Source organism: Vanellus vanellus, assembly GCF_965231255.1.
Source record: "Vanellus vanellus genome assembly, chromosome: 1".
Lineage (NCBI taxonomy): Eukaryota > Metazoa > Chordata > Aves > Charadriiformes > Charadriidae > Vanellus > Vanellus vanellus.
In genome coordinates, this window is record NC_138905.1 from 88,659,783 (window position 1) to 88,801,165 (window position 141,383).

The 141,383-nt window shown below is 42.9% G+C and overlaps 7 protein-coding genes across 9 annotated transcripts; 3 read left to right on the forward strand and 4 right to left on the reverse strand.

Moving 5' to 3' along the window:
* Window positions 1-9,330: 9,330 nt before the first annotated feature.
* On the reverse strand, window positions 9,331-13,803 carry TAPBPL (TAP binding protein like; the record flags this gene model as incomplete). Its single annotated transcript, XM_082485534.1, has 7 exons — window positions 9,331-9,371; window positions 9,614-9,703; window positions 10,418-10,741; window positions 10,926-11,267; window positions 11,716-12,000; window positions 13,179-13,427; window positions 13,749-13,803. The coding sequence occupies 7 exons, from the start codon at window positions 13,801-13,803 to the stop codon at window positions 9,331-9,333; spliced, it is 1,386 nt and encodes a 461-aa protein (XP_082341660.1).
* A 3,161-nt stretch (window positions 13,804-16,964) lies between these two features.
* On the reverse strand, window positions 16,965-33,047 carry FBXO40 (F-box protein 40). Its single transcript, XM_082490130.1, has 4 exons — window positions 32,941-33,047; window positions 23,680-25,578; window positions 21,091-21,589; window positions 16,965-20,124 (listed from the first exon to the last, which is right to left on the reverse strand). Exons 1-3 carry the CDS (start codon window positions 32,947-32,949, stop codon window positions 21,392-21,394), a joined length of 2,106 nt encoding a protein of 701 aa, XP_082346256.1. The 5' UTR covers window positions 32,950-33,047; the 3' UTR covers window positions 16,965-20,124; window positions 21,091-21,391.
* Window positions 33,048-37,222: 4,175 nt separating this feature from the next.
* On the forward strand, window positions 37,223-89,363 carry KPNA1 (karyopherin subunit alpha 1). The gene is made up of 14 exons (XM_082491586.1): window positions 37,223-37,353; window positions 49,350-49,483; window positions 51,760-51,867; window positions 53,220-53,319; window positions 53,901-53,995; window positions 56,368-56,499; window positions 64,544-64,632; window positions 66,446-66,545; window positions 67,114-67,277; window positions 68,451-68,529; window positions 70,460-70,585; window positions 83,340-83,467; window positions 84,215-84,393; window positions 85,871-89,363. Exons 2-14 carry the CDS (start codon window positions 49,355-49,357, stop codon window positions 86,056-86,058), a joined length of 1,617 nt encoding a protein of 538 aa, XP_082347712.1. The 5' UTR covers window positions 37,223-37,353; window positions 49,350-49,354; the 3' UTR covers window positions 86,059-89,363.
* A 6,023-nt stretch (window positions 89,364-95,386) lies between these two features.
* On the reverse strand, window positions 95,387-104,770 carry FAM162A (family with sequence similarity 162 member A). 2 transcript variants are annotated; one of them, XM_082481499.1, is made up of 6 exons: window positions 104,531-104,769; window positions 104,034-104,110; window positions 103,217-103,342; window positions 100,700-100,808; window positions 97,380-97,488; window positions 95,387-95,664 (listed from the first exon to the last, which is right to left on the reverse strand). In XM_082481499.1, exons 3-6 carry the CDS (start codon window positions 103,293-103,295, stop codon window positions 95,569-95,571), a joined length of 393 nt encoding a protein of 130 aa, XP_082337625.1. In that variant the 5' UTR covers window positions 103,296-103,342; window positions 104,034-104,110; window positions 104,531-104,769; the 3' UTR covers window positions 95,387-95,568. The 2 variants fall into 2 exon arrangements, with proteins under 2 accessions (XP_082337625.1, XP_082337624.1); XM_082481498.1 differs by lacking the exon at window positions 104,034-104,110 and having other exon boundaries at window positions 104,531-104,770.
* An 80-nt stretch (window positions 104,771-104,850) lies between these two features.
* Window positions 104,851-114,727, forward strand: MIX23 (mitochondrial matrix import factor 23). 2 transcript variants are annotated; one of them, XM_082481516.1, is made up of 5 exons: window positions 104,851-104,919; window positions 106,529-106,654; window positions 107,181-107,327; window positions 110,851-110,910; window positions 114,456-114,727. In XM_082481516.1, the coding sequence occupies exons 1-5, from the start codon at window positions 104,869-104,871 to the stop codon at window positions 114,504-114,506; spliced, it is 435 nt and encodes a 144-aa protein (XP_082337642.1). In that variant the 5' UTR covers window positions 104,851-104,868; the 3' UTR covers window positions 114,507-114,727. The 2 variants fall into 2 exon arrangements, with proteins under 2 accessions (XP_082337642.1, XP_082337643.1); XM_082481517.1 differs by lacking the exon at window positions 110,851-110,910.
* Window positions 114,728-122,294: 7,567 nt separating this feature from the next.
* Window positions 122,295-128,867, forward strand: LOC309686219 (cystatin-A-like). The gene is made up of 3 exons (XM_082498787.1): window positions 122,295-122,716; window positions 126,486-126,587; window positions 128,661-128,867. The coding sequence occupies exons 1-3, from the start codon at window positions 122,648-122,650 to the stop codon at window positions 128,787-128,789; spliced, it is 300 nt and encodes a 99-aa protein (XP_082354913.1). The 5' UTR covers window positions 122,295-122,647; the 3' UTR covers window positions 128,790-128,867.
* A 1,905-nt stretch (window positions 128,868-130,772) lies between these two features.
* LOC309676559 (cystatin-B-like) lies at window positions 130,773-137,348 on the reverse strand. The gene is made up of 3 exons (XM_082489126.1): window positions 137,145-137,348; window positions 132,321-132,422; window positions 130,773-131,592 (listed from the first exon to the last, which is right to left on the reverse strand). Exons 1-3 carry the CDS (start codon window positions 137,208-137,210, stop codon window positions 131,464-131,466), a joined length of 297 nt encoding a protein of 98 aa, XP_082345252.1. The 5' UTR covers window positions 137,211-137,348; the 3' UTR covers window positions 130,773-131,463.
* Between the last annotated feature and the right edge of the window lie 4,035 nt (window positions 137,349-141,383).

Consider the following 141,383-nt stretch of genomic DNA (forward strand, 5'->3'; position numbering starts at 1 on the left):
GGGGAAGGAGAGGGAGCTGAATGGAAAGAACAGTAGCGAATGAACTCAGAAAAAGAAGAAAACTGTGCCCCGTGGTTATGGGCCTGCTCCTTCCCCACGAACTGTGCCCGATTGTGGTGGGAAGGCCTGCATTGCCTAGTGACACTGAAATACGTGCTAGCAAGTTATATATCTGCCAGAAGATGACTCATGCCAGACAGTTTGCAGCACAGGAACATGAAGTTAGTCCATAAACTCCTAAAACAATGATGTATTGCCTTTGGTGTCTTTGTAGTCATTTTCCCTTCTTTTGCTGTACCTTATTATGGTTGACCCAGCCTGTCTGGTCCTCTCTTCGGCTGTCCATCAGTGTTGTCCAGTGCTACCCTGCTTCACTGGCAGTCATTGCTTTGACCCACCACATATCAATGTTATGATCCCATACAATCCCTGCCACTACTCTTCATTGTCATCCCTAACCCCTTCTGCCACCTCTTGTTGTAACACTACATCACCGCATTGACCGTCCCTGTTGGGGCAATGTTGCTGTTCCCTCTTACTTCTCACTTCCCACTCTCAGTGTGACATCCCAAGGCTCAGGACCATAATACTGTTTTCCCACCTGATATCTTCACTGCTGATGACATCCTGCCCTCTACATCTTGTTTTCCAGCCACTTCTCTTCTTCCCATTCTGCTGTGGCAGCCTTTGTCATTTTTACCTGTTGCCCAGGCACTGATGGCCTATACCAACACCTACTACAACTGTTTTCTTTTGCCTCTCCAAAAGTGCCAGCCTTTTGTATTTTCATATTCATCACCTGAATTCACTCTCTGTCACCCTTTGCCATCCTTACTAACTGGGCATGCTCAGAAAAACGGGATGAACACCTTTCATGTGGGATACAGAAACTATTGTTCAGTGGGGTGAGGGAAGTCACAAAAAGCATCTATCGAAAAACCCTGAAGTGGTCTACAGTGGGAAAAGTAGAGCAGGATATAAACTTTGGCACATTGCATGTAGAAACACAGTAAGCTTCAAGGAACAACTAGCAAAAGGAATCAAAATTAGCATTACATCTTTCTTGAAACATTGCCAGGAACTTGCCAGATGTTCTGAAGGGCAAAGTGGTGATCAGGCTATAAGAAAAGTGCACAGGGGAGATAAGACCACTGCAGAAATCTCTGCATCTGTGTTAAGTGTCGAGTGACGAGATCACCCTGGCAGAACCCAGTCTTCAGCAGGGTGGGGTTCGCCAATGAACATGTCTGAAACTGAAGTGTCTGTGGAAAAGGCTGTTCAACACACTGACAAAGCGAACAGTAACAACTTGCTGGGACCAATGGCGTTTGTCCAAGAGTCTTAAAGGAACTCAAGAATAAAATAGCTGAACTGCTCCGAGCAGTGCGTAACCCATGCTTACCGCCACCGTGGTACCTAAGGAGGGGAAAGTGGTGAATGTGATGCCAACTTTTAAAGACTTTACATGGGGTCAAGGGGAGAACGGACAGCTTCATGGAAAACTACAGGGGGTGACTAAACCACAGAAATCACGTCCAGTCAGGAAGTCCCTGACCTGAAAGTGTTTAAAAACTGGAAGAGTATTACTGAGAAGTATGATAAGTTTGTCATGTTCATCTGAGCCCTCCCTGAGAAGGAAAGAGGAGGAGGTTAGAGAAAATCAGAGAGAAAACAAATGCTTATGGTGAGGAATGAGTGAAGAGAAGGAGAGGATAAGGTGAAAACACAAACCAGAAACCTGGGAGGGAACAGAGACTTGGGAGGGAACTGTTGCATAGAACAGCATCTGCAACAGTACTCACTGCTTCCTAAAGGCACTTGAGGATGCCTGGTGATGGATGATGCCTTGTGATCCTCTGCATAGAGTTGTAACAGCACAAGGGAATAGGAATAGGCTGTGCAATCACCAGCAACACCCCTGCAATCAAACATAGAATCATAGAATCATAGAATCATAGAATCATAGAATCAGTGAGGTTGGAAGGGACCTTTAAGATCATCAAGTCCAACCGTTAACCTACCCTGATAAAAACACCACCACTTCTAAACCATGTCCCTAAGCACCTCATCTACCCTTTTCTTAAACACCTCCAGGGATGGTGAATCCACCACCTCTCTGGGCAGCCTATTCCAATGTTTAATAACCCTTTCAGTGAAAAAATGCTTCCTAATATCCAATCTAAACCTGCCCTGACATAACTTGAACCCGTTTCCTCTTGTCCTATCACTTGTCACCAGGGAGAAGAGGTCAGCTCCCATCTCTCTAAAACCTCCTTTCAGGTAGTTATAGAGGGTGATAAGGTCTCCCCTCAGCCTCCTCTTCTCCAGGCTAAACAACCCCAGATCCCTCAGTCGTTCCTCATAAGGTTTGTCCTCCAGACCTTTCACCAGCTTTGTAGCCCTTCTCTGGACACGCTCCAACACCTCAATGTCCTTCTTGTAGTGAGGGGCCCAAAACTGAACACAGTACTCGAGGCGAGGCCTCACCAGTGCTGAATACAGGGGGATGATTACTTCCCTAGTCCGTCTCACCACACTATTCCTGATGCAGGCCAGGATGGTGCTGGCTTTCTTGGCTGCCTGGGCACACTGCTGGCTCATGCTCAGCCGGCTGTCCACCAACACCCCCAGGTCCTTTTCTGCCAGGCAGCTTTCAAGCCACTCCGCCCCCAGTCTGTAGCGCTGCATGGGGTTGTTGTGACCCAAGTGCAGGACCCGACACTTGGCCTTGTTGAACCTCATACCATTGGCCTCAGCCCATCTGTCCAGCCTGTCCAGATCCCTCTGCAGACCCAATCTACCCTCAAGCAGATCAACACGCCCCCCTAGTTTAGTGTCGTCTGCGAACTTACTGAGGGTGCATTCGATCCCCTCATCCAGATCATTGATAACATCCTCCTTCTGGAGCTGCAGGTGGCCAGTTTGGCCAGGGGCAGGTGGTGGAAGAGGGTTTGGGACTTGTTTGGGCTTCACATGAAGACAACATGAATAAAAATTTGAGAGGTAAGTACAGCTAGAGTCTAAGAGGGTCTGGAGGAACTAGAAGAAGGTCTGAGCTTGGCACACCACTCCATGATGCTTATGTCCCCAGCAGGCTGTGAAATCTGTACTGTCATCTGCCAGCCTAAGGGAGGTGGGTGCTGTGATCTGAGGATTTGGATGCGTGCTTGGATGGATGCTGCTTGGTAGCACTGGAGCCAGATGGGACCTGCAGAGTGGTTGGCTCTTGCTGTAGGACATAACAGGTATTCTGGTCCAGGCACTTTGACAGCAGCAGTGACAGAGGGGTGTGTTTGTGTCAGCACCAGAAATGAAGTTGCTGGTGGTGGCTCCCTCCTTTCTCCTCTCCTGATTCAGGGGTTGTAGGGGCAGAAGGAGCTCCAAGTTCTGCAACCCTTGCATCTACCTGGGGACATGGGTGGGGATGGTCCTCATTTCTCTGCTGTGTCTCCTCACCAGGAACTGGTGGCAGCTACTGCTTCTCCTGTAGGATGAAATCAGCCCTCTCCACTCCAGATGGGCTTTTTGAGCTTCTCGGTTAGTTTTTCATCCAGAGGGTGCATCTGCCATTTTTTAGCATCTGCTCATCACCCATTGAAGGAGATGCCTGGGAAAATGCATTCTGTGTGCTGGGAGTCAGCTGACCTGGGAGGAGGAGCGTGTTTTGGCAATGAGCAGGAACTGGACTGACGTAGTGTGACACATCATGCTCTGTAGGGCAGCATGTCTCCCATGCTTTTGTCTGGGACATAAGTTAGGGGGTAGCTGTAACAGAGCTGGAGGCTTTGGGAAAATAAAAGACCAATCCTTTTCCCTTTTCTCTTTTCCCTTTTTCTTCTTTCTCTTTTTCCTTTTCCCTTTTCTTCTTTCTCCTGTTTGTGTCTTTTTTGTTGTTGTTGTTTCTTGTTGTTTTGTTTTTGTTTTTTTTTTTTTTTTGAAAGGGAGAGAGTGCAGAATGTTACAGGAGCTTCATTACCCATTGTAGCTTATCATTGCTCACGTCAGTGAAGTCCAGATGAAGGACAGGTCAGAGAAAGTGATCAGTGCAGCAGATTGCTGTTACTAAGAAAAGCAAACGTGCAGCACTAGTGAAGACATGTCTTTGGTCAGCATTTCATACTCTTCACGGAGAGAAGCCCAGGGGCAGTGTTCCCACAAGCAGTGCTAGGGAGGGGAAGCAGCCATTGCATAGCTGAGATGACCTTCTCTATGAAAAGAGGTCTCCAGCTATTGAGAAGAACTACGTGATGTCCATGGGGTTTCAAGAAGCTGCAGCCATGTGGGAGTCATCTTACTGTCTATATAGATGAACTCGCTGCAGCTCACTGTGCCGATCCAACCGAGGAGTGTGCTGCCAAGCTCTTGTGATGTAGCGTGCTGCTTCAAGCTTCTGATCTGGAAGAAACGTACAGTCAGAGAGCATGAATGCTGGCCCTGATGCTTTGTCCCGGCCCACCCTTACCAAGCAGGCTGCAGTGACTCCTTGCAGTTCATTGACCAAGATGGGGGCAATGTGGGAAAGTTTGGCAATATGCCTAGGGTCGGTGTGGAAATCTATTTCCTGTTGCATGCTGGGCTTGAACGAGTTACTGTCTGTCGTTGCCTGGTGGAACTATGGGAAGGGGGTTTTAGCTTTGAATGATTCCTGTGCATTCGGCACTTCATTGTGAGTCTGCAAGAGGTTGAGGGTGACAGGTGGAATCTGAAGCTTGTCAGCCTGAGCATATGGTACCAAGGTGGGAACAAGCTTTACAAAGCACAGCTGTCGCAGAATCATGGAATTCAGAGTTCTCATGGAATTTCCCCACTGTAGGGAGCTGTATTGTTGTAACCCTTCAGGCACAAAAGGATTCTTCCTAATCTGATCTGTGATGAACTTGGGAATTACACGTAAAGGTGAGCACAGTTCTCAGGACTTCTGACATATTTTGAGACGGTCATCTCTACGGTTTAAAAAGCAATCCTTGCTAAGCCTGTCCTTACTGTGGTTCCTTGCAATGGGGGCCACTTACACTGAATCCCAATGGCGTGTAGGTAGCAGCTGCGTGGCTGGAGAGAGCCTGTACCCTGACCTTTAGGGTCGAAAGTGGCCTCTCATGCAGTGTCTGTCATGTTCCAGAAAAGGGCTTTGACTGAACAAGGCGTCCGTGTTGCAGTACCTGCACTGGAGAACCCGTGTCCACAGTTGCTTTGGAAGTGCTGCAGAATGTGCAATTATGATACAGTATGAGGTTGAAGCAAACACAATTTATTTAAATACTTTACATGCATGTTCTCTTTGAGGCACACACCGGCTGAGCTTCAGCTATGCTCCTAAAGAGCATCTAAACCGATGTAGTTAGACTGGTGGATCTATTTTGCTAGCTTAAACTGAATGAGCAGAGGCATAATCAAACAAGGGGAACCTGTGTGGAAAAGGCAATCTTGAGCTTGGCTTTATTGTTTGCAAAATGGCTGCTCTTTCCATACTGCATTAGAAGTTTTGGCTTGTCCGTATTCACAATGCAAAGCAGTCACAGCCCCTAAGTAATCTGGGCTGTGACTGAAGTTGACTGAAATGCAAAGGATTTAGTCGTACGTTTTGCAGGTTGACAATATCTGTGTCGAATTTCATGTCTAATATCAAATAATTCTAAAGAACTAGTTTTAAACACCTACATTTATTTTATTTTTTTTTTTGTATTGACACAGCGTACCTTATAATGGGTTGGTCTGCCTAGCAGCTAATCAGATGATGACCGCATTCCTGCTTCTCAGTTCACGTGGCCAGGCGGTGATGCCATGTGGCACTTGGCCACGGCACATTCGACCTTGGAAGGCAGCATGGGCTGTCTCCCAGAGTCACAGAACATATAATATTATTTCTAATGCAATCAAGTTTATCTGTGACGAACTTTTCGTTTCTTAATGGCGTTTTCTGTAATAAGTGTTTTATATTTAAAATATAAGGAACATTGTTGTTAAACATAAGGTCACTTTGTTTATCAGTAAGTATTACTTTTTCTGCTTTCAGGTATATGCTTTACTTGTCTTTGTGGTTTAAATTCAGCTTGAGACCTTTGGGGACACAGTAATTGTAGACTCCCTGTAGAAACTCTAGTGGGGAGCATCAGAGAGCGGGTAGTCAAATAAAATCAAATGCCATGGTATATTTCTCCTTACGAGGAATGCAGCCACTCCTAATACATTTTTTCCACCTCTCCTTTATTTTTTCTTTCCTTTATGTCCGCTCATGGGCCAAAAAGGCAGACAAACCATCAGCTCTCACTTCATGTGTAACACAGACCTTGGAATTTTACCCAGTGTCTCTTTTAGCTAATGCCATTAACTTCTTATTATTATTATTATTATTATTATTATTATTATTATTATTATTATTATTATTATTATTATTATTATTATTATTATAGGACAGCTTGAAAAAAATAACCTGGCCTTTATTTGAAGACCTTGAGAGATAGTTTGCCATTTTTATTGACAGATGGCTAGGACAATCATCCTCACTGTTGAGCATATTATGTCTTATTCTACTCTGAACATTCTACTCTAAATATAACTCACAACTGTTGATTCTCACTGTGCCTTTCTCTGCAGGTTACGGTCCCACCAGTACTCTGTATTTTCTGTGGTGCGATTGAGAGACACTGATTTAGTAAGACCAGAGTAATGCCTCAAGATGCGTTTTCTGACCTTCCTAATTGGTGCTGTCATTTTGCTCTGGACCACCTCCAAGCTTTCAACATATTAAAAAACCACGTGGGTGCCTGCTCTGCTGATGGGTGTTGCAGCTTCAGGCTTTGCTGGTCTTCCGACTTGGCATTGTCAGTCACAGGCGACAGTGACTTCTCCAGCGGTCACCAGAGGAGTTCCCGTTCTCGGCAGCTTGTCCTTCCTCCCTGGCTGCACAGGAGCCAGCTGTTATCTGGGGGTGTCTTTGAATACAGCAGGCAGTACAAAAAGCTTCCCTGTGTCCTGCTCCAGAGTAGCTGCATCTGGGAGTGAGGGGACTGGTAGTGACACCATGGGTCCCTTGGAGGTCCCCTTCCCGAGTCCCAGGTGGTTCCCGCTCTGTGCAGGGCTCAGCCTGCCTGTTCACTGGCTGTGGAGCCACGTAGTAGACTTCTCTCCACACAGAGATGCGCAGACAGAAGACAACCATTGGAACTAAAAATACTTATTTATTGGTAACGCATCAAAAATTAAGAGGAAATGATACAAGCAAAAACTGCTTCCACCAGCAGTTGCATTCTGCCCATGGTCACTCTTATGTGTTCCCACAGGTCGGGCAAATGATTCGTGGATGAACAGCATCGAGACAGCGTGGTGGTCCAGTACCTGAGGAGACTCCACTGGCATTACTGAGCACCTTATCTTGTTTGAGTATGTTCAGCTGGCCAGGTGACTTAGGTTGATCTGAAGGACTCCCTCTGCTATAGCTACTGATCTCGCCATTTCAAATTTTGTCAACAATATTTTGTTGTTGATAAACTGTATTTCCTGATGAAAATATTAAACAGTACAGAGAGGCACACACTTTCAGCAGTGATTGCTGCTTCTTTTTGGGTAATGAATTTTTGCCATTTGTCTGTTAGCTAGTAATTAATCCATAGAATGCAAATTATGATGTACACATACACTATTATTGTTTCTTCAGAATTTGCAAATTTCTTGGTTCGTTAAGTCTGCACCAGTACTTTTATCAACCAAATGTATTATTTCATCAAAGAATGAAGTCAGGTTTGTTTCTCACAACTTTTTTTTTAAAAAAAACATACTAAATTATTAATGCTGTTTTCATTGTTGAAGCCTTTGTTAGCCAACGTGTAGTAACTTCACAGTCTCTTACCTATGATTATTACTGTGGAACCATTTAACACTTGTTGGTGTCATCTCACTTTCTCTCGTGAACGCTGGTACAATACACTTCCAAAATCTTGGGATTTCTCTAGTATGCCAGGACCTTTTAATACCTAACTCCATCGGGCCAGGTGTCTCCTCAGCCAAATCTTTTATGATTCTGAAATGCAAATTTTCTTGGCTACTGATCTGAAAATACTTACGCTTAACAGGTACTGTTAAAACCTTCCTCGGTTTGCAAGTAGATGAGGAAGTTGTTTACCATCCTCATGCAGTATGAATACACAATTCTGTTTCTTTCTGTATACAAACAACTATCTTTGTATCAAAAAGCCTCCATCAGAAATCTTCTCTATAAACAGTTTTACCTATATCCACCCAGTAAGAGCCTAAGCCTTTGCTAGAATTTCTTGGTTTTCAATGTATTTTGAAAAAAAACCTCCTTCCAAGTCCTGTTAGCACTTGCAGAAATCCAGTTTTTCCAGATTATTTTGAACACTCCTTATCCTCTTCTATGCTCCATAAATTCTCACTTTTATTGTGTGCCATATACTTCCTTTCCATCCACACCTTCCTTCTGCTTTTTTTTTTCCCTGTTGGGGAAGATTTCTAAATGTTACCTTCAAATTCCCTGTTAGGCAGGAAAAGCGTTTAATCGTGTCCGTCTTTTTCACAGCGACAGAACCACAGATCTGCATCTTGTAACTTCTAGCAGTGAAATTTCTACTAAATTTTTTTATTGTAGCTTTCTCCTGGAGAGTCATATTTTTCTGATTGCTTGACTTGCGATCAGTTTAACCCATAACTTCCTCTGTTTGAGGATTCACCATTTTGAAGTATCAATTTTGCCTACAGACTCACCCAACTTTACAGTTAAAACACATAGATACATAAAAAGCCAGGTCGGATGAGGCTTTGAGCAACCTGGTCTAGTGGAAGGTGTCCCTGCAGGGGGGTTGGAACTCGATGATTTTTAAGGTCCCCTCCAACTCTAACCATTCTAGGATTCTATAAATATCTTACTTAAACACCTGTCTCATAGGCATTAACCAAATGTACCTATATACATCTACAGATACATACATGTGTAAATGCTGTATACCTATTTACAACATGTACACATACATACATATATCTGCATATACACATGCATATATACAGTCATACAAACACTCACCTATATACAATTTAGTTTTCCCTGAAACCGGAGAAGAAGCTTTTCTAGCATGTTGCATCTAACGCAGCATCTCAGCAAAGAGCTGAGGCTATCAATGTTGCCCTCCCAAGATGAAGACAGGTTTTTCTGCGAGTCCACCTCTGATCAGTCACTCAGCTCCTCCACCAAGGGCAGACCTACCCCTCCCATACTGACCAATAGCTCTGTTAATATTTGGATGGGTCTGGCTCTCCTGAGCAGTATGTGTCAAGAGACAGGAGGCAAAAGAGTGCAAGTGGGTGACACAAGGGTTCCTTCTATTCTGAAGCCCTTAGAGGTTGCTCAGACTTTGGTTTAGCTAAAAAGGAGAGAGGAAAAAAGAAAAAAGAAGATTCAGGAAGACCAAAGTGGTGCAAAACATCACCTCAGGCTGCCTTCCACCAGAGACAAGTCTCCAGCTCATCTGCTCCCCACCTCCCCCTCCAGGATCCTGGGACATCCTGACCTCCATCTCTCCTGAGCGGAGGTCCAGGGGAGAGGAAGATGCCCTTTGCTCCACCTCGCCCATGAGGGAAGCGTCTCAGCATTTTAAGCTCCTACCTGCTCTCCTCCTGAGCACAATGAAGAGGACAACGATGAAAATGATGGTAGCAATGAAACCCCCCACCAGTCCTTCCGATCCTGTTTGCTCTGCAGAGGAAGAGGAGGATCAGTGATGTTAGGTTGGCTGGGGCGGCCGAACAGCCAGCGAGTTGTCACAGTTAGACGAACTCCCCCAGCAACTGACCACGTGCGTGCTCTTGTTGGATACATAGCTGTGACATGAAACACATGAACTAAACCCACACAGACCCAGAGCCAGTTATACTGGCTGGACTCAAGTGTCGTAACTTGTTAAACTTCAGTATTGCTTGCTTTTCCCTGCTGGGTCAGGAGGAGACACAAGAGCAGGGAGAATGAGAACCCCAACAGCTCCAACAGGGAGAAAGGTATTTTGTTATAGTTCTCAAGCAGCATCATCTCCAGCTGAACATCAAGTCCAGTTGGGCATCTGACTCCTTGGGACATGGCTGTTTTCTTGTGCCTGTCCAGCAGGGTCCAGCCCACATGCTACAAACTTTTGCTCTGGTGCTCCACTTTCAGTCATAAAATCTCGTTTCCTCTGATGGAAATCAGACACTTGCTCCCCAAAAGCTTCAGGGAGTGAAATAAAAGCTGAAGACATGAAAGGGAAAAGAAAGAGGAGGATAAGAGAGGATGGGTACGAGATGACATTAGAAGGAAAGCAAGGAGAAACAGGCAGATGTGATATGACTCAGAGGTTTTGATCCCTGTGGTGGGTAGATGAGGTGGGAGGAGGGCCGGGCAGGATGAAGAGCTTGCCCCTCTGCCCCTGACACCTACCTGGTGCCTTAAGATGGGCGCTCACAGAGATGGGCTCTGCCAGGGCCACGTGTGAAACATGGCAGCTGTAGGTGGCTGGTGCCTGTGCTGTGGCTGAGCTGATGCTGAGGTAGGAGGTGATGCTGTAGGTGCCATCTCGGTTTTGCCGGTGGCTGGAGAAACGTGCGTGTGAGAGAGGGATTTCCATGTCATCTTCAGAAGTCTTCTGTGTCCAGCTCACCGAGACATCCAGGGGGTAATAGCCAGCAATCTTGCAGGTCAGAGTAGTTGTCACATCTCTCTCGAATGACACCACTGCTGGAATGACATGAACTCTTGGAGGCTCTGGAGGAGATAAAGAGGGAATTGACATATTGTTAGCAGAGTACAAAAGTCCCCATCCACAAGGGAGAGAAGATGGGCTGCCTGTGACAATAAGTGTTGGTAGCAATGGGATAAGGGTGCAGGCAAAGTTTCAGTGCCTGGGGACATGGGACTCATGTTGCCCCGAGGCATTTCCCTTCCTCACCGGCCACATGCAGCTGGATGATATGCTGGGCCTTGTGCAGTGGGGTGGATATCAAACAGATGTACGTCCCTTCGTCTCCCACGCTCGCTCCTTGCAGGCTGAGCGATGCATCTCCACTCCCCAGCAGCTCCGCCACATCCACGTGGACTTTTGGCTGGGCTGCTGGGCCTGTGCTCCCCACTTTGTACTGGAAAACAACGAGGCCGCTGCCTTGGTGCTGCCTCCTCCACTCCAGGGAGGAGAGCAAAGAGCCAGGAGCTAAGGCAAAGCGGCAGTCGAGGGTGACTGAGCCGCCAAGGTGCGTGCGCAGGGAAGTGTTGCGTGATGACGATTGAAATTCAACTAGAAACAGAAAGAAGGGCACAAGGAAGGAGAGAGTTAAAGAGATGTCGTTAAAGAAGGGACCCTCGGGTGGGAAGGGCTGGTGGAAGGGCTGGCAGTGAACTCCACACCTGGAGGAGGAGGCACAGGCACTCTATGTGATGCCCCAGGGGCCATGCAGACTGAAGAGCTGGAGGAAGCCAGCCCGGTGGGTTTAGTGGGGCAGGGAGACTGGTGGGCACCAAGTGCACGTCATGGTCTTGAAGGGGCTTGTCATCCTTAGGGGCTGGGGCATGGGAAACCTTGAGAGGAGGCATGGGAGGGACAATATGCATGACCCCTTTTTCCCTAATCAACAGCTCCTGACAGCCCTCAGGTCCTGGTGAGAGGTAGAGACTCGGGGGGCAGGCAGGGTCCCCTCCCCTCATGTCCCTCAGTGCTGTGGGGGTACCCTGGGCCACCTGGTCACCTGTGGTCAGCAAAGTCCCCTCCTTGCTCATAGGAATCCTCAGCTTTGGATGCAGTGTTGCATCGTGTTCCTCTGCCTCCTCCTGGCTGCTGCAGTGGGGTCCTCTGAGCACCAGGACGATACTGATCCCGCTGGAGAGCCGCAGGGTGGCCATGAACCAGGAGGTATGGCAGGGCCCCTGGCCAGCCCGCTGGGAGCTGTACGGGGAGATCTCGCAGTTCACCTCCTCCCCTTCACAGTCTGCATGCAGCAGGGACTCCGCATGTGGGATGGATACCAACTGGGCTGTGAGGATAGATGAAGAGAGCTTAACTGTCTGAATCCAAAAGGGGAAAGAAAGTGCAAGATGATGAGACACGTTATTTTGGAGGAGCATCATGCGCTGTTGGGGTCAGTCAGAGCCCAGAAATGCCAGGCTAGGCTTAAATAGATGAAGGCTTGCAAAGAATATGGGAGGTTTGTCATGACTGTCTTACATCCCTCTGTCTGTTGGTTGTATTTTATCCTGCCACATTGCACAGAGTTCACTCTGGGCAAAAGAAACTGTTAGAAAAGGAGAATAAACAGAATAGATTCCCAGGTAAGAAAGGGTGGCAAGAAGGCAGGAGTGGCTGGATGTACTGGATGCACACTGTATCTGTGCCTTTGATTGTAGCATGGGCTTAAGCATAGGTGTAAGCATCCTAGTGACCTACCCGCTTTCCGTGGACATCGCTAGAAACAAACTGCAATGCCTGATGGTAGCCCGGCTGTAGTGTGCTTGAACTCACCAATGCCAAGTCCATCCACAGCACCTGAAGGAGAGCTTGGACCCAGACTAATGGATTCTGCTGGGCCTTCAGCTTCCTCTCTGAAAATGTCTCAGAACCTTGAATAAGCTTGTACTGAAGCACATGCTCGCAGATAAGCACTGCGGGCAGCGAAGAAGACCACAGCGACGTACAGGCTCAGACCCTTGCGTGACGGTGTTTGCAAACTTACGCGCGAAGCAAGGGCTGCAGAGGCTGGACTGCAGGTTGGCACCCACGAGTGCAGTAAGGAGAGCCAAGTCGCACACAGGCAGCCTTCTGAGCAGGACAGCTCTGCTTCATGCCCACTTACCACCCATGCTTCCCGCTAGCAAAAAACACCCATGTGACTGAGGATGTGAACAGTCTTTATGGGTGCAATAATACTGCATAGCGGCATAATTCCTGAGTTGGTTTTGACAATGTATTTCCCAAGGCACAGGCAATCTAGGATAGCCCCAGCAGGAGAGAGGTGTCTCACCAGATGCCTCAACATCTTCCACAAAGTTCATTTGTTAAGGTCCCAATTGCTGAATTCAGGAAACCATGTGTGAAACTTCAGTGGCCTTTCAAAAACTGTCTAAACTCAGTTAAAGAAAAATCTAGTAGAAGCCAAGTGCATGTACGTGGCCAAAACCCCAGCAGCAGCTCTCCCACCCCAGCTCTCCCGCTCACCTGAGGCTTCAAAGACAATGGGAGAAGAGGGGTCACGATTTTTCTGTGGGACTTTGTACTCAGTTACATCATCCAAGTTCCCGTCGTCTCTCACGTCGATGCCCCTCAGCACGAGGGTAGCAGGATGCTCGGAGGACGAGCCACCCGGGGCACGCAGCAAGCCTCGTACATCTTCCCCCACGTAGGAGCAGCCCAGGGTGATATCCACCCTGCGAAATGGAGGCGCTGGTGTGGGAACTTGAGACGGCCCTTTATGGAGGGAAAAGAACCGGTTGAGTGCGTGAACCCCACTGCAAACAAAGACAAGTGCATGAGTTTCTCTGGGATGGGGGGGACAAATAACGGCGAGGCTGGGGGCTGGAGGGCGCTTTGGGGTTGTTCTCCCAGCCCTGCTGGCAGGGGACCCCTCTAGCCCTGCGCCACCCTCCTCTGGTCTTTAGGAAGACCCTAGTTTTCCCTGGGAGACCTTCACTGAAGCGGGGGTGGGGGTGGGGGTGCGAGCGCAGAAGGATCCCCGGCCCCCGCCCGGTGCCCGCCCCCGGTCCCCGTCCCGCCACCCCCACCACTCACCCAGCCGGGCCCCGCACAGCACCAGGGCCCCGCACAGCACCAGCCCCTCGGCCATCCTGCCCCGCAGCGAGGCCGCCTCCGAGCCCCGGTATCCTCCCGTTACGGGAACCAAACCGGGCCCCGGCCGCCGCGCCGCCCCCGCCTGTCCTTTCGCTTTCGCTCTGGCGGAGCGGCAGCCCCGACCCTTAAACCCCTTAACTCTGCCTTTGCCGGGAGGCTGGAGGCAGCAGGGAAGCGGGGTGCCATCGGCTGGGATGGCGGAGCACCCCCAACCCCGCGGCCGGGCGGCTTTTGCCGCGTCCCTCTTTAAGGCAATCTTCTATCAGCGTTTCCCACCGCGCTTTCGGCGTGAGCGCTCGTCTCCGCCGGACCCGCTGGGCAGCCACTGAAAGCACCCACATCTCTGTCCCCTTGATTTTTAGAAGGCTCTAGCTTTGTGAGAATCTTGGAGGTTGAAGCTGGTTGTGGGGGTTTTGGTTGTTTTGTTTGTTTGTTCTTGTTTTGGGTTGGTTGGTTGGTTTTGATTTTTTTTTTTTTTTTTTTTTTTTTCCCACCCTGCAAATTCTTCTTCAGCTGCACAGCAGCTGTGCGGCAGTGTGAGCCAGCCTCCCCCGAGCCCCGGCAGGACAGCGTGTGGTGCCACCACCAGCCGCCAAATCAGCCCTGGCTTCCTGGGGAAAAACATCCCAGGGGAAAAAAAACGAGCTGCGAGAGAGGAAACAGATGAGCTTTGGCGGTATTTTTAACTACTGCTTTTCCCCATCTTTCAGACACACGGAGAGAAAATGGCTGCTTCTGTGCTGGGCTGTTCCTCTCTTCGCAGCCTTGCCAGCCCTGCAGTAACACAACTCACCCTTGCTGCTATAATCATGTATGCACACCTGCAGGAAATCATGATCATCCCCAGCCCCAGCTCTTCCAGTACAACTTCCTGAAAACCAGCCCAAGAAGCACCTTGTGCTGGCCAGATACAGGTTCCTGATACAGACTTACCCTTTGCATCCCAATCCCACCCTAAATCACCACTTCAGTCCTCCTTGGAACAGCCTCACAAGGAATATCAATTCTTGCTGCTGAAGTTATGCTTAGGAGCCCTGAGCTGTCAGACATGGCTCTCCCACCGCCTCACTGGGGTAATAACACACACCTACCAGCACACCCTGTGAGTCCCTGCATCCCTCTTCAATCTGAGATGCACTCATCTCTGCTCCCCTGACCCTACATATTATTGTCTGGCATTATCTGTGCTCTCAGAGGGCACCCACATATTCCCATCGGCCAACGAAGCACAGTACAAGCGTCTGTGCAACTCCTTCACCCCAGGCAAACGCAGCGGTGTCTGCTAAGGCAAGGCTTCTTTCTCTGGTTTGTTTCTCTGCCTGCTCCAGTGTGGCCAAAACTGCATTTCAGCAGATTTTCCCCTTAGCTGTTTACGCAGAGGAGCTGGGGGAGGTCTGCAGCCTGTGCTGTGGCTGTGAAACGAGTTGTGGGTCTTTTGCCTGCAGAGAGGTTCAAACACAGCAGTTGTGACAGCCTTTGTTTTGCAGAGCAGTAAACTCTTTTCTCTAATCAAATCCTTCCAGACATCTGCTAAAGCTGGGACTCTCTTCTGTTCTCCAGAGCTGCAATCCATTGCCTGCTGGATCAGCCTGCCTAAAACTAACAGCACAGCACCAGGGTAAAAAGTTGTGCAATTTACTAAGCTGTCTGGTAAATGTAACTTTACTGCGTAGGTATCATGTTCAAGAGAGCCGTTCAGTGATGCTGCAGCTGCTGGGAGAGGGCTGTGTATCTGTTTCATAGGCAGGGAGACGAAAACCAGTTAAATAACTATGTGATGACAGATAAGGAGGTATCGATGGGCAGAGGCCTCCACAACAAGGGGAAAGAATATACTAGTAATGATGAGAGAAGCAGCAGCAGACAATACCAGTAGCCAAAGGGCTATCTAGTTCAGCTAAGGGAAGCGGGTGAGGCCAGGGAGGCAGGTGCCGGTGTGCTGCAGTCAATCTCAGGTGATGATGCGGAATCATAGAAGTGGTGACAGCGGGAGAACTCCAGAGGTCTCTGATCCAGGCTCTGGCTCAATCAGGTCACTATGATTCTGTCCGACCAAGCCTGGAAACCCTCCAAGGGTGGAGATACCGCCTCCTTTCTGGGTACCTGTTCCAGTGCTGCATTATCTTGCTGATAAAAAAATTGTCCCTGAAATTCAGCCTGACCTTCCCAAGCTTCAGCTTGTTGCTGCTGCCCCTGGTTATATCACCTGCTACTATTGAGAAGACCTTGGCGAAGATGGGGTGTAAACTAGCTATCATGCAAGTAACAGAAATCTGGTAGAGTAACATTTGTCTCTGGTATTAAAATATTCTGCTGCTCAGGACTGCTAGGAAGGAAGATGAGAATAGTGCATTATCATCACATGAATGATGCTATAGGTTGTTTTGGTGAAACTCAGAAAGTTAAAAGAGGCTTTTCACTGGTGCAGCTCAGAATCAGCTGTGAACTGCTCATGTTCATAACTGGATATGTAGGGAGAGAGCTAATATTAAGAGAGACATAACCCCACTAAGAACTATGCTGCCATGGGGCAACTAACTTTAGAGTTATGGACAGCGAATAATCTCTGATGATCATAATGGGCCTTAGGCCTATAATTCTCAATATGACACGACAAATTCCTTCACAAAACCATCACTGAACCTACAAAAGATTTGATAGTTGTAAATAGCAATTAAGTCATAGAGCAGGTGGTCATCAAAAATAAATTCGGAGCGTGTGATCATAATTTCCTTACATATAAATTAAGTGGGAAGCTAAATAAGAATAGGCCCATACTGTAGATGCAGGCTTTGTTTCAAGAAACAAAAACCATCAAGGAGTTAAGAGAACTCTTTGGCGTGGACTGTAGCAGTAAGGAAACTGGATGTGAAAAAGAAGCCCAGAATTTCTGTGGGCAACGTACAGCGGCTGTGGAACTTGCACCCCAAGTAAAGAAGCAAAAGTCCTTCTGTAGCTGCCTGGCTGAAGAGCCACAAGGTTATTAGAAGTAGGTAAAGAGTAAGGAGAGAGATCAGCAAAGAAAACTCTTCTTCAACTGTTTGTAGAAATAGTGTAGTATCAATGTGGAAACTGAATTTTTAAAAGAAGAGAAAGTTTTTCATAGAAGTAAATAACTGAACCAGGAAGGAGAAAGTGGCTATGCAAAGAGGATGGGGTAAAGAATAAGAATAATTGTTAAAATTAAATAAATCTAAAATAAATATAAATAATAAATACAAATAATAGTCTTCGACCAGGAAAAATATAGTGAAGAGTGGAGCAGAGAAAAGGAGCATACCGAATATGAGGGTACAGGAACTACCACATCTGATTTGAAAGCAAAGCAAACATTAATGTGATGAAACTAAGAAAACAAGCTAATACTTGGATTTTGTTGTTTTTTCATCTTTTTTTTTTTTTAAACATAATGATTTTTATTCTTAAGAAAGCAACAAGGAGTTACAGAGTTTTGCAAAATAACAAACACTGTTCAGATAAATTTCACCTCATCTGTGCTCACTCAGTTTTGGGAGTTGGAGGCCTGGCAAGTAATTTCTCCCTCTAACCCAGACCCACGATACGTGTCAGTCAGTGACCTACCTCTCCACCCCTTAAGAATTATCTTCTGCCCCATGTTACTGTATAACACTGATGGGGAATTTCCAGCCCCTTCCTTAAGGAGAAGCATTCATCCAGAAAGTCTGTTGTTGGCAGCAAGCGTTGAAGGTACAGGAACACCAGAACTGGTGACTATTCACAGTTTTACAGTGGCCTCTCAGCCCGTGTTTCAGCAATCTGCTGGCTGAATACTCTAACCCAGAACAGAGGTTGTGCCACAGAGTGAGGTCATCCAAATAGCTTACTTTGTCAGTCAAAACCAACTAAACTAAACTAAACTAAACTCTCCATTCCCCTTATGTCTCTGCTCTCCTCAATGTCACTCCTCCTAGTGTCTGAACCGTTTCCTCCAAAACATTTGCAGCCACATCACCTCTTCCACATCCCACGTCCATTCATTCCTGTGCCCTTTTACTGTTCTCCACTTGCCTCTCCCCATGACACCTACAATCAGGCAGGTCTTCTCTATCCAAAGCTGTTACCTTTCCTGTTTCCCATCTTGTCCTGAGCCTTTTTGCCCTGCTCTGACCTCTCTGATTTCCATGATGCCATTTCTGTTCCCATTCTTCCAACAAGTGGACACACTACAAAACATATCAGCCTGGAGTGTGTGGAGTATTGCTCTCACCCTGCACAAGACATGTGGGCAGCACAAATGAGATCAAAGCCATGAAGGTCTGGAGTGTGAGCTCTGCTGGACTTGGGTCCCCTTTTCCAGTTCAGATCCCACCACAGCAAAAGACCTGTTTTGAAAAACACCAAATGCCCTGTTTCTTCTGATCAAATCCCTCAAGCTGAAATTTAGGAAGAGTTTTAACTTTCCACCGGTCAGGTTACGAGCTTAAATTAGGAGGCTAAGGACTTGCTGAACCCAAGTCGAAGCTTCTTGCCTTTTAACTAAGTCGGTGTTGTCCTCATCAAAATGAATAGAGCAGGCAAGTTCAGTTCCTTGCAGCTCTCCAAAGCTTCTGCTGACTCTGCTGATGAGCAGGACCGTCAACATTGACCTAGCTTGGCATACATCCTCTGATTAATTAAACTGCATCTGACACCAGTTCACAGCTCTCCGCTAGTGCTAAATGCGAGATAAAGTAAGACGTGGCTACCAGCTGGAATTTGCCAGCCGGGTATACACTGGTATAAGTGTGATCTTCACTTCCCTGTATGGCTTTTCCTCTTGCAGGGTCAGGTTAACCAGACTAACCTGAACATGACCGTGGATTTTCAGCTTCCGCCGTATATGCTGAAGGTTACTTAACCAAATTTACATTTTGCAGAAGTATATATTCATGGGGGTGAATTTGTCTCTTTCTCTTTCTGTGAATTAACAGCCTGTGTCTCTCCAGCGTACCCTATAGCAGTACCAGAAGGAAAATGATCTAAGCCCAGCTTCCTAGAAGTTGTAATGTACACCCCGCCTGATCCCAAGAGGTAGAGGTTGTGACGTTTCTGTCTCTAACTCAGTCACACTGGCACTAAAGGTAAAATGACCTCATTAAAAACCTAACATAAATCAAAATTTCAGGGCAGCTACATCAGTTTAGAGCAGCTAAGTGGCTGATCAGGTGAGAGATGGTTCACAGGTTGAACTAACTTTTTCATGGTGTCTTATATCAGCCTTGAATACTGACTTTGAGACCCTATCATTTAAGCATCTTTTTTTTTTTCCACCCCAAATTATCCATAATTTTGAGTGTCTCCATTTTTAAGCACCCAGCAGAGGTACTGGCACACAATTTTTGGACATGCGTTTGCAGCTGCTGTGGTCTGCAGCTACACATCATGCTGCAGCTCAGCATCTTTCAAAATCAGGTACACGAGACATGAAGGATGAGGTCCTATGTAGAGGCCAGTCTAGGAAGTGTGGCCCTATGTTCTCACATTTGTCACCTTCCCTGTGTAAAACAGGGTGATAATATTTGGCAACCTCTTTCATAGGGGATGTTTTGAGGACAGGTGAATTTTTGTAAGCCACTTTAAAGGATGGCCAGTTTGGTTTTGTGCAGTGGCTAAGCCATAGGATGAAGGATCAGAGCACCCAGCTTCAACTGCTCCTGGCCCAGCTTAGGTTCCCTGTGTTCATTTGCTTCAGTTTCCTCTGCGTAAAACTGGGATGCCACTGGTTGTGTTTTCCACAGGATACCTGCGCAGACAAGTTTATTCTCATGTGTAAAGCATTATGAGGCTTCCTAGAAAGTATCTCTAGGGACAGAAAACAGAATACCATTAAAAAACCCCAAACAACTGCTGCTACTCCTGCTCCTGGGACCAATCCACTGTCCCCACAACTAGATAATATGCTCCTGAGGGCATGTGTCTGGAGAAGAAAAACATCCTCATATGGTTAAAAATCTCACAGGGACCACTTAAGCTGCAAGTATGGACAAGGACGAGCTGCGCTCAGCACAGTTTCGGTCACCACATAGTTCATGCCTTTGATTACCAAGTACTCAGCTCAGGTTCATCAGCAATCTTTATTGGTAGGAGAGGGCTCCTTCTTGCATAGCCTGCCTCATCCTAGACCTACTCTGAGACTGGGGATGGTGAGTGTGGCGCGTGTCCATCCGTCCAGGCCAATTTTCACCTGGCCAGCCCAGGCGAGGAGAGCAGTGGTCCGGGCCCGCAGACATCTCAGCTCCTGGCAAGGTCCTTCTGCCCGAGACGGTGAGATGAAAACTGGACCTCATGTCCTGAGTTCGCACTTCTGACTATGAGCCTAAAAAAAGAAAGGGGTGTGAGTTGGCACCGCTGTGGCCGTGCAGTGGCTGGAAGCTGCCAAATCGATATGTGGCCATTTCAGAGGAATCCCACTCACCACCACAACTATGACATTTCTAACTAATGCCTCTGAAGCGGGTTTAAATAGTGTAAAAAGACAGATGCCGTTGGTAACATGCCTGCTTTCTCTCATCTGTTGCCTCAACAAGTACATTCTGTTTTTAAATTAATGTATTTGTGAAAAAATACACCAAATCCTAATTGCTCTTCTGCTCTGTAAAAAAGGAAAAAATCTTCATACTCCAGCTGATTTAACTGAAGCAAATATTATTCTTATCATTACTGAATGGGTTGCCGAATGCCTTTTCTTTTACAGAAAAAAATACAATATTTCTTTGACAAATAGTTTACAATTGCTTAGGATTACAATTTGCAATTTACAATAGCAAAACTGAGTAGGTAAGGCATTCTAAGACTGTCTCCAAATATTGTTTTGACGGCTTTGACGAATTTTTAAATAAAAACAGAGAGAGTTGTTAACCGAAAAATATAAAAAGTCAATTGAGCCCCTAAAACCGTTTGCTACTTGGTGATTTCTAACACAGAGCAAGTTTGTTTGCTTTGGTTTGGTTTGGATGTTCCCATGAGCTCAGCTTTAGGCTTGCGCTCAAAGGCTGTGCTTAACTAGGCACGCTTGCCTGAATCAGGGCCCTAAATGATGGTCTGTGGTGGTGCGGTGCATTCCTGAGTCTTAATTTATTCACTTGACTTTGGGGGCTCCTTTTCTTTTGCTCACATCTCGAACAGATTACCAGTCCCTAGGCTTGTTGGGCGGGAGGGCATCTATCTGTGCTCCCAGAACTTGGCTTTCCAGCCAAAACTAAGGTGTTTCAGATCTGGTCGAGCTATGTATATTAACTGCTCTTGCTTCTCTCAGGAACGTGCTACAGGAGTAGCAGCCTACCTTCAAGGTTGCAAAGATGCTGTTTCAAACAAGATCCTTATTGCTTTCTCCAGGAGGCTGTATCAAGCAAGGAACAGAAACAAAAATTGAAAGCGCGCGGTATCAGTGAGCAGTGGATGAAGTTTTAACCATTAAATGAATGCAGGGAAAAAAAAAATATATACAGGATGTTGCAAACGAAGCTGGGGAGAAGCCAGTTTTGTACGTCCGAAGGAGAGTTGGAAGCAACAATCTTGACACCCCAATTCCCAAATCTTTTCAAGGGCCCTGAAAGGAGCATGGTTGAAGGGAAGCAGGTTGTTCAGACTCTGCGCTTGAAAGTAGAAACCAAAGTCTTTCGAGTCTGCTCTCGAGATTCACACATGCCTGTCAGCAGCACGGGGTCCGTCTTGTGCTCCACTTCGTAGAAGGGACAATTCTTCAGGTGCTCCGACATGCACACGACGTCGTTGCGCTGCCATTTGTTAACCCTGGAGAACAGGCTGCTGAACTGCCAGATCTAATATGGGAAAGGGGAGATAAATTGGGGAGAGAAAATGGGAATGTTGGTAAAAATGGGAGAGGACGTAAAAAACTTGTACATGCTTGTTGTGGGTGTGCATTACTTGTACTGGACAGGCTACTGAACATCTGATTGTGCAGGGCTGGTATAACGAGTGAAAATGGGGTCTGTATTGTTATGTAGCTCGTACTTGCTGGTTTTGCTGCTTTAGTAATCACCTGTCATTTTTAAGGGGAAAATACCCTTCTACAGTTTTTGGTGCCAATCCAGCGCAGGGCATGAGGAAATGCAGGACACCCCACCACCGCACCTCTACAGCGAACTCCATCACATGTACAGTCTGATCCAAGAGGTTTATAAAGCAAAGTGACTACAGCATGCTTGTGCGATACATATCTCAAAGAAATCTGACTTCATAAAGACCTTCCAAAGCATTTATCAGCAACTTCAAAGTCATTAACATTACAACACTGTTGTGACTCACCCCACCCCAGAACAAGCCTGGGAAATCTAAAGTTAATTTCCTAGAGGACATACAAGCTTGTAAAAAATAGAAATGTGCACAATTTTTTTGAATGTTTGCAGTGATACCATCTACCATTTAGTGATATACTAGCATGTAGTGATAAGACTGTGATTAAGTCACTTCAATATTTGCTGTATACCATTAAATCAAATGAATTTTTAAAGTCATAGTTCTCCCTAAAAATGTTTCTTTCTGTGAAAGAAGGACAGTATGTGGGTGTGCTATGCTTAAGATTACCTGACCCTGTCCTAGTCCTAAGTAATCATAGCTATTGTACACAGTAGTCAAGAAATTCAGACTAAATACAAACAGAATGTTTTCAAGCAGAATCTCTGCATTGGAAACAAGATTCCTATGTGGTCAGTACAGAGAGGTAACATGAAAAGGGTTAGACAGTCCTGAAATTCAATGCTGCTGGTTTGAAATTGCGCTGCAATAACTGAAGTTAATTGCTATACGATTGCTCAGCCAGAATTTCTTCCTTTTACTGAAGGAAGCCACATCCTCCAGTAATTTATTTCAGTGGCTAATTCTGCTTTGGATTGGGCTAATTCAACTTGCAGCCACCAAACTTTGTTACCCAGATTTTGAATTCACCACACTTCATGTTTTCTCTTAATAAAGAGTATTCCTCTTAATAAAGAGTCCTTTCTCTTAATAAAGAGTCATAAACTTCTAAGCTTCCATTTGATAAGAATCAATAGGTGGAGAACGTCAGGGGTCTGCTTGAAAGCCAAGTCCTTAGATCATTTCTGGGAGTCTTCCCTGGATCTCTAAATTATTTGTTCCTAGATCTCTTTCTTGTCTGCTTGGTCATGCTGGAGTCTTTCATGTTATTCTTTCACACAGTTTTATATTAGAGCAGCTGCAAGGCTATCAGCTGGAAAAAAAAATGTAATAACTATTGTTCAGCCAGGGCTTATACTGAGCTGTGTTTACATATTTCTTTCAGACTACCTGCACAGCCAGTGAGGGTGGTAATTTTCCAGCACAAACAGTGGGAGACCAGCATTGCAGAAGGTGGCTTCCTATCCCTGTGCTGCTTTCTCAGGTGCTCACAACCCAGGCAGTCAGACACTCATGAAAGCCCTAATCGTGAAAGCCCTCAGTGGTTGATGTGAACCCCTGAGCTCCTTTCACAGCCACGTCTCCTTGTTCTTTACCATTTTAGCATTCTAAAGCGTGTTTTAATTTTGACATACCCTAAATCAGCTTGTAAAGAAAAAAAGAAAAAAAGAGTATGAACTTCAAATTCTTCAAAAATCCATGCCTTTAAATATCAGGAATTCTCAGTTCCTAGTGCCTAAAAACGGTGCAGATGAAAACAGGTTACCCAAGACAAGCTTGGGTGGGGCCTTTCAGCTCGTCAGAAGTCCATTTATGCCTTCCTACCTTTGCTAGATGTACTGCATTTTACAGCCCTGACCCCTAACATCTATGGTGCTAATTCACAACCACATTCCCCACATCTGCATGCTTATATGCAGCATCCCTTGCTATGCTTGTGTTTTATCTGGAGGGAACCCATGGCTGTCTTTTCCCCAGTGTCACAGTCACTTGCCTTTTTGCGAGCTTTCCACGAAGTACCACCATGGGAATATCTTTTTTTCTCCCAGACCAGCAGGACCATTCCCCTCTCTTGAAGCAGAGTGGCACAGATGTCCCTCATCAACACTGACACTTGCGACAGCTGAGATAAACTGAAGCTGTCCAGGAACCCCGCAATGTACTTGAGCACTTCCACTGGGAGGCTGCTCAGCGAGTCCTTATTTCTCCCTCGATTAGCCACTGTGGAATTGCACTTCCCTGACTCGGCAAGGAGGGTGTCCACCTCTGGCTTAATAGCAAATGTCTTGAGAGGCTTGCTGTATATAACCTTGGCCTTAAGTCCATCAGGGCGGAAGTGATTTTGAACAAAAGTACATCCCAAGTAGGCCAGCGGGCAGCGATGCTGGAACCACCCATCCAGGCATGACTGGATATCAGCGTGCACATTCTTGAAGTGGGATGGGAACTCGTCTCTCCTGAAGAAATGACTGCAAGTGAACGTGAAAGCTGAACTGCTTTTGTTGTGTCTTCTGGTTACGCATTCAGTGTAGAGCTCCACGTGGAGTTCTGGTGGGCTTTTTTCATCCAGAATATCTGCTAGAACGGCATTGGAGGAGAAGGGCTCCAGAGGAAAGCTGTATGTCTGTGTTGCAAAATCCACGAAGAGTCCATCAATACCCCTTGCTTCGGAGATCTCGTGGCCTTTCAGCTCTTTTTCCAGTGCACACAGCAGTGTGGCTTTAACTATATTTGCCTTAGGTAGTTCTTCTAGGTTTATTCCCAGTTCTGAGGTATCCACTGACTTGTCTAAAGTTGGCATCTTGTGGCCCAGTGCATCTCCTAGTCGTGCTCTTTTTCCACAGTAACTGACTGGCACTTTGAAGGTGTAAACAGTCTTCACCTCCTGAGCTTCTAAGTTCCCATAGACAAAGTCTTTTTCTTTGGGTGTGCAAGCAGCTAGCTGGCCAAAGCGGATGAGCATTCCCCCGTGATGTACCAGATACATGTTGTAATCACCTACACCAACTTCCTTCTTCAGCCTCTCCAGGACCCCTTCCTGCCAGGGAGCCAGTCCTGTCATTTCTGTATTCGGTGCTACTTGTTCAGGCTTTTGGTCTTTTGCCTCTTCTGCACCATCAGGTACTTCCTTTGCCTTCTCTGTGGAGCTGGCAGCATGAGGGGCTGATGCTGTTTTCTTGGAAGCCTCCTCTGTCTTTTGTCCTGCGCTGGCTGCTGAGCCCGTTACCTTGCAAGCCTGGAGCTCTTTGCTGAAAATGTTCTCCCAGGTTTTGTAACTCCCCAGATCCATTCCCTCTTTGTCCTTTGCCAACTGTTCACGCTCACGTTGGCTGAGCTCAGCCAACTGGTCGTTGCCCCCTTGGGAATCACAAGCTACTCCGCCCACAGCACCTTCTTCCCCATCCATGGCTTTGTCCGTTAGCTCTTCCACTTCATCCTTTTTCCTCCACTCTGGAAACAAGTCGGCTATTTTCAAAGTCCTGAAAAGTATCTTCTGGTCTCTGAGTGCCAAGGCTGTGTCCAAGCACTCTTCATTCAAGGTCTCCTTCATAATATTCTTGTGGAGGGTTGTGTCTGAATCCACGTTTGGCCAGCGATTCCACTCCATCGAGCAGCAGACGACGCTGGCTGGACAGACCTGGAGGTGCTTTGCCAGCTTGAAGCGGGCCATGGAAAAAGGGCAGCCATAGGCTGAGTTGAGGCAGGAGACCTGCTCTAAGGGACAGAGCAATTGGTGCTCCTCCTCCTTGCACATATGGAAGGTGGCCCCGCAGTGGAAGCGGCAGCTGATCACCATGCAGGAGATGGAGGGCTCAATTGGTGCGCGGCAGTGCCGGTTGAAACATCTCTCGCAGTGCCTGTGCTGCCCAGGGGGAGCTTTCTGAGCCCGGTGCTGTGTGTAGCAAAGACAAGAAGACAAGAGTTATTGCCTGAAGGAGCAAGAATGGCCACAGGCCATCCGTGCCCATGCTTGGTTTCTACATGGTAGGTGCTCACATGTGCCTCTAGAAGGAATAAGGCTCCAGCCAAATGACTCCATACAATCATGTATCAGCAGCAATACCCACGGTACAGCGCGGCCTGATAGCAGTATGGGTATAGATAAGGTCCTTAGTCATTACCCCAGCAGAGGCAGCTGTGGTTTGAGAGCCAGATGTTTTCTGTCTCAGTATTTACATGGGGTCTGTCTATACAAAGGTGCTGAAATCAAGACAGCTGGAGGCACCGTGAGGGGGGTGGGAAGGGGCCTACAGAAAAGATGGTGAGGGACTCTTTATCGAGGAGTGTAGTGATAGGATGAGGGGTAATGGTTTTAAACTGAAAGAGAGCAGATTTAGATTAGATATTAGGAAGAAATTCTTTACTGTGAGGGTGGTGAGGCACTGGAACAGGTTGCCCAGAGAAGTTGTGGATGCCCCATCCCTGGAAGTTTCAAAGGCCAGGTTGGATGGGGCTTTGAGCAACCTGGTCTGGTGGGAGGTGTCCCTGCCCATGGCAGGGAGGTTGGAACTCGATGATCTTTAAGGTACTTTCCAACCCAAACTATTTTATGATTCCTCAACACTGTTTGAGTAGGAAAGATGACATTTCTTTCTCCTCTCTAGAAAAATTAGCTGGTCGTTTGGCCTCCCTCCCATAAAGACATGAATGTTGTGCAAATGAACCTCCCTTTGCTCTACACCAGCAAGGCTGAGAGTCAGGATTACCATCATGATCCCAGTTCCCAGTGTGGAAACCAGCCCGGGTAAAGGCTAATTTGAACGGCCTTCTTTACTCTGCTTTCCTGATTTACCCTTACACTCCTAGATGATGTCTGCATGTCCAGTGTCAAACACCACCCAGAACTGAATGGGTGACCCTGAGTTGATCATATTTTAGATTCAGTTTATGAAGGTGTTAGTGACACCACAAGGGGCCAGAAAATAGGGAAAAAGGTCCTGGGAAGCGAGTAATAAACAATACCAGTCTCCATTTCATAAATTCAGCTGCCACCGTCCAGCTCCATGAATTTAACGTTTTGCAACCAACAGACTGGATTAAAAGAACAACTTGAGGATGCCAAAGCAAATGTTTCAGAAATTTCAACTAGCTTTATTGTATAAACAGGCTAAATGTTTTCTTAAGGAAGACTGCCTTTCCATTCTCACATTTCCATATTAATGCAGTTTCAAAATATATAGGTTTTTCCTCTCCTTCCCTTAAAAACCTTTGATATAAAAAGGACATACAATTTTCCTGAGATCCAACAACAAAAAGAAGTACAAGAACATGATGTATGAAGATCCTTATATAAAGAGATATCACTACCTGTTTACTAACTTTGTGTCAAAATGAACCACTGATCTGCTTTGCTGTCATTATGGTGGTTTTTTGTTCTTTCCCAGTAAGTCAATTAAATCAGTTTAATTAGTAAAATTAATGCGCTTATGAGACCTGCTTCCAAAAGTTCTCAGTTGCCCTTGCTCATAATATCTCTACCCTTGCAATAATTCCTGGCAATAGCTGTTACTTCTCCCTAAACACGGGAAAACAGAAGCATAGAGTCTGACAGCAAGGAAATGGAGATGGTGATTAGCATGAGACATGACCCCTGTTGTAAAAAGTCTAAGAACATAAGAAATGACATTCTGGGTCAGACCAGTGGTCCACCCAGTCCAGCAGTCGTCTTCAACAATGTCTGTAAGAGATGCTGTTTAGGGGGAACATGTAGGAGGACCTCCTGTGGTCCTTTCCCTTCATACACAGTTGTTGGATTAGAGAACCAGAGGCTGCTCAGCCACTACTTGGAGCTGCTTCCCTGGGTACCTTCAACTGGTATCCGTAATTTGTCCCAAAGAAGAGCTGATGCAAGTAGAAAAGTCCAGACATCTGACTTTCTGCTCCTTGCTGTAGAGGTTGCATTCTGGCTCGATTCAGTCTACTGCAAAACTTTGTGGAAAGGAAAAAGCTAATGATAAGGAGGAACTGTAGTTCTGTTTCCAAAAAGGACCCAGGGCACTTTTTTTCAGCGAAAATGAGAAAAAGATTTTTGACAAGTCTTCACACCACACTTTCTATGCAGTAGGAACTACTGTAGGTCCAGCAGACTCTTGTTTGGCTCGTGGAAAAAAATACACATTATTAATAAAATAATTTAGACTTTTTTTTTTTTAATAATGTTAAAGAAAATACAATAGTGTCATTTACCTAGATGTGAGTGCTTGTGCAACCCCAGGCTTAAGCGACCTAGCCTTGAGGAGAGCTGTGCTGCAGAGGAGGTAGGCTTAGGCTCAAGGGGAAGAGATGCTATGTGAAGCTGCTTTCCTTCTCTTCCTTGAAGGCGCTTTTTTAACTTCTCGTCTTTCACATCTAGGCAGTGGAAGTCATAAACAACGCAGGAGAAGGAAAATGTCTGGGAAAGGTCATACATGGGTTCCTGCAGTCACCAAATACCACACACTTGTGTTTGAATTTGATGTGCATTAATTGCTCAACACATCTTTGTTCTATCCGTTGCAACTTCCAACAATGACCAACACCCGTTTACATCTCTTAGTGAATCCCATTCCTCCTCGGTCCTGCAGAATAAAGGAACAAGTCCTCTGTCGTCCCTCTACCTAGGGACAAGCTTACACTCTGAAGTATAATGCTCAAGCTCCTTCACCCTTGTTTGCAGGGAAAGAGCTCGAGGCAGCAATGCAGAAAAATAATATTTTGTGACTCTCTGCTGTAACATTCCCTGCCTTGTCCTGGCGAGCACTGGCTTGTGCACAGAGGTGACACCAGGGCGCTGGCCAGGGCGGCCCCAGCCACATCCAGCCCTTAAATACATGTGGTTTCGGGTGGCACCTGTCCTGCTATAGGCTGTTTAGTTACATCTACTTTTATGTGGCTCAGAGAAGCAGGAGATACAGATGGATTTATTTCACATTGGCAACATCCTTGCTGCTCTCATTCTTGTAGCATTTTGCTGCAAATATAATCTCTAAAAATAGTCCCAGCTATGACTTGCATAAGGTCAGAGGAAGGCTGGGTACATTACACCACAATAAAAACACGAATGTGTGAACAATACTTTCCACTGCAAAAACAACTCTTGGAGAGAAATAATTGATAAATAAAAATACATCTGAAGCACAGACCTTATGGTTCTCCAAAAACACAGAAAGGACCGATGGCAAAGTTTCTGGAGAGGAGCCTGCTTTCACACTGTTGCATGCTGAAATGAACCCCATCTGAATCACATGTAGAGAAAGAACACATGCTTTGTTTATCAAAAGCGACCATATCAGAGTATTCAGATCCAGAATAAGTCTTCATTGTTGTTCAGATCTGCCATTTTTTGCTGAGTTTACCTCAGCTCCAATTTGTATATGCTGTTCTGTCAGCCAAACGATTTCTATACCTCCCTTCTTATTGTCAAATCTTTGGAGCTGGAGGGCAGAGAGAAGGGAGAGAAAACTTTTTTGGTATTTATCAGGGTTTGAATGCTTCTTCTATTCTGACTTGCCGGTAATCCAGTGCTCTGTATTTTAACTGATGATCTAAGTTAGCTCTGTTGTTTAGTTGATGGTATTCTTGTCAGTACACAAACTACAACTTCCAAAACCCTGAGCAGCAAGTGTACAATTTCTTGCCTCAGTAATTTTGATATATAACATCCAGAGGCAGGAGACACACAGATATGTCAGGTGATGAAATGTTTCTCTAAACCTGTACACTTCTTGTTTCCCTGAAACTTGAAAAATTTCCTAAGAGCTGGGTTAGAAAAAAAAAAATCAAAACAGAAATGCTTACTTGAATCATGTTCAAGCTACTGTGGAAAGAAAGGATGCAAATTAGAGTCCACAGTCTGTCCACTTTGGTAAATCTTTATTTTTAGACCGTCATGACAGCAAATCAAGTAAGGTTTAAAAATATACAGCTGCTATTTTGACTGCAGATATGTGTGTGTCTGGAGCAGATCTGTTCAGTGACAGTAACTTACAGTTTATAAACCAATTACAATTTATTTTCAGTAAACATATTTAATTCAGTTGCAGTCAATGAGCTAAAACAATACAACTGTTTTCTTATTTGGTATTTGCTATACGTGACTGATCGTATACATCATATCTATATATTCTTCTCACAGAATCAAGGGATGACTCCCATTTTAAAGAACCATCAAAAAGGGCCATCCAAAACCCCAGATAATTACCTTAAAGAGTGCCTCTGAGATGAGATTGCAAATGAACATAAAACAATATTTCTGAGATTTACAATGTGAGAAGGACCTCTTAAAAATCTCAGAAAAGTTTGCATCCAAATGCTGGAGCCAAGAATGTTGAAGTTATATACAATGTTACAACAGAAAAACATTTTCAAGGAATGTGAATATTTTTGGTGAAGTGTATTGGGCAGATAGGAGGTATCGTCTATTTCTTTTAATCCTTGTTACGCAGTGTGTAGTGTTTATCTCATTTTTATCATAATACTTAAATCCTGAGGTGAATACGGAGTTATTAATTTCCTTACGGGTTTTTCAATGTATTTACTATCTTAGCATATGAGGGGGTTCACAACCAATAATGAATTTATCTTTGCAGTACTAGAAGTGTATTTCAGGTTAAAAGATACTATTACTTCTATTCGGCAGATGTAGGATTAAAGTATAGAAAGATGAAAATAAATAGAATTAAATATAATATTTTAAATAAACAAATAAATAACCAAGCATGGACATGCTCAGGTTCTGATGTTTCACTTGAAGTTGCATGCCTCCTGCACAAAAACCCTGGCAGGTTTCTACAGGATTCTACAGCGTAGAATCACATTTTCTAGGAGAGCATCTAAGTCTCCTTAAACTAGTAATTTTCTTCTCTTTTCGTGCAGTGGTCTTCCTCAATCCCTGCGTATTTAACAACCTCAGCAAGAAATCAGGCTTGGGTCTCCTTTTGCTACACGGATATATTTATTTCTTGGGTCTGAGGAAGAAAACACTATGCCATTGGAAACCGTACTGTACCGCATTTGTACATGATTCTCAGGAGCCTAATTTTTCTGAAGTCCTGTCCTTTGATACAAAATAAAAAGCAAACCAAAGAATGCCACCACCTGGAATCGCAGTGACCCCCAAGTTGAGTCAAGCCCCACGCTTTGACACCCACAGCAGGGACAGCTACAGCTTGAGCGACTGCCCTGGTGTAAGGCATAGCGGGTCACCGTTCTTCGTGGCACACCTGCTCTGCAACTGCCATTCAGAATGATCTTGTATATACATGTTGCCAACCAAGCTTTCAATGAGTCAGGCAGTGAATACGGTACAGCCCAGGAGAGGTGGAAAGGGAGAATAAAAGGTATGGATGAAAACTTCATCAATAACACTAATAAATTTCTAGCAAGGATGTGCAAGACATAGTTTCGTTGAGGCTCTGACCTTGAACAAGTCCACATGGGTTTTATAGGGGCACTTTGATTCCAGGACAATCCTGGTGAATCCCCACTATAAGACATGCAGCGTGAAAAGGTTTTCTGTGAGACAACTGACCTGTTTGATAAGCCCAAAGATGGAAGGATGGGGCTGTGACAATTAGGGAGCTACTCCCTGTATTTTCTAGCTGGAGATCAGCTGGTTGAGCCTGTGGTGTTTCATGGCAATAACCACTGGTTCAGAGTTACTGAACAGGCTGGAATTGCTTTATACTGGAAAAAAAAAATGCTTTAAAATGACAGGGACAGAGTAGGTCCACAGCACAGTGCATCAGTCAGGCACGTTCCTTGCTTCCCATTCAGAGCTTGTGTGCAGCTCAGGTTCCCACAGCAGCACATCAGCTTCTCTTCAGCTCCCCAAACCTGGCCTGCGAGACTGTGGAGCTCAAGAGCAGCTGTCACACCGTCAAGCCTCTCCCTTGCCTGGTAAATCTGTGCTGCATACATGCAGTGAAGAGGCACTAAAACTTGCTAGTGCGATTTCTGTCCAGTGAAATGCACTGGTGCTGCCATGGGAGGAGTAGGGGAGAGTTCAGAGCAGTGAGGCACAGGTAACACAGGGCACTGCTGGAAGAAACCCCACACTGCCCTCCCCCCTCTGAGACCTGAATCAGCAATATTTCTTGCTCCTCCCTACCTGGCGCAATGTAGCCATAGCTCACCTGAGATAAACCCACCCCAACATTGCAGGTGCTGAAGTGGTCACCTGGGCTGGCGGTACGGTGCAGGGCAGCCCAGCAGCAGGGTCTTGTGCTGGGCATGTTGGGGAGTTGGGTGGGAGACAGGCAGGAGAGGGACAAGGGGAAGGCTGTGACACAGAGCTGCTCAGCTGCTCCTCCGGCATGTGAGGGGTCCCTGTGCTGTCCTTGGTAGAGACACAGTCAGGCAAATTCTCACTTTGCATTGATAACTGGGAAATGGCTTTGGTTCTGGTTTGAGTTCAGCAAGTGCTTTAAAATAACAGGTTCCAGTTTAGTTGCAGTTTGAGAAAAAAAAAAAAAAAAAGGATGGTCCAAACTGTGGGTTTTTTTCCTTTAGGCTCAGGTTCTATTTTATGCTCTGGTAACAATCTCATTAACATACTTCTCTGAAAACTTCTCGACATAATCAAGTGAACAGTTTTAAGAAAAACAAAAGAAACCCAGCCCAAGGCAGATGCCCTGCATAGAGAATTTCAGAGCTATTGGTCAAGGTCTAAGTCATAAAAACAAAAGAGAAGAGATTCCTGAATAAAAATTGCTGAGCAGCCAGAAGTCTAAATGGTACCTCCAACACTTGTGATTCTTATTTCATCATCTTATTATTCATTCTGACTTACTAACATACAGTTTGCAGTCCAAAGCTACAAAACTCACCATATTTTAAGGCTTAGGATTTTTGCCAGAAGATTGCTCTTGCCTCTCCTCTGACCCTTACTGTATCTCCCTTACTTCTCAGAGTTTCTTGAAATTACAGAAATTGAATTTTTGATTTATCATCTGCCCTGCTACTGAAGCTCCCATCTTAGAATCAGCATCTTAGTGTTTTTAAACCCCAGACACAGGGCTGAAAACTATGGTTAATACACTGAATATATTATGGAGGGATTTTTTTTTTAGAGTAGCATGTCACAGAAGCGTTCACAGTTACCAGCTGCCTCTGTTTTAGGGTGTCATTTAAGACATCTTGTGTCTGATTATTCTACTTCATCTTAATTACTAAGGCTGTTTTGAAGACATCTTGATTTTCATAGCTTGATACAGCAACCATTGCATTGCATAAGGTTTGACCAATAAAGGCAGCAGCTCTCTTTAGAAAGCCTTACCTTAATCATAGAGTCCCTGTGTGTGTACCAAACCCTTGCTCTCCTGGTTGTGCTCAGCCGGGTTGAAGTGAGGAGGGCGAGGGAGAACTGCAAGCAAAGAAAGAGAAGAGAATGGGAGGACTCAGAGCAAGCCCAGGCAGAAACATCAAGTAGTTTTGGGATGTTAAAAATAAAACCAGTGCATGTGACCGTGTAGCTCAGCTTACAGAGCAGTCTATTCCACTGTATTTGTTAACACTGTCACTTCTGGAGCGATACTTCACAGAGAAGATGTGAGAGGCAGAACCAGTAATACTCTGTAACCCCTGCATGAGAGGAAAAGATCAAAACCCCTTCCCAGAGCCCTGTATCAGCTCCCTGCTGCTCTCTGATGGAGTTTCACACTTTAAGACTTAACTCCCCTTGGCGCCCACACCAGTTTGTGGTTTCTACTGTTGGAATTGTTGCTGTGCCCTCAGCTCTCATCATCACCACCTCTAGCAGCTGATGCAGACAGCAATGGTGGGTTTCCGATTTGTCCGGGCAGGGGTGGGCAGAAAGAGAGCAGGAACGGCCCAGAGCTGAGCAGCTGTGCAGATCTGCCTGTCTGCCTCCCAGGGACCCCCAGGAGACTCCCCTGCTCCAGCCCCTCCACTGCACAGTGAAAGGGTCCCACCAGCCACCGGGAGGAAGCCTGAAGGGTGCAGCTCCCAGTGTCACCCTTCCTCAGCCAAACCTGTGGAAGCAGAGGAGCAAAGAAGAGCAGTCACATTTTACCATCAGCGTGGACCCATTACAGCATTTCACGGTGAGTTTCGTGAGTTTCATGGTGAGTGTTTCATACTCATGGTGAGTACAGACATACGGGTACTACTACATGTCAGTGAGGTTCAAGGGTGCAGATGGGGCAGGTGCTGCTTCTCCCTGGTGGGTTCTCACCCCATCTGGCTGCAAAAACACCTCTTGTGACCCTGCTGCTCTATGTGACCACTTTTCACCAACTCAGAAACACAGAACAACACCTTTTGGCTGTGGCAGTGGCAGCTTTGAGATCCTGAGTCACGATGAACTTGTTGCTTTGTCTTGTCTTTCTCTTTCTCTCTCTGCAAGTCCCCAGTGACTCTCATCATTTGAAACAGTGCAGGCAACTGTGTTTTCATTTTTGAGGCTGAACAAAATGTCAGTAGGTGACAACCAAGGCTTGCTGGTGCCAATCATAATTTAGTAGTGCTAAATATGGTTAGCAGTCTGGCTCCGTGTCCTTTTTTAGAAAGGGCTGTATTATAGTGATACCATTTTCTGTCATCCCATTGCACTGGGGAAAACAGGGGCCAGTGCCTAAACCCAAATTTCACCCAGTCACAACATGATTGCTGATCTATTTACCCCGTCCACTTCCACCTGTCACCCCTCAATTCAGGGTCACTCTTCAGCCTTCAATGTTGTCATTGTCTTTTAAGACTGTGTTTAAAAATGTTGCTTGCATGTCTCACTTTTATATAAAAGTAAAAAATTATTCTTAAAAATCTGTATTACTAGTTTAGGAGTGAACTCTCTCCAGCTAAATCAACCCAGATTACTAAGATACTTGGGGCTTCAGCATTATCTGTTGTCAGAAATGAAGCTACCTTCTGTCTTAATTTTACTGGCACCTGATGTCAGCCTGGTTTTAGATCTCCATGTTTCCAATCTGAACTCTGGTGGTGCATTTTACTACTTCCATGTGTTGCTTGGTGATCACGCAGACTCAAACCGCCTGCCCTGAGCCTGCCTCGCTCTGTTCGGTACTCTGCCTCGCAGCCTCATGTAACACAAGCCTCCAGGTTTTGCAAATCCTTGCCTGCAGGTGATGGCTGTACTCCAAAAAGGCATCATCTGTGGTGGTGTTTTAGGGCAGGGTATCACAATACGTGCAGAATGAATGTAGTTCACCATCCCTGAAAATGTATACGTGGTGGAGAGAAGGGAAGAAGACCAGAACAGCGAAGGTGACGGGAAATAGGAATTCATCCTTGTACCTGCAGCACACCATTGTATTAGCTCAGCTGCATCTGAAACCAGACTCTCTGCAAAAACAGGAGAACTCTCAGATCTCTACTGCCGCCCTTACCTGTGATAATTTGATTCAAGGTATGTCAGGAATGCCAACCAATACCGTAACCAGATCTCTGGCTGCAGTATAGATGTGCTTAATGGCAGGGTGCGAAAAACATGAAATCTCTGAAAGAAAAGTGTAACTGTTATTTTTTTTTTTATGCAAATGGTCTGGGAGAAAGCTGTTGCCTGTCTGCTTTAATCTCTCTTATCTCAATTGTGCGGGTAGAAATACTGTGCTATATAGAAGCCCTATGAAATATACCTATGTATATGTATATGTATATGATATTTATATGTATACATATGACATGTATACAAATATACTTATCTATTGATATGGGAAAATGGGGCCAGAGCTGGTAGCTTGAGAGGCAAGGCTGCCGCAGCTCCATGCCCCCAGACCCAAGCAGTAGCCAGGCTGAGCTTGTATTCCCAATAGGCACATGCATGAACACACATATGCACCACTGAAACATACATTCACGGATGGCCACACAGATTACACAGCCGGCCACACAGACCACTCACACGAACACAGGCAGTGCCAGCGGTCTCATCCTATCCCCCTCTCTGGCTGAGCAGGACGGAGGTGTGCTAGTGAGCGCGCATATATATATATATATGTATACACATACACACACAACGTGGCTCCCTCCAGCAGCTGGGCTCAGGCAGCCTGCCCAGTAGCTGCCCCTCAATCCGCATCTCTCCGGTCCCCCTGGCCTCCCAGTGGTCAGCTCTCCCGTAGTGCTCTGGACACCCAAAGGAACCCCCAGGCCCCTCAGCCTTTTTGGCAGCTGCTGGGACCCCTGGTAACCCAGATAGCCGGCTCCTCCTTCACAGCCCCCCTCAGCCCCTGTCCCCCTGGCTGGCTGGTCCGGCTGCACCCTCGCTGCTGCTCACATACAAGTGCTGCCCCACATCCTGAGTCCCAGCCCGGCCACTGGCACCCAGACACCCCCCCACACACATGGCAATGGGAGTCCCTCACCCAGGGCAAACTGAGGAAGGAGTTTAATGAGAAGACGGGACAGGCTGCAGTGATCAGGCGCGGGGCATGGACAGACAAACCATCACTAACCATTTACCCACGACCGGCCCTTTTTATTCCTGTATCCCTCTGTTCTCCCACACTTGTTCCTCCACAAATAACATAACCCCCTCCCTTTCCTGCCTTTGGTTCCTCCCCTAAGCATCCCCTAACGAGTCCTGTGCAGTCCCCAAACGCTCTTCCCCTGCATCTCATCGTCTGTCCCACATCCCTGGTCGCAGTGACCCCCCCAGCCCTAAAGGTGGGGCTGAGGCTCCCCTGGGACAGCCCTGTGAGGGGCCCAGACAAGGTGTCCCTTCCTCTGAATCCTTAATTTGGGTTCCCACCCATTATCGTGCCCCTCTGCTCCTTGAGGTGGGCCTTTGTGGGGCTGGTCGCCCATCAAACTGTGAAATGGCTTTGCTTGTCACCCATACCCCTCGGCGTGCGCAGACGACGGCAGTGCTACACTCGCTGCGATGTGGTCTGTGCCGACACCGAGGCTATCGCCGGGTAACCCGCATGGCGGGAAGCAGTAATTAAAGTGGAAATATCAGCCCGTTAGGCTATCCCGGGCTGTAAGAGCCCCTGGAGGGGGGTGGGGTGGGGGGTGTCCCTGTCTCTTTTACCACTGCCTGTCACGAACCTCCCTGGCGGCAGCGCTGACAGGCGGCAGGTTACGGCCCGCGGCCGCCTGCCACCGCCCTGCCACCCGCCGCTGCTGCGCCACTGCCGCCACGCTCCGCAGGGCAGCGCCGGGCCGCCATCCCCCTCTTCGTCTCCGCCTCTGCGACCCGACCCGCCCGCCCGCCGCCACCGCCCCTCAAGCGGAGAGGCGGCGCCTACTCCCCTTCCCCAAACCCTCCCGCTTGCGGCGGCGCCGCCCGCCGGACTACAGCTCCCGGCATGCCCCGCGGCGCACTGCGGCGGGAGCGGCGCGCCCGCTCTGCGGCTGCGCGCGCCGCCTGCCGGGAGCCGTAGTCTTCCCCGGGGGCGGTGGTCCGGCCGCCGTCGCCCTCCTGAGGAGGGCGCTACCGCTGCGCGAGTGGCGGTAGTCGCCGCCGCCAGCCGGGCTGACCCAGCTCAGCCCACCCTGGCCTGCAGGGCCGCCGGAAGGGCTCTCCCTCCCAGAGTGCGCTGCGGTGGGGCCGGAAGCTACGCAGCGCGCAGGGCGCGTGCGCACTGCCGTCGCCAGCCAGCGCTGGGCAGGCAGGTAGGAAGGGAGCGGCGCTCGCGCGCCTCAGGCCCGAGAGGAGACAGCGCGGGGCCGGGCCGGGCCGGGCCGCGCCGCGCCGCGCCGGCAGCAGGTACGGGGGAGGGGGCGGGAGGTGGGGGAGAGCGCCGTCCTCCGCGCCGCCGGGACGGGGGGAGCCCCGCTCTCAGGCCCGCGCCGCGCCGAGCCGGCGGAGCGGGGGATAACGGCAGCCGGGTGGTGAGCGGGGCCAGGCGCGGGAGGAGGGACGGGTCCCCGCAGCGGGGTTCGGCGGGGGCGGCGCCGCCGTCGCCTCGGTCCGGGCTGCGGGTAGCCCGGCCTGAGGATGCCGCCGGCTGCGGGAGCCCCCGGCCTGCGCGCGTGCAACAGGCGGGGACCGCGCGGGCGGGGCGGGGCGGGGCCGGCCGGCGCGGCGGGAGCCACGCGCGTGGGCCGGGGCCGGTCGCCGCCCGCCCGCCCGGGGAGCGGGAGGAGAGGGGGCTCCCGTCGAGTGGGAGGGCACCGGGCTGGGTCGGTGTTGCCCCGGGAGCACCCCTTGCGCCTGGCTGGTGGGCGGCGGGGCTTGTGCCGATGGCGGGCTGCACCCCGCGGAGGAGCCACGTTCGGGCTTTCGAAGACGGCAGGGTGGCTGCGGGGAGTCGGGACAAGTCCGTGCCGCAAGGACGGGCTTCCCCGGTGCTGCTGTGTGCCGGCGGGACCGGCCGTGTTGTCCGCTGGCGGGACCGGGCGTCAGGAGACGCAGCGGCTCAGCTCGAGGCGGAGGGGAAGGGAAACGTTCTCCTGGGTCCTCCACGCTTGTCCGCTTTTCTTACTCCCTGTGGTCTCAGTTGATCTTGCAAAAACCATACTTTCTACCTGCACGCATCACCTCGTAGCCTCACGTTGCCCCAGCTACATCATTACCTCTTCGACTGCCTACATGTGATGAAGGGTTTGCATTTTCTCTGCAGCCGTGGTGGCCGTTTCCTATTGTCATGTCTCCGTAGACCTTATAACCAGCAGAAACCCGTCCCATTCATAATCTTTAAATTTGTATTGCTCGTACAAGAATACGCGTAACGACGATTTTAAGCTTTGCCTCTTGAGGGCGTTTCATGAAAACTGAAACTCCAGGCTGAAAAGATATGTCATGAGCTGTGAAAATACTGGGCTGCTGTTTCTGCAGAATTCCCAAATGGTGCTGAATGGTTGTGTTTAATAGTCCCTTTATTCAAGCGGCTGTTTCTTTGGACTTTTTTGTTTGCTGGCATGTTTTCTGCTCTGACTGCCTGATGTTAATGAAAGACTTAATGAAGTTGGGATATGCCTGTGTGCTATCCAGAAATGTGATCGCAACTTTATTCTTAGAAATTAGTTATTGTAAAGCTATTTGGTATATACTCGTGTCAATTAACAGAATAAAATATTTAATAGAACACTATGTAATTTAATAGTTTGAATCAATCTAATCTTTGGTGTATCTGTTTTTATTGTAACTTCATTATTTTGTTCCCCCTGCAACGTACCACATACATTGACATGTGAACTAGCTTGTTCAAAACAAGTTTGTTTCTACTTGAACTGTGGTTGCACCTTTTAATTACCCTTTAGACATACCCATAGGCACAGGGAAAATGAGTATCTTGAGGCATAAGATGACATGCGAGGTAGTGGTTTTTCTCAGAATGGGTTCCCTTGTCATAATCTTTCAAACAGATGCAGTGATGCTTCACTTAAAAGAAACATGGCTGTTTTGAGGGCTTGGGATTTTTTTCCCCCCTCTCTAAAACTTCTAAACAAAGTCTTTGTCGCATCCCATCTCTCATTCCAAAACTCTACCAGGATATTTACCTTTTGCTGTCAGTGTGCAATCGATTCATTTTTTTTTCTGATGTTACCTCCTCTGTGTTGATGTTTTCAGAGCTGGTTTGCTTATGTAGTCCTGTGTATTCAGCCGAGTGCTGGTTCCTGGAGAAGTCACAGTATAGTCCATTTAGAAGGGGGAAGGCAGGAGCAGCCCGTGTCAGCAGCACTGACCAAAGACACTATGAGAAGTACAATTACAGTCAGATGTTGTAGCAGTTTCTGAAAGGTTCTTTATAGACGCTTTTAAGAGTAAATGTTTATTTAACCAGATTGTTTGATAGTCTTATTTGAACTTCAGTGTTTCAATACAGTGCTTTTTTCTTTTCTTTCTTTTTTTTTTAATTCTCCCTTCTGTTGAATAAGCTAAAACGAACAGAATGGTACATTTTGTCATTTTGTTTTAGACTGTCCTGTATCTGGCAAGCTTGCTTTGATATCTTTCTGTTTGTCTCTTTCTCACGAGATTGTGGAATTTTTATTCTGAAGTGTTTTATAAGTCCTGGAGGGGACAAAGCGGGGAGCTTAACTCATCCTTAAGAACACAAAAGGAAACAGTACCTTTAAAGAGAACAGTATAGAAGTTGCTAGGTTGGAAAATGTAACTTCGAGGTAAGAGGTTAATGGGTGTAAAACAGTGCTCCCCAGAAAAATGGAAACCAAGTCTATGTGAAAAAGCATAAAATATAGCAGATGGAAAAAAAAATTATGTGAATTAGGGTTAGGGGTTTTAATGTAAATTGGAAACATAAGGGGAAATAGAAGAGCAGCAGCAAATAGCTAAATTTAATGGATTTGTTTAAATACTTCTGAAGGCCAAAGGGAATAGGGGTGTTAGGGAGCGTGGTAGGCTGATGTTAAAGCCTATGTTAAAGGAATTACTCACTTGATGAAACATTGTGAGTGGCTGAAATACCTAACCAGGGGGTTCTGGAATGATGTAATGAACAAACAAGTTAGAAGGACTAGACCACTTTTTTTTAGAGAACAAGAGTGGAAGTTGAACTGATATGAAAGTTATCCAGCTTCATACTAAGGGGCTAAAGCCAAATGGAAGTCCTTATTTAAATAATATAATAATACTAATGAAAAAAATACTGATGTAAATTGCAGAGATAAGGGGCAACGATATGATAGCAAGTCACTCTTTTTTTCTGATCTGAAGAAAAAATCCTTCCTTAGTCTGCTACAATTTTTGAAGTCTGTCAAGCAAGTAATTGATTAAACTGCTTTGTGTTATTTCCAAGAATGAATGTGGGGTTTTCAAGATACAGAATGCCAGCAGTAGGATGCAAGGCCCATAGAAATATCAATACTTTTAAATTCTTTTGAAGAAGGTAGAAGAACTTGGAAAAACAGCAAAAGTAAGTTTAAACAAAAGACCCTGTGAAAACCTTTGCTAAACATAAAATCTGTAGAACAGTAAGGCTGGAAATTTTATTATGCCATGTCATGAATGTCTTGAACTGCATTAAATGTTGTGCAGGCTTGATAATTCATTATAAGGATAAAACATAGAGGTAGTCTAAGGCAGGTGACAGCAAATTTCCTTTCACCAGAATTGGTTTGAAAAGGCTGTTAGTAGTAGGGAGGGTATGCAAAAGTGGTGAGAAGTAACGGTAGGTTGGACATTGCATTATCACTTCGGTTGATCCGTTCACGTAAGACAGGAGTAAATGGAGTTCAGTGACATAGAAGAAATTTAAAATTGGGATAAAGTGAATACTTTCTTGAAATATAATTAGTGCTTAGTGTCATGAGGAGGCAGAAGCTAAAAGCATTACAATTGAAAGAAATATGACTGTGTTCCTGGATTTATATAGAGAGTAATAGACCCTGAGTTTTAAGAGTATGCCATAAGACTTAAGATTTAGCTAGTCACCAGCTGCTGAGAGCTTCCTTATGATCTAGGGTAATTATTTTCTTTTTTCTATTTTTATTTGGTAGTTCAGACCGCTTGCCAGGCTCAACAGGAGGATTTGTATGTTCTGTAAGAAACTAACCAGTTTGACACACAGATCTTTATTTAATTTTTTACAGTCTGGGCATAAAGTTGAGATTATACATAAGTGATATGCTGATTTTAGACATAAATATCCTGTGGCTAAACATCCTTGATGTATTTATCTCCAAAGAAGGTATTGTAAGCCTACCAAGTCTAGTGCTAAGGTTATATTTGGAAGAAATTTCAACTGTTGATATATGCAAATCTCATTTTAGCAAACAAAGCACCTGTTGGTGGCACACAAACCACAACTTACCTTTAAGTAAAGTCAGATAATAATGTTGTGATGAGTATTAGATTGTTGTAATGTGATTTTTGTCTGAAGGAGGATGAGATTGCCTCTTAAAAGATGCAGGACACCTTGATATAGCTTCCCCACGGTGACCTCTTTAATTGCCTATGTCTTCTTGTTTTACCATTTTTTTGTATTGCAAAATGATCAGAAAGAAAAAGGTGGTTTTGTGACTGTGCTGTGTGTTGGATTCAAGAGCTTTTTGTAGGAGGGGTACTAGATGTAAATGGAATGAGGGAGGCAGAGTGAGCATCATCAAGCTTTAAAGTTCTTGTGGTTTTTGGCTCGGGGTGGCTGATACATCAGTATTATGTGACTTTCAGTTTCTGATGTCCAAAGCTAGTATGAAATCAATAGCATTTTGACCTACTGTTATTTTGTGATTTTGCACACACATCTTTATAATGCTGAATCACAGCAATTTGTTGAAGGCAAATTTGTCCTCAGGGGGGCATGATGTAGGTTTGGCTTCAGTGCCTTCTGACATTCACAACCCCAAACAAAAGTTGCTTGAAACTATGAAGTCAACTTAATATTTTGTTTATTTTTAAACTAATTTGTTTTAAAGTTTCTGGGATTTCTTATTTTCATGGTATGAAATGCTGAAAGGTGCGCTGTTGTTCACTTGTAAAGAATGTTTAGGGCATGTTAGAATGTTAGAAATGTTAGGATGTTTTTTTTTTTTCCTGACAGATGATGATTGTTAAATGACAGAGATAACTGTTGGTTTTGAAATTATCTGATTTTTACATGCATTGTGGGTCAGCTCATTCTGTAAGTGCAGGGAAGATGTGCTGTAATCTTAGCCAAAATACAAATGAATCTCTGCTTTAAAAGAAGAAACAGATTACATTTTAGTTTGGCACACAGGAATAATCATTTTGTTATTTCATGTAGATAAGCATGTTAAAGTGAAGGTTTTTGTTGTTTTTTTTTTTTTAATGTTGGGATAATCCCGTGCATCTGAAAAGTTTTTAATTCCCCATCACTAGGTGCTTTGTTTTATGACTTGTGGGAACTTTTGGGTTTCAGGTTGGTTGTGGACTATAGGGGTTATAGAAATTGGGGTAGTTTTTGTTTTGTTTTCATTTAAACAGATTTATTGCACTGCAATGAGGAATTTTGTGTTTGTAACTCAAATCAGAAAGGCTTAGTTAATGAATTTGTTTTCCCTTTAAGTTGACCTTGCTTTGAGAGTTGGTGTGTTTTGCGCTCTTGCTCAAGGTAAAAAAGCTTTCTGGAACTTTGAAAGATATACCTCAAGTCGAAGTGGACCTTCAAAAAATGAAACTCAAAACATCTTGGAAATACTGAGGCAATAGTGGATGTATAGTCAAGTGCTCCTCCCCCTTTTCCCCCCACTTTGGTAAAACAGTTTTCCAATAAAACTTGTAAATGCATTACTACTAAGTCTTTTCAGTGGTGTTTCTTCAAAGAACGTGAGATTGTTGAAATGTGACATCCCTACAAACCTGACATGAGGTGTCCTCAGCCTTGTTCAGATAATGCAGTCTATTTTCTTTTCTCTCTTTTGTTTGCTTTTAAGCAGGCCTTTTACATTAGAAAAACAGTCAATATTGAACTTTTTAATTAGTCTATATTTTCATGTTCCATATTGTGTAAAATTGTATGTCTTTTTCAGGCCTTGTATTCATTGTTGTAAGTTTTAAGATTGGCCTTGTGTTGGGCAAGTAGAACTCCAGCTTGCCAAATGGCCAAAGAACTAGAACATGCTTAATTTGCCATGGATTAAGTGGATTAATACTTGCTGTGCTATTTCACGTGTTTATAAAGGTGCTAGAGCAGAGACAATTGTCAATTAAGGCCTACTGTTGGTCATGGAAAAAAACCCGAGAGACAAGGAAGCCTGTGTAAGAAAACAGATTTGAAAGATACAGAGAAGGGCAGCAATTCCATGAAGTCCCCTTGTTCCTTGCCGTTTTTGACAGAAGGTTCCTAAAAGTCTGAACCGTGTTTCAAGGCTATATATGCTATCTGTTTGTAGTTAAGAATGTTATATTCTATTTGAAGCTACTTTAATCTTCTAGCGTTTTGGATAGCAGAAGGTGATGGTTCTGTTTCTTCTCCACCATTCTTGTGTGATGGGTTGCCTTAGGAGTGTGGGTCCCTGCTATTCTGCATAAACTGAAGTCTCTTATTCCTGCTAGGGAGTAGCACTGGTGCCCGCTGCTGCATCTTTCCCCACCCACAGAAAATGAAATTCACGTGATCATTTTGTTTCCTTCTTAGTGCTAGGTTTTGATATATCATCAGCAAAACTTACTTCGCGGTCTTTACAAATACTGTCACTGTTGATTTTATAGTACCTGTGAGGCATGTTTCCCAATCCCATTTTACAGCTAGAGAAAGTTAAGCAAAGGTTTTAGAAATTGGCTTTGTTGTGCTTGAACAATAGCTTTTTGTAGTTGAGATGGTTAAATGTCCTTTCCTCTAGATGTCCCGAGCTTTACAAGAGTGTGAAATTAGAAAGTAATACTCCTGTCCCTCAGGTGATACGCGTGTTTCTACTGACGGGCATTCCCATAGATGCCTATAATCCAGTATGTTTTGTCAAATAATTTTGCAAGAGAAGCAGATAAACATTTTGGTGAGGCCAGGTTTTCAAACAACAGGAGGTGGCAATGAAGAGAGAAGTCAGTCTGATTTTCTGTATTTTCTTTTTTCCTCAGATAACGCTGTCAACAGTGTAGAGATTCAGTGGATGTGTTTTCATCTCTCTAGGATGATGGCAGATGTAGGGTGTTGCTCTAAAAGTTTTTTCCAGGGAAATAGCATTAATGCCAGGTGATGTTTTTATCATTCTACGCCATATATTATTCATGGTTTTATTATGAAGACCTTTCATTGTCTGTCACCTCCAAGAAAGCTGACAGTTTGTTTCTTTCCACAGGATTTAAATACTTCTGTTAGCATCCTGAACCTTTTGCCTTAGAAATGCCAAAATGTGAATTAGAAGGACTTTCCAAAGTCTACATTTCATGGGGGAAAAAACCAAACACATTTGTGGCCAAAATGCTGCATTTGTAGGGAGTGTGTTGATGAGAGAAATGAATGACCAAGTGCTGCTTTCAGGGTAGTTTTTTAAATTGGATGGGTTTTCTAATCTCTCGCTGAGAATGTCAGAAGATGATGCATCCTGTAATCAGAGGTCAGTGGATTGCTCAAACATCTGTCCAGGCTGTGCTGTAGGTATTTGGCGTGATGTCAAGAAGCATCATTGTGAGAAAATTTTTAATTCTCTAGGAGATCTAGAGTCATATGGCAGAAGCAACAAAAAAACCCACCTCCTTGGAAGTAAAGGTTTTGTAGTGTACCTGAACCATTTCTTACCTTTAATAATTCCAGCTTCTCTCACTGCTTGGAGTTCTGTCTTGACAGTGCCATTTCCAACAGATTGTACTTTCAGGACCAACAGTGCCTCTCATATCTTTTTGCTGTCTCTCTGGCACCAATCTAAAGGAGACATAGCAGTTTGACAGTATAGTAGAGCTCACAAATACGCCTCCAGCGAGTCCTTTCCTTCTGACAACTGCCTCTGTTAGTTAGGAAATGTAGACTGATAGTATGTCAAATTATGAATCTTCAAGAAAACTCTTTGACCTTCTTGTCCACCTTAATTTTGAAGTCTTCCTCTTCTGATATATTTCAATTGTAAGGTAGAATTTCTTGTATGTGTCTACACTTCTGAAATGCAATTATTTTTTTTTTTTCTTATTCCCACCCCTAATTCCAAATAAGGAAACTTTGTCTCTAACAGTCTGATATCAGCAGTGTATATGGTAGTCTTAGTTGCAGTCATCTTGGTTATATATACCGTTATGCATGTCTTGATTTGTAAGGCCTTTATTTTTACATCTGGATACCTCTAACGTGGAATATCCAAGAGTATTAGTCACATGGCATTCCTTCTAGCAAAGCCCTTAAGTCTAGTGACAGTGATATCTGATTTAAGAAGGCAGGGAGTTTGTTTTTGTTCTTATCTTGATGATCGCTTGGGACAAGGTAGGTCATCGCAGTAAGTGACTCTGCGTTTCCCAGTGCTTCTGAATTTCTTTGACTTGATGAGCAAGGAGAAATGCCGTACTTTTCCTTTCTCTTAGAAATGTGTGCTTAGAACATATCCACGTTTGGCACGGTACTTGTCTTGATTAGCGAAAAATATGGGGATTGTGATTTCCTTAGTGAAATGCAGACATTTAGGAATAGATGGTGTTGTTAATTTTACTAAAAATCATTTTTTTGTGGCAGTCAGACTAAGGAGGAGCAAGTATCATGGCGTTTGAGTGGTGCTGCAGAAGAACCCAAAGAATACACCATGAAAACTCCTCACTGGGTCGCCAGAGGTTTTATCTGTTGATGGGAGCATCAAAAAATATTGAAAATACTATCCTATATTTAGGAAAGAAAAGATGGGTAGAACATTTCCATGACAACCACCACAGAATTTCACAAGAAGTAGCATTAATTTTGATAGTGTGGAGAAGATTCAGGGTTTACTATTTGCTGTGAAGAAATTACCATGGGTGAATTTAAGGTGACCATTGAAAGATTTTCGGTTAAGCCACAACAAAGCTGCTGAAGATGACTGAGAGGCAAGTTGAAGTTGTTTTGCCTCTGTCATTTAGTCTGGGGGGAAGGCTAACATCCTGCAAAATGGAAAAGGAGATTTATAGAAAACAGTCCTTGGATGACTGCAACAACTAACACTGGATTATTTCATTTTCAGTCTTAAAAAAATTATTTGTGTGCTCACACTGAATAGGTCTAAAGATGCTAGCAGTAGGTGTGGGCTAGATGAAATCCTTGACATGGTCATTGAATTTTTCACCAGTAGTCAGGGATCCAGTAAAAGAATGATGAAGAAAGAATTTATTTTAGGAGATATTGAGGTTATTACAAAAGCTGCTTTTAGAAAATAGCTTTGGATTTAATCGTTATGCAGGTTAGGTAGCCACATGTCTACTTTATATAGATGCCTGTGTGTTGGGATTTAGTTTGTTTACTACCAGCGAGGGACTACTATGACATCAACCAGTAACGAGTTCAATAATTTAATTTGGTAACTTCTCAATGGTGAAGGGAGCATAGTTTTTTCCACCTTTAATAGAAGGAGCTTTGTCTTCCTAATCATTTGGTGGTAGGAATTTGTAGGAACGCTTTACTCCTGGTGTACACAATACACTATTTTGAAAAGATTTTAAGTGTATGGATTATTCAGAAAATAGAAGAGGGGGTTTGTCAGCAAAGTGAGCTGTCTTGAAAGTCAGAAATGAGCCTAGCCAAAACTTACAGTTAAAGCTTGTAAAGTAGAAGATAATTCTTAAGTTGTAAAAATAAAGAGAATGAGAAAAATGTGAGGGGTTGGGGTAGTCAGAATTTAAATAAGAAATTGGTAAATGTTGTGCCTGTATTTTCAATAAATGAAAGGATGATATAAGGCATAATGAGAGAGGGCAAATAGAGCTCTTGGAGGGAATTGACAATCCTTTTAGTTTTGCTTCTGAATTTAAGGAAATAAATTAATACACAAGTTGGGACATGAGAGGAAACTAGGCAAATAAGTACAATAAGGAAGAATATCCTAAGGAAACTTGCTGATGATGAAGTTGGATGGTATCATTGTTTAGAAACATTGGAACATCATATGGAGAGGCTACATAGTGGAATTGAGGTGAAATTGTGTAATAAGTAAAGATGTTCACTGTCAGGGATTTCTTTAAACTAAGAACTTTAAGGGATTGAAAGTGAAGGTGTGAAACAATCACAAGAGCTACTGAAGTCCTGAAATCCCAAATAAAAGCAAATGTAATTTTGTAAGTTTGAGAAGATGCGTTTCATATAAAAATGGAGAATTATTAATAATGTCCTGGAAGGCCTGAGATCTTATCTGAGCTGTTGTGTATGCCTGTGTTCGTTCATGCTCAAGGACGGATTGACTAGAGTGGCTGCAAAGCTGTTTCCCTATTAGGCATGTCCTTTTAGCTCGTGGTTGTCCATCTGGTGTTTAACTTCATTTTATTAATTCTAAAATATATCAAATATTCTTTCAAAATGTTTTATAAACAAGAGGTTTTATACTCTATTTGTTAGCCCGAGCTGCTTTTTACAGTTAAAATCCAGGGCTTCCCCAAATATTTTGTATGTTTAATATACAGGTAGTGGTCACTTAAACTAAAAGTGGGAAGAAGATGTTATTGCCAAGCATATTGCAAGAAACATGAACACTTTAAGCTCGGACACCTACACCCAGGAAGAAAAGAGTCTCTAAGATGTTAAGAATGATGTAGGGAACTTCTGGCGTTCTGAGATTTATCTTTTTGTAGGACCTTTATTTAAAAAAAAGCCCTTTCGGGAAGAGCTTTTTCAGCAGAATTAGGCTGCTGAATTACTTGCCTATATGCTCATGTTTTTATGTTGCATTCAGTGCAATCTGTGACTGGTCTTGAATACAGTAGTTTTAGGTCTCTTAACAGTTTCTTAAATCTCAGTTGACAGACTACAGTAACGCTTGAAGTGCTGCCCAAAATGTCTTCTGTGAAAGTCAGTTCTGATCATCAGAATTCTTATAAACAGTTGTCAGGTAGCAGCAACTTAAAAAGAGGCTCTAATAAGAAGCACATTTGGGTATTTTTTTTTTTTTTTTTTAATCTCTTAAAACTCTTTGTGCTAACTGAAAGAAGAGGAGGTTATAGTAGACTCAATTATACGTTTGATGTATTTTAAATAGGAAACCTAAGCTGTTGAGAGTCTGTATACACTTGTGTTGCTCCATTTTAAAGTAAAAAGTACACAGGAGATCATTTATCACCTGGTGATTCTGTGCTTATGGAATTTGAGGTAGGTAGCATATTTAATACAACACATTAGGGCATTTGAAAGACGTTTAAAAGCTCTGGAGAGTAACGTTTTATATAGCATAGTTTCCTAATTTTTTTGTTACAGAGTTGCAGATATTTACAACGTATTGGAGATTCTGCATTTGTATGAAGATGCGTGGAAATACCAAGATGTTTAGAATTTGGTTCCCAACCTTTTTTTGATTTAAAGCAGCAGAATGGAGCACTAAGAGTAGAGACCTGTTCCACAGCCCATTGGTTTAAGAGGGAATAGTCTTTCCACACAGTTCTACAGCTATTGATTTATGCTAAGTAACTCCAAAGTGCAGCATTATACATGTTAAAATCATCATGGGTAGATAAAAATGCTGATCCACTGAGTTACATAAGACAGTACTTGGAAATCATAGACTGAAAAAAGGCCCCTCTGCATAAACAGTAGCAGGATTAGAGGCTGGCGGTGGGAAGGAGGGGAAGAATAGCAGTGCCTTCTTTGCAGGAGTGAGCATTTTTGGTGGTTAAACCATCCTCACCTAAAATTTTTCTCTCCGTTTCATTTTCAGGTCTTGTCTGGGTAGAAGGAACACAGGGTGGGGCTGAGTTAACTTAAAATGTGGATTTGGCATGCAGAAAAGCCCCTGTGCTCACTTGTGAAATAAATTAAGCAAAAAAAGCAGCCTAAGACCCCTTCACTCAAAAGTGAAGGTGGGGAAATATAATTAGTTTGGCTAATTCCCTGTATGGAGAAATGTAAAGATTTATTAGCGCAGCTTCTTTTTAGCCCAGGCTGTGTCCTCTGCCTTATAGATCTCAGTTCTCTCTTGATAAAATATTTAACTTATTTGTGTCTTGAAGCCTCAGAGAGAAAAATGAATGTTTGTCGGTCTCATGTGAACAACTGGCACACTGAAGTGACAATTCTGAAATTTTGCTTTACACTTTCTAAGTTAATGGAAGTTATGTGACAGGATGTAGGGGGGACTGTGACTGGAAGTGCATGGCTACAGATATTAAGAGATGAAGACAGAATATAAAATTATGTCTTGTTGAAGAGTAGTTGTTTTCTGACTTCTCTTTTTACTTGCATTGTAAAGGAATCATGACGACCTCAGGAAAAGAGAATTTCCGGCTGAAGAGCTACAAGAACAAATCTCTAAACCCTGACGAGATGCGTCGCAGGCGGGAGGAAGAGGGTCTTCAGCTGCGGAAGCAAAAGAGAGAGGAACAGGTACTGTACTACAGTTATGATAACTGTAACCAGTCCTTAAACAATCTTGTCTTGCACTATCTCTAGCTCTTTGCTTCTCTGAAGCTCCTTCTTAGTTGTTCCTGCCCTGCCAGATTCATACATAGTCTGAAATCAAGAGTCACTTGCAGATTTTATTGCTTCTTCATCAGGTGGTACAAAACTTAGACTGAGTGCTCCACACTCACTGAAGTGTAAGATTGGCCAGAGCAGCTTAAAGATGATTTGAACAAAGCTCTCTGACCTTGCACTGAAGGTGATTGAGATTTGGGATTTTTTTTTTTTTTATTTTTATTTTGCTACCTGAGTTGTGGTAGCTCTAATCTCTGTTCAGAGAGTGGCAAGCTGGGGAGAAATGGAAGGAAACGTTGCAGCTAGAACAGGAGGAGGAGACGGTCTGACCAAGTTCTTATAAGTTGCAGTAATGATTTTCTTGAGGGAAGAAATAATTTGTTGACCTGATTTTCAGTTTTCTGTCTGTGGTTCAGTTCATTTATGAATTTGCAAATATTCATGCTATGTTTATGCCCTTAAGGCTGGTACCTTGAGTAGTGGATTTAGTATATGTTGGAAGCAAAATGACAGAAAAATGCTTGGAGGCGAAGCTTCTCTACCTGCTTGTGTCTTGCTAGTTTTTACTACTTCATTCACATTGCAACATGGCAGGTGCTCTGCAGGTTTAATCAGGAAACAGCAGCAGTGATAAGAAATGATAAAAAACATCTTCTGATTAAAAACAGTTCTTCCTTTTGTTCTTAGTTGTGTTCATTGGAAGCTTTAAGGGATTGGTTCAATATAATAAGTCTTTTTCATCAATGTTGAGGTTTCTGCAGTTATGAAGATAGTAATATGCTTGTGTTTGGAATGGCAGGTCAAGTCTGTAATCTGTTCTGTTTAACATTGTTTGCACAGTGTCAATACCAGATGCTTTCAAGGAAAGTCAGGGGAGAGTTCTGAGAGGGAATTGCAATATTTCTTGTTGATTTTTGCTCAGTGGTAGCAGGTAGCACTTCCAGACTACCGGCAGCACAGAATGGCGTTGGTCGTATTTGTAAAGCCGTTACTAAATTAGGAAAATGATGAGTCATTTTTCACTCTTATCTGTGCATCTGACCTCCCTTGGATCCGATTCCTACAGGTTGGCTAAATAAAGTGTATGGCAGTATTTCTTCCCATTAAGGAAAATTGTTAGTCCTAACTGGACTAACAGTGGAATAAAAGTGGAGCTGCAAGAGAGTCTGCGGCTCTGCAATTTCAGACCTTGTTCAGGTTCTTCTCTATTATGTATTTGGCACATAGGTCATAGAAGTTTAAATTCCTAGGGGTTTTTTTTGGTTGTTTTTTTTTTTTTTTTTTTTTTTAAAGCTGAATAATCCCACGAAAACAACCTCCAGCCTCTGAATTTTCACATGTATTGCCAACATATAAATTTTGGTTTAAGACTATTTGAGCACGTCTGTTGAGCTTAGAAGGAATAGCATTCCACAAGGATGCCTGTCAGTGAAATCAGGGTGGTATAGACTTAGCAGTTTTGCATACTGTTTCCTCCCCATCTTCTCTGGAGACAAGAGTAACAGCAGGTCTGTTTGTCTTTCGTGTCTGCAGTGGTGCAAATCTGACATGGCTCAATGCTCGAGTCTTGTTTCTGGAACTCAACAGGTCAAGCAGGACTCCCAAACCCATCTTATCATTGCTAATGTTTCCTCTAATGATACAACTGGATTAAGGGAAGAGTTGTATCTCTCCTCATGACATATCAAACTGGGTACTGTCTCTTAAATCGTAGCAACCAATTCTGTTCATCTCAGTATAATTTTTTTAGACCAATTCCATGTGATCATCCTCCAAAATCCTCCCTTTGCCACAGTAACTCAATTACCCCAGCCTCTGCAGGTTTCTACAAAGGTCTGTTATACACAGCAGTTTTTCAGATCTTTGAGCCTATCCTCTGCCACTCAGTTGTAAGAAAGCAGTTGTGTGGAAGCTAGAGATAGCTCGTAGATGGAGGGGGATGGCGATAAAGAGAAGGGAATAACAGTGAGGATTTTCCAGAAATGTTGTCAACCAGTATTCTAGCACGTTGCTGTTTTCATTTACTCCATGACTAAACTTTCTCCCATTTGATGTCAGGAGGAGATCTGTAGCCGATATACTAGCTTCTTTCAGGTGATAGTGTATATAATTTTTATTGCAGCCTAACATGACATGCTGTATGTATATTTGCTATATAGTATATATTAAATACTTTCTCTCTTTAGTTGTTTAAACGCCGAAATGTTGCAACAGCTGAGGAAGAAGCAGAGGAGGAAGTGATGTCAGATGGTGGCTTCCATGAGGCTCAGATGAACAACATGGAGATGACTTCTGTAAGTGATGAGAAGGGAATACAGAGAGCTTATACCTAGCTTATCTATCTGCACATGTCCTTGAACTCCCTTCCAAGATGGAATTTCATCCTACAGAAAAAACATTTAGTGGAAATTAGGCTTTTTTGCTTTCTTCTTGTTTCTGTACCACAGTTCTCTCCCTGGAAAGAAAAATGGTAAGGGATGCGGGTTGTAACAGAGAGAATAAAGGAAAATGCAGTCCTCAAAGTCTGACCACTCATTTTCACACTTGTGTCTCTATTCAAGAGTACGCAAATGACATTTTCATAAAAATCAATCTGGGTTTGGTTTCTGTTGGTGGTTATATCTGCCTTGAAATTACTGAGAAATGCCTATGAACAATGTGGTAGATCACTAACAGAATATATTATTTTACTCTTCAAGATAGTCTTTAAACATTAGACAAGTCCTAAATCCCATTTAGTAATTTGTGTGGAAGCTTATATGACATGAATAGATGCTTAAAAAGTAAGGCAAGGAGCCTATCTAATTGAGATAGGTACTACCATTACACAGTTTATTATTTTAGATATCATTAATTTCAGGGTCTTAAAAGTTGGAGCTGTTAGAGAGCTGTTACAAACACAGCTTAAGTATTTTCAGCATTGTCATCTGTCTAAGGGTTTGGATCAGATCTATCTGAGGATTTAGATCAGAAGTAGAAGAAAAAAGTCTGACTTTTCTTATGCTTCTTTACATGGATTTACATGTGTGATGATCAGAATGTGAGACTTTACGTGGTATAAGAAAGGTCGCTGATTTAATTTAGCTGTATTAGTGGAAACCATCGGTATTACGGAAAATTTAATACTCTGATTATGATGACAAGCATTAGGTTTGTCAGCTCTCCTGAAAATGACAGGTCCTGTACATTTTGGTGTAAGAGAATGACTCAAAATGTACATGTTGCAGAAATCTAAACAATAGCATAATCAAAGTGGTGTTCTTGCATAACAGTAATTGGTATTCCAATTTAAACTACCTTTTGTTGAAGCTGACAATTTTACATTTATTTTGGAGGAGAGAGGAAAAAAAGGGGAGGGAATACCAGTGAGAGGTTCTGAAGAGTAATTTTCTTGCCATAGTTTAGGTAAAATCTAAACTTTGGCTTCCAGAAAAGACTACACTTAAGAATGATGATTCTTATGTAGATGTACATGTATGATGACTCATTTGCTGTCCATACTGTTCTTGTCCAGGTTTTTACTCAATAAGAGATAAAGTTAATACTAGTTTAGCAAATGTAGTATCCTTTTTACCACTAATCCCAGATTTTCTTTTCCTTCTTGCTCTCTGTTACTCTTATTCTGTCTCCTCCACCTGAATCCTAGAGTGCAGTCATCACCTCCGATATGATTGAGATGATTTTCTCCAATAGTCCAGAACAGCAGCTTTCAGCCACACAGAAATTCCGAAAGCTTCTTTCTAAAGGTAAGGAGCTTAAATTCCTTGGAGAAAAATGTAGCAGTGTCTCTCGCATATGTTTTTACATTGACAGCAATGAGGATTGAGTTTCATACAGAAATTTCTGGATGAAGCTCTGTTTTGCAGAATGTCAGCTAGGTGTATGTAATAGTTGCTTCTGTTCTTGAAATCTGTAAAACTACTAAGTGGTGCAGATTTGACGTCTTCTCTGTAATGTAAGTTTAAATATGGTAGGCAGCGTCTTTATGGCTCAAGTGTGCTGACTTACTGGAGTTGAATTCCGCATTTGTGCGCACCAGAGCGACTTCACGGAACAGCTGCTGTGAAATTGGTCTGCCTAAATTACTGGGTGTGTTAGTGTTTTAAGTCATGCTACTTCATTACCTCAAAATTCAAGCAGGAGTCGTCTTATGGTGACAGACAGGAATCCATTGCCTTTTGGTAAGGTAAAGCAGTGTTGTAGAAAAAGAACATGCTCTCAGAAAAGAGGAGTTGGTATGTCGTTGGATTTTATTTTGAGGCAGTAATTTTGAGAATGTCCCGATAAAGAAATGAATGTCTCTAACTTTGGTTTTTATTTTAAATAGAACCAAATCCCCCAATAGATGAAGTCATAAGCACACCAGGAGTTGTGGCCAGGTTTGTGGAGTTCCTCAAACGAAAAGAAAACTGTACATTACAGGTATACAAGTATAAATGTATCTATTTTCCTATATTATGAAGGCATTTGGTGATGCAAATTAGGTAGAAAAAAATCAGTGGTTTGCTTCATTAGCTGTGCTTCCTCTCTTTTTGTATTTCCTCAAGTGATTTCAAGACTTAAAAAAGCTCCCCCCTTCTCCATGATCACTTAAATCATACGCAAACAAGTAAATTTGTCTCGTGCAAAATCTTTCTGTGATGGAGAGAGAAGTCTTAAAAAAGAGCAATACCAAATGGACATGGACACCAAGATCATCCTTTGGATGAGATTTCTTCCTGTTAATTAACTTTAATTATCATAAAGTATTTTGGTTTTCTCTCCTTTGCCATTTGCATGCGGCTGTTCCTTAGTCTGTACATCCTAGAGCATCAGATCTCCATGGTGGAGAGGGAGGAGATAAACTGCCACTCAGCTAACCTTTCTGTAACTTACACCATCTGAAATGTTAAGTGGTGCTCACACAAGGGCATCATCTAATTCTCCCTTGATTCTAGTCAGATGTTGGGAAGAGCTCAGTTTTAACAGAACTTTATTCCACAAAAGATGGGGAGATCTTATGATTAGCTCATAATCAAAACTTACTTTACAAATAGTTAAAGTACAGGTTTGAGCAAGGAGAAGTACCTGCTATTTGGTCTGAAATTTGATTAATCTGTTTATACAGTGTTTCTTCTCTATTTCGGGCATATGACTGGTGAGAATGTGAGTCTGAGTTGTGAATAGTTCAACCTGGTGGTGTCCATTAGGAAGCCAAAGGGCGAGTTCTAAAATATGAGTAAGAAATCTCTGTAGTTGAAAGATGACTAATCATCCTGCTACACTGTATCACAAAACCCTGGATACTCACTTCAGAGAAAGTAAAATTACAGGAAAGCAAGTACATTTTATGTTGGCCTTAAGCTCTCTCCTGAACGTTTTGCTTCTAGTTCATTTATGATGTGTCTTGCAGTTTTGACATTGTGTGTTTCTGCTTTATTGCAGCCCATACTCTTTATACAACAATGTATTTTGGAATCTTTTATTCTGATCACATCTTACTAGAAGATAATTTCTCCTTTAGTTGGTCAGCAGGCCAGGATTAATTGTATTTTTAAAACTGAAGTCTTAATTATTAACACTTAAATATTAAATGCCTTACAAGATAGGCTTAATATTTGAGTTCTTATTTCAGGCCCATTGCAGGATTCTGTGTGTCTGTTTAGCAGGAGTTACTTTTATGATAATATCCGAAATATAATTCCTTGCTGCTGTTCAGAGATAGCTAGTCTTAGAATGTATATCAGGATTTTCACTGGAATACGGCTGGATCAACATCAGTGTAATAAAATTCATTACTAATGTCAAAATTGGTCATTTATAGCATGCAACTTTCCATTGTTATTGTTCCTTGATTTTTGCTTTTTCAACGTTTAGCAGTCTTTTTCTTCTCTAAGTTCTGGATTTATATCATAGGCTTTTTTTTTTTTTTTTCCCTAGTGTAGTGTAATAATTTTTGGACTGAAAAGCATGCAGAAATCTACGAAAGTCTAGATTTCTAGAATCTATATTTTCTGAGTTCTTTGTTGGAAAGTGTTAAAATTTGCATTTCAGCTTAAAAACGTAATGCTTTTGCACAATGAGATTAAAAGAAAAATAAATTACAAAAGAAGTTAAATCAAAAGATGTGTAGTGTTGATTCAAGACCTCAGTTTTCTTCAAGTCTTGAATAAAAACACTGTACACTAATAACTCTTGGCAGCAATGCCGATCGCGAGAGTTGGAGAGAAGTACTTTGCTGTAGTTGCAGAGTTCTACCAGTTTGTGATCACAAAAGTTTTTTTTGTTTGGATTTTTTTTTTTGTTTTAATTGCCTTTCCTTTTTTTTTATTTTGGAGTGTTTGTGGTTTTTTATTTGTTCGGTTGTTTTTTTTAATGGCTTTTATTTGCTTTATATCCAAAAAGTTTTGTCAAACAGTATCTCTTCATGCATCTTCAGGAATATCATTGCTGATTCAGTGAATGCAGGTATCAGATGTCTTGTGGAAAGAATAATTTTTTCTGTACAGGTTCTCAGTAAGGTAAGGCAGTAAACCAGACCAAAGGTAATATAATTGCATAGGAAAAAATAATACTTGAAAAGCCACAGCCAACCTGATCTTGTTCTCATAAGGAACTTCTGCAAATTTTGATTTTGAGTGATATCAATAACTTTTATGATTCCGATTCTTACTTTGCAAATTGTCTATGTTAATTAGTAGTATCTCATGCTTTCCCTACACCAATTCTTTCTGTCTTTAAAATACATTTAGTCTTCATTTTTGTTGTGGCAAAGAAGGCTCCTAGTAAACTTTCTTTTGTATTTGGTTTTCCAGTTTGAAGCCGCGTGGGTGCTGACAAATATTGCCTCGGGAAATTCCCTTCAGACTCGAATAGTGATCCAAGCAGGAGCCGTCCCCATCTTCATAGAGCTGCTTAGTTCAGAGTTTGAAGATGTACAGGAACAGGTAAAGATTAAGAATGGTGGTGTACTTTTTGTGTGTATATGTGGTGGATTGTGGGGTTGGTGGGTTTTTTCTTTGTTTTGTTTTTGTTTTCTTTTCACAGAAAGGAACAAGGCTATCCTGTAAGAAAGCCTTTAGAGGAAGTGTAGTGTTTGACAGTTTTGTACAACAGTCCCTTTCTACCTAGTATGTGTTAAGATGTCTAAGCAAGTACTGTATTTTTCTTTTTCTGGAAATGATATACTTGACCATAGCCAATGTGGTAATGCATTTTGATGTCTACTGGGTGAATATTTCTCTGTGTATTGAGGAACTTGAAGCCTTGTTTAAAAAATTGTTTGAGAGATGGAAAGTTCATGCTTGTTTCTCCTGAAGATAAAGCATGAGTGGAAATTACGGTTTATTCTCTACGTTCCTTACAGAGTAGATGAATATTCTTTAAGGCCCAAAGGGATCAGTGTAAAGCACAGACCAAACGTTTGACTCGGTAATTTCTGCATGAGGTCCGTACCTTTGTGTTTGAACAAGGATGTATTTCAGACATATAATCTTGCTTTGAAGATTTAGGCTAATCATGTTAACAAATAGATTTTTCAGTTAATCCTTACTTGAAAGTATGTACCTTTACTGTATAAATTTGACTAGCTTTGGGTCCAGGTATTTGCATTTGTTTTGTCGTCTACTCAATTAGTAAGTTCTGTGTTTTTTCCTGTGCTACTTACAGACCATAGCTTAAGCTTTCCTTGAGCAAATGAAATTAAGCTCTGAATTCTCATTATGAGGGTATTTCTGTGGTGGTTGGTTTGTTTTTTGGTGACTGTTCTCTGAACGCTTCTTTGTTTCAATATCTTTTTGTGGTGGTGAAATTACAAGCATTGGATATTCCAGTAGCACTGTTCCAGCAATGCTGTTTGCAAAGATAGTACCTCATTTTCATTTCTACTTGGTACTTTGGTGTGTAAATAACCAAGATGTCTTTGTGGACTCTGCCACAGAAGCTGGCTGTGAGCTCAGGTTAAGCTGATTATCCAATATGATCCATTGTTCTTTTCAGAGTCACTGACTTCCAGGGTTCAGTTCTCCGTCCTGTAAGTGTGACCTCTATTCTCTGTTCCTAGATGTCTGACCTTGCATTTGGCTGTATTGAGATGCATGATTGGAGGAGTCCCAACGCATAAGCATTGGATTGCTTTGTGTAACTTGCCTTTCTCTTTTATAGCTGGCTCAGAATGTACCACCTGTACTTAAGGTTGCCTAACATTTTCCACAAGACAAACAGATTATTTTTTTTTTCAGTTGCTTATAGCTTTCTAGTTCTTCCACTCTGCAACTTCCCATTTTCAATGGCCTATCTCTGGCTGAATTATTTTGGAAAAGTTTGGGTTTTTTTTTTTTTTTTTTTTAGAGGAATTAATTCAGATGCTTGAGAAAATTATATTAGAGGAAATAAGGGTAGGGGGTGGGTGTTGTCCTTTTTTTTTAGCTTTCTTTAGCTTTAGAAATGTGATAGGGAGCTTGCCAAAATGGCAGATAGATGCCATGTTCTGCTCATGTGAAAATCTATCCAGACTTAGCTATGTAATGCTTTTTAGAGTTTGTGGGTTTTTTTGGGTTGAAACTGGTGGCATTACTTTCCAAATTCAGCCATCACTTATACAGTGCAGTTCCTGCAGTATGATTGGTGCATTGAGTGTGGTAAGGGCTACACCATTTTTTTTTTCCTTCTAATGATCATCTGTGCAAGACCTAACTTGTTATTTTTGTTAGGTTATTGTTATCGTCGCTGCTGATTTTCAGAGAGCAGGTAGGAAGAGCGAACCTGTTTAGAATGAGTTATGCAGCCTTCAGCCTTAAGGTGTGTGAATTAACAGAAGAGCTTAGGGGCCACAGTTAAGTAGTTTATCTGTCTTCCTCCCCCTCTGCCTCCTGATAAACTGCTGACAAGTTAAAATTCAGATTGCAGGCAGGCAGAGTGGGTTATAACTGCTGCAAAATATTTTTTTGTGCAATTCAGGTGCTGAATCTATGGTCCCTTTGTTACCAGTAAGTCTCTAAATACCAGTTACAAATTGCTCTGTAGTAAGCTGTAGTAGAGAAGGAAAAAGCACTACTGCGAAGTATCACCTACACTTTTTCATGGTGGGTTTCTGTGCTGCAGGTCTGGAGGTTGCAGCCCTGCTCATAGCTGACTTTGGGTTTAATGCAGGCCAGCATGAAAGAAACTCCGTTTCTTCCAACAGCTTTAAAAAAACCCAAACACTTTGCCATACTATCTACTAAAACAAAAATTAAAAGCATTAAGCACTTAAATGTAAGCTCTTGTACTTCTGCATTACAGGATGACATTAGTACACAATTGCATAGTATTTTTCTGGATGACTCATCTCATTTAGTATATGTACTGATTGTTGCCCTCGTCACAAATCAGCAGGTAGCAAAGGAGGCTTTTATTTGTCACACTGTGGCCCTGTTTGTTAGAGTTGGAACACGTTGTAGCGAATGAAGGAGAGAAAAGGGAAGAGATTCTTATGATTAAGGCAATTGCAGCTTTCTGAGATAAATGTATCTACTGCTTAGTGTCTGATGCTGTATGGTTTGCTTATATCAGTTTTCAGTAAGTAGATACTAGTTCTGTGGTTTTTGAAGGCTCAATGGGAAATATTTGCATTTCGTTTTGTAGTTGAGGACGACTCAGCGCTTTCACAAGTGACTTTTGTAGTTAGGTCTGTGTTTTGAGCAGATCTGGGCTTCTTAGGCTGGATTTCTGAAACTGGAAGATATTTGGCCTTAATTTTCTCCCCTGTAAAATGGTGGTTCTTCTCTTACAGTAGTACTATGAAGGTTATTATTTGCAAGCAACTCTTGCTACATTTGTAACAAATTACAAAAATACAGAAAAATACAGCAAATAGGAGGACTGCATTTTCAGGACAAATGGGCCAGAAGTTAGCCCTACAACCATATAGTAAAGGATGAAGAGAAAAAGAAACATAGAAGGCTGTGTTTAGTAAGCTATTCTTTGTGCTAAGTGGGATAGTAATTCTGTAGAAAGAAATGTAAGTGATAATATAATTTTGGATATTTATCATAGCATAAACTTGAAAATATAATTTTTAATATTATTTTAATTTGACTTACTGGCTAATCATTATCCACTGTTTTTGTCTTACAATAAGTAAGTCTTACAGACTTACACTGTTGAACTTGTCTTTTATTTCAAACTTCCCTTGGCAGTGGCTCAGGAACAGATACTGGTTTACCTTATCTGATCATGATTTTCCCAACAGTTATTCTTCATATTTATTAAGCCAGTGTTAATCTAATATGTTGCACTGTTTCTTTTACATATGTCAGTTTCTAGTGTGATCCTAAATCAATGGTTTTATAGAAGTCTGTGTGAGAGAATCTCTGTAACTATGTTTATTAAACAACGTGTATTTTAATGAAACTATATTTTGTGTCTTTTTACAAGATCTGTTTCCCATTAAGCTACAGAGGCTGATGTTTAATTACCCTGCCATCCTTTAACTCTTCTCTTTCATTATTTGGATTGTGTATCAGTCTTTCTCAGATATTCCCTGTGATCACTGGTCAAACCATTTGGCATCCATTCTTCCCACCAAAGAAACTGAATTTATGACAGAAGCTACATCTCTATTATTCATGAAAACCTCTTCGGCTACATCTGTTTTGTTTGTTTCTGGTTTTGGTGTACTGTTTTTTAGATTTAATCAGTGGCATATGTCATAGCCTTCTTCCACTTATTACAATTTTTTTTTTTTCCAAAAAGACATCTAGGAACTTAGATACGCCAGACTGAAATTATTTATATTGAAGGACTCCGTCAAAGCCCTTTAGACATGCTTAAGATTGATCTAGCTTCAGTGGTGTTCTAGCTGCAGTTCTCTCTTGAGTGCCCTTGCTGAAGTATTTAAAACTCGGATCTCAACTTGGGTTTCCTGATAAATGTTGAATTTCCTTGAAAAACCACACAAGGCATTACATTCCCTGAAACAGCTGAGATTTTCTCAGTGACATATATGTGTCATTGTGCTCTGCTGGACAGCCGGTGGCTGCCCTGTTGTTCTTTGGGAACATTTGTGTTTTCACCTAAAGCAACCAAGGTGTGTTTTCCCTCAGTATTTTTCCATGTCTGGTTGTATTTTTTATTCCTGTTGGTAACCATCATTTGTTTGGCAGAGGTGACTTGTGAGTCTGGTGTCCCAAGTTCTGCTTGGCTTTTACATCAGCAGTCCTGCTAACTGGGTCTTAGTAATCGAATTCAGGAAAAACAGTTGAGGCATGAGTATGAGCTACTTTCTCTGTTTGCGTGGATGAGATGTGAGAAAGGAACTATGATCACCCCAGCCACTGAAAGAAAGGTGTTTCCTGTATCAGGGCATAGTAGAAGTCATGTCCTAGGAATTTACCCTTCCTGTATCCTTCCGTGTGTCCACTAATCCAATCACACTTGTATGCAAGCTAATCTTCCGTCTTCATCCCAGCATTAAATCCATTTCCCAAGTCGGCAGCCAAAAATAGAGGAAGCAGTGATGCTCACTTCATAATATTTCTTCTCCACCAAGAGGCACAGACTCTATGCACTGTTGGTGGTTGGTTTAGCACTTGGTTTAAGTATCCAAAGGCCTAATGAAATAATGGCTGAGAGCCTTCAGAATCCAGGGGAAAGTGGAGGGTTGTCAGAAAGCACATGGATTATTCACAGAAGGCACCATATGGCTCAGCAGTACTCAAGAAAACTGGTACTTTACTGTTACTGACTACTGAAGTTGTCCAGCACTGCAGGAAAAAACACTGGGGTTTAATAACGAGTAAAATAAACTGGAGACCTGCAGCAATCCCTACTTCACTATTAGCAATAAAATTGATATTTATACAGGTGTATAAAAACAGATGCTGTCAATTAACAAGGCAGCATTTGCATTTTCGGTTTACCCACAACTTTGCTACCCAAGATGTTTGTTAAAAAGTTGTACTACAAATCTTAAAATTAGAGGTTCTTTTCATCTTCAAGTCTGCATGTGGATATTGGAAAACATTGAAATTTTCTTAAAGTCAATTTTTTTTTGATTTAATAAACTCAGAAATTTACTGGAATTAAATATCCTTTTACCTCTGCAACTATCCAGAAAAGAAGATAAAAATATATGGGATGTGTAGAATGAAGCTAAAATGTTATGGCAAGCAAGCCATTTGCATCTTAAAGAGTGCACAAAAGAAGCATTGGAAATCATTGAACATTATTCAGACAAACTCTGAAGACACATGTCATTGTTCACGTGTCCTTTGTGAGAGCCATGATGAAGCTTTGTATTTATAGCAGTGTCTGACAAGAAGAATTTCAATGAGCTTTGACTTACATTCCTCACTTATCTGAAGAGCTGAAATAATTCCTTAAGGAAAGACATCTTCCTTGTTGAATGAACGTATGCATATTTTTCAAAGATACTTAAATTTCTCTGCATCTTGTGTGCTATCAGTCATTAGCATCACAAGGATTTCTTGCAATATCCTTGCTTACCACGTCCTGTGATACGAGACTACTCAGCCAGGCTTCTCTTGCAGTGAAAAATCAAGAGTGGGAAAGCTGTCGAGATGCTATTTGACTTCTCTGGTCAGACTTTTTGATGTGAGATTTGCTGTTGCAAAGCCAGTCTGTCATTCAGGGTCAGAATGGATTCCTGGATTAAGTGATTATCACTGTTGTCAACCCTAAAAATAGATATTACTATAATGGCAGAAACAAAGTCCACAGACAAGTGAAATCCAGCTTCCAGGGGTGTTTTAATATGTGTAAGGATGTCCAGACAAGGAAATCGTGTCTTCGTACAAAGTTACCCAGGTGTTCAATAAAAGGAAATCATTACAAATTTGAACTTTTCCCCCCTAAATGTTTTTAAATGGTCCACAAGTTTATTTAGGACTGGATGAAATATTTGATTCTTTCCTGCCCTTTTCATTGCTGCAGAAATACAAGGCTTGCAGTGAGCAATGAGCATGGCATCTTACAGTTCTAATACAAATTACATTTTAAAGGAGCTGGCATATGTTCTCTTAAGCTAAATTTTTCCAATAGCCACCTTCTCAGTCTTGAGTCCATGAGGCTGCCAGACCCAAAGCTATACTTTTATTTCAGGCAAACTGTTTTCACAACAGTTGTAAAATAATAAGAATGAAAGATACATTTTCTTGATGTAGATCAATTTAAGGGGGACACCACAGAATAATAATTGCTGCGCTGTTTCACAGCAAAGGTCAATATAGTCTGGTGCTGTCTCTCTGGCTGTGGCTGACAGCAGGAACCTGGAAAACAGTAGCAGAACAAAATAAACTAATCTTTCTCCAGAAAAGTCTCCTAGTCTCTTAACAACTTGTAGTTTAGGGATTTTTGATCTGATTGATCTATTTATGGTGTTATTGGTAATATTGGTACAGGGGAGGAGAGTTTTTATTTTGTGTCTGGCAAGCTGACCTCTGTATTTACATTTTGTATATACATCTTGTTATCTGGTTTTAGCTGTATTCATTTTGCAGATATTTGCTTGTGTTTTGGGCCCTCTAGAGTGATTGGAGGAGATTTTTAAAGGATGTTTTTTTTAAAATAACATGTTTTTTGCCACCTTTTAAAAACATACCACAGTAGAAATCTAATGTAACAAATCAATTGACTTCATATTGATAATGAATAAATAAGCCTATTTCATATCACCTGAGAATTTCCTTTCCTTTAGGTAACTAATTTGCCTTATTCTGTGAATTTTTTAGATGAGTAATTTACTTCAAGTAGAGATACAGAGAGAAAAATATGTTTATTTTTGTATGGGGAACTTAACTATTTCTCCAACTGAAAATATATACGCACTGTTATGCGTTTTACTGAAAATAAATAGTCTTCAACTGAGGAGAAGTTTAGGGAGGACATTCAGCTACTGTCCATGATAAATAGGATTGCTTTTGTCCTCTGTGTGCAGTATTGGAAGTATTTCCAGTATTGCGTACACATTGTATGAGTCTTACCAAGTAAGCAGATACAGGTATCTATTTGATACAACATTTAGCCCTCTGCTAACTTAAGAGCAAATTAAAGAGTTTCATGCACTCTTTTGTGTGACAAAATGTTGTCTGTAAATCACGTGGAATTAATAAAATGACTTTTTTACTTTGTATAGACTTTTTAATTTTCTTCAGTTATAGCTTTCATACTAGTGGACAGTAATATCAAAAACACCACTTGACCCAAACATATAAGTCAAAACAAATCAAATCTTTTATTCTTATCGTATTACAGAAGATGGATTTCATGCTTCTTTAATTATCTTCTGGTATTTTGGGTCTTTTATTCTCAAAATGAAGGGTTACAGTAGTACTGACGTCCAAGGGAGAAGATACCTGTCTTGCATTTTATCATGCATATGTCTAATAGGCAATACCGGCTCTATCAGTATAGTTTTCTGTTAAAGAATACATGCCAATGCCCATCTGAACTCTTTAATTCTGAATATTGGTTTATCTTGCATTTAGCGTCCCGTTTTCATCTATCTTGGTGTCATCATTCTTAATATGACTGCATAAACAACGCATGCTTTTATGGCATCTTAGGAAATACTAATATGGGCTGTTCTACAGAAATGTTTTTGGGTAGATGCAGACTTGCTTGACCTGTGCTATGAACCATCTGGACTTGAACCAACTCTAAACCAGGAAGAGTATAGAATTACTGTGTTACTAAGCCCAAGAAGATAAGCTCATCTCTTATGTTGTAGACAGGGCAAGGTTATGTCTGCCTGCAAAGTCTTTGGATACATACATGTTGGCTGTTTCGGTATTCCTTTTAGATCTGTGTAAATATTCCTGAATCATATAATGAGCTTGGGTGTGTACGTGTAATACTCAAACCAGAATGCATTCCCCTTTTGTATATTGTCCAGGATCTAACAGTGAAAACAGTATCTCCCACTCTAATACATAGACTGAAGTGATTAAATTGTGAGAATGAAAGCAATTACTATTCTGTTTTTCATTGCAGGCAGTATGGGCTCTTGGCAACATAGCTGGAGACAGCACTATGTGCAGAGACTATGTATTGGACTGTAATATCCTGCCCCCTTTATTGCAGTAAGTCTGTTTTAATATGTTTTCCAGAATTTTGCTCGAGTGTTTAATAAAACTGAAGTTTGTTTTCTGCCTTGAATGTTAATAACTTTTTTTTTTTATTGTGGACTAATCAGACCTAATGAGGGCTCCTGAACTACATTTTGTAATGGAGCTAAAATGGAAACGTGTTTCGGAGCAGCTAAGCCGGAACTATTTTATCTACAGAGTGGGTGGATGTCTGGGCTTATAGAGTCATAGAATAATTTAAGTTGAAAGGCACCTCTGGAGGTCATCTAGTCAAACCCTCTCTTCATAGCAGGTGAGATCAGATTAGATTGCTCAGTTACTTAATCTGTCAAATTTGGAACATCAAAGGTAGATTCCATAACCACTTGGGGCAACCTGTTGCAATGTTTGACCATGGCGTGGTGAAAAACAATGTTCTGATACCTAATCAGAATTCTCCATGTTCTACCTTGTGACAGTTGCCTCTTGTCCTGTCACTATGCATCTTTGAGAAGGATCTGGCTTCCTCTTTTCTGTGTCCACCTGTTAAACTTGTAGGCAGCAGTTAGGTCTCCCTTTACACAGTCTCTTTCTGAGGCTGAACATAACCAGGTCTCTAACCCTCCTGTTGCGTGTTATTTCTCTAGTCTGCTAACTATTTTGATGGTCCTCTGCTGAAGGACCATATTATTGCTGAAACAAATTAGGATTACTGAGTCTCTGTCCTTTGCAAGCCGTTTGCAGCAGTGGAGTTTTCCAGTACTCTTATAAAGACATTGGTACAGTGTGGGATGGCTACAAGAAAAAGAAACTGAGTTGTTATAGTTGTGGAAAAACTAGGTCTTGCCTTCCTGCACTCCTCTTAGGCCAAAGAATACTATGACTGGTCATTCCTAAAATGTCAGGACAATGCCTTGTTTAGAGGCTTCACGCTTGTTTGACTTAATTAACCAACTCCACAGACATCTTTGTCAGCGCTAGGATTGATCTCGCGTAAGGGGACTCACAGGATACCAGTGGCTGATGCAGTTTTGGTCAGTGTGATAGTCCTAATGTGAGAGGGCAGTTTTGGTATACAGATTTCATGAAGGTGTATTGCAGTTCATCATATCGTTGGGCTTCCTGTGTCTTACTGAGCAGAAGCTGGCCCCTGCAGTTGGTGTATGGATGCCACCCCTTAACAACTGCAGGAAGCGACTGCTTTGGGGTGGTTTGTAGAATTGTATTCTAACAAGAACCCAGTGTGCAAGGCTCTTGTATTCCAGGAGTGGAGCCAGTGTGCACAGAAAGTCTGTAAATGGTGCTTGCGGTGAGATATGTGATGGTCTTGAATGTTAGGGAAACCCTAAACCTGGTTATATGCGTTTTCTGAGGATGTTTTGTTCTCCTTCACTAGTTAACATACAAAAATGTAAAAGTGGGGCCGATAGCCTGAGACTGACATAAAAATGTAGTTCAGTGAAGAGAGTACTCTCCAAAACTACCTGCACATTCTTCTACTTAGAATAATTTTGTCACAGCTCCTGCGCCTTTTAACTGTTAATCTGCCACATCAGTATCTAAGCAATTAACACATTTTCAGTGTAATGGTTATTGTTCTTGTCAATACTCGGATTTATGTGTCTCACACGTGTGGCACCCATCCATCAAGCATCATTTTCCTCAGGATGTATTTTTATAGAAAAAAAATCTAGCATATTTTGCCCTGTTGTATGTTAAAATGTAGGTCTGAGTTTATTTTAATGATTCATGCAGTTCACCCTATATGGTTGCCTGGCTTGGATTTTTAAAAACCAAAGCTTGGATTTTTTTTGTTGGTTTTTTTTAGATTACTTTCAAAACAGAACCGTCTCACTATGACCCGAAATGCTGTATGGGCTCTGTCCAACCTCTGCAGAGGGAAAAATCCTCCTCCTGATTTTGCCAAGGTAAAAGATATTTGAAAGGACATGTGTTGTGAGGTGGTGGTGTCCAAATAAGCAATAAGGGTGGTGAAACTTAAACTAAATAGCAGAAATAGTTCAGAAATTCTCTGAAACAACGTATGGGCTTTTTGCAGATGAAGTTTTTGGATCTATTTAGTCATTTGGGCAGACACAAAGACTGTTTTAATATTGTTGCCTCCTAGCTTTTTGTTATTGTTCCTGTACTGGGAGATGGCCATCTCACAGCAGAACAAAACTCTGTACATCTTTACTGCTGTAGTGCAAAGTATGGCACATATTAGTGGACAAGTATGAGTTTAAGTTGCCAGACATTGTACCGTAGAGGCTGAAGAATTCTCATAGTACTTTTCTGCTGACTTGCTTCTCTATACTTGTGTAGCTACAGCCCTGCACAGAAGTGCTAACTAGGTCTGAAACTTTCTTGAGTATTGAACCTTGAGATGCCAGTGCCTAATCCTGTAACATCACATAGAAAATTAACTGATGTGTTGATAGATCTTCTGGCCCTTTTAATTGCACAGCGTATTTATCTCTTCTTAATGTCTTACAGGTTTCACCTTGTCTTAGTGTGCTTTCCTGGCTGCTCTTTGTCAATGATACAGATGTATTAGCTGATGCCTGCTGGGCTTTGTCCTATTTGTCTGATGGCCCCAATGATAAAATCCAGGCTGTGATTGATGCAGGAGTATGCAGAAGACTTGTGGAATTGCTGATGTAAGAAATTTGTTGTGAGCTAATGTACTATCCGCTCTTTTCCCTAAAATCAAGGTTCCAGCAATAGGAAGTTTAATTATATATGCCTTGAAATGTAGTAATTTCCAAGAAAGCAAGATTTGGGTTTTAATTTCACCTGTTTGTGTTCAGTCTTCTCTATTTGTCGTGTATAACAGAAACAATGGAACTTTCCTAGTGCTAGTTTTGCTATTAAGAGATTTTTTCCTGCACCTAACAGCTGCAATTTTGTAAAATTGATAATATATACTGGAATTTTCCCTATGCCATTGAGGTCCATGTTATAATTACCTACCAATTGAATTTCCAGAAGATATCAAAGATAGAAGTGTAAGAAATAGTAAAACTTAGTAGAATTGACAGTAACAGCGACTTGAAATGTAAATAATTTCCTGAACCCTCACTGTAGAAGAGTATATGCACACTTTGGTCAGTAAATTGTAGCTGTGGGAGTTGGAGTCGGGGAGACTGGCCTTGTTCAGAGCCATTTTTTCAGGTCTAAAAGAAGGACGTGGACCATGGAGTTACCTAAAAACAAGAAATAATGTTTTTCAGCAATGTAAATAAAAAAAAGACCGTTAAAGTGTTTAAAATTAAAGCAAATTTGATGCTGGATTAACGAATAGAATATATTACCTAAGTGTTTTCAATTGAGAAAAAAATTCTTTTATCCTTCTTGTTCCAATCCTGATTTAACAATGAAGATGGAGGGGGATGCAGTGCAGGGGGGCGATACATATGATGACGGAAGATGATCAAACAGCTGTATGGGGCCATAGTTGAGTTAAACACGCAGCTTCTATCAGTGTTCTTCTGTCTCATTCTCTGCCTTTGTGCGTGCTACGTAAAGTGTGTTTCATAGCCAAAGCTGATTATTTTTCCCTCTCAATGATGCCTGTACTCTGAAGTACTTTTATTTAAGTGTTCTTTTAATCTTGTATTTTATTTTTATGCTGCTGAATGATATCTGCAGGCCTAAATATTTAGAAAACCTAGAAAGACTTACCATTAGTTTAAAAGCAAAGAGTGTTTTGATTCAAATAGAGTTGTCAGGTTTAGCAGGGAAGTTTTCCCCTGGCTGATAGATACTCCTTCCTTGTGGATGTAAAGGTGGAGGTGCTTTGGGATTGTTAATGCTTTCCTTGGTAATTTTAGGCACAATGACTACAAAGTTGTATCTCCTGCCTTACGAGCTGTTGGGAACATCGTCACAGGAGATGATATCCAGACCCAGGTATGGATTGACTTTCTCTTGTGGTGTACTGCAGTTCATCTTTCTGTTAGTTGTGGTATTCAAAGCATTAAAAGACTTCCTCCGTGTAAATTATGCCAAAGTTAAAATCCAGGTTCCTAACCTTGAGGCTTCTTTCAGTGCTTATTTTTTTGTTTTGTGTAAATGTATCATTTGGAATTCTGTAGTTCTGTGCCAATTAAATTAGAGACAAAGATGAGTTAGCAGCAGCGGGACACTGAATATCTTATCACTAGCGCTGGAGGTGGTTAATGTGATTTTTTTTTTTTTTTTATTGTTACACTGTTTTCTGTAGCTGAATTGCATAGACTTTCTTGTATTTTCTCAGTGGCTTTTGTTTTGCAGATCAGTCATAAGAATGAAGTGCATCTTGTGATTTCATAGTTTCATTAAAAATAAAAACACAAAGGATCACTAAATTGCATGTAATGCGGGTCATTAAATACGGCATAAATCTTAGATTTCAATTCAAGAAAATGGTTAAACTTTTTTGTTGCACACTTTTTTTAAGAGCATACCATAAGCATCCCTAAAATTCTAGAGAACTGCTGAAGTACAATACTTTGATAGTGCTGCCTGCAGATTGTGCTGTCTGCTAAAAAGGAGTCTAGAAAACACATAAAAATCCTTTATCAGGTGTGCGAGGGAGAAGGAAGAGCTTGGCTTTGACAGTCGAGCAACATACAAGATAGTTGCCTGAAAACTTCTCTGTACAGCTTCACAGCACAAACCTGCTTTTGCTTTGTATGTTATTTCCAACAGTCAACAACTGCCAGTGCTTGGAGATGGCCAAACTATAGACAGTATGTGCGAGGAAAAAATAAATCTTTCTTGTCCCAGTAGATATCTGATAAAATCCTGAACCATAACCTTTGCTTTTTTTAATCTTAATTTGGAATGGAAAGTTTTGGGAGTTTGTGCGGAGTCAGAGAGAGGGAAAGAGATATGAGCAAGGGAATTTAGATTCCAAGATCAGAAGTCATCACCATGATTCAGTTTGACTCTCTCATCCTTTTGACCTCCACAAACAGACTAAAAAATTTCTCATAAAATTCTGTACCACACTGTCTTTCTAAGGTGCCTGCTTTTGCCATACAAGGCAAAACTACCATGCTGCTTAGAAGGCTGTTCCAAATTTTTATTTACTTGTAAGAAGTTGCAATTAAAAAGAACCCACACTTCAATTTTTCATTCAAAATAATTCAATTTTCATTTGAATCTTGTTATGCCCTTTCAGAGGGTCAAAAAGCCCTTCGCTATCAAACATTATAGTCAAGTATTCTGTCTTGTAGCATACCCGTTCTGGGGCATTTTCTCTTTTACTTTAAGCACTTAAAATCTTTATTTTGGAAATACAGATTTTTTTTGGCAACATTTCTACTCTGTACAGTTGCAATTTTTATCAACTTTTTAAATAACAATTGCCCATTCATAATATCATTGGAGGCAACACTGGCAACAGTCTCCCACACTGTGCTAGCTGATGCAGAAAGCATAAGTAGTTGAAGCTTCCAAGTATACAAAAATATAAAAAAGAAGAATACAGGAAAATCTTGTCATCTTATTTTGTTTGGTTGTAATGGGCTTAGTATTTTTTTGCGTTCAGGTCACACTGAAATCGTGATGAAGGCATGATCTCTTATCTGCATTACTCAGTTGTTTTGCTCATTAGCTTTCCTGCATATAAAATACAAACATTTATGTCTTAGTTCTTGCTCTTTTTTTTTGTTTTGAGTTTTTGTTGTTTGTTTTTTTTTTCCTTGACTTTTTGGGATCATCTCATGGGATATGATTTATAGATTTATTTTTTTTTTTAGACATTGTATTACATGTTCCTGTGATTCTTTATTCTAAACTTCCTCTAAGTTGTGGTTTGTTTGTTTGTTTTTTTTTTTTTTTTTTTTGTATTCAGGTAATTCTGAATTGTTCAGCCCTGCAGAGTTTACTGCACTTGCTAAGCAGCCCAAAAGAATCTATCAAAAAGGAAGCATGCTGGACAATATCTAACATAACAGCTGGAAACAGAGCCCAGATCCAGGTAACCTTTTCAGCTACGGTCAATAATCGTTGTCTTGCAGGCTAGAAGAAATAAACATCAGACAACACAATTTTTTTGTGTGTATAAAATGCCTATTTGTGTGTATACACAGTCACAGATATATAATTACATATAAGCAGAAATATATTATAGGCTCTGTGTATAATTAGAATATTTCAGTGGCCCAGTCATCTCTCAAATTCAAATGAAAATTATTTAATTTTATAAACATCTATACATTATAAGTGGGGAAGAGGCGGTCATGCTGGAGAATGACAAAATGAAGCTAAATTCAAGACGACCTTGTTTTAAATAATTTGCTTCGTGCCTTTGACAATCACTAAGATACAAAAATTCTTAAAGAAAGGAGTAAGCCAAAAACTTTGAGAATCAAATAACTTCACCAGTTTCTTAATTTCGCCACCAGATATGGACACCTACATTGTGAAATACTTTCTTTATTCCTGTTTATATTTTCCTAGAATTCCTGATACAAGCAGTTATGTTTAGCCAAATCTAAAATTGCTTTTTATTAAACTGAACAATAATGGAGGGCATCTAACAGATTGTGTTGGGATTCATCCTTCCTGATTATAGCAAATTTTGTAATCTCTTCATGTTAAGTGATAGTACACAGAAGCAAATGAAAGTCTCGCTCTCTTGTGTCAGTCTTTACAATTAGGCCTCCAAAAGACCACATCTTTGTTCTGAGTCTGGACTTAAGTGTCAGCCATCAGGAAGAAGTGCCAGGACTTGTCTCTAGATGGTATAAATGAGAGATTGACTGTCTCTTCCTCAGAGGAAGACAGATTATAGTGAAACCTGATAAATATGCAAGGTTCCCATCAAGGCAGTTGACTGAAAGTCTCCTCATGTAAATTTAATTCTTCTGAAGTTACGTTTCTCAGTGCTCTTCTCCCTCACTGGATACAGAGAGTATTTTCAGAGATTGAAGAGGATGGTTGGAAGCTCAGTTGGAGATATCTATGCTTTGAGGAACAGAAATAAATAGCAGAAATATTAAGCATTAGAAATATTTGTGTCACTCATTGGTAACCAGGCAGAAGCAATGCACGTTCCCACAGAAAGTAAGCTAAATCACATAATACGTTGGCAAAAGTGGCCAAGGAGTACTTCTTTTCTTCCATATCATTTTCCTTGGAAGGCAGCTTGACACTTCCTAGTCTTGTATCTGATGGCTCTGGTTTATTCATTCAATATGATCAAAACAAGCATGAAGTGGTTAACCCTTTTCACCCAAGTGATGGAATTCTGTTTTTGAAGAAGATTTTCAGGGGATTGGGGGGGGGGGTTGGGGGGGGGAAAGCTGCATGTTCTTCCTGAGGAAAAAGTGTATTATATCCTTTGCAGGTGGCACTTGCAATCTTTTGGTTATACATTCTCCCTTACAAAGAACATTCAGCTGCTGAAGGGGCAGCGTAAAGTCTTAATACCTTGAATGAGGTCTTCATCTCAGAAAGTATAAGAAATAAAGTTAATATTTTTGTGGAAGATAACTCAGTCTCTGCTAAGCTTCCTTCCTGATTATGAGTGAGTGCTTATCTAACTTCAGAGATGCTTACATTAGGAAATGAGTAGGCAAGAAAACAGAACTTACGAAGGTGGAAAGTAAGGATATAACTAAGATGGAAATGGAACTGTGAGCAAAGAAATCTCTTACGGTTGTGTTTGCTTCATCTTTCTCTGTCAAGATTTTACTTTTACCACCCAAGATCATGTTTTTGTCAGATAGAGAGAATGATATGGTTACTGAATCTAACCTTGGTAGAGCTCCCAGAATTTTGATTCTGCCTTTATTGTGGCTTATGTGTTAATCTGTGGATTAGTTGAATTTCTAACAAAGTGCTGTGTAAAATCAGCAACTGTACCACTGTTTTTTCTGCATCAGCAATTACAGTTGCTGTGCAATTAGCAGTGCAGAGAAAGTAGTTACTACTGCTCGTACTGAGGTAAAAATTTGTTTGCCTTTGCTTTACTTGAAGTGAGGAGTCTTTTGGCTGCTCTATCCAGGCTACTACCACCACGGAAACGGAGGGGCAGTATTTTCTCTCTAGAAGACCATTTCTGCTTTTTTGGGAAGTCTAAGAGTATTTTCTGGGGAACAGTCCAGCCCAATACATTTTCTTAACTTTGTGTTTTTTCCCAAGTCTGTCAGGCAGTTGCTTCAGGATGCACAATCATATAGGAATGTTGCAGGCTTAAGAAAAAGAAGAGCTTGAGAAAATCAGATATCCATACAAGTAATTCCATAAAGAAATAAGTATCAAAGGTGTCAATAGAAATTCAAGTTTGTTCTTAGAGCATTTTTTCAAAACTTCAGGATCTCTGTTTTCATATTCTTGATCTACTGAAAATACAGTTGTGAAGAGTCCTAGAGTTAACTTCAATTCTTGTGCACCAGAAGCTCTTTCAGTAGTGTATTCACTTCTCTGACTTCTACATAAGTATTCACTGTACCATGTCATCTTGGTCAAGTGAAGAAGTAAGTGCCTGTCCTTGTTTGCACAGTGTTCTTATACCTGGTATCCACTACTCGGACATGTAAAAGAAAGGCTTTAGGTGCAGAGTCTAAGCTATACCCTTGGTAATCCTCTGTCTTCTAAACTGTTGCCACATCTTTATTTGAAAACATGTAAGGATAAAATCTCTCCTTTGTTAAAACAAAGTTTGCCTAATCTAGCTAAACAAAATTGCTGGATACATCTATGCATGTGTGTGTTTCGTAGTTTTTAAAGGTTTTGGGGTGTCATCACCAGTTTAGATCAGCCTCCTTTCTACTGAGAAGAAATTAAAATTGCTTTGTTCCTTGGAAAGATGAGGTGGGAAGGCAGGGAGAGGGAAATTATTGCACCTTTGTTTCTAGCAGGTGATTCTTTAGAAGTACAAAAAAACCCCAACCCTTAACTCTGCATAAAACAATAGTTGTTGTGGTTGTATGGGTAGAAGCTTTCTTTCTCGGGATTTTTGCATGAGGAAGAAAACACAGCATCAACCAAATCGCCAAAATACATGTAGATTTAAAAGAATCCAGCTTAAAGCCAACTGCCTTATGATATATTGCAGAAAAGGTTGGAAGCATGTTAATGAGTTACTCAAGTCCAGGGAAAAAGTGTGAGAAGCAGCTTCTCAAAAGTGAAAGCTATAGTTCATTTAAGAATCCTTCAGGCCTCATTCGGAGTAATTAAGCTGCCCTCAAACTCCGAGCACACACATAGTTGAACACTGACTGCCCTAAGTGCATACCCAATTTAATCTATGTTGGCAGTAATAAAAATGAGATTAAAAGATAGTGTTTCCGATTCTGAGCCGGAGATTATTCTGGTAATTATGACATATTGCAAATGATGTCCATCAAGGGGCTTAGATTTTTGGAACTGCAGAAGGGGGCCTGTTAGAGGAAAGTTGTGAAGTAAAGGACATCGGGGAATGTTTTCAACATGCTTGATTGGAGATCTTGAGGCCATTGTTTATTGGAAGTAAAATTAGCAATTTCAGGTGTAATTGCAATTACTACCTTGTGTTGAAAGGCAAGTTCATCACAGATGTGTAACAAATTCCAGAAAGGCTCTAATTCTTTAGTTTCTAGTCTCAACCTAGAGAGTGTCATGTGAGATACAAGGTGTGATGAACCCTCCTTTTCGCTCCAGAGCTGATATGTCTGCTTTTCTGAGAAAACTCCTTCTCTGAGGTACTACTTCAGACAACTCCTACTCAATGTCAAAATCATTGTAAACATTCTAGCTGGAAAACACTTTAAAATAATTTCTGAAGTTGGAACATGGTCATATGCTCAGATGGAGAATAAAAGCCTGGTCTGTTTTCGGTAACTCTGAGGACAAAGGATAATGCCCATCTGGGAAGAATATCTGATTTAACTGAGTTCATGGATGAACCTATTTCATCTGTGAGTTGAGGTGGGTTTTGTCTTACTCTAAATTAATTTCACTCTGTGATTAATTAAAATACTACGTCTTGAGAATTGGTCTTCATTACAGAAGAAATTCCAAAATACTCGATGCAGCTTTAAACTAAATAATTTATTTTCCTTTCTCTTCAGTCCATACAAGTTGCTGGATTGTTCCTACTAGAGATCATAGACTGTAGCCAAATCTATTCTGGTCTCTATGATACTAACTGGATTTTGAACATGCACAGTCTTTAGCCAGAAATCAGATAAGCGTAACTTCAGCACATGATACTTTTTTCCCTGAAAGTTAAATGTCTGCCAGGCATAGTAATTCACATTATTGCAAGTTACCAGCTGATCTAACTAGTGTGTTGTTGCTCCGGAGCAGTCGAGATGTTAGAATACTATGGAAACTTTGGGTAATGCTCAAGATGTAATCTAGCAATCTCTTTGCACACCAAGAAGAAAATGAAATATTTTGGTAAATCTAATAGGTATTCTACCTAACCAATATTAACAGACAGAGCTATATTTAGTGTTGTTTAAGATTGCATTGGGTTACACTCCCTCCATCTACCCACTCTAAAGTATAGAAATACAAAGTTAGAGGGAAGGACTTCTATATTCATTTCCACTTTCATACTGCCTACAATGCTGTTTGGTAGCACACTCCAAAGGCTTTCACTGCCATTTCTGAAAGATAATACAGTAGCCTATCACCATTAGATATGCACTCAAACACAATCAAGTAAACAAATCTAGTGTTAAGGTGATATAAGTTAACATGCATGAAATGTGTGAAAGTAATTGCTGAACTTTGTTTTGTAGCTAATGTTAAAGCATAGGAGGTTTGTTTGTTTTTTTTTCCCACCAAAGGTGGAAGTGAAAGCCTTTCAGAGTGTGTTATCAACAGTGCCTAGGCAACAGAAAAGTGTGGTGGAATACAGCAGTCTTTCCCCTCTTTATTTCTGTGCTTTTAAGGTTTGGGTTGGATGTGTGTATCCTGATGCAGTCATGATTGTCACTAAGTATAGTTTTTGTTTGTTAATTTCCTAGTTTGTATACAGCTTTGCTGTACTTCAGTGGATAGCTTCCCCAGTCAGGGAGAAGGGGAACTACATCTTCCTGGGAGTCAGAAGGAGAACTGCACAACTGAAGCTAAATCCTGACTGTCGACCCTTCTGAAGGGTATGAAAGGCTATCACATACCTCAGAAAATGTTCTGTGTCTAACTTCGCAACCTGTTGAAAAGCTATGAAAGGCAGTACATCAGACACAATCTTCCATATCTGACAGTGAAGACATCATAGGAGTTCTCTCCTGTTGACAGGTTAAGAAACTTATAACTTCTTTTTAATATACCTTAAATTCCAACAAGAACATCTGGAAACATAGGCATGGTAGCAACAGGACCTGTGCCATGTTTTTCCTCCTTTAGGGTTTCCTTTCCTTGCTGAAATGTGACATGGGCAAGTGTAGCAAATGATACATTGCCTGTCAATTTTAAAAAACTCTGGAATTTAATAAATGTTTACAAATTGGTGTAAAGATACAATGTAAGAATTGTCAGAGGCTCTTCTCCAAAAAGACCACAGTAACACTGGGGACACGGAAAAGGAATGACATGATTCACACAAAGTTGGGGTTTACACAGGCAAACTGTGTATCATATTACTTAAATATAAAGTGTGTTTGGTTTATGTCATATTTTGCATGAGTGGTCTAAAATCTTCATGTGCTGTTAGTGGTGGCAGGACTTCAAAAAGTGTCTTAATTAGGAGCAAAATATGGCATTGCTGACAAGGTCATGTTTGTTTGAGGACCTGCAAAAGTCAAAGATTAATCTCTTTAAGGTTTAAGCTTGTGTTTAAGTACAAAACCTGTTTTCCAGCTTCTACTCGTGGTGAATCCCATACATCATACCACATGGAGGGCAGCAGAGCTAGAATACCTTTAGTTCCTTTATTCTGCCTGAAGACCTCAGCAGTCAGTGGTGTATGTTGCTATCTTTTTTTTTTTTTTTTTTTTTTTTTAATAGGACAAACCCTAAAAGCTGGAGACACCTCAACAAGGTGCTGTTCATTATAGTGCAGGTTCTTCTTGCCAGCAGTAGCAACCTTGTGTAAACTGGCTGGGAGTGTGCTTTATACATAGTTTGGAGTATATAGGCTTAGATGTCTGTGTCAACAACATAAAAGTCCATTAGAACTGAGATCTGAAGTGCTTTCTTCCTCACTCTCAGATGGCAGTGGTTTTGTACTCCTGCCATCATGTTAAGTAGCTTTGGCTTACAAATATTTGCTATGTTATTTAAAAAGCAGTTGTAAATTGAATCAATAAACCAGGTAACTGGAACACAAGTAACTGAGAAGCCTCTATGAACTGAAATTTCCAGCCAGGGGGAGGAGATCATAGTGGTAGGGCTGTAGTCACAGCTGCCAGCTAGGGTGGTGACTGTAATCTTAATTTGTTAAAAGTAATGAGAGGTCTTGCAGGAGCAGAAAAATAGTCATGCTGTAATACTTGGTTGCTTTCACACTATGTGATCAATCATATGTAGATAAATGATGCCAACACTTGCATGCTAAATGTATCTGTGTATTTTTGCATACCATAAATGATTTATTTGTGGGAACCCAGAGAAGGAGAAGAAAATTCACTTGGTATTGACCGGCTCAAAGTACTAATTTCAATGTACTACTTCTGAAGACCTGCTCCCTAACAGTGACTACAACATATTCAGATTCAGCATCCATTTGTGGCCAGCAGGTCAAAGGAGGTGATTCCACCCCTCTATTCCACTCTTGTGAGACCCCACCTGGAGTACTGCATCCAGCTCTAGAGTCCCCAACACTAAAAGGACATGGACCTTCTGGAGTGTGTCCAGAGGAGAGCCACGAGGATGATTCGAGGGCTGGAGCACCTCTCCTATGAGGAGAGGCTGAAAGAGTTGGGGCTGTTCAGCCTGGAGAAGAGAAGGCTCCGGGGAGATCTTATTGCGGCCTTCCAGTACCTAAAGGGGGCCTACAGAAGAGCTGGGGAAGGACTTTTTACAAAAGCATGTAGCGATAGGATGAGGGGTAATGGCTTTAAACTGGAAGAGGGCAGGTTCAGAGTGAACATTAGGAAGAAGTTTTTCACTTTCACAGAGGGTGGTAAGGCACTGGAACAGGTTGCCCAGAGAGGTTGTTGAGGCCCCATCCCTGGAGGTGTTCAAGGCCAGGCTGGACGTGGCCTTGGGCAACCTGGTCTAGTGGGAGGTGTCCCTGCCCATGGCAGGGGGATTGGAACTCGATGATCTTCAAGGTCCTTTCCAACCTAAACCATTCTATGATCCATGCAGATGTAATATAAACTCTAAAAATTCACTTTTATCTAGCTTCACTCTTTAAAAATCAAATACTTTAAAGTGAAGAAGCTTGATTAAAATAAATAGGAAGGATGAGATGTTTCCAAGAGACAGGCAGCCCTCTTGGAGTGCAACAGCACCAGGATGCCATCTATTTAAAAAAAAAAAAAAAAAACAAAAAACAAACAAAAAAAAACAACAAAAAAAACAACAAAACCCCACCAAAACACAAAAGTTGACACTTCAAAAGTGAGAGCCTGATTTGCTGAAGGACTAACCATTACAATTCAGTTAAATTTCAAATTAAATCTGAAAAGTCAGATTTCAATTAAAATTCAATTTCAGTTTTCTGAAAGACTTGTAGTTACAAGTCAAGATGCAATTGAGTTCCAACAAATGCGAATGGATGTAGTTGGGCAAAAAGTTGTGTTAGTTTAGCGTATTAAAGGATGGGTTCCACATTACCTATTATGCAGAAAAGAGATTTCTAATGTATTTTGAACATACCACCTGAGTGCCTAGTAGTAGCAGCTGAAAACCAATGTGAATATTAGAAATCATCAGGAAAGGGATAAAAAAAAGGGTGGGGGGAAATCTTTATTCTTGTTCTAGTGTAAATATTCAATGTTGCCCTATATGTAGATCCATCTTCAGAGGATATGGTAGGAGTGAGTAAGGAGGGATCATAAAATGTCACCTGGATCCTATAAGAGGAGCAACTACGTAGACTGTGAGACAAGTGAAGGGAGATGTGGCAGAATGCTGTAGAAACACAGGTGCCAGCTGAGAAGGTGAATGACGAATGATCGTTCTTTGTTTTTTGAGCAAGGTCCTTGAAGGAAGAGGCATCAGAGAAATTACTAGGTACTGCGTTTAGGACAAACAAGCACCTATCTTTTCATACAGGTGTAATCAAACTGGAACTCATTGCTGTGACTGTGAATACTTAAAAAGGAGAAAAAGAAAAATAAACATGACTAGAGTTTACACTTTCCTGTGCATCTGCTGTTGGTTGCTGTTGGAAGCAGGATGTTAGTATGTATTGTTCTATTACATGCCAGCACAAAAGTAATTTGGATGGGAAAAATCCATATAAACTGCTAAAAATGATACAAGTTTTGGAGTGTGTTTTTTTTGGTTTTGGTTACCCTGTTGGCCTGCTGTTACACTCTGAAAAATTCTTGCCGCATTTAGAGGGCATGGGTAAACGTAAGCGTTACAATGCATCAGCAGCTCAGAAAGAATGTTTAAACGTCCTTTACTTTATGGCACGTATGAGGCAGTTGTCCACTATTTTCATGAATGGCCAAGGCACTTTTCATTTTTCGAGGAACAGTGGAACATTTGAACAAGTGACAAAGAGTGAGATCTGCAGTAGTTTGTACATCAGTCCTTAATTTGCAACTTGATTTTCATTTCCTTTTTCTTTCACAAAGTTCTTGTTGAACTGACATCCTTATCTGTGTTCATTTTGTTTGAAAGCTATGCTTACCTTGAGCATTTTTATATGCACTACGTAACTTTAGTCTTCAACACACTTCCACATGTCAGGCACACACAGTATAGTAATGCTAAAAAAAGTGAAGTAATTTGAATTAACACTTTTTAAGTCCTCAGAAGTTTCGGGTACCTCATTGTGCCACAGTCCTCTAGGGTTTTGTTCTGCCTGAGCTTTGCTTTTCTTCAAGAAAAAAGCAAAACCAACTGCTGTTTCAGTAGTTTACTATTTTATCACTTAGAAGGAATTTAACTGAAAGGAAAACATGGCCTGTTGCCACAGTAACTTGTTCCCATGTCAGAGAGCCAGGAATCCTTAGGCATTCTAGTTTGCTTTCAAGAGTAACTGCTGTGGGCAAGGCTGCAAGACACAGGGTGACAATAACAGATGCTGCTAGCACTTTCTCTGTATTAATGCTTTATTGTTTCCACCCTTGTTAAACTTAACTGGACTTCTGAAATCTGGTGAAGATATTAAGGTTCAAGCACTGTTTTATGACCTAGTTAATGTATTTTTTTAAAAAGTCTAAGCTCTGAGAGTTTCAACTGTCAACAGACTGCTAGTTGAAAAACTTTGCTGTACTACAGAGGAACAGTTGAGTAGCTTTAACTAGGACTCATGCTAGGGTGAAGTGGTGAAAACGCTTACATTGCATGTCAAGCAGTAGAAAACATAAAAGTATAGTGACTGATAATCTGCTGCCCTCCTGAGTCAGTCTCTTTCAGTGAAGTGCCTTATGAGAGGCTGTAATTCATTGTGGTGTTTTAACCTGTTCTGCTTGGGTAAAGATAGCCAACTGCATTGTAGGGCAGAAAGCAAACACAGTGCCCATAGCCTTTCATACAATAGAATAAGAAACAGAAATAAATATAAATAAGTAGAATTAGAAATAAGAGCACTCACCCAAGAGATGTGAGGTCTGGATTCAGTTCCTTCTGAAAGGGTTCAAAAGCACATTTCTTTCCTCTGAGAAGAGTAAATTTGCTCACCAGTCTTTGCATTGAAGCAAAGAGTTCAAAATTGAGTGAGCCAGAAGAAAAACAATAACAATCTTTTGCAATTCTCCCACTTGCTGCCTTCCCATTGCTAGTTCCCTTTGTTCTGGAATTCTCCTAATATTTTGCAAGTTTAAATTGAAACATTTTGTGGTAACTTTGGGGGGGGGGCATTAAAAAAGCTCAAAGTATGTTCTGCCTGTCAGCTAAGACGTGCTGACTTAGCTGCATACTGTCATTTAACATACTATGATTTTAGTACTTACTAAAGAAGTTGGTTTTAATAAGACAGTTTCTAAGGAAATAAATCTCATATAAAAGTTTTCTTTTCGGGAGAGGATTTAAGAAGTGGTAATGAGATTTTTTGACTTGTTCTTTGCTTGAACAGTAAAATAGTAATACCCTCATGTATCCTATCCTAGATCTATATTGAGCTCTTTCGGTAGAAAATAATTAGCATCCCTTAACACACTGTTCTTATAAGGGCTTCCACCTCAACAACACCCTTGTATAGCACTTCCTGGACTGACATAAAATCTAATTGTAGACTGCCAAGTGCCCTTTCTCCTCTCCACTTCATCAGGACTGAAGTTCACTAGTGAAAACACGTGTCCTCACTCTGTAGATCCACAAGCACACATGCACACTGACAGGTCTCTTGAATATCGGTGTGGGCTCTCTGCCCATCTGCTCTGCTGTCCATGGCTGGATCCTGAGCCCTCTTAGCTCTCTGTACTTGGCTGCTGCTGCTCCCTGGCTGGTTCAGCTTGATTGTCACTAGCAAACAGATGTACACGTTCATCTCAAGCATCCCCACACTTGCAGACACCTTGAGCACAGGCTGTCTGTCCATGCCTGGATGCTGGGCCTTCTGTGTGCCACCTAGTCCAGTTTGCCAGTGAATTACGTACACCGTGATCCTCCACTCCCACCACCACATTTGGGCATAATGTAAATTCCCCCCATCCCACAGAGCTAGTGCCCAGGTACATGTGTCCTGTGACCTGCAGTCCCACTCCAGCCGAGGGGCAGAGACCCTCATTCAGCTTCACTGCAGTCCCCCTAGTAGCTGGCATCCAGGCACATGGGCCCTATGGACTGTGATCCTGCCCCAGTGGCTGATGCTGGGACCCTCACCTGTTCCAGTTGCAGGGGCCCCTTCACCCAAGGTCTGACACCAGTTGCTGGCTCTGAATTCACCTTTTCTGGGCACCCCAAAAACATGTTCTGTAGTCCATGTCCCCTTCAGCTACTGATGCTGAGTCCCCTAACCACTCCAGTTCCTGGTCCTACAGACACAGGAGTTTCTTCTGAGGTCTGATCCAGTTCTTGGCCCAAATGCCATCATGCCGATCTCAGTTACTAGCACCTAATCCTTTCAGCACTCGCGCAAGGAGTGTAACATGGTAAAGATAGTTTAGATTCGTTATTGTTTTGCACAGTCCCACTTGTCCCTGTCTTATCAGTTATAAAGTCCAGGCTAGCTCTCTACAAAGCTGTGCTTGTAGGTTCTTAATTGCCCAGTAATTAGTGACTGGAGCCTTTCCTTCTTTGTGATTTTTCTCTCATTCCTTGTCTATCAGGTTTGTGTCACCGTGTGTTTTATTTATTACTTTCCTGTTATTTATATCTCCCTTTGAACTAAAAAGGTCCTTGATCTCATAACTGTAATGGAGCGGATGCTCTCATGTTCTATGTACACTTACAGTCTGTTGCTTCTGTAATTTTTTTTTAAATTGTTTTTTCCCAGTAAAATATGTCAGGGGGAAAATGCATTCTGTTTTTTGAAAAAAGCTTTTTTTTATCTTTTGTCGTTTTTTTTTTTTTTTTTAATCAATGGCTCCTATTTATTACCTGCCACTACCAGCATTCGTGTTCAAAAATTTCAGTTAAGGACTTTTTGCCAAATACTCTTTGCAAGGTGCAAATCTAATATAACATGGCATGATGGAAGTCTCAGTGGTTTTCCTTGAGGGCCCCAGATTACTGCACTATTCTGTGGTAAAGGAGACTGTTCATGGAACTGTTGATACAAAAGACACGCGGTATGGATTTACAAAGTAGATGCAGTGCGGATGCCCAGACAAACAGGAAGAAATATTGAACAGTTGGTTTTTTTTTTTCACTTGGTAACAATCCACACCATGAATTGACTATAGCTTTTTGCTGTATGTAATCTGTTAGTTTTCTTCTGTGGAGCTCCTTGAAAAGGATGTCTTTGGCTTTCTTTGAATTTGCCTTTATCTGTTCTGTGATGACTTATGTTTGTAAAATGGTAGTTTGAAAGTGTAATGCTAAGGTCTTGCTTCTTTGGATGATCCTTATGAAAGTGTTTCAGATCTTTGTCATATGTGTGTAACTAAACTGGTTTCATTTGTGTCTTTATTGCAAAAGGCTCTTTCCAGAGGAAGTTACTAGAAACTTTGAGTTGCTGACTAAATACTCATTTGACTGACATCAGTTTGGTGAGCTAAGCAGTTAACCAATACTACCAAACCGTCAGTTCCTTTGTCTTTTCACCAGGAAAGAATATATTGGTGCTTGCTTGCTTTGAGGAGTTCTTACAATGCATTCGCTCTTTGCTCTGTTGTCTGACCTAGTGGAAATGTACAGGCTTATGAAGTTTTTTATTCTGTTTAGAATGACTTAATGGCTTAGGCGTTTACTGACTTAATAGCTGAATGGTTCACTACCTGGAAAAATAAGGGAAGTATGGCATTCTTTTGCTGTCAAAGTATGATTAAGTAACACATTAGATATGGCAGTCACTTCAGTCTGAATGTGTTTTGAATTCTTTTGGGATAAGCACAGACCCCATCAATAACTAGGGTTTTGAATGTAAAGCTGAAAACTGATTTTTGCCCCTTGATAAGTAATATTTCATTGTCTAACGTGTTGTGCTGCGCATAGACATTAACTAGCTCAGGACAAGGAAGTTATTTCTAATTTTTATTATAATCCTAACACATAATTTCTTTTTGCAGACAGTCATAGATGCCCATATCTTTCCAGCTCTTATAAATATTTTGCAAACGGCTGAGTTTCGGACAAGGAAGGAAGCTGCTTGGGCAATCACGAATGCAACATCTGGAGGCTCTGCTGAACAAATCAAGTATGAAATAGTTCAAATCTTTCAATGCAATTGAGTGAATTAGTGTTTGTGCAAGAAATCAGACTAATAACCTAGAAACTGGGAAATCTTTCTGTATGCTTCCAGTGTTGTTTCCAGAGAGACCGTGTCTTTGTACTGGATTGTGAATGAGCCATTCATTCCTCTAGGGAGAAATCACATAAGTATTTCAGCTGTGTTACTTATTTAATTAACTGAACCATTTTTCTTATGTGAAAAAACTAAATGCAACTTTAAAATAATTTCTTAGTGATTGTTGTAGAGCATAACAAAGTGCATTAGCAGTCTGGAGAGGAATAGCTCAGCCTCTCAGACAAGAGCATCATATGCATTATTTTTCCTGTTTAACTTATACCAGTGCATTATGCTTATATGCAATTTTCTATAAAATACGCCCTCCAAATTATAAATATATTAAATTAATATAGTTGATATTAATAGAAAAATATTTATAAATTATAGCTATAAATTTAAGTTACAAAATTAAATTATTATTTCATATCTACATAGAGACAGACAGAGAAGGTATTTTAAAGTTATTTTCATTGTTTCAGCAGAATTGGCTAGATACAAATAGATGTCTGTAATTTCTCCAGTTGAGTTGATACCTTATCTGATTGTTTTGTTTCTTAGACCTTCATGCTAAGTGCTTAAATGGCTACATCAATTTTAATTACACCAATTATAATTTTGCAGACAATTTACTGGGTTCTGTGTGGTGTTTTTCAGGTATCTAGTAGAACTGGGATGCATCAAACCACTCTGCGACCTCCTTACAGTAATGGACTCAAAGATTGTGCAAGTAGCACTGAATGGCCTGGAGAACATCCTGAGGCTTGGAGAGCAGGAATCCAAACGCAGTGGCACTGGCATTAATCCTTACTGCGCTCTTATTGAAGAAGCGTATGGTATGAGCAAAACATCTATGGAAGTCAGGGGTTAAAGCAATGATCACGCACCCATTAGAGTTTCAGTAGACCCAATTCTATTAATTTCCTCATCGCTATTTGAAAATCAACTGTTCTTTGATAAGTCTTCATTTACCAATGTGCTCCATCTTTCACATTATCTTTATCTGCATGTAGACCAGAGACAGTGTGTGCAGGTCATCTTTTCTTAATTTCTTTTGACCCTGAGAGAGCCTTCTGGGTGTCATTCAACCTCAGTATCTTCCCTCCACAGCAGATAAAAGTTCAGGCACACTGCTCTGTCGCTCAGGTTTCAAACCTTTCCCTTCCCTCTCTGCTGCCCTGTAGGATTATGGCAGCAGTAGCAACTTCCTTGTTTGCCTTTGCTGTGCTGAGGTTCTAGCATGTACCAGCATGATTTTACCCTGGTTCTAGGTACTCCTGCTCTTAAGGTTAGTTTCCTTGTCAATTGGCAAGTACTTACTAAGAAAACCAAAAATGGGTTATCAAGAGCAGTATAGAAGAGGATAGTATCACTGAACATGGTTTCTTGAACCATGGTTCGCTTCATGGTTACCTTGACTTCCAGGGTAGAGTTATATCAGAATAGGATTTTTTTTCTTGCCTGCTTCTAGGTTTTAACTTCCCTTTTCATGTCACTGTTGGAGAAAAGCCTAAGTAGAGAGTATCACATAATTATTTCCTCTAGTCTTCGTACATAGAAAAAGAGCAGACAAGAAAGCCACTACAGCTTCCAATATCAGAGATTTACTAGAGTGACTAAGACTTGGATTTCATTATAGCATCGTTCCTAGGTATCAAAGATAGTTTAGCTTGCTGTATTGTTTTCATTTGTTTCTGCCTACAAGGCCTGAGTTTGCCCACCTGCTTAATGTCTACCGAAAAACTGGCTGCATGAGTTTAACTGTGTTGTATATACATGTGATATAGAGTAGGTAATGGAGTCTCCATCGTTGGAAGTTTTGAAGACTTGGCTAGACACAGCTGGCCTAATCTGGTGTTGGTAGTAGTGCTGGGCTAGGCTGCAGGTTGGACTAGGTGATTATCAGAAGTCTCTTCCAACTTGCAGTTATGTGATTCTGTAGTCGTGGTCCTTGTAAACAAAGCCCTGTGAACACACCTTCAGAAAACACTGTCCTAAAAGTCTCTTCAGAAAAAGTCTTTGAGGCCTTGTTCTTTATACATTCAAATTTGTTGATTTCATTTTTGGAGTGAAAGTGTAGAGGCAGACAGAAAGTATGAAATGCATCACACAGTTACAGGGAACTCTGTAGTTCAACTTATTTTTCCTTGGTTGTGAAGAGTACAAATCAGGTAAGTGTCTCCATAGAGGGACCTGTTCTTTCTGAAGGTGGGAGATAATTGTCATGGAACTTGACGTTCACAACAGACTTAAATTATCATGGTCATATGCTTTCACCAAGCTGTAACTTTCACGTACCTCTTTTCTCTGCAGGCCTGGACAAGATTGAATTCCTGCAGAGCCATGAGAATCAAGAGATTTATCAGAAAGCCTTTGATCTGATTGAGCACTACTTTGGAACAGAAGATGAAGACAGCAGCATTGCCCCACAGGTGGATCTCAACCAGCAACAGTACATCTTCCAGCAGTGTGAGGCTCCCATGGAAGGCTTCCAGCTCTGAGGTGCCCCTGTGCTGTGTGCTCCTCTACCTAGCCAATCCTGTTGTCGAGCCACAAGCCACCCGTGGAGTGATTCTCTCAATGTTTTCCATAACCCTGTTTGCGCTCATTCGCTTGCCTTGTGCACATGCTATTACATACGTCTGGAAAACTTTTGGCTCTCTGTGGCAGGATGGTCCCTCCTTGGCAAGGGGTCGCCAGAATCACCCTTCTCCTCTAGATTCTGAACCTCTCCACTGTCACCTTCGTGGAGTTGAGGCACCTTTCTATACTTTGAGATATTCCCTGCTCCTATTACAGGAAAATAATCCCTCCTCCATAGCCCCCACACTCCTGGCATCCGAGATAAGGCTGCCTTTCTCTTGTATTTGCTGCAGTGTGTGCCTGCAGTCCAGGGAGACATTTGGACTTTCTGAGAACGTAGCTGAATTCATTCCCCGTAATTTTTCCTGGATGCCTCTTTGGATGGCTGTGTGAGATCCGTTAAATCTTCACATGCAATGTATCTACTTTGCTGTATGTGCCAGCTGGAGTTATTGGCATATAGAACATGTTACAAAGAATGGAGTAAGTTCTCTGTCCCCTGCAACAACAGGCTGCAAATGGACATGTTTTCTGGTTCTTAAGAACACTGAACACATCTGGCCCCATCCCTTCTCAACACTGAGCTCCCAAGCTGGATTGCAGACCACTGTGGAGATTTGTATACCTTCCCAGTCTTTCCTCTCCATCCGCAAAAAAAAAAGAGCCTGTGAATAGGTCACTCTTACCACCTCCCCAGAAATGACTTTCCAAACGAGCTTCTAGAATGGAGAAACTCCCCCTACTTCTGCTTGCCAGCACAGTATGGTCCACCTGGGCCTTCCTTGGAAGTCAAGCCCTTTCTGACTTCATGCTCCAGAGTCTGGTCCTTGGCATTATAGTTACGGCTGAAAAATTCCTGTCTGCCTCTTTACATTTTTACACAGCGTGACTTGAACAGATTTATCTTCTGAAAAATTACCTTCTGAATACAAAAATCTTAATTTGTAAAACTTAGCACAAGGAGTGTTAGATCTCCTTTTCATTTTCACAAGACAAGAGCTTCCTCTCCAGCTCACCTGATAAAATAAAGTCCTCCTGGTCAAGCCCCTTATTTAACAACTGAAATGACACTACATTCAAAGGGTAGTAATATTACACACGGATCTGCCTGGCCCTTTCATTTCATTTTTCCCTTTTGCTGTTTACGGGACTTCAGGTGAATTAGCATGGAACGCATGGTTCCCACAGGTGACATCTGTAAGACATCGCTGACTGCATGACAGCTGTCATCTGCAGCTGTAGACTGCCCTTCTGCTAGCAGCATGTTCTTGGCTCCGCAACCTGCTTGGATCACAGACATCTGATGCAAAGGCCAGCCACTCCTCACTGAGTTCAGCTGACATTGACACCAAACTCTTCGCCCAACCCGGGAGATGCCACGTGATTGAAAGTGGCAGTTCCATTTCTGTAAATGCAATGGATTCTCCAGGCCGTCCGCTCCCCCCTGCATCGGGCTATGTTCTTTCAAGCTGTTTTGGACGCTTGGAACACACATTTGTCCAGTGTAAACATTTCAAAATGGCCACCGACAACTGCAGCGTCGTGTACCTGTGGTAAATGTTAGTGGCAGAACTGTCTGCAAGATCCTCCTTATGACTCCTCGCAGTGACAAGCCACTGCAAAAGCAAAAACAGCCCATTGGATACAGAATAATAGAAATAATATAAATCACTTGTCATACTGCTGAAAGAAGCTAGGCAAAGGCCTGAACATCAGCTCTGTGTGACCATTATTTAAATACAGTCTTCGGTTCTGTTTGTGCTTCAGGATGGAGACTGACCTGTGTGGCCACTGCAGAGGCCACCGGCTGCCTCCCTACTAGCTAAGCCAGTTGGCCTCCACCTTCCCTCTCCTGGTTATTTTCTCTAGTGCTGCTTTGTGCTGAAGGAACATTTAGTTTACTGCACTTGATCTGTAAATGGACTTCGATTCTTTGTAATTTTAGGGGGTTAAATTTGGTGATTAATTTAAAAAAAGCAAAAAAACCCCTCAATGTTGCCTTTACATCACATATAAATAACTGTGTTTCTCTTTTCTTGAAGGGTGATAGAAGCACTGATTAGTAGCAAAATCTTGTTTTAGCTTTTGGATTTTTTTGTGCTGGATTTTTTTACGTGTAAATTTCCAATAACATGTCATTTCTATAAGATTTGTTTAAAATCATGTACCTCTTATTGGATGGTATAAAAATGCTACATATTTTGTAAACAAATCTGAGCAAAGTGTGTGTGCATATATTCTGTATATTCATATATGTATATTCTGTGTATATATACACTAGTGTGTATATATACATATATACACACACACGTGTATATATATACACACATGCATATGTGTGTATATATATACATATCTATATATCTATATATCTATATATATATAAGTGTTTTCTCTTCCAGGCTAGTGAAAACAATGTGGTGCATTGGCGTTTCCCTCCCCCACCCCCAAGAAAATAATGACAATTGCCTCTAAACGAGTGAATTAAAAAAGAGTCCATTTAAGCTGAATGGTGTGCCTTCCTCTGTAAGGAGCCTGGCCAGTGTTTGTTACTTTTGCAGTGGATATGTGAATTCAGAGCAGATAAGTATAAATCTTTAAACTTGGTATGTTTGTTTGAAGTGACAGGCTTGGTTGACACAGGTAATATTGTTGTCATATATACTTAGACTGTGTAAGGCATTTGACTGGTACTGCATAACATTTTGACTGAAAACTAAAACAATACAAAAATCAATATGGCACACATTAAATGGATTAAAATGTGGCTAACTCATAGGTCTCAATTTAATTTTAAATGGTGCTTAATTGAGTGTATTTCCATCAGGATCTTCCAGCAATCGGTTCTTGGCCTTGCTTTACTTAGCCTTATCGATGGGTTGAAAAGAAACAAAATCTACTTCTAACAAAGGCTGCAAACTATGTGAGTACGGAAGGGAGATCAGACTTGTGAATTATGAAAGGAACAGCTCCCTGATACAGGCTGATCAGAATTACTTGGTAAACCAAGGGCAAGTAAACTATTTGCATTTTAATAGAGCCAAATGTGTAGTGTTACATTACCCACCTAATAAATAACATTCACGCCAGAGGTGAAGGACTCTTGTTTTGGAGGAAAAGTGCCTCTGAAAGAGTATGAGGGTCATCATATGTTATCGCTTGAACACTGTTTTCTAACATGATTCTGTGGCTAGTGAAATGCTTATGGGTTCAAAAAATCTTTAGTAGAAATGGAGAATATATATTAACATTATATTTGGTATTGGTGCAACTTTTTTTTTACAGGAATGCTCTCGGTGTTGCTATCAGCAGCTAAAAAAGGTTGCTAAAAAATTGGGAACAGCAACGACTGGTAAAAGGTTGTAAGTTCCATTCAGATGAAAAATGGGGCATTTATGTAGACTGACATGAGAGTAACAAGGGTTATGTCCCCTGCTAGAAACATTGAAACCACTATTCCCTGCTTTGCTGAAGGATATGTTGCTGCTCAAACAGGAACTAACTCGGAGAACGCCTCTAGCTTCCACTTTTCTGAAGGTCACACTGTGTTTTAAATGGTCTGTTCTTCTTTTGTGTATAGGTAGGAAGCAGCGTGGGCTTGTGTGTAGAGGATAGACCAGGGAGGTGTTGGGGTTCTTGGTTCTTCTCTTAGCTCTGCCATGCAGTGTGTAGGGCCAGAAAAGTGATCTCATGCATTTTCTTCTGCCCTTATCCTCAACATGGAAGTTAATGCATTTGTTTCTGTCTGCTTGTGGAGATCCAACCTAAGGACCTCCCAAAAGCCCCCCAAGCTGGTAAAGTGAAAAGTTAATGAAAACAAGAATTTCTTCAGTTGTTCTGGTTAAACTGGGCATTAGAGAGAGGAAGATCATAGAATCTTAGAATGGTTTAGGTTGGAAGAGACCTTAAAGCTCATCTAGTTCCAACCCCTCCGCCATGGGCAGGGACACCTCACACTACACCAGGTTGCTCAAAGCCCCATCCAAACTGGTCTTGAACACTTCCAGGGGTGGGGCACCCACAACTTCCCTGGGCAACCTGTTCCAGTGCCTCACCACCCTCAGAGTGAAACTTCTTTCCTGCTGTCTATTCTAAACCTATCCTCTTCCAGTTTAAAACCATTACTCCTCGTCCTATCACTACATGCCCTTGTATAAAGTACTGGAAGGCTGCTATAAGGTCTCCCTGGAGCCTTCTCTTCTCCAGGCTGAACAACCCCAACTTTCTCAGCCTGTCTTCATAGGAGAGGTGCTCCAGCCTTCTGATCATCTTTCTGGCCCTCCTCTGGACTCGCTCCAACAGGTCCATGTCCTTCTTACGCTGAGGACTCCAAAGCTGGATGCAGTACTCCAGGTGTGGTCTCACAAGAGTGGAGCAGAGGGGCAGAATCACTTCCCTCGACCTGCTGGCCACACTGCTTTTGATGCAGCCCAGGATGCGGTTGGCCTTCTGGGCTGCAAGCACGCACTGCTGGCTCATGTTGAGCTTCTCATCAACCATCACCCAAAGTCCTTCTCCTCAGGGCTGTTCTCAATCTGTTCTCCACCCAGACTGTATTTGTGTGTGGGATTGCTGCAACCCAGGTAAGGACCTTGTACTTGTTCTGGTTGCACTTCAGAAGGTTTGCACAGGCCCACCTCTTCAGCCTTTCCAGGTGTCTCTGGATGGCATCCCTCCAGCGTGTCATCTGTGCCAGACAGCTTGGTGTCATCAGCAAAGTTGCTGAGGGTGCGCTCAATCCTACTGTCCATGTCACTGACAAAAATGCTAAATGGTACTGGTCCCAGTGGTGAGGAACACCACTTGTCACTGCTCACCACTTGGACATGGAGCCATTGACAGCAACTCTTTGAGTGTGGCCATCCAGCCAGTTCCTGATCCACTTGAGTGGTCCATCCATCAAATCTGCATCTCTCCAATTAAGAGACCAGGATGTCATGCAGAATGGTGTCAAATGCTTTGCAGAAGTCCAGGTAGATGACATCTGTTGCTTTCCCTTTATCCACCAACACTGTAGTGCTGTCATAGAAGACCACCAAATTTGTCAGGCACTATTTGCGCTTCGTGAAGCTGTGTTGGCTGTCACTGATCACCTCCTTATTTGCCGTGTGCCTTAGCAGAGTTTGCAGGAGGATGTCCATGATCTTGCTGGGTACAGAGGTGAGACTGACCGGCCTGAAGATGTGGGACTACCTGGAATTGGTATCTACCCATCCTGTCCACAGACCTATAATGCCTTTCAAGTGTTGTATATTTGTTGGGGCAGCCAACAGGAGCTGTCATTCTTTCTGTTGGTAAACTCCCAGTGGGACGTGGCAAGCAGGGTCACTGTCTTGGCTTCAGGAGGGTGCAAGAGAAAATGGGGTAGAAGGTTATTGAAAGCTCAGTAACTAAGCCAGGACCAGTGCTTGGGGCTCCTGGGAAGACACCACACACACAAAAAATCCCTTGAGGGAACTGTTGTCTAGAGACTTCAGCCAGTTCTTAAATTTCTGCATTGGTTCCTTGATGCCAACTGACTACTGGTGGTCGAAGTCCCTTCACTTAGTCCTAAGGGAAGGGAGAAAGGCATTGACCGCGGAAAACCTGCAAGTTCTTGAACCTGCATTTCTATAACTGTCAGCACTGAGACTGTTAAGAACCAAGTCCCACCACCCAGTCCTAAATGTGACACTGCTCCTGGTGATGTACCTCTGTGTTTCCCTGAGAATTTCCAGAACAGCTGTCGTACCTCTGTGCCAGCTTTAAGTAATTCCAGCATCCTCCAGTATGGTTTCTTTGCTTCTGGGATCGGCGCAACACATTGTTAGTACTTTTCCATGACAGTTTTAGCCAATAGACGTGAAGGTCTTTCTTTGGATAACTGAGTCTTAGTAGGAAAATAAACAGGACCTTTTCGTGTACTGCTGTGGCCTGCTTATAGGGCTCCTGTCTGTTCTTCTAAGGTCTTGTTCAAGTTGTCAGATTGATCGTTGAACTGGGAAGTTTCAGTTGCCTCTGGAACAAGTACAGCAATATATATAGGGTATATATATATATGGTATAGGGTTGATAATTTGACTTCTTTGAATAAATGTGAATGATGTTGCAGACCAAGCCAAAGGGGAGAAAAAAAATGAAATACTGCTTAAGGGCTTAGGATGTTCCTCTCCATCAGGCATTGTTAAAAGGCTGCAGGCTAAAGCTGTGAGCTAATTGGGTGATCTGAGGTGTATTAATTTCTCCAGTCACCTAGACTGGCTGCTTAGGTCAGAAATACATGGTTTTTTAACAATTGTCTGTGTTTAGAAGTGCTTTCTTGGCAGCCACCACACTAGGAAAGAGGTGGTCTCTTTTCATTGCCCCTCTGAGAAAGATGCATGTCATTTTTCTAGTCCCCAATTGCTTGCCAAGGAAATTTGTAACGGTTGGGAGTGAGCTGGAAGCAGCACAAAGCCCAATGGCTCAGGCTTTTATTTGAGACTCTGGAGCCTATGTGGAATCTGAAGGAAAACACAAACACGCGCAGTGATGCATAGGTTTTATGAAATGGTGGAGATACCAGAGTGATGGAAAGAAAGGATATATAACTTCTGCATGGACCTTCTCTCAAACCGCTGGACCAGGGTTCAGTTTTTGAGTAAACAGCTTAAAGTTTAAGCCAGTGACCATTGCTGTTCTGGGGTGTTGCTTCCTAAGTGGTATTTTACATATTTTTATTTGAAATACTTTACAATCTGGATGACTCCAAATAGTTTTATTTCCAAAAATAGGTGAGGTACCTGCTAGTTCTGTTCACAAGAGTGCACTCAGTGGTGCTTATTGAAAGGGGGATACTTTTGAGAGATGCGTGGTTTCAAGCTCTGCCATCGCCAAGCATAAATCAAATCACAAGTTCTCTTCATGGTAACCTGAAATACCATCTGAAGTTTGGCTGACAGCATTACAGACAATCTGGTAACAGGTTGTGGCATCATCTGAAGGTTGTAACTTCTGTGGTGGAAGGACTGCGCAGCTTGTTTGGTTGGTTGCATCTCATCAACGTGAGCGGTACCCAGAAATGCAATCTGCCTCCAACTATCAGGAGGTTCACAAACTAAATCTGTCAAACGTATACGCCTCTTCCATTTGTGGTGTCTGCAGTGGCCAGTTAGCAGGCAGTCCTGGGAAGTACCACAGTTTCCAGCAGTCCTGACAGTCCCAATCTACGTTTCCTTCCAAACGAACTGAAAGGAGGAGGAAAAATACTGGTCTCCAGTTGCTGCAGGCGGTTCAGCATGAACAGTATGTGACTCTTCTGGGATGAATGCCAGGAATAGGACTGTTGGGAGTTGCTCTTTGCAGGTTATTACTGGGCCTGCTGCTTCTAAAACTTGAGGCAGATGAGCTTTAAGTCAGCTAGTATCAGGAAAGCACAGATGACAATTTAAAGTGGGGGGAAAATTGCAAATAAATGCAAATGAGGTTTGAAAAAAAAGAGATCAGCAGCAGAGAGCAGGAATATCTGATTGATTTTCTCACTCATGTACCTCTAAATAGTGAATCTGATCGCATGGGTTGAAGCTATTGCTCAGTATTCCTCAAAATTCCTCTGTTCCCTTAGCGTGGACATTCTCTCATTACCAGCTCTGGTGTAAAAACCATTAGGTTGTCATCTGCAACATGCTGGTTCTCTGCAATGCCATTTCACTATCACTCCCTCTCCTCTTTTTATCAAAGGCAGGCAGTTCTTCACAAAATATAATCCTTCACTTAAACAAATGCAGTCAGAATATATTGGACCTTGAACAGGTAAGCAGACTTTGTAATAACATTTTGGTGATGTTAATGCAGGCGGTACAATTATTCCTGACTCAAGGACTCCCCTAATAATTGTTCTGTCTTACACAAAGAAGAACATATGGAATATTTTAGGCAGCATGTAACAATAGGGAATACATAGAGCACCATTCTTCCTGAAGGGACCTGAAATAGTCGGTAATAGTGGATGACTGCCCAGCAAAAATACTTTGTACAAGTGGAAAGCTAATGGGCTGTCCTTTTGTGTCCCAGTTATCTTTTCTTAAGTGGTAACTGGCTGGATGGCTGGGCCCAAAGAGTTATGCAATGGCAAATGGAGTTAAATCCAGTTGGCTGGTCACAAGTGGTGTTCCGCATGGCTCAGTATTGGGGCCAGTTCTGTTTTAATATCTTTTTCAACAACCTGGACGAGGGGATCGAGTGTACCCTCACTGAGTTTGCAGGAATGTTGATCTGCTTGAGTGTAGGAAGGCTTTACAGAGGGATCTGGACAGTCTGGATCAACGGGCTGAGGCCAACTGGATGAGATTCAACAAGACCAAGTGCTGGGTCCTGCACTTGGGTGACAACCACCCCATGCAGTGCTACAGGCTTGGGGGAGAGTGGCTGGAAAGCTGCCGGGGGGGGAAAAGGACCCAGGGGTGTTGATCAACAGCCAGCTGAATACAAGCCAGCAGTGTGCCCAGGTGGCAAAGAAGGCCAGCAGCATCCTGGCCTCTATCAGGAACAGTGTGGTGAACAATACAAGGGAAATGATTGTTTCTCTGCACTCAGCACTGGTGAGGCCCCACCTTGAGTATTATATTCAGTTTTGGGCCCCGCCCGACCAGATGTTGAGGTGCTGGAGTGTGTGCAGAGAAGGGCAACAAAGCCAGTGAGAATGTCTGGAGCACAAGTCTTGCGAGGAGCGGCTGAGGGAACTGGGGTTGTTTAGTTTGGGGAAAAGGAGGCTGAGGGGAGACCTTATTGCTCTCTACTACTACCAGAAAGGAGGTGTGGGTGTGGGGTGTGTGTCTGTGTCTTCTCCCAAGTAATAAGCAATAGGACAAGAGGAAATGGCCTCAAGTTGCACCAGGGGAGGTTTAGATTGGATATTAGGAAAAAGTTCTTCACTGAAAGGGTTGTTAAGCATTGGAACAGGCTGCCCAGGGAAGTGGTGGAGTCACCATCCCTGGAGGTATTGAAAGACACGTAGACATGGCACTTACGAACATGGTTTAGTGGTGGACTTGGCACTGTAAGGTTAATGGTTGGACTTGATGATATTAAGGATATGTCCCAATCTAAACGATTCTAAGCAAGTATAAAACTTTGTAAAGGGTACTAATACCACAAATGCAGGTACAGCTCATCCAGTCTTAGACAGTCTTGCATATAGCACATGTGGGAAACAACTATTTTGTCTGTCCAGTTTACTCACTTGCCCTGTTCCACTAATGAAGAAGAGAATTTGAAGGAAAGGGGAGGTCATTAGGAAAAGAAAATAGATATTTCTGGTTTTTAATGATTACAGGATAATATATTCATTCTTTCTTGAACATGAGAGGGTACAGAACTAACACACAGGAAAGGTGTGACTATATCCTCCTTCCAGTCCTGAAAAGGACTCAACTTTTCTTCTCCAGTCCTTAGTCTCCTCGATTCTTCCTCTAAGGTTTAGCAGCTGTACTCTGAGCAGCTTCCTCTCTCCACTGAGCTTTCTTCTCCAAGTTTATGCTTGTAAGAGATTCATGCCTTTTTACAGCCTACAACATAATGATAAAGCAAGAGCAGAAAGTTATCACCTAAAGGACTACAGATATTAAACTTTAATCAATAGTTTACAAAATATCTGGCCTATCCTTACCAAGGCACAATTCTGTCAGCTTTAATTCCAGGAAGAGAGGGTTAAAATAAAACATCCAGAGACTATTTTGGCTTAAACTCATTACTTCTCTGGGAGTAAAGTAAACGCTTTTGTTAGGGCACTAGAAGCTATTTTCTGTGCTTCTGGTCTGGTCAGTATTTAATGCTAATCTCTGGTCTTCAGAAGACAGAGGTACTGGAAACAAATCAAGAGTTACACATAATAGATTCCAGCTGCTGTGAAAACAAGGGTCCCAAAGCAGCTGTTCTCCTCTTTCCAGTATTTGCATTCATACTATTCCAATGTAAGAGGAAAATGTTATGGGAATTGTCAGTGTTTGATCTCTTCTGCTGAAGCCAGGGGAAAAAAAAAAAAGCCTTTCCACTGTTTTGTTTCTGAGTGCTGCATTCTTTTCATTTTGATAGGGGAATGCTGACAAGTAGAAATGTCGCTTGACACTTCAATAGTTCACAGTGCTGGGGTTGAAACTCTGTTACTAGTTTTAAAGTTTCTCTAGAAGGGTTAGTAGTCTATAGAAACAACATATGAACATTATGATCAGAACTGCTTCAGAGAAAGACAGCATATAAGCTCAGGGATTTCTGCTTCAAGTCATCCTTAAAAGAATGTAGTGGACTGTGTTTCTCTTACCACCACGATTTTTTATCAAAAGCAACATGGCAATAAGCTGCACACATTATATTCACATTCTTTGACTTTAAGTCTAATGCTGCTGAGAAGCTTTAGCTTGGTTTCAGTACACAAAAAAGCACTCCTTGCTTCTTTACAAAAATACCGCAAAGTTAATAAAAACCACATAAAATTAAGGCATGACTAACCTTTGCTGCACTTGGAATTTTACACTTACTCTCTTCACAGGACGCAAATTAAATCATAGACCTACTTCTGCCATATAATGAACTTCGATATCTTGCCAAATTCTATGCAAGTGAAGGATACTCAGCATCTACAGCACTTGAGAGTTTTTCTATAAAAAAGTTTTTCGATTCAACAAACTAATAATTTGAGAAAAGTTGTTCTGTCCACACTAAAGGAAGACTATTTTCTAATGCAATTAAAGAGCACAGAATTGTTACTGACCATCTCCTCACTGTTTAAAAAAAAATACAAAAACTTTTGAGAATTCTGAAGTCTGTTTTGTGAAGAAACATACTCAGTTGCTATTTCCATTGTATTGATTCTGAGTATTGCAGTGCATAGAGAGGCATTTGTAATAGGTCCATACAGTGAACTGGCCCAAGGAGCATTTACCTCCCTACCAGATCCACAGAATAGAAGATGCTCGTTTCTTTCAAACTCTCCCAGTCCATCAGCAAAGTTAAGGAGTTAAAACAGTGCAAGCTAAAATTAAGTACTGCACTGAGAAAAAAGGAAGCATACACAGTCTAACAGCGACACCGCGCTTTTCTGACTCAGGAATTAATCAATGAGAGTTACGTCTGGGGAACTGAGGACTTATTCTTAATTTTTGCTCAGTGATAAAATGAAAAAAAAAAACCCAACCCAAAACAAAATGGTACTAACAATGCATAGGAGGAACTGAGGAGTTTATGTGAAGATTGATTTGCACTCACCAGCCAGAAACCTGCTTACCTGCTTCCCTCTAATCACCATGACTATGCATCCCAATATTGTCAAGGCCATCATTACATAGCTGAACTTCACACGCAGTGTGGTCTTTGCTGCTCTGATTGTTTCAATCCTCAAGAAATAATAAGAGAACAGACTCATTATCAGAAAACCAAATAAATCGTTTGGCTAATTGTTTGATTTCTCCTGGCATGCTATCTATGTAATCTTGTATAATGCTAACTGTGCTTGGCTCTTTTCACAAAAAGCTTTTACAAGAATGGGAAAGGCTGATCCCCAGCTACCTCGGGAGATTCATGGTCACAAAGGAGTTCCTCTCAAAGTTGGAAACAACATTTTTAACCTTCAGTTATTTAATTGTTAAGAGACAATACTGCCTTTCCCGACTACTTGACCACAACGCAAATGAGGAAGACTACAGTGTTTAAATATGGACATTCACTATAGGGAGGACAGGAAAAGGAGAGCGATGCTTTTACTAATACAATGTTTTTCTTAATGTTAGCTCCTTCTGTGCTCACTACCACCTTCTAGTATCTGCAAAGCCAGTGAGTACCCCATCCATATTAGAACAGTGGTGTACTTAACATTGTAAAGTGTGCATTTTCTGTCAACAGCAGAAGCACAGAAAAAAAAATATTTGTCATCAGGAATAAAATATGTAATGTTTAATAGTTGGAGTTTCTTGGGCAGAGGGAAACATTATTACAGCTTAGCAATTCTTTCTGCCTGAACTTCGAAGTGGTTAAATTCAAGGTGGGGTTTATTTTCCAGCAGAGGAAGCCTTCTTGCTACAGGACTGGATAATGCTATAGATTACATACTGGCTGCTGAACGTAATAACTCCCTAAATAGGACTCGGTAAAAGACCAGTGGTTACCACTTCCATCATGCTAGAATAGTATTAAGGTAATCTGTTTTCCTAAGAAACTAAGGAAGCACAGAGGATTGTAAGCCTTCCATCATAAGCTTTGGACAGAGAACTCCTTTAAATCTTTTTTTTTTTTTTTTTTTTTTTTTTTTTCCCTTCTTCCATTTCAGGGGGCTTATCTAGCCACACCAGTAGCTATACCACTCCTTTGGGAAACCTGTTGCCTAGTCTACTGTTATCTTTTAAAAACCAGAAATCTTCCAGAAGAGTATCACTTATTAAAGCCTTCCAGCTTTATATGCAATGAGTTAAAACAAAAAGTCATTTATTTTAAGTTGGGTTAAACCTTGAAGATCATTCTACCCAAATGACATCTCAGTTACAGCAAATTAAAAGTTCGTATCAGAGGCACCAATGCAAGAAGGGCCAATGAAGCACAGTGCTTTTAGATGTGCTTTCCACAATAACCAAAGACCTATACCCTATATATTTAACTCTCCTTGCAGAATTCAGAACAGTTAACTCCCTTCTTAAAGAGATCTAATAGTTTTACTGATTAAATTGGGCATATTATAAAATTACAGATGACTAGAAAAGCATCAGCATCATGTGATGAAAGACTAGATGCATCAAACTTGGTAATTATACCCCAAAAATAACATGGATAGTGAATTTAATGGAACTGGGAAATTATCGCTGTACACAAAAATAAGTGAATATAGACTCTTTTACCACATTTTGACCTTTATACTTGGAGGAAAAAAAGATACCAAAGGATCCACAATAGTTCAACATGGTAAATCACATAGGACCTGAGAACTGAAGAGAGTCTTGTTCTTGTTTTTGAAGAGGCGGGCAAGAGCAATTTGATCACTGTTTCAAAGTATTGATCTGAGTACAAGATTTCTGATCATAGGGAGCGCGTCCATCTACTGTGAAACTAATAGTTAAGTTTTGCTTCCAGGTTACTTGGTTTTGCTAATAGTCCATGATGAAAAACTTGGGTGCAGGCTGCAATTAAGCTGAAATGCACAGAAGTAGGATTTAAAAACTTTATTAGTTAAATTTTGAAGTACCTTGGATGTGTTAGAATATACAAGATGAAAAAGTAGTTATCTGAATGCATTTTGCGTTATAAATCAATTCAGTGACTAAGATTAACATTTGTTCAATAAAAGAGTTACTTCTGATCACCACATCTTGCAAGATTACTGAGTTACATCACAAGCCCTTACAACCCACTCTTAATTCAGCTTAGAGCAGGAAAACAAGCTTTCATGCTTTTATAGTTCTCAATCGTTTTCTCAGATTTAGCTGAACTATTTGCCTGAATAAGAATCAAGAATTCCCTATGCACTTGCAAAAATGGTCAGCTTTGATCAGAAGTTGGTTTGTCCTTTCAATAAAACACTGAAGTTACTTCAATCACTCTGCTAACTCTGTTTTCTTAAAAACACTCATAACAATCGTTTGGTATGCAAAAATATATGAACTGACGTAATTTAGTAAGTTTTAATAATTTACGCATTTATGCATTTCAAATGTAATTTTAAGAAAAAATATTCAATACAAAATTGAAGAATTCATTTTTAATAATATTTATGCACTGTGATACACTTGAAAATCCACACATGCATCTAAGTTTTTTTTAATTCCCATACTGTGCATCCAAACAAATAGAGTAACTTTAGAGGGCAGCTACATAGTTTGCTCACCCAAGTAGTACAAGATTTACTGTATCTTTTTAATTTAAATAAATATATATATTTAAAATCATTACAAGCATGTTTTAAAAGATAACTATACTACCACCAGGATTTTTTTTTAATAATAACTGCCTGTTGTTGCTGTTAAGTTTGACCTTCATTTTAGAGAGGCAAACTAGAACATCTAGTTTTATTTTCTACTTTTCACATGGCAAAGCATTGACATTTGGATTCCACCAGCAACAGGGAAATTTTGAAATTTTTTGTTAGGGAGCCTTTCCACTGTTTTTTAGTTTAAATTCCAAGAGTAAAGAAAGTTGGCCCATGCCCTCCAGACATTTATTAATAAATATTTCAAATGAGTTTCAGTTATTGTATAGCAATACACAATGGGAGACTGACACATAAAGAAAAACACTAGAAAAAGCTCACGCTAATATTCGCAAAAAGCTTTTTTGATTGGGAGAGAATAGTAAAACTTGACTGATTTGTGATGTTTTTCTAATGAAACAACTGATGATGATGTCATCCCTTCAGAAAAAAAAAACAAAAGGGATATATCATCTCAGTAATACAGAACCACTCAGGTCATCTCATCTACAAGACAATATGCCAAACACAGCAGTATAAGATTTTTCAGCTGTGAGAACCCATTCCATTTAAGAAAAGTTATTCTGGAGTTGCGTTCAAGTAACTTATCCCTGGGTAGACAGTGTCTCTTTTACAGCTTCAAAACTGGCACTTACGAGACCGTCTCTGGTATATCCTCTGGTTTTTTGAAATGGCCTGCCCACAACAAAAATCTTTTCTCCCAGTCTGTAGGCTTGTGTCCAGGCACCCTCAAAGGAGACCCACCTAAAAAAACCCAAACGAACAATGACCAACCAGCCAAACACACAAACAAACAAAAAAAAACACCAAAAACAACAGTCAGAGAAGGTGAATTACCACAGCTGTAATGAAATCAGTTAGGGCGAGCAATGCAGAGTTTTAAGTATGATTGCTAGAGTTGGTTAGAGAACAAAAAGTATATCACAGTTAGATTAACAAACCTGTAAACATAGATTAAACTGAGGCCATATAAGGAAAGCCAAATCTTGCCCAAGACCTCTGTATTTGTAGCTCTAAATTGGCTGCTCCAGCATTTAAGCTTCTTAAGCTGCTGTGATATTATAGGAGTTTTTTTATTACATTTAAATTAGTTTAAAAAATAAATCAAATGGAACTGCTACAGAAAAGCCAATATGCTGCACCATTGCATCACAAAATGTTAATTTTTCCAGGGAGTGTAAGATTTTATCTTACCTGAAGGTATAAACAAACAGATGACCATAAGCAAAGACTGGACCCTTAATTTTCAGCTCAGTCTTTCAAACTCCATATAAAAAAAGTATTCAGAATGTGATACAGGAAGGTTTCCATACATAACATACCATTAGAAACTAGCAAACAGTGCAAAGATAGGCATCTTTCCCACCCCCTTTTTAAACAATCAAACAAACAACAAAACAAAACCACAACAAAACAACAAAACTCCCAACAATGGGAGGTATCCTGTACGGCTCTGTGCTGCCTTGTGGATTCATGAATTACTTAGCAAGTAGGGTGGATAGACAGTTTGCTGACAACGCTACGTTATTCAGAAACATAAAGAGGGGCAAGTGTGAAAAGCTGCAGGGCTTCAGAATCCTGAGTGAATGAGGTGGCCAGTGAAACCCCACACATATAAACAGGAAGCAATTCCAGTTCACATGCAGAAGACAGACTCTGACCTAACCATTACTGCTGAGAAGTAAGTCCTTGGGGTTTCATAGAGTTTTTGGCAAAGTGTTCACTAATAGTCAGAAAGAGAAACAGCATTACCAGCAATGTTTAGGAACACAACACAAAAGCATTATTATGCCATTGTATAAAGCCGTGACTCCAACATTTTGAAAAGCATGTGAAATACTGATCCCTCATCTCAGGAACAGTTGAAATAGAATATGTACAGAGAAAATTGGTGAGGATGACCACAGGTATGGAATGGCCACCATGTAAGAAACAGTATCATAGACTGAGACCTTTGGCCTGGAAAAACAGAAGCTCCCTTCAGCACAAGAGGCACCATAATCGTAAGTGACATTGGGAGCGTGGGTTATAATGAACAGGTCTCGTTTTGGAAGGGGTACTGAATAAAGGAACATCTGATCAAAAATAGCACGCACCGGTTTCAAAAACAAATGCAAGACTGCACTTGTTTTCTCACAGCATGGTTCAGCTGAAGAATTCCTTCCCAGAGGATGTGAATGCTAAAAATACATCCAGGTTCAAGAGGCTGGGCAATTTTTTCAAAGAAAAAAATCTAATGAGGACCATTAAGAGCAAAGATGCCACCTCTGGGACAGCAGTCTAGGGTAGAAACACTACATTTGCCCCATTTCTGTACTCTTCCTGTGATCCTTGCTATTGGTCGCCATTCCTATTAGTCCTCACATAAATGTAAGGGACCTCCTTTACTGACCTCACGACACTGTTACGGAGACCTTTGGTCTTACCCAGTACAGCTGCATTATGTTTGTAACACAGAAGTATGCAAAATGCTTCACACCTGTATGTTCCTTGTATCTAGCATCAGTAGGCAAAGACAGGAACGTCTTATACAGGTGTCATGGTTTAGGCTGGGCTGGCCAATAAACAAACAGATGCTCTCTTTAACCTCTCACCCTTCAGAGAAGGGAGATGCTGTCATTAGACCATCGTTACTGTCCTATATACAGTGAAAAAATGTTTCATGGCCAGAGCTTTACCTGAACAACTCCACGGCTAAGAATGAACCGAGCCAACAAATTGGACTGACTCTTTCCTGCAGGACACGTTCAATTTTGTGAACAGCTGGAGCTGGTCGTACTATGAAAAACGGCAGAAGTATTTTAACTTGTACAGTGTTCCTAAACATTGATAGCTTACATTGGGGTTGAACAACTGGTTCTAGAACAGAGCTGAAGAGCCTGAACATACTATAAGATACTAGTGACCTGCTACAAAGTGAAAGATGTGTTATTGTCATAAGATAAAATATTGACTCCTGGCTTTGTTCAAAATCAAGATCTTATTGCTAACTTTAATGCTCAGTTTTTCAGTCTAAAGATCAGAATTCTCTCTCACCAAATTGGGGATATTAGCATCTGTGTCAGTCAAATTCCTTTTCAGATGATTGCGGCCTGGATATCTAAATATTTCATGGCATGAAACATAGCATAATCCTTATCAGAAACTCTTACTCCTTGGCTGAAGTTTGCTTTCTTCCTGGGGTTTAATGCAAAGCCTTCTGCTTATCTTCAGATCCACTTCTTTAGTCATCCTCAGAACTGAGGGAATATTTCTTCCCAGCAGTTTAACAGCCCTATCTGGAAAAGAAAACAGAGGAAGCAAAGGGGCCAAACCTAATGCAGAACAGTAGAAAGTGAGAATGCTACCTTTTAAATGGAAATTTTTTTTGTTGGTGGTGGTTTTTTTTTTTTTAACACAAGAGAAAAAAGAAAGAAAAACAATATGTAAAAATCTAGTATTATGCAAGAAACACCAGATTTAGGTTGTTAAAAGAGCCTATCTAAATTAAAGCTTGTCTGTGAGCTATGACTTGAGCTTGCCCGTTAATCTTATCAAGAAAAACAGGAATGCAAGATCACAATCTACAAGCAATTTCTAAAACAATGCACATCACAATTTCAAGGAACTTATCTATTCATATGCCTCAGCTACACTTTGGGCAGTACTATTTCATGGACCGCACACCAGCGCTCTACCAAACTTGTCACATCCCAAAAGGAAGTCACAGACTTGACAGAGTCAAGAAAAAAGCAGAATCTTGCAGTATAGAGATATACTTTGTATACTTTCTTATACACTACTTTGTAGCTTATTAGGAAAGGACAGGGCACCTTGTATATGAAAACACACATTCAAGAAAGAGTTTCTACTTCATTAATTAATATAATGAAAAAATTCTGAGGGGAGGGAAAAAAAAAAACCCCACAACTTTGAAAGGCAACGGGCACTTTTAAAAATATAAATTGAGGTTGCTTTTTTTTATTTTACTTCTTTATGCTGGCTGAAAACGTCTCTCCTATGAGAAACAGTTGCCGTGTACTTTCTAGGCATAACACATCCCAGCTCTGAAAAAAAAAATAAAATATAAATTTACATTTATAGACGACCACCCCACACCTCCCGAAACCAAACCCTTTTCGAGACCTTCAAGAAAAGGGAAAAAATGGCACAAATCTTGTCGGTCTTGGGTTGTGTTTTTGTTTTTGTTTTTTTTTTAAAGCCAGCTCGGAGCCCGCCAGCCCTCAGGCGCCGGCGCCCCCCCCTCCCCTCAGCCCTGCCCGCACCTGGGCCGGGGCCGCCCCGACGGGGGGAATACCACCGGCTCCTCACTGCCCCCCCTCCACGGCACCGGGCACCCCCGCGCCACCTCGGGGCTGACAACGCCGCTTCGCCCGCCGCCTCACGGGGGAAGAAGGCCAACCCGGCGGGCCGGCAGCCTTCCCCCCACCTCAACCCTCGGCCCCGGGGCCGGGGCAGTCACTCACCGGCGCGGCCCCACATGGCGCGGCCTCCCGCGCCCGGCGGCGCTGCTCAGGCCCCCTCAATGTCACCGCTGGGCCGGCGCAGCGCTCCGCCCCGGACCCGGGATTGGAGAGGAGCGGCGGAACGCGCCGGGGCCGGGACCGCCGCGCTGCACGCCCGACACCGCCTCTGAAGTGGTGCCGCCGCCCCGCGAGGACACAGCCGGACCCGCCGCTGACAACCTCCGCACCCCCCACCCCTCGGCCCCGGGACGAGGCCCTCCTCGCCCCGCCCACCGCCCCGCGCGTCATCCCGCCTCCCCGCCGGATTGGTCGCCGCCGTGGCCCTCGGCCTTTCCAGTATGGCGGCGCCCAGCGGAGCGGCGAGCTGCGAGGACTTCGCCGAGTTCCAGGTTGAACCCGCGCGGGGCCGGGCCGGGTGTGGGGTGGGGGAAACCGGGGAGGCGCGCTCCCGCCGTCTGCGGGCAGCGCCGCGCGGCCCCGAGGGAGCGCGCGCCCCGGGGTGGGGGTGGGGGGGCGCGCGGCGGCGAGGTCACCCCTCCCCGCAACGGTTGGGGTCCGGCCTTCGCCTCAGCCCCGCGGCGGGAGCGCGGTAGGGAGCGGGGCGGGTGATCCCCCTCTCGCCGTGCCGTCCCGTCGCGGGGCGGGGAGGGGGAGCCCGCGGCATGAGAGCCTCCGTGGGCGGAGCGGAGCTCCGTGGGCGCCTTCACGTTGTTAAATGGAGCGTGTAGTACCAGCGCGCGTGTCCTCACCGGGGTGAGCAGGGGGGCCGGATCAGCGGAGGGGGAGGGTCGGGGTGGCGGTGCCTGGCCTGTTTCTTAAACATTTGCCCTAAAAATGGTTGGGTTTTTTTTTTTTTTGTTTGTTTGTTTTTGTTCGAGGTTTGCCGTTGTGCTGCAGGTTGTGCCCAGTTTCCCGCCCGGGAGCGTTAACGCGCGGGGACGGGGCCTTTGGGCAGCGGCGCTCCGGCCTGGCCGCGGCGCGGGCGGCTTTCTGGCGGCAAGCGGGACACGGGCAGGGCCGGGAGGCGGTGTGGGGGGAGAGGTACGCGGCGCTGACCGGCTCTGTGTCCCCCCTCTCTGGCCTTCGCTGTTAAGGAGACGAGCTGGTTTGCAGCATGTACTCCAGCGTGCAGAAATTGTTCGTTTGGTGCAGGTTTTTTTTTTTTTTTCTGTTTGGAAGCAGTCTACTTAATTTTCCACAGTCTGCTTAATTTTCCATTGAAAGACTTACTCGTGCAGTGTGAGAGAGGAGAAGGACTTGGGGGTGTTGGTTGATGAGAAGCTCAACGTGAGCCGGCAATGTGCACTCGCAGCCCAGAAGGCCAACCGCATCCTGGGCTGCATCAAAAGAAGCGTGGCCAGCAGGTTGAGGGAGGTGATTCTGCTCCTCTACTCTACTCTTGTGAGACCCCACCTGGAATACTGCGTACAGCTCTGGAGCCCTCAACATAAGAAGGACATGGACCTGTTGGGACAAGCTGAGAGGAGGGCCACAAAGTTGATCAGAGGTCTGGAGCACCTCTCCTATGAAGACGTGCTGGCACAGTTGGGGTTGTTCAGCCTGGAGAAGACAAGGCTTCAGGGAGACCTTATTGCAGCCTTCCAGTATCTGAAGGGGGCCTACAAGAAAGCCAGAGAGGCACTTTTTATCAGGGAGTGTAGTGACAGGATGAGGAATAATGGTTTAAAATTGGAAAAGGGTGGGTTTAGATTAGTTATCAGGAAAAAAATTTTTACGCAGAGGGTGGTGAGGCACTGGAACAGGTTGCCCAGAGAATTTTTGGAGGCCCCATCCCTGGAGGTGTTCAAGGCCAGTTTGGATGGGGCTTTGAGCAGCCTGGTCTTGTGGGAGGTGTTCCTGCCCATTGCAGGGCGGTTGTAACTAGATGAGCTTTGAGGTCCCTTCCAACCTAAACCATTCTACGATTCTGTGATTTTTTCAGTAAGATTTCTCAGAGATGTAAATAAAAATTTTAATTTTATTTTATTTTTAATACAGGAGTTACTCAGGGTGATGAGGACGATCGATGACAGAATCGTCCATGAATTAAACACTACGATTCCTACAGCTTCTTTTGTGGGGAAAATTGATGCCGGCCAAACATGTAAAGAGCTGTACCAGTCTGTGAGTGTGCACTCCTTCGACTTTCAGCGTGCTTCCTGACGTTTTGTTATGTGCAGTGGCCAGTAAAGCATCTGCAGTTTCTAAGGAAACCACTGTCTTGATATATCATGCTTTATGTAACTGTAACTGGCATGCTTGACTTCTATACACAGCTGAACCACATGCATGTGGTCAGTTTAAAACGATGTGGGGGACTTATTTGTTCTGCAATACCGATCCTTTGAAGTGCAGTTCAGGCTTCAGTGGATGGCATTGGCCCAGTCCACATCTTTCTTTTAAAAGTGGGTGCAGGAATGCTTTTAGTGCTACTTTGCAAGACTCCTGCTCATGTGTATCTTTGACTTTTGATCAATTTTGTAGCTACTGCTCAAAGCAGTGTTGCTTCCAACATGTAGATTATAGAGTCAGAGGGATTTCTATAGGCACAGAAATACCTTCACTTTTGAAAGTCTGTCTTTTTACTTGTAACTTGGTTTTTATTCTCTGCTGAACTAGTTGTTGTGACTTTCTCTCTCTGCCCACTTAGTTGATGGATGCTCACACCAGCAGAGAGAGAATCATCAAAAACTGCATCGCTCAAACTTCCAGTGTAGTGAAAGCTCTCAGAGAAGAGAGGGAAAAGGCCCAGGATGACGTAGCATTATTAAAGCAACTCAGGAAAGAGCAGACGAAGGTGAGTGGTGGAGCATTTTAGAGATCATTTAGAGAGGAAGAAGAGGGTATCTTTCCCAAATGGAAAGACCAGGGTGATGGAGAGAACCCAAAGTGGATCTTGACTCAGGCAGGACTCAGGCAGGTTCCTGTTGGCTGGGTTTGTGAGAACCATTTCCGCTAGCCCTCCAGACAGAGCTGCTTTTATCCTGCAAGGGGAGCATTTTCTGAGATCCTGTTACACCATTGCTGTAGAAAAGCATGTGTACTTCTCCACAGTGGACTCTAACCTTCACTGACTAACACCACTTAGTGTACAACTTACCTGGGACTTGCTTAGTCCTTTCAGAATGCCTGAAGGTTCATTTTGCCTTTTTGAGATCTTGTAAAACTAGTCTGCAAATGGCAAGTATGAATGCCAAGATGCAAACACCAGAAGATAATGAAATACAGCTTTTGTGTATGTCTCTTGTACCACACAGCTATGCAGCATTAAAGCTGTCCCTCTTCATCCTCACCCTGAGAAGCATTGTTCTTACTCAGTGTGTTAATTGGAGTTGCTGTCCTCTACAAGAAGTTGCCAGGAGACCTCAAATTCTGCTTAACCAACTTTTTTGTTGTTTAGTATTTCATGTTGTTTAGTATTTTGAGTACCTTGTGATGGTGCGAGAGAGACTTCTGGGTTTGCATAAGGAATTTTAATGTGCAAACACCCTTTCAGCATTCTGGATGGAAAGTGTACTTCACCAGAGGTGATCTAGGTGGAGTATCTGAAGTGGAGAAGGGAACCCTGCTGAAGTTCTTGCCCCCATTCCAGAGCCTCCTTTGTAGGTGAAAGGATACTGCATGTGTAGCTCTAGGAGTGGAGATGAGCAGGGATGTGAACTGTTCCATTGGTTTCTCTTCCAGACCTTCTCTGTATGGCTCGTGTTCGCTTTACATTTTTTTCCACATCATATTTTTGCAGCACATGCCAAATAAGACTGCTTGCTTATTGCTTTTTTTTTTTTTTGCGTGCAGGGGCTAGGTGTGTCTGTTGTGTTCAGCAGTTTAGTGAGCCTTCCTCTGTTGAAGACTGTCTTAACCAGGGTTTCTAAACTGGTGCCTTTGAGTTTCCAGTGTAACAGGGAGTTCTTATAACAGCCAGACATCCCATCATCATATATCCTGGGTGCGGCTTTACCTGCTGCAATACTATAAGACTTGAAGAGGTGGGTCTTGAAATTTTGTTTTTGCAGTGCTGAACTACCTCAAAATCCGCTTGCCCCTGTACTTCCAAGAGGAGCCTGTTGTAGCCCCTGTTTCAAAGACCAGTCAAATGCTGAGGCAGTTGTAGTTAAAGGGCTTCCTGAGGAGATGATTTGAACTCAAGCATCTGATTTTTCCCAGGCATGGAGTGAATGAACTGTTTGTTCATGTGCTCTTCAGAGAAGTGCTCTGTTGTGAGCTCAGATTAAAAGAACCAGGTGGCAGGCGAGTGGTTTTATTCTTAAAGCCTCACTTGTGAAATGGCTAACAAGCATCCATATTAGTTTGGAAAACTAGAATGGTGGCTTAGTATTTTCTACGAATTTTGTTTGCAGAGCCAATTCTTTAAATTGTTTAGTTACTGAGCACAAAACTTATCACTGAAACCACTAGGAGGATCACAATGACAATGTTTAATAATTGGATGTGATTTCAAATGTTTGGAAACATCCGCAAAATCTTTTGATGAGATGACCTCAGATTTGCACTTGGACTTTATGAGGTGTCATCCCCCTTCCTTTTCTTGTTGTTCCCCATGAGAGTTGTGTTTTTTCTAGAACTCAAATAAGCCGTCTTGAGAGAACACAACCTACGTTGAAGATTATGCATTTCAAATATATGCACTTGGTTGCAATACAGATCTGTTTTCTCTTGTTATTTGTGTTTCTCTCATCCCAACAATGGTACAGATTCAAGGACTTTATCCAAAAAAATTACTTCTAGGTCATTGAGTAAGAAAACTTGACCTAGCGGCCAATTTTTTTAGTCTGCTTACATTAAAACATCATTTCATTATTACATTAATGTGTTATCATCTTAGTTTACTTGAACGAAGTGTCATAAAATATCCAAGCAAATAAGTTTTCGAAATCCAAACGTATGGCATAATGATTATTAGCTATATCAATTGAATTACTAAGGCTTGTTAAAATGTCAGAATATGTTTTAACAACAACAACCTCCCCTGCTTGGCCATGTTGATTAATGCTGTATTGCTCTTCAGTTCTGCAACTCTAAGGAAAAGGCTAAAGTAGTAGTTTTGCTTAGGCTTGGTGTCAAAGGCAATTAAGGCGGCAGTCCAGATAATTGTAAACCTAGTCACATCCTTCAGCAGGGAAAATGTTTCTTTGAACTGCTAAAGATCTTCTTCTGAGTAGTTATTTTATGGAAACTAATCCTAGTCATCTAGTCACCCTGTAGATTGTTATTTCAAACAGTTTGAGGTCCTATTGCATAGGTAAAAATTCACCAAAAGCTGTATTAGCTGTGTGTGTCTGGACATCTTTCTTGGAAGGTTTTTGATGGGATTGCTGTCTTGGCTTGCACCTGTTCACCAGCTCTCCAATTGGAACCATGTATTTAAAATGGATAAACTCAGATCCTTAGTCTGTTGTGTTAAAGACTCCAACAAAAATACATCCTAAATGTAAGTAAAAATGGCAGGTGGTTCTTACATCTCCTACTGTTGCTTCAGGGCCTTGTGGCAGGGTCCAGTTACCCCATGTCATCTGAACACAACTCTCATGTGCGCTCCTTGGAGTTTCTAATAGGTGCGAAACAAAATGATTCTTAGATTTCTCATGGGTTGAGTGTGTGCTCAAGAACTGCGTAATGTGGTAGTTCTTGCCAGAGCTTTTGCATCTGTGTAAACTTGATTTGTCATACTGTGATCACAAAACATATTAACTGGTTCAGATAGCATGGACATACGTGACCTGTCCTTGTAGACCCTTTTTTAGGTCAGCGCACAGAGTAGACAGCAAAGGAAGCGGAGAGGATCTCTTTTATGATTTTCATTCTTAATCTAGAATCTGAGATCCGCATTCAGTCTTAGCTTTGCTGCCAGCTCCCTGTATGACTCTAATAATGCATGTATGGGAGAATGATAACTGAACACTGCAGAACTAAGCCTGGCACTGGCATTCCCCATGCTAAGTGTATGAATTAGGCATAGTTATTTTTGTCTGTGAAGCCATTAATGTAAATCAGTTGATTGCTAGCCAATCTTGATGGGCAGTATTTAAGAAGGGAGCATCAGTAATCAGGAGCTACTTCTGCCAGGCTTGTGTTGCAATTCTGCCTTCACCGTGCCCCTGTAGACTTCAGTCTGCCCTGAGTATTGGCTGAGTGGAAGGGCCAATGCGATGATTATGCATCGTGCCCTTTAGTTTGCGCTATTGGAGGGGGCACGCAGCTGGTACTGGGGCTGTGATCTTGAAAGTTGCAATGGTAGGAAATACTGAAGGCTGCAGGGAGGCCTGTTTGACAATAACCTCTTTATCTGTTATTTTCTGCAGTTGAAATTGATGCAGTCGGAGCTGAATGTTGAAGAAGTGGTAAACGACAGAAGCTGGAAGGTACTCAGTCATTTAAAACAGTGATGACGATGTGTCCCAACAGACAGTCCTGCACTGGAGGTGTGGGACTAGTGCCATATGAAGCAGGTTAATGAGAAATAGGTGAAGGCATTGCTGAGGGAAATGTTTCACTCAGTCATTTTCTCAGTTCTGGATGCAGAGATCAAAGCTTTTCAGTTGCATTGCAAAGGAAAGAAAACTGTCTGATTGAGAAGAGAGGAAGGACTGGAGTACTCCCTGTGTAAATCCCTTTCTCTGCCTTGCCCAGTGGCTAAGGGCTTTGTAGACTTCTCCTTGGCGGCCTGTCTGAAAAGCTTTGCTGGGCCTCGAACAGTATCAGGATCCTTTCAAATTTGGCTGTGTTTGGTACCGATCATGCATCTGAGCAGAGAGTGGGGCTGTAGAAATGGAAACTCTTTCTGATGGAGCTTCTGCAGGCTCGGACTGATGCTCCCTGGTGCAAAGGGCAGACTTGCCGTTACTCTCCAGTGTCAACAGAGGTCACCCTCTGGATTGATGGCCCCAGGCACTCTCTTGTTATAAAGTGATCTTAACACTGAGCTTCAATACTGAGATGGCTGTATTCTGTCACTGCAGTGTTTCAGGTCTAGCATACTTTTGTCATTTGTTGTAGCTCCTCAGAGCTTTCAGTACTTCAGGAAAGAGAATCTCTTTCCCTCTCTAAATGCAAAAAGGATTTTTGCAAACAGCTAGTACTAGCTGCAGCTCCCTTTTTAATCTCTGCTTAGTGATTTTAGTCCTCTAGATGGCATCAGCATAAATGCAATACAATTTGTGTATTCACCACAGTACAGCTCAGTGCAGGCTGATTAGATGAGCGTCTACACATTTTTCCAGGTATGTTTTGCTGCCATGACTGACTCTATACTGTCTGAAAAAGCTAATCATGCCCTTCAGCTTAATTAATTTAAAGCCAGCTCAGACATGACTAAGCAACACCACAGCCTTAACTGCAGGCCACCAGTGGCAAACATTTTATGTCAACCCTGCTGTCAGTTTTATTTAAAAGGGCAGGACCCCCCCCACACTATCTCCATCCTGAAGCCCAGAGTTGGCAGAAAAGTCAGCATTGATGCCAGTGCTTTCCCGTAGCTGTCTTAAGCTTTTGCTTGTGACAGAAATGTCCAATTTTTCCTGAAGATGGAGAACATTTTGCTTATAAATAGTGAGGTATGCATACTAATGTTTCAAGTAAGGCTTGAAGAGAAAAGTATTTCTGGGTTTTGTCTCCAGCTCTGCTGTTATTGTCTCTGTCTGAATATAGGCATATATATATACATCTCATATAGCTGCCTGTAAAAATATGTCACTTGAAGGAACTAGAGCCAGTCGTAGTTGTGGACCGAATGCAATTTGTTACATGGAAGTGGTTATTGATTTGCAGGTGAGGACCTCCACTCTTTTTTACTGTTGCAGACTTTTATTTGGAAAGTACACTTACATATTTACATTAACCTTAACCAACTGAAAACTGGTTGGAAAAATCTGACGAGGAAACAGAAAGTTATTTTCAAACACTTGGTCTGGGTAGCTGTAGCAACAGTGGCATACAAAAAGATGCTGCTCTATAGAAACGCACATAGAATTTTGTTTGGCTGATACCAAGCAAGGAACTGACTTCCAAAATGAGACGCTTGCATTAGTCTCTGTACAGCACCTCCACCCTGGAGCTGGAGTGTTCTGTATTAATACATAAAAGACAGCAAAGTCAAACTTCTGCATAGTAACACGAATGTGAAGGTTTGTCAGGCACTGATTTTCCTGTCTGAAAAATGAGAATAGCACTTGACAGGTAGACCAATGGAGTTAACTGGCCTGAGTAATAGACTGAGATCTGTGGGTCAATGATCCTAAAAGTAGGATGCAGTGTTAGTAAGGCTGCAGTTTTGATTTTCCTTCCATACGCTGCAGAGTTACTGTTAAAGATGCTTTAAAAGCTTTCATGCTAGCAAGTTGGAAGCTGTGATTTTTTTGTTGTGTTGTTTGATGCAGGAGACCCTCATGGTGTTTTAGAGTGTATTTCCAGTACCCTTTAAAACATGTATGCCCTTAATGCGTCTTTGACAGACAATGGACAAAAATGGTGCAATTTGCTTAGCATTAAAATGCTTCTGAATTGGAACCCTTTGTAACTCTTAATTTGTACAGTTTCCTTCTATTGCTTATCTGGTCTCAGACCTTTGGATACTCTTAAATCTTCCAGAGGGGTCCATTGCATGTGGTAATGTAGCGGGACAGGCTGTCTGTGTGTGTGAAAGAAACTATCACAACTTTTTTCTGCAATACGAAGAAGCAGTTTGTAATGTGTGCCTGTTTCTTAAAGTAAATTTCATTTGAAAATAAGTTGAAAATGACTAAAAAGTTGTGAAGAATCCATGCTAAAATGGATGCATGCTGCAAACTTCACTTTTGCTGAATTTGCCACTAGTTCTGAACTCTGAATAAGGATATCAGCTTAGAAGTAGTAGATGCTAGGAAGATGCGGTTTAAAATAATGTATTTATATAAAGTGATGCATAACTTCCCCAAAAGTACAAGACCACACACTTGTGTGTGAAGCCAATGGGAAGGTTCAGGAAACCTGACATCCTGAAGATCACAGGCATTCGGATCTGAAAAGTCTCTGGACAGTTCGGCAAAACATGCTCTTGCAGGAGTGCTGGTGGGGCAACTAATAACTGCCAGTGCCTCCACTTGCTGTGAGGTGGTGCTCATGTCGCTTTTCAGGACATGCGCTGGACAAAGCTTGGAGCCAAAATGATAACTAACTTAATTGCTTCTAAAGAGCATCTTTAACTTTTGTGTGAGCTTATGTGTTGTGCTTCTGATTCAGACTGCCTTCCTTTAAATAGTCACATTTATTGGCCCTCCTTAGGGTAAGTGGTCTGCTTGACAAGGCCTGCAGGTCAAGCTGAGTGAACATGATCTTCGGTCTCTAGTTCTGTGTGCTAAATTTCACGCAGAGAGGGTGCCAGAGGCGAGTGAGGCAAAAGCAGTGTGCCTTTTGCATAGAAGTGCTGGCAGCATCAGCACCTGCAGTCAGATAACTAAAAGTGTGAACATAGCTTCCAAGAGCACCTTTTCTTAGCTGTCATGACAATGTAAAATGCGTTTACTCAGGAAAGAGAAGAATACAGTGTACAAATTTGAATGCCAGAGTGAACTTAACAAAATGCAGCTGGTCAGGAGCCTTCCACTGATAATATCCCTCCCTCTTTAAAAATGAAAAAGCATCATCATCTTTGAGGATAGCAGACTACTGGGATTATAAGGCTGCCTTACCTGAGGGAGAACAGTTTTAGTGCTGTGGAGTCCCCCAGCATCAGGCTGCAAACTTTGCATTCACTAAAGCCAGGAGAGAAGGTGAATGGAGACAGATGCCTTGGTAAGTACCATATATTGGTACAGCAGAGCTGGGCAGCTTGAGATGGGTGCCATGTGAAGAGATAGTTGCCTGGACTAGCTCTGAAGTTCTGATCATCAGAGGGCTGATTTGCTTTTGCTCTTCTGTTTTGGTGTCTCAGGTATTTAATGAGCGTTGCCGAATTCACTACAAGCCTCCGAAGAGTCAATGATGTGGGGTATTTTCCATCAAGGTGGTCCATAACCATGAGAGCCAAACTGGAAAGAGACCTTGGGTGAGCTGTATTGGGACCCTCCAGAACCAGTAGAACCCAGTCTTGTTTTGTTTTGGACCCACTTAGCTGAAATCTCAAGGTTGAAATGATTCTCCTGTAATTAAGAGAAAACAACTCCTCTTTTGTACAAAATATGTGAAAAATGAGTTTTATAGAATTAAAATAATTTTCAAATGGAATGCGAAAGTGGCATCTTTCTTGAACTTCTGCAGCTTCAGCAGTCCTAAAGGAGCAGAAACAGTAAAAAAAAGGTCTGAGCAGGAAGGACAGGGCTCTTCCTGAACTGGTGCTTGCTAAAATATGAGTGAACATGGTGTGTATGTGCAAATAATCTGCTAAAATCTGAAAGGAAATAAAAATTGAAGAACGATCAGCAAGCATAGGTTCAGCATCCCTGAAAGTAAGAAGCTACCAACATTGTTCTGAACTACTCAACACCAGCAGCGTTTGTTTGTAGTTGCATGTGGATGCAGGTTTGACACTGTTCCCACAATGCTGACAGGCAGCATCTGTTCCATACTGCCCTTCAGTGTGTGTTACCAACGTCTGGATTTTTTCACAGTATCCTAGAGTGGTTTAGGTTGGAAGGGACCTCAGAGCTCATCTAGTTCCAACCCCCCTGCCATGGGCAGGGACACCTCACACTATACCAGGTTGCTCAAAGCCCCATCCAAACTGGTCTTGAACACTTCCAGGGGTGGGGCACCCACAACTTCCCTGGTCAACCTGTTCCAGTGCCTTACCACCCTCCATGTAAAAAATTTCTTCCTGACATCTAATCTAAATCCACTCTCTTCCAGTTTCCAGCCATTACCCCTCATCCTGTTGCTACATGCCCTTATAAAAAGTCCCTCTGGCTTTCTTGCAGGCCCCCTTCAGATATTGGAAGGTTGCAATAAGGTCTCCCTGGAATCTTGTCTTCTCATCCCCAGGCTGAACAACCCCAACTTTCTCAGCCTGTCTTCATAGAAGAGGTGCTCCAACCCTCTGATCATCTTTGTGGCCCTCCTTTGGACTTGCTCCAACAGGTCCGTGTCCTTCTTATGCTGAGGACTCCAAAGCTGGATGCAGTATTCCAGGTGGGGTCTCATGAGAGTAGAGTAGAGGGGCAGAATCACTTCCCTCGACCTGCTGGCCACGCTTCTTTTGATGCAGCCCAGGATGCGGTTGGCCTTCTGGGCTGCAAGCACGCATTGCTGGCTCATGTTGAGCTTCTCATCAACCATCACCCCAAGTCCTTCTCCTCAGGGCCGTTCTCCACCCAGACTGTATTTGTGTGTGGGATTGCTGCAACCTGGGTGAAGGACCTTGCACTTGTTCTGGTTGCACTTCAGGTTTGCACAGGCCCACCTCTTCAGCCTTTCCAGGTGTCTCTGGATGGCATCCCTTCCCTCCAGCGTGTCATCTGTGCCAGACAGCTAGGTGTCATCAGCAAAGTTGCTGAGGGTGTGCTCAATCCCACTGTCCATGTTGCTGACAAAGATATTAAGCAGCACCGGTCCCAGTACGAACCCCTGAGGAATGTCACTTGTCACTGGTTTCCACTTGGACATTGAGCCATTGACCCTTTGAATGCGGCCATCCAGCCAGTTCCTGATCCACTTGAGTGGTCAATCCGTCAAATCTGCGTCTCTCAAGTTTAGAGACCGGTATGTCCAGTGGGACAGTGTCAAAACACTTTGCAGAAGTCCAGGTAGATGACATCAGTTGCTCTCCCCCTATCCACCAACGCTGTAACCCCATCATAAGAAGGCCACCAAGTTTGTCCGGTATGACTGGCCCTTGGTGAAGCCGTGTTGGCTGTCACTGATCCCCTCCTTATTTTCCCTGTGCATTAGAGTTTCCAGGAGGATCTGCTCCATGATCTTGCTGGGTACAGAGGTGAGACTGACCAGCCTGCAGTTCCCCAGTTATTCTTTTTTTTCCTTTTTGAAAATGGGGGTTACGTTTTCCCTTTTACAGTCAGGGGAACTTCACTAGACTGCTACAACTTTTCAAATATAATGGAAAGCGGCTTAGCAACTTCATCAGCCAGTTCCCTCAGGACCCGTGGATGGATTTCATCAGGTCCCATTTAAGTAGGGAATGTGTTGTTGATTAAAACCACTTTGGGTTCAAGACGAAGATACATCTCATTTGGGAATGAGACGGTTAACTATGCAGTGACCTTATTTTTGTCCATTGTTCTGAACTTTTAAAATTAATTCTCTTGGTGAATTACATTCAACCTGAGAAAATACCTGTGCATACCTGATCCTGTTGATTCTGGCCATAATGTTGTATTTAGAAAGCTTTAAATGCAACACTCCTGCAGTAACACAGTATTTAAAAGTGGATAAGTATGAGAAAAACAGAATTGCTGTAATTATACCATTTTTTTTATTAGCTATAATTGGCTGATGGTCACATGACGAAGGTCTGCTTGGTTGCCAGCTGTTTTTATTACTTAGTGATAAGACTTTAAGAAACCATTGAACTTGAGCAGAGCCTTAAAAATGCAGGTCTCTTCTTGCAAACCCTTTGGAATTCAGTTACAGCACTGACGTGTCTATATGCTCTCACATCCTTAAAAGCTGTGCATATATGGGTGGGGGAAGTGACTGGAGGAATATACCTGTGTTGCTGAAAGGTGGTAAAAATCTGTGCAGCATCATCTGTTTTATAGTTGTTCGTCCAGTGGAGACTTGAACTACTTGGTGGCCTTTATTTTTAGGCAGCAGAGTCATTTAGTCTCACTTTTCTTTGAGAATGAGGCAGAAGTCTATTTTAAGTCTTTGAGGATGTAAATCCTAATGTTCAAACTTCATTTTTTCCTTTTTTCCCCAAGTTACTGCAACTGCTCTAAGCAGAACTTTACTTCAGTTGGAGCACTCGTCTCAGTCTTGAAGTATTCTCATGTTTTTTCTGCAACTCTGAAAGCAGAAAACATGTATGTTCTTCAACTGTTAAATTCTTATAATTGTTTATCCTCAAAGTGGAAATCAAATACTGCTCAGAACTGTAGGCTGAATTGCCAGTACCCTAATTTCTGCAGGAGATGGTCCACTGATGAGATTTTGAGAACAGTTAGCTTTGATTTCAAAGTTGGTACTCTAATACTGATCTGTAATACATGTTTTAAAAATATTTGTTCTCTCCAGGGCTTGAATATACAACTGCGGGGACAAATTCTCCTTTTAAGCCAGTTGTATGATAGAAACTTCTGCCAGTGTGCATAGAGTTGGCATCGATACTCATGAAATTTAAGCTTCTATTGCATTTCTGTAGGAACTAGAGATTGTAATGAGAATTAATCACTGTCCATCCAGATGTTTGCCCAGTTGTGGGAAAAGTTATTTGCTTAAGGAGATGCTGTGAAAAATGACCTGTGAAATGAATGTGATACATATGCAGATTATTTTTTTTTTTGCAGTAGCCCAGCTTAGCATTTGTTATGAGAAAACTATGTGAGAAAAAAAAACACCCCCAACATAGCACTATGTTTTATTTGAATATAAGGCCAAGCAAGTAGATCTATAGAAACCTGTATATGAAAAATTTCTGACACCGTCAGAAGACTTCTATGTCCCAAACATCCCCTCTTTGGGTGTTTGTGGCTTGTATACAGAGGGTTGCACTAAGAAGTTGACTTACTCTATTTAGTTTGCTCTGAGCACAGAGGGATATCTCTTGCCGTACATGGCAAATCACATGGATCAGAGGCTGTTTGAATCTTGCTGTTGAAGTTGGTGGAACACTGAGGTGAGTAACTGGAATTGCATGCCATGTTTTGGGGCACAGGGAAGGAAAAAATGGCTTTGCTATTTTTTGAGTACTTAAGGTCCGTCTGTCAAGTGGGATGCTTTGTGATGGTATGTAAATGGCGTTGGTATGGGCTGTGGGCCATGCTAAATGAAGGCAGGTAAAAATCTCTGTGTCTAGCCATGCCAATCCATTCTAGGATCATGCCTAGTCTGCGGTTTAATCTGTTTCAACTTTACTGTCAAGGTAGTCACAAAATTACTGGGCTGCTTGCTGTCATATGTGAATCAAATAACGGACCCCACAAATACCAGGATTTCATCCTCTTCCTGGTTCTAACTTTATTCCTGCAAGTAAAGGCACTTGAACAAAAAGCACAACTGATGCCCCAGTGCAGAGTCTAGATATCCTGCAGGTGGCTTGCCCCTCTACTGGGGCTTTCCCATTGCTTGGAAATGGTATATATAGGTGGGCAGATGCTGGTTCCTTGGAAAGTCCTCTCAAGCATGTACTTCTTACTTCCTTCTATGAAACAGAGGTGTGTTTTTTCTGGCACTCAGTGCTGTTGTCTTCTGCAGCCTGTAGGCAGTCAAGACTGATGAAATAGGTATTCTCTTTACAGAATTTTTTTAAGGGTAGAATTTGGTTGCCTTGAAGCAGACTGAGGGGGAAATGCTCTTCACTTGTACCGTAGGCTCAGCATAGGCTGGGATAGGATAACTTTGTGCTGCTGAAGTTCAGGTTTTGCATTAATCCTAGTTGATGTTCAGTGTCAGAAACCTTTTGAAATCAGGGCGGTAGCAGGTGGGGAAACCTTTTTTGCAGACCAGCACATTGAAAGTCAAGGTCGTTGTTACTGTGATGATGACAAGCAGATCTTCATTTGGTGGGTGGAGGGCTGCTTTCCTTTAGCAGCTCTTAAAATGTTGCAGAGCATGCATGGTTTCATCCAGGCACAATTATGTGTCTTGTCACAGCGAAACCAGAAGACTGACCTACTGACTGATGTTTCACAGTCATTTCTACAGAACTGACTTCATTTCTGGTTTAAAAATTACTCATAAGTACATAACCCTGGAGCTTGGGGGATTTTTTTGTTTTCTTTGTTTTGTTACTGTACTGGTGTTTTATTGACTATAGCTTCGACTTCTTAAAGTTGCTTATACAGGACCAGATGGTAGTGGCCTGCAAGCTGTAAAGATTTGTTTCTTCATTATTGAAATAGTACATAGTGCAAGATGTTATTTAGCTTTAAACCTGTAAAGAATACTAGTGCTGTTCTCCTGGCCCAGATTCTCCAAGTTAACAGCATTACAGTTACGTGAAGAGAAATTGCCGTCTGTGCAAATGGTGACTGTAGGCAGGCATGGTAGGCAATATCAAACACGTCTCAGGTACCAAAGGGGAGACGCTCACTAGCTTGTCGATGTTGTGCAAGAGATGGAATGGAGATGGCTATTCTGTTCAAGGCAGTGTTCCAAATGCTGTTTCATTACATCCAAAGCTTAACAGAGAGAGGTTTAGATGAGGGTTGCGTCGGATGGTGCGTTGCCACTGATTGTCTTTGATAGCAGGTCTGTGAAACGTCAGCAGTTCAAAGTGACTTCATGAACTATGTATGCAGGATAAGTACTGCATCCCAATCTTAGAAATATCACTGGATTTTGGGGTGGCCATTAGCACTCCCACAGAAAGAAAAGAGACTGATTTGCCTCAGTAAACTTTAGCATCAGCTTGCTGACAATTAGTGGTGATTTTCCTTCCCTTCTGCACAACTCCGTGCATTCTGTGGAAAAAAAAAAGTTCTTATGCCTTGAAGTCAAAAACCAGCAAACCTAGAAATATGGAGTCCAATGAATGATTTCCACACGACATTAATGTCTTTAGTTTCACACCTAAAGTTTTCCCAAGACTATAAATTAACCCTCCTAGTCTTTGTGCTGAGTGTATTTCTTACAAATCGGAATCGAGGGTTCTCCAGAGGGCTAGTGCTGCCTTGCAGATCTTATCGGCATCCTTTCCCGAGGAAGTTAGTGAGATCTGCATCCTGGTGAGTGGAGAAGTTTGTAAAATGTCCTGACTTAGCATTAGCGCTGCGTCGTTGTTGAACGCATTCCATGGCTTCTGGCGTCAGCAAAGGTGAGCTGGCTCTTGCAGTCGGTTAGCTCCTCTATCCTGCTGTGTGAATAAGATGCATGGAAGCAACGTGGTGGAAGATGATCAGCATTTGAGTGAATCAGCAGGGTCTTGTGCATAAGAAGGAGGTTGAGCTCATCTGCTTGAATAGTCATTAACTCCATGAACTGAGCTGTGAGGAACTCCTCATCTGGAGTGGTGAATTTGGAGAAAATGGCAGACTTCCAGCTTTAACACCTCCCATTTCCTTTATTTCCAAGAACTGGGAACGTGTTTCTCTTTGTTCGGAAGGATGTTGTCTCAGGACAACAGTTTTTCCTCAAATGCCTTTGATCCACTCCCATAATACTGCTGCTCAAGTTTGGGAAATTCTGCAGCATCGTTATCAGTAGCATGCTCTTACCTTGATCTGTGTGTATACTGTTGAGTTTAAGGCCCTTATGGCCCCAGTTTCTCAATCTCGGGTCCTTTGTACCAAGAACAGGCCTTGAAGTTAGATATGAAGTACTTGTTTACTGTCTGTTGCATCACTTGTCATCCGTGAGGAGGGTGGTTGGCTGGTTAGGACACCGGTAAGTCTGTGTTACACAGTCACCATTGCTGTGGTCATAAACAGGCTTGTTTCTAGCAAATTCTCTGTGCTGATTCCAGCAGAAATGCCCGTTGACTGTGTGCAGCATGTATTCTCATTTCACCCCCACCTGTAGGGACTAAAACTTGCCTGGTCTGTTGCTATGTCTCTGGTCCTAGCTCTGGAAGGAACAACATTCCTCCCATTTGCTGGAGAGGGGGATGGCAGGAATACTGGAGGGAAGTAGTTTTTCTGGGGTCCTGAAGCATTAGCTCTCCCTTACCAGGTAGGGCTGCTAACACTTGCTAGCCTTTCTTCAGTCGGTTGCATGTGTTTTGAGCTTTGTACATTCATATATGGTCATGAATATGACGATGTCATGTGTCTGTGACTGTAACTGCAGAATGAATACTTCTGACTAGATAGTCTGCACGTTACGTATTTTGGCAGTGTGTGAAATAGAAGTGCCTTGAAATTAGAACAGCTATTGTGCACACAGAGCTACTGTAGTGAGAGGGATTGTACTTTGTCTTCCAGGAAATTGGCAATAAAAGTGTAAGTTGCAATAAAAATGTAAATGGTACTGCATATTATATACTGCATATACTGAAAGGAGGTTGTAGAGAGGTGGGGGCTGACCTCTTCTCCCTGGTGACAAGTGATAGGACAAGAGGACATGGGTTTAAGTTATGTCAGGGGAGGTTTAGATTGAATGTTAGGAAACACTTTTTCACTGAAGGGGTTATTAAACATTGGAAGAGGCTGCCCAGGGAGGTGGTGGTTTCACCATCCCTGGAGGTGTTTAAAAAAAGGGTAGATGTGGTACTTAGGGACATGGTTTAGAAGTGGGTTTTGTCAGGGTAGGTTAGTGGTTGGACTTGATCTTAAAGGTCCCTTCCAACCTCAGCAGTTCTATGATTCTATATTCGGTTGTGATTATGATTGCCTGGATGCAACTATAGGTTTGATAGGAAAGAAGCAGAAATAACTTATTTGCAGTACTTACCTGAATCTAGGATTTAATTTTTTTTCCCCTTCTGGTTCTGGTTTTTACCTCGGCACCTATCAGGTCAGGCGGAGGGAAGTAAAATCAATGAAAGTAAAATGCAAGCTGCTTCTGTTTCCCACTTGGAAACGTATTGATACAATACAATTTCAAGCTGAACGGGACTGCACCAAGGAAATTAGTGCATGTGTTCTTCTGATCTTGAATGGTGTTGGGAAATACTGGGTGTGACTTTGATCTATTTCCTAAGTGCACAGACTAGTCATCTGCACATGGGTGGAGAGACAAGAGGTTCTAGTTTCAGCCCAAACCAACTGTCTTAAGATGTGGGTGGGTGGAAGCTATTGTTTGCTTTTATTTTGACATGGAGACAATACATGCTTAAGATTTTAAAGTGCTTTTTACATTTAGTAGTACTATAATCAGTGTTTTACATTGCTTTCTTCCCTGTTTTCCCCATTTCTCTTCTTCTCCATTTCAGCAATGGTAGGCTCCATATGTTACAAGTCAGATGATTCCATGACACATGTATATGTATATATATGAGATGCCTAGTGGCTCTGTTCAGACTGCGCTGAACTTCCCTCTTCGGAACCACCCATCATTTCAGAGAAGTTTCCTGCCATGATGATGACTGGGGGATTATCTGAGACCAAGCCTGCTACTCCAGAAGTCCAGCGTATTGCTGACGAGGTGAGTTGCGACCTATCTAAAGATGAAGTCTCAGTGTGCAAAGGGCTGAGTCCTGAAGCTTGTGTAAAGGCTGGGAGACCAGGCGGTGATACTGAACGAGTGTTTAATCTGAAGAAGCTAGTGCTGAAAATGGGAGTCCCCTTGATTGCCGGTAAGTATTTTTGCAGCATTCTGCCTAGGTAGTGTACTGGTAAGACCAAGGCAAACCACTTCTCTGTCTGATCCTTGTCCATAGCCAGGCACAGTGCTGGCTACCTGCAGTTAATGTTTGCATGTAGTTTAAAGATCAACTACATGATGCCAGCACTGAAGTGGCTTGTTTGAAATGAACAGTGGTGTATTGGAAGGGAGAAGATTGTGCCTGGTAGAATTAATTCCTCAGTGAAGGACATGGATAGGACAAACCATGTGGTAGCATGCACTTAAAAAAGATCCATACAGGACAAAGCTATGGATAAAGAGCATGTTCTGTGCTGGCATCTAGTGTTTTCTAGAGTCACAGCTGTGATGCAGGGGCTGCTGCTGAGCCACTGGGGCAAGGTGAGCTTGGCACAAGGCAGGCAGGGTGAGTCCAGTTGCCGTGGTGGGTGGTTACAGGCAGCGGTCCTGTCCTGGAAGCAACTGTGTCAACACCACCTCTGCAGATCCTCTAGTGCCCTGCAGTGCAGCAGCTCTTGAAATCGAGAGTATGAAGTGCATCCTGAGGAGTGGGAGGGGAACAACATGGCATGGAAGAGCTCCTTTTTGTGTCTCCCATCTTGTGCTCCCACCCTCCCAATGCTCTTTACCCTCCCAGCTCTGAAAGGTGAGCTCTTCCCCTCTGGCAACTGCACGAAGTGTAACTTATGCCCTCCTTGAGGAAACAAAAATAGGAAGTAGTGGGGATGAACACGTTGGCCAATACTGCTGCACACTCCTGTGCACGCAGGGCTCCCATCTCCCTCCTTTGCTGTGCCACAGAGGAGAGTTTGCACCGGCACCATTCCACATCTCCTGTGAGCTTGCAGGCTAAGACCGGGCAGCGATGAAACCAGACTAAGGTGAGCTGGGCTGTGCATGCGGAGGGACAGAGCCACCAGGAGAGATCTGTAAATAGGCTGTGTAGGCTGGTGTCAGAGTCCAGTACATGGAGGGTATAATGTTTAATATCAGATTTACTTATTTGAAGATATTTGATGTTACATGAGGTTTCTGATTTAGCAGAGTGATACAAATACACTGGTAACAATACAGATGTAAGTTACCCTAAGAAAAATAAAGCAATTGCAATACACAGTTCAATCACAATACCAATGTGATCTCCGTTACTGATCTCTATAACATGCTCACTGTCATGACACTGGACATCGTCTGTCGCCAAGAAGGAGTACGTGGGTTGAAGCCCGGTCAAGCCCACTGTTTTCTTTGAAATTCTTTTGTTTGTTATTTAGTTTTTGTATTCTGTGTTGGGCAGAGCCACATATTCAGTTCCCCCATGCTGATCTGGCTAACTTAGGGAGGCGTTCACATTCTTTTAATGAACTCAGGGAGTTACACCACCAGTTGATCCACTCAACTGACATAGCGGTTTATCTATAACACCCTCTGGTCCCCTTTGTGTTGAGATAAAGTCAGCTTCTTTGCAAAACCTCTCGTCAGTCCCACCCTGCATTATTTTCTGAGTTGCATAGGCACGTGGCCCTTGCCCAGTTCCTCTGAGCCTTCTTCCATTGTAGGGCTTTATTGGTCAGTCACAGCTGGAGTTTCCAGAGTTGGACATATGTATGTGGGGGAGGGCTGGAGTATGTGATAACAGGTTGGTCAGAGGGGAGGTAATTTACTGCAGAACAGAAAGAGCAAAGGATTATCTAAAATTGTTTGGGGGACACTGATTGAACTACTCAAGAGCAGTATCACTGTTCCTCCTGTGCCAGCAGAAGTAGTTGAAGGAGCAGCACTTGCAGAGATCAAAAATTCTCTGGGCAAGGATTTGTGGCACCTTTGTGTATTTGCAATTCGAAGGGTGATGATTCCTGCCAGCTGGGGGCGGTGAAATTTGACTAATGAGCCTGTGAATCATAGAATCATTTAGGTTGGAAAAGACCTTTAAGATCATTGAGTCCAACCAAACTGATTCACCCCACGGTGACTGCTCTGACACAGTGCTCCTTTAAGGGCCTCCTTTGAACACTGCTAGGGCAGTGTAGCATGCCAGATGCCAAGCTGTGTTTTTAATGTGACGCCTATTTCAGGCTGTGCTAATGCTTTCCACGTAGAGGACAAATACAGATTCTGAAATGCGGATGTACAGATTTTCTGTTTGATTCCCAAAGAGGACTGATCTTAATTTTGGTGTTCTTCCATTCTCAGTAACTTCAGGAAAATGAAAATAAATTATTCTTTGCTCTTTATTTTCTGCAAGGTGAAATTTATGCCTTGTGCTGGGCATGGGAGAGAGAACTATCCCTGGTCTGTTCCCTTTGAAAAAACTCACACTCCGCTGCAGAGACTTTGACATAGTTCTCTAAGGAAAATATTCTTGTGGAGACAAACCTTACATTGGGGCAATCCTGCTCTGCTTCCAGCCAGATAGCAGTGTCACCCTTTAATGTTGCAATTCTGTGGGATTATCTGCTCTGCTAAGCAGAGAAGCAATTCATATGATTTGAGCAAAGTCGCGAAGAGCATCCGCAGACCTTGGGATGCCCAAAGTCTGTCTGCTCTTGGGATTACGTAATTATTTACTTACACCTGTGTCTCATGTGTAGTCATCTTTAGTGAGCTGGGGAATGTTATTTATTCAGTTTCCTCATTTTACAGCTGTTGCCCAAAACTGTGGAATGTTTTAGGTTTTAGGGGAGCTGTTACATAAGAGCTTAGGGATGTTATATTTTTCCATCTGAGGATTAAGGAGCTGTCTGCCTGCCTGATTTTAATGAAGGCTTTGTCCGTAAATAACAAATGTAGGATGTAGTGGTCAGAGGTTGGGAGAGATTGTAAAACTGGAGAGAACTGGCTTTGTTTTATTTTGTACTGAGAAAGGAATAACACAATAATATGTATCAAAAATTGCCACTTCGGAGCATCCTAGAGCCCCCAAACCCATCCAGCTGGAAGAGGGTTGGAAATTAAAGTTTCCCTGGTATGCTAGAGTTAGCAGCTCCTGAGTTGAAAGTATAGGTGTCAGGTCCCTGGGATGGAAATCCTGTGGAAGCTGCTCAGAAGAAGGGCAGAGTAAGAGATTATGAAGAGCCTGAATATTATCATTTCTGACGGTCTGAAAGTAGTTGATTTGGATGTTCCTAGGGTACTTTCCAAGACCTGCCTGCTAGGAAGGAATGCCATGGGAGTGGCAGCCAGCTGTAGGTGGATGTGCTGAGAAAGCTAATTAATTCTATGAGTTCCTGTGAGACCGGGGTGGTGAGAAGCACTGACATGCTGTCGGCCCAGCCCAGAGGAAGCCTGAGCAGGCTGCGAGTGACACTCCTTTGACAAAGAATTAAAATGGCAGCAGGTAGCCATTTCCCTGTACTGAGTGGGAGACAGTTTAGCTTTCGGGGTGGGGGGAAATCAACTGGGAAGTCTAATTCTAACAGGATTTGAAAGAATGCTGGAGAAAATGCTAGGAAAGAGGGCTGGAGGTCTTGGTGTAAATGGAATTATTTGGGGGGTTCTGGGTTTATTTCATTAAGGGTATGTATCTATCTGAAAGGATGAAAATTTGAGTGGTAGATGTGAAAGGAAAGCTTAAACATGAACCTGCCAACCATATTTCCCTTTCTTTTTCCAGGTGAAGACACAATTTGAAAGCAAGGAAAACAGAACATATGGCACCTTTACTGCCATAGTGTATCGGACTCAGGTGGTTGCTGGGATAAACTACTTTATTAAGGTTTGTATATATTATAGGAAGGAGTGCTTTGTAGATAAGCAACATAAGTGACTTGTGTAGTGGCTTCTAGCAAGAAAGAGAAAAATGTAGTTGAAAACCATCTGATGTGACTAACAGAGTTAGGGACTGTCTCCAGATGCTTAAAAAATTCCTCTCTTTGGCACTGATATAGAACGGGAATAAAAAAAAAAAACTTGTAAAATGTGCACTGTCTTTCTTCACATGTCAATGATAACTTAAAATCATAGAATCATCTAGGTTGGAAGGGATGTTTAAGATCATTAAGTCCAACCATTAACCTAATACTGCCAAAACCACCACTAAACCATGTCCCTAAGCAGCACGTCTACATGTCTTTTAAATACCTCCAGGGATGGTGATTCAACCACTTCCCTGGGCAGCTTGTTTCAATGTTTGACAACCCTTTCTGTGAGAAGTTTTTCCTAATACCTGTCCTAAACCTCTCCTGGAGCAACTTGAGGCCATTTCCTCTTGACCTATTGCATGTAACTTGGGAGAAGACACCGACCCCCACCTTGCTACAACCTCCTTTTAGGTAGTTGTAGAAAGCAATAAGGTCTCCCCTCAGCCTCCTTTTCTCCAGACTAAACAACCCCAGTTCCCTCAGACACTCCTCATAAGACTTCTGCTCTAGACCCCTCACCAGCTTTGTTGCCCTTCTCTGGATACACTCCAGCACCTCAATGTCCTTCTTGTAGTGAGGGGCCCAAAACTGAACACAGTACTCAAGATGCAGCCTCACCAGTGCCGAGTACTGGGGGACAATGGCTTCCCTAGTCCTGCTTACCACACTATTCCCGATAGATTCCAGGATGCTGTTGGCCTTCTTGGCCACCTGGGCACACTGCTGGCTCATATTCAGGCAGCCGTCGACCAACACCCCCAGGTCCTTTTCCCCCAGGCAGCTTTCCCGCCACTCTTCCCCAAGCCTGTAGCGCTGCATGGGGTTGGTGTGACCAAAGTGCACGACCCAGCACTTGGCCTTGTTGAAACACATACATCATTGGCCTCGACCTATCGATCCAGACTGTCCAGATCCCTCTGTAAAGCCATCCTACCCTCAAGGAGATCAAGACTCCCGCCCAACTTGGTGTTGCCTGCAAACTGACTCAGGGTGCACTCAATCCCCTTGCAAGTGACAGGAAACAGTTATTCTTTATAGCATTAACTGAAATAAGCTCCGTCACAAGATTAATTCTTTTATACTTCTGAATCTTCCACATCACTAATGTTTTACTAGCAGACTTACAGCTGAGATGTAATCCAGACCAAGACAACCATAGTTCCACGTTGCAGCCACCAGAAAGCGTGTAAAAACCTCTCAGAGCCTAAGGCACTAGACTTTCCCTTGATACTATGTACCTCCCACAGTGAGAGCACCTGTTGTGCTTGGCTCTGTATGTACAAAATTGTGCACAACTCTGTAGGAAGTCTTTATGTGAGGACTTTCTGGAGGGGAAGGTGAGTTTATTTTAAAAAGTATTTCAGCCACTCCCACAAGCAGAGTTGTGGGAGTCAAGTTGTCAGTATGGGTCAAGTTGTCTGTTCAGGCACTCATGTGTTTGCAGTAATTTTGAAGACAAGGGATCCTGGCTTTCAGGTTGTCACTGCTTCTTCGGACCATGTGCGGGTTTTGGATAGATCTTTCTGTACCTTCTAGGAGCTGACACTGTCTCTGCATCTCTGGCCCACCCCTGAATAATTAGGATTTACTCATTGTCTCTTGTACCCTTACCCCTGTGTGTCCTAAGAAGCTGTAAGCTGATGTGCTGGGATCCTGCTGACCTAAATACGATGCCATCAGAACCTTTCTACTGTTGTGCCTTCTGGTGCTTCCACACCTGAGAAGTCCTACTCATTTTCCATTTAGTTCTCTTCAGGTATAGACAGTTTCTGCCACCAGTTACTATCCAGACTTGGGTTAAGAGCTGTTGAAGTAAAAATGGAGACACCTAAAATTAAGCTCCCGAGCTAAGATGTACGTACAGAGCATCCTTTTGTTTGAACCTGCTTCACCCATGATCCTCACTTTCACACCATTTTGGTTTCTAGGTCCAAGTTTCTGATGATGAGTATGTCCACTTAAGGGTGTATGTGAGTCTTCCTCATGAAAACCAACGTCCCAGCCTTACCAGTTTTCAGACTGGCAAAACCAGGGATGATCCTCTGACCTACTTCTGAGAGATGAGGAATGGCACCTCACTTCTGCAAGTTGCATGTGGATTCTGCCTGTGTCAGTAAATGCATGAAAATAAAATAAGTTTTGAAATCTATTTGTTGATCTACTGCATGTCATGTCAAGGTCTGCTGCCTGGCTAAAGCTCGGGTAGGCTCTGAAATACTATTGAAGGCTCTTTGTGCCACCTGAGGTACTACAGGTGTAAGGAAGAGCACACCCCTTTCAGCTTCTCTTTCCAACCCACTGTCAGGCATGCTCTGAAGGCAAAACTTGGGCCTCCCAAGTATCCTTCAGGCATAACAGTCTACTGTGTCCTCCTCTGTAAGTGCAGCTGGACAGCAGGGGGGCAGGAACGAGCTCCTTGAAGGAGCCCCCAGAGCAGGGAGTGACTATCCTGACTTAAAAGGTGTGCTTTACTGGAGAGATGTGGAGCTCATTCCTTCCTTCTTTCCAGCCACCTTCAATGAGAGCAGTCTTAACTGAGCTCTGAGGTGACAAAGGTCGAAGGCAAGCCCAATCCACAACAAAAATACTTTCTTAACAGGAAAGAAGCAGCTCCTCAGGCAGGGGCTTGTGCCCAGAACAGGGGAGAGCATGCCCAATGTGGCCTCCTCAGTGCTGAACATGGTGGAAGACTGGCCTCTCCATCTGCTGGCAGTGCTCTTCCTAATGCAGCCCATAGACACCGCTGGCCACCTTTGCCACAAGGTGTCCCACGGGAAGACTCCCAGGCCCTTTTCTGCAGAGCTGCTGTCCAGCTCCCAAGCCTCAGCCTGTACTGGTTCTTCCTTCCCAGCTGCAGGACTGTGCATCTCCCTTTGTTGGCAGTGGCAAGATGCCCACCTGCTTCTCCAGCCTGCTGACGTCCCCTGAATGGCAGCACAGCCATCCGGTGTATCAGCCACTCCTCTTGGTTTTGTGTCATCTGCAAACCTGCTGAGGGTGCGCATGGTCCCATCGTCCAGGTCATTAATGAAGATGTTACACAGTATTGGTCCCAATATTGACCTCTAGGGTACACCACTAGGGACTGACCTCTAGCTGGACGATGTGCTGCTCAACTTTTTGAGCACAGCAGTTCAGCTAGTTTGCAGTCCACTTTACCTAGCACATGTTTAATCAGTTTGTCTATGAGGAAGTCACGGAAGACAGTATCCAAAGCCTGACTAAACTCAAGGCAAATAATATCCCCAGCTCTTCTCTCCCTTGCTAAGACATTTATCTCAGGCTGTTGGGTTGATTAAGCATGATTTCACCTTTGTAAATCCCTGCTGACTACTTTCGCTCAACACCTTGTCCATAGTATGTTTGGAAATGGCTCCTAGGATTATTTGTTCCATCACCTTTCCAGGGACTGAGGTGAGGCTGATGAGAGCGTAGTGCTCCAGATTCTCCTTCTTGCCCTTCTTGAACATGGGAGTGACATTTTCTTTCTCCCAGTCCTCAGGAACCTCCCCCGATGCCCATGACCTTTCAAAGGGTATTAAGTGTGGCTTTGCAATGACACCAGCCAGCTCCCTAAGCATCCATGGGGGCATCCCCTCAAGCGCCACTGCATTGTCTTAAGTCCAGTTTGTTTAATGTTCCCTTAACCTGATCCAGCTCTGTTGAGGAAATTCTTCCTTTCTCCAGACTTTTCTGCTCATCTTAAGGACCTCGAATTCCTGAAGGCAAGTCCTACCAGTAAAGGCCGAGACAAAGGTGGCACTGAGTGCCTCAGCTTCTTATGTGTCCTCTGTCAGCAGGTGCCCTGCTCCACGGAGCGCAGAGGGCCCACGTTTTCCTTAGGGTTCCTTTTGCTGCTGATACACCTGCAGAAGCCTTTCATGTCCCTCACCAATTTAATGTATTTCTAATTAAAACACAGAATAAACATAAGGTTATCCGGAATATGAAAAACACTAATGGAAAAAAAAACTCTGAGCAACATAATAACCAATACTGAAAACCAGTAAAGAGAACCAGTGAAACACCAGTCAAATATGGCACCTTGATTCAAGAGAAGTATTTATTGTTGTTATTAATGCAGAAATGCTTGTCCAGCTTAAGCTCCTTTCCAGGACTTTTCCTTAGGACTAAGAAAATAAGCAAGTTGGGTTTTTCATTTCTTAACTCATACACCCTCTACTGGACATTATATCCTACTGCTGCAAGAGGATAAACACGATTGCCAAGGGAATGCTTGTTTCAAGACTACAATCCTCCTCTTTCTCTTGCTTTCAAAATTACTTCAGCTCAAGTCTCTCTTCAGGTCTGCCAACAAAATGCATAGTACAATTTAAATCTACAGATATATTCACTGTTGCCAAACAGCACAGAAAAAAATTCTGGTTTCCTCTTGCTCCTTGCTGTAAATACATGAGTGCTAGTGTCACTCCCCTTTCAGTTTCCAGACCAAGGAAGTCCACCAACAGAGCTCAGCCACCATATTCCAGTTAAGTTGCGCTGAAGTCAGTGCAGCTACTTGGGTTTGCATTAGTGTAGGTGAAACGAGAGCCGTGTGACTCTAAAATTCAGATGTTGCACAGGAAGGGAATGGCATAAAAGAAATTGGTTTTTCCAGCATTAAGTTTAAAAAAAAGACACTTTCTCCTTTCTTGGCACAGGAATCAACATTTTGCAGCCTATAGAAAATGCATATAAGAAACCATTAGAAAGATGCACAAGATAAGCTTGCTAGAAAAAAGCCAGTTCATCGTGCTTCGTCTTGCTGCTCTGGTAACTGTGGAGACTCAGCGGCTTATTCTCGTGAGGAAGGCTTCTGAACACCCGCAGGTGCATGAACTCATCATTGCCAACATGGACCTGAAAGCATGAAAATCAGTGAGTGCCATGGAGTGACAGGAGCCTTCAGCAGGAGGGATGGTGTAGACCGGTGTGTTTTGAGGATGGGGAAGCAGAGAGGCAGTAAGAAAAAACATCACCTCAGAAGGCGCCAGTCTCATTTTAAACCAGACTGGGAGTCATTATTTTGTGGAATTACCACCTAATCCTTCTATGCTTGTTAATTCTTCCTATGCCTGAGATAGGGAACTTACAGGTGGGGAATCACAGTTGCAGAGAGGTGATGAATATATTAAATACATGCGAAATTCTCTAATCTTATTGGCACAACAAGCACTTAAATGCTTTGATCACTGTTGCTTGGTTTTCTGTCTGACATCACTACAGGTAGAGTCAGAGCAAGTTTGATACTTTATCTTTACACATCTTGGCTTCACTTAATGCAATGTTAGTGCTCAACATCACAGATGTGTTATTATTCCCTAAACCAAGTTTCACAAAATAACTGAAAAGTAAAAGTTCTTATGAAAATAGAGAAGTACTCTTATCTCAATTTAATACAGGGAGGGAGATGGGCTGAGAGGTGGGGGGGATTTTTTTTTTTTAACGTACAGATTTTTTTCTTATTAAGGCCAAATCATAACCATCCCTCTGTAGGTAAGTAAAGAAAAAAAAAACACAACAGCATTCCAAATACTATACATATTAACTTAAAAAAAACCAAAATCCCATTGCCCAGTGTCTTCTACCTTGATGAAGTAGTTTGTTCCAGCAACCACCTGAGTTTTAAACTCCACTGCAGTGAAGACATCAAACGTTTTCCCTTCTTTTTCTTCTAGCTGAGGTTTCACCTTAAGAAAACAATAGGTTATTTAAGACTGATGCGAGATTCAAGTATTTAGGAGTTCAGGCCCACACTATCAGTGTGCCTCAGTACCCTCCAGGTCACTGCTGCTGAATTCTCAGGCACAGAATTCCTGCTTTTCCAAGTTATTAAAAGATCAAAAATGAATAATGTTAAGTTTTGTGTTAAAGCAAGGCCAGAAATCTAGACAGGCAGCAAAGCCAAGACAGCGGTGTGATTCACTCGTCACAGACTGACACCAAGTCTGGAGCCTCCAATAGAGATTTATTTTGACAAATGATTTCCTCTGTCGATGTCTCAGCTTTGCTTTCTGTCCTGTGTATTTAACAACAAACGTGAAGTGGTTCAATACGTACATGCACAAGAATATATGTCTTTTTAAAGAGAAATTTTTAATATACATCATTCTTACAACAAGAAAAAGGGGTGTCTTCAGCATTAGCTCCCTTTTCAAGTTCAAAAGAAGTTCTTACAGACCCAGCATCACAGAACAGACAGGCATCCAAAAATCAAGCTTTGAAAGCAAACTACCCAAGTCTGAGGTTTTACAACACTTACTTGACAGTTTTTCCAGCGTGTCTGCTGGAATCTGCAATGTTTTCAAACTGCAAATATTTTCCAAAAAACAACTGAACCATAAAACCTTCTGAGTCATCATCCCAGTTTCCAGAGTGTAAAACCACTGCTCAAGAAGTCAGAATAACTTGCCCGATAACCCAGAGGGAGGCATGAACTCATAGGAGTTGCAGCTCTTATTTCCCACGCTTGGCTCTCTAGAACACCATGGCTATGCAGTAAAATCCTTGGTCAGGAAAGCAGAGGATTTCAGGCTTTGTTTACAAGGGCAATATGAATCAGTCCTGGGAGTCTGTAAGCTCCGTTGTACCCAGAAGGCCTTACCTCCAGCACTGCATTATTATGTAGCCCGCCCTCCACTGCCAGAGCAACAGTACCAGTAGTGAGTTTCTCTTTCCAGCTATATGGTGTATTCCCCCTTCTTCCTAAAATCAAGGAGAATGAATACATTTGCTATCCTGACTGAATCCCACCTGCTTCCTTGGGGGAAAACAAGTGCCAATTTGCCACTGCTCAGGTGCTCTAGGTGAAGTAGGAACAGAAACAATTCCTGCAACACAGTATGTTCTCTCATCTCTCCAGCACCAAACTCTGGTGCATTTCCAAGACAGCTGATCAGTGACCATCCTGTCCCTGGGAGCCATTACCCATATTGTACATCTTTTCTCAGAGGTCATACCTCTACGCTTCTTCCAGGCTGTGAACAGTATGTCAAAAGTAAGTTAATGATGTTTGGATAGAGTAGAATAGTTCAGTTGGAAGGGTCCTTCAACGATCATCTAGTCCGATGCTTTTGTAAACATGTTTTTTACCATATGGAAATCAAAGTGCCCCCAACAACTTTGCATTCCAAGATGCAAGGAAGGGCACAGCTCCAGAAAGCACAGTCGATTCAGTCCTCCCTCTTCCCCTTCCCCTGAACCAGAGGATGGAGCAAATGGTTTCATTTTGCATCACTGTACTATTACAAATTTTAAGAGGCAGGGGGAGAGGGCAGACATAAGCATCCCACTGACCCTATCCTGTCCCGTGCTCCCTTAGCAATCCTAGGTGCTGTGCAAGGTGGGTTTCTTACATCTCAAAATCACCCTGGCTCAGCACATTTGGTATTTCCACCAGAAAGCTAAACACTGGGCTCCATGACTGTGGACAGCTCAGAGTCACATGCGGCTGCAAGCCTGTCAGGGTGTTATCATGGCAGTGACTCACCACAGCATGTGACAAATGGGCAGCCTGATTCAGTGTGGAGAGGGAGAGCCCAGAGATACTCTCTGAAAGACCTGCTAGTTCATGATCACCATATAGATCTGGGGGTCCTGGTGAGCAGTGCACTAAACACGAGCCAGCATTGTGCCCTGGTGGTAACAAAGGTAACAGCATACCGGGCTGCATCAGCAGGAGCCTAGCCAGAAGAGAGAAACAAGTGATTATTGCCTTTTACTTGGCACTTGTTAAAGCACATTTGGAATACTGTGTCTAGTTTTGGGCCCCCAATACAGGAAAAATGTCAACAAATTGTAGCAAGCTCAGTGGAGGGCCATCATGAGATCATATGGCTGGAGACTTGTGCTGAGAGGAGAGGAAGAAAATGAGCTTGCTCAGGCTGGAGAATGGTTTGAGGAAAGCTTTCCAGGATCTACAAGAAGCCAGGCTCTTTACATTGGGGCAGAAGAATGAGACCCAATGGTCATAATTTGAGGTTCAGACTGGATGTGAGGAGAAACTTTTTCCTTGAGGACACTCCTGCAGTACAGCAGGTTGCCCAGAGAAACTGTGCAGTTTCCATCCTCAGAGGTTTTCAAGACTTGACAAGACAGCCTCAAGCAGCCCTGGGCTGCTGACCTTGTGCTCAGCAGGAGGCGCAGCCCCTTCCCACCCAAACAATCTGTGATTCCATCACAGGGCTGAAAATTACCATGCCCTGAAGGCTCTTCGCTGTTCTGCACGGCCTGTTTGTTTACTCCCAGAGCAGTTACTAAAGAGCAGATGGTTCAAAATCACTCTGACCAACCTCTGCCACAGCTGTCAGTGAGAAGCCAAGGGCTGAACAGGCCACGGTGGAAATCCTTGCTGTGGAGAGGGAGTTCCTATAGGACTCCTAAGCCAAACACTGTTGGAAGGAAGCGGTCCTGCTCTGTCTCACGCTGTACCTGCTCTGGGCAGTACTTGCCCGCGCCACAGATCTCAACAATGTTTGACCATTGCCACGATTCTTATGCAACAATACAATAGAGGCAAGAACTGGAAAAGCAGGAACAGAAACTGTATTTATAGCAGGTGAACTGGCAGGCTCTAACAAATCTCCACAAAGATTTGATTTCAAGAAAACAAACTAATTTTAGAAGTTTACCTTCATTTAAGAAAACTCATGTTTCCTTCACAGTCTATATCCAGATACGCATATGACTGAATGGGCAAATTTCAGTTTTCGGGTTTCCCATGTATGAAATATTAAATAAAGTAATTTAAACTGGCAGTCAAAACAAGCTGGACAAACTCTGAAATATCTAGGTGATTTAAATGAAAATGCCAGATTTTTGGTTAATTCCATTCATGTCTGAATCCAAACTGGTTTTGTTTTTACTACTTCATCTTATATTTGGACTACCAAAAACCACTGCAGACTGCCACAGAATGGAAATTCAGGATTTTAAACAAATCTAGTGTTCAGTCCATGTGCAACGTTAATTGCGTACTCACATTATCTTTAAGATGACATATAGGCCTTTTCAGGTCAAAACAAGAATAGTGACTCTCGGTAATATACTCATTACTACAAACTTAGGTTAGTGCTCAGGAGATTCACATATCTAAACATTACTTTTAGTGACTGCTCTGCCTTTGAGTGCTTTATACATGTTTAGAAACTGCTGCAGCCTGTGGAACAAATCTGGACAATGACAAAAGCGTGAGAAGCTGGAGCTTGTCCTTCATCTTTCTTCACTGGCTTGACACACCCTAGCTGATAGAACCAAAAAGCAGAAGGAACTTGAGTTCCCATGACAGGAAAAAGACTGCATGCTTTGAAAGACGAGCTTAGTTGTACATAGGTATTTTAGAGCAAAAGTGCTCTATTAACATTGGCAATAATTAAGTTATTGTAAGTTGTATCAGGATTTGGAGTTGGCAGTAAGTTGAATTCTGCTTCAGGGAATAGCAGAAGCAGCAGAGAAGTTTTCTTGTTTATTCCCCCACCAAAGAAAAAAAAAAAGTGGCTACGAGGTTTACTCTTTAGTGTAAGAATCATAGAGTGGTTTGGGTTGGAAGGGACCTTGAAGATCATCGAGTTCCACCCCCCCTGCCATAGGCAGGGACACCTCCCACTAGACCAGGTTGCTCAAAGCCCCATCCAGCCTGGCCTTAAACACCTCCAGGGATGGGGCATCTGCAGCTTCCCTGGGCAACATGTTCCACTGCCTCACCACCCTCAGAGTGAAAAATTTCTTCCTCGTATCTAATCTAAATCCACCCTCTTCCAGTTTAAAACCCTTGTAAGAACCATTTGAGCTCCTTCCTCAGGCTCAAGAAGAAAACGGGCCGTTTAGAGCCGGGATGCGCCGGGGCTGCCCGGTGGCTCTGTGCCTACGCTGGTGGTGGCACATCCCCTGCACAGCACCGCGGCTGTCCCTGAGCGCTCCACGTTGTCTACGGTTCCTCTCCAAATCCCTCTAAAACGTCCTCTTAAGATCCCGAACCTGCTCTGCTTGGAGTCGATAAAGCGACGCGGGCCTCCAGAGAGCCAGCGGCTGCTCACCCCGCTTCCACGCCCTGTCAGTCGCCCTGCTTTTAAGCCGAGGGGGGAGGAAAGGCGTTCGGCCGTGTAGAGCCATGGCCAAACACACCCGGGGCCCCTCAGCCACCCCCTGCACCGCGACGGAGCCCCAGCGCTGCCCTCAAACCTACCGCCTCTCGGTGCGTGTGTCGCCCCCCCCCCGTCCCCCGCCCCGGCGGGCAGGCCTGCAGGCCCGCAGGCAGCACCGGCGGCTTGCCAGCCCAAGCCGGCAGGCTCCGACCCCCAGCAGCCCCGGCGGGAGAAGCCCCCCGCAGACCGGCCGCCCCGCCAACCCAAGGGCCTTCCCGGGCCCGGGGGCTCCGCCGTGGATCCCCGCGGCGCAGCGCGGCCCTCCCTCACCTCGTCCGCTATCTGCTGCGTCTCGTCGGTGGCGGGCCGCGTCGCCGAGGTGCCCCCGCACAACATGGTGGCAGCCGCTCCGTTCCGCTCCTCTCCCCGCCGCTTCGGTCCTCCGGCTCGGGCGGGGCCGAGCCTACCGGCGGGGCGGGACCGGGGCCGGGGCCGGGCGGGGGCGGTGCTGAGCCCCGGGCCTGGGCGCAGGGCGGGGGCTCCGACCTGGCGGTTGGGCCTTTCCGAGCTGTGAGGCGGCGGGCGGGCAGGCGGGAGAGCCCGGCCCCTTGGCGGCGGCGGCGGCGGCGGGGGCAGGAGGCGGCCATCGCCCCGGGGACGCGGCTGGGCCGGGGAAATTGACTGCTTGGTAGGACAGAGCGGGTGGGAGCAGCTCTCCGGGCTTGGCAGAAAGCTTCCCGTCCCGTTGTCTGCTCGGAAAAGGTGGAAGAAAAAAAGCTAAAAACAAGGATTGCCACAAAATGCTGCCTGGGGAATGAGCTGCAGGCCTGCACGCGGCCTGTCCTCAGCGGGTGGCACCTCTGTGAATCACCCAGCCTTTGAGAAGCCCCCGGGTGAGACTTCGGTCCGAACGTTTGGGTCTTTAGCTAAATTTCACCCCAATTTAGACATACGAATTCCTTGGAAAAACAACAACAACGACCACCTCCCTCCTTCTCCCCGCTTCCCAGCACCTCTCCTAGGAAGACGGGCTGAGAGAGTTGGGGCTGTTCAGCCTGGAGAAGAGAAGGCTCCGGGGAAACCTTATAACAGCCTTCCAGTACCTAAAGGGGGCCTACAGGAGAGCTGGGGAAGGACTTTTTACTAGGGCATGTAGTGATAGGACGAGGAGTAATGGCTTCAAACTGGAAGAAGGTAGATTTAGAATAGATATTAGGAAGAAATGTTTCACTCTGAGGGTGGTGAGGCACTGGAACAGGTTGCCCAGAGAAATTGTTGAGGCCCCGTCCCTGGAGGTGCTCAAGGCCAGGCTGGACGTGGCCTTGGGCAACCTGGTCTAATGGGAGGTGTCCCTGCCTATGGCAGGGGGGTTGGAACTTGATGATCTTCAAGGTCCCTTCCAACATAAACCATTCTATGATTTAACAGCAGCAGGTATGGCATACTGAATGGACCTCCTGCACTGGTAGGGAGGACATGGTGAGAAGAATGAAACAGAATGGGGAAGAAGGGTTTCTTTTGCCTGGTATCATCTCTGTGGAGAACAAATAAACGCTGTGGTGGGGCCGTGGGCTGGCAGAGCTCTGCGGGGGTTGTGAACAGAGGGGGTTGAAGGATCAGGCTCTTCAGCTGTGACGGTTCCCTGCCCGTCAGCCAAGTTTGCAAATGGAAATCCCACCACAGAGCTGACACACTCTTTGCTTCTGTCCCCACTGCTGTTGCTTCTCTACCAGATGATTCAGCAAACACCACGTTGGCACTTGCTTTCCAGTAGGTTTTTGAGCTGTGAGGGCATAAAGGGTGGGGCAGTCATTCACCTGGTGGGACATGCCAATGGAGGTTCTCCGGCTTGAGCTTTCAACAGGCAGATGTTACCCAACTTATCTTCATCAGTATCATCTTGTGTGACACACAGGCTTTTGGAAAGGTGTCTGAGCAAACTTCCTCTTCTCTTGGACCTGGCAGGATGAGAACACACATCCTCCTCTGTGCATTGGAAAAAGGGTTTGGTTGCAAATCACCTTCATGAAGGAAGTCCTTTTTTACTGAACTTCCCTTGCATCTAAGTGTGTGTGTCACTAGAATAGGCTGCAGCAGCGGCTCTCACACAGCGTGTGGAGCTCGAGGCTTAGAATTTGGGGTATACGTGCAGTGGGGGCGGCTGGGGGTTCCTCAGCAAATTGAGCACAGTTGGTCTGTTGTTATAAAGTTATGGGAGCTGTTGGAGCCTCGTCATGTGCCAGGGTACAAATTCCTTTTAGGTAGATGTAAAGAACAAAAACCACCTAAAGAATGAAAACCACCCAAAGAATGAAAAACACCCAAATGTCAACATTATCTACTGTGTGCATAGCCAGTAAGTATTGTTTTCCAAACAAGGCAGCCAGTGATGACTGTCTGTTGTGAGACAGAACAGTGAGAACTCACAAAGTGAGAACATTGCCTGTGTTCAGGCAGTCTTCGGTTTGTATCCTGTGTTGTTTTCAGTTCATTCATTAAGCACTTCTCTGTTTTCAATGCTGTCAGCTTTGGTTCAGGGACTACTGTACTGGTTTTTGCCTGTAGGAACGATTCACTAGCACTAAAACTACTTGGCTACTGAAATTTTCGGAAGTGTGGGCTATAACTGAAGTACTATTTTTAGCCCCTTCCGCCACCTAGTGCCCATCTCCGTTTGTGTATTTAGACTCAGGAGACCACGGGTCTCAATTCTGTACCCTAAATTAAGCCTAGACGCCACAGTCAGCAGCCTGAGGAAGCGACATCATTTTTCAGAAGCAATGAGCAACTGCCACTGGTTCCAGGGGTGGAATGTGGTTTCCAAAAGTGTGGTCACAAGAATTTGTGTTTTCAAAATCTTTTTTCTTTTTCCTTTTAACCTGCTGTGTCATAGCTTTGATCAAATACTGTGATTTGCCTTACATTTAAAGTTGGATTGGTTCTTCCATGGTGTAATTAAAATTTGAGCCCACTCTGAGGTAAATGTAACAGATCAACAAAAGTGTTAAAATAACTTGTCTTAATAGCGTGCTTCTTGAGTTTCTGGACTTCCACTGTGCTCTCCTAAGCCAAAACTCCTCTTCCTCGTCAGCAACAAGTGGAGATGGCAAAACAAAGTTTTTTATGCAGTAATGTCACCTGTAAGTTTTATTTGCCTGCCCTGGCAAAAGAACAACTGAGCGAAAACAGTAACAAGAGAATTGTGGTATTTTCCCCAACGCATTCACACAGTCCTTTCCTCTCAGCTCACGCTAAGCTGCAGACCTGTCTACCTTTCCATGGTGGTGTGGTCTACCCTCACGTTTGATGAGTGAAGGTACTGATGTCTTCACATCAGACGCTTGTTCTTGCACATGGGATCTGGGAAGAGGGAAATGAGTTCTGCAACGTAACCCCATCCCTCCTGCCAGGCTGTTAGGGGTGCTCTTTCTCTCATTGGGCTGCAATAGCTCTTCTAATAACTTTCTCACTTCAAACTGTCCAGCATGGATGGAGAGGAAACAGGTATGCCTTGCAAAACCAGGAGCACTTACGTCTGCTTTTGGGGGAGTGGGACAAGCGTCAAGAGTAATGAAGTTCCGCTATGCTCTCTGCTGAAGTCCTTACTGTTTTTCTTTAGGTACAGCCCACCCTTCTTGTGCTAGGTGCGCTCTCTCGTGATGAGCCAGGAGGGAAATTACCTAGTAGGTGGCCTATAGGAGCCAAAACATAGCCAATTTACCCATTTCTCTTTGTGTTTGTCTCAGAGCACAGGCCTGTATGTCTTCCTCATTCAGGCATCTACCAGCACACACGCTTCAGATATTCACCCACTCCTGCGATTGTGTTACCACCTCTGGGGGCTGTTTCTCCATCCCTAACTCCTCTGTTTGACCTCATTCCATTTGTTTTGTATCAGGCCCACCAGTATCGTCACGGCTAGTGCAATGCTCTGTGTAGGTGTGAGGCAGATTAATATGGCAAAGCACAACACTGACTATGGTGTGAGAGGGTTAGCCATGTATGCCAAGTGGAATATTACAGCAGCAACACTTTGTTAAGCATACAACTACTAGCGACATAATCAATCATGGATACATCTCATTGTGCTCTCGCAACGTTCTCCGGGGGTGGGGGGAGGATTTACAAACTGTTCTCCCCCTCCACCAAAGCAGGCAGGCTGGAGATAAAGCTACCTCAGCTGGAGGAAACCAGTAGGAACCTTAGTAGCTTGGCCTAGTGCAATGGAGTCTATGAAGAGTATTGTCCAGTATTTCCTGCTGGGCAGAAAGGAGAGATTGGGACATTTACTAAATATAAATAGCAGTGCGCTCTGTCACATTAAATACTTTACATGTTCACACCCTTGGCTGTACACAGCATGCAGGATGTTGGGGGGCTTTTTTATTTTCCCCACGACCGTGCCTTCCCCACGCGAAACCGTGTACCTTACTTTTGTAGAGCTGAGAGTCCTGATGCACATGGTTACAGATCACATATACTGGATAAAGAGGGAATATCATACATAGTGGGAAAGAGGAATATTATACATAAATGTAAAAGCAGAGTATAGTGAAATTGCCTAGTGCC

Coding starts and splice junctions, on each gene's coding strand:
- FBXO40 (XM_082490130.1), bottom strand. Junction 21,590..23,679: donor CGTGGAAAGCTCGCAAAAAG/GCAAGTGACTGT, acceptor TTCCCATATTAG/ATCTGGCAGTTCAGCAGCCT.
- KPNA1 (XM_082491586.1), top strand. CDS start 49,355: ATGACGACCTCAGGAAAAGAGAATTTCCGGCTGAAGAGCTACAAGAAC. Junction 56,500..64,543: donor TTGAAGATGTACAGGAACAG/GTAAAGATTAAG, acceptor TTTTCATTGCAG/GCAGTATGGGCTCTTGGCAA. Junction 64,633..66,445: donor ATCCTGCCCCCTTTATTGCA/GTAAGTCTGTTT, acceptor GGTTTTTTTTAG/ATTACTTTCAAAACAGAACC.
- FAM162A (XM_082481498.1), bottom strand. Junction 100,809..103,216: donor AAGCAAACTTCAGCCAAGGA/GTAAGAGTTTCT, acceptor GGGTTTTTTTAG/GTGGGTCTCCTTTGAGGGTG. Junction 97,489..100,699: donor GATATACCAGAGACGGTCTC/GTAAGTGCCAGT, acceptor TTATTTCTTGAG/GATTGAAACAATCAGAGCAG.
- MIX23 (XM_082481516.1), top strand. CDS start 104,869: ATGGCGGCGCCCAGCGGAGCGGCGAGCTGCGAGGACTTCGCCGAGTTC. Junction 107,328..110,850: donor TCAGGAAAGAGCAGACGAAG/GTGAGTGGTGGA, acceptor TATTTTCTGCAG/TTGAAATTGATGCAGTCGGA. Junction 110,911..114,455: donor TAAACGACAGAAGCTGGAAG/GTACTCAGTCAT, acceptor TTGGTGTCTCAG/GTATTTAATGAGCGTTGCCG.
- LOC309686219 (XM_082498787.1), top strand. CDS start 122,648: ATGATGATGACTGGGGGATTATCTGAGACCAAGCCTGCTACTCCAGAA. Junction 122,717..126,485: donor TCCAGCGTATTGCTGACGAG/GTGAGTTGCGAC, acceptor TTCTTTTTCCAG/GTGAAGACACAATTTGAAAG. Junction 126,588..128,660: donor GGATAAACTACTTTATTAAG/GTTTGTATATAT, acceptor TTTGGTTTCTAG/GTCCAAGTTTCTGATGATGA.
- LOC309676559 (XM_082489126.1), bottom strand. CDS start 137,210: ATGTTGTGCGGGGGCACCTCGGCGACGCGGCCCGCCACCGACGAGACG. Junction 132,423..137,144: donor CGCAGCAGATAGCGGACGAG/GTGAGGGAGGGC, acceptor TGTTTTCTTAAG/GTGAAACCTCAGCTAGAAGA. Junction 131,593..132,320: donor GAACAAACTACTTCATCAAG/GTAGAAGACACT, acceptor TCATGCTTTCAG/GTCCATGTTGGCAATGATGA.